General features: G+C 43.8%; 1 protein-coding gene across 2 annotated transcripts; it reads right to left on the reverse strand.

The window, feature by feature from the left end:
• Window positions 1-5,487: 5,487 nt before the first annotated feature.
• Window positions 5,488-83,127, reverse strand: LOC109875834 (plexin-A2-like). Of its 2 annotated transcripts, XM_031809651.1 has the most exons (32): window positions 82,734-83,119; window positions 67,965-69,287; window positions 66,699-66,881; window positions 53,558-53,692; window positions 31,377-31,477; window positions 22,147-22,270; window positions 21,851-22,004; window positions 21,605-21,701; window positions 20,671-20,785; window positions 20,281-20,481; window positions 19,585-19,681; window positions 18,551-18,750; window positions 17,703-17,854; window positions 14,721-14,838; window positions 14,427-14,563; window positions 13,858-14,025; window positions 12,826-12,919; window positions 12,436-12,675; window positions 12,178-12,321; window positions 11,761-11,995; window positions 11,499-11,641; window positions 11,008-11,276; window positions 10,090-10,156; window positions 9,578-9,724; window positions 8,498-8,657; window positions 8,253-8,356; window positions 7,331-7,427; window positions 7,014-7,207; window positions 6,742-6,911; window positions 6,406-6,618; window positions 5,917-6,067; window positions 5,488-5,610 (listed from the first exon to the last, which is right to left on the reverse strand). In XM_031809651.1, the coding sequence occupies exons 2-32, from the start codon at window positions 69,177-69,179 to the stop codon at window positions 5,515-5,517; spliced, it is 5,721 nt and encodes a 1,906-aa protein (XP_031665511.1). In that variant the 5' UTR covers window positions 69,180-69,287; window positions 82,734-83,119; the 3' UTR covers window positions 5,488-5,514. The 2 variants fall into 2 exon arrangements, with proteins under 2 accessions (XP_031665511.1, XP_031665516.1); XM_031809656.1 differs by lacking the exons at window positions 5,488-5,610; window positions 5,917-6,067; window positions 6,406-6,618; ... (23 more) ...; window positions 22,147-22,270; window positions 31,377-31,477 and adding an exon at window positions 33,294-34,063 and having other exon boundaries at window positions 82,734-83,127.
• Between the last annotated feature and the right edge of the window lie 30,522 nt (window positions 83,128-113,649).

The following is a 113,649-nucleotide window of genomic DNA, read 5'->3' on the forward strand; positions in this document are numbered from 1 at the left end:
AGAAGTATGTCCTGACTTACGGCAGAGGCTGTATCACCGTAAATGCTGCACGGCCAATGCAGATGTCGGATTGACCATGCAGAGCCTTTAAGGTTTGAATACCCCTGTTATATACCTTTCTTAGTTGTTTTTTTCCATCCTGTGTATATGATGATGGATTTGACCAGGAGATGGCGCCATTAGACTTGCTCATATAATAAATGATGATACAGTGTGTGCGAATTATGTTTTGTCAATACTATACTTAATACAACAAAATGGCAACAAAATGATATGTATTTTAGGGAATATGTAATCATTACTCAATTAGAGATGCCATATGGTGATATAGAGAATTAGTATTTATCTTATATCGTTTCCAATAATAACATTATCTGATGTAGCTAGAATGAAAAAATGGAATACAAAATGCACTGACACGTGGTTTTGCAGTAAGTCCAATCATTAGTCTACCACTTCATTGAGACTTTAGAAAATAATGGGTCCAGCCATGACACAATTCCTCTCTACCCAGGACTCTATTATTTTCCCCACTCAAGAGTTGTTTCTGCCAGCCTTGTTTTTCTCACTGACGATGGATCAATACATTTTTATGAAGCGCTCTCTGATACATGGCCATTTAATTGAAACACAATTTTTAGGCATTGATGAAAGATGCCTGTCATGCAGTGTACACCTCCCAGCCTAAGAACTAAACGTTTGTCGCAATCTCATTGCTACGTTCTAGTGGCATGACAATTATTTATTGACTAGGGTACATTACTTTTTACAAATATGACTTTTATGTCAAATTGATTAGTGTGTGAGAAAAGGTTAGGTTGACTAACCACCTTGTTCTCACCTGAGATATGACTGGTTTATGAATATTGAAGAGGTAGCCTAGGCACCAGACAGGAGAATAACAAGCAATGAACAGTAAACTGCAGGTCTGACAGTCTACTGTAGAGAAAAGACTGTCCATCTATCCAACAACACTGACTGTGATGGCTATTATAATCCCTTCATTTCATAAACAATTCATTTCAACTACATTATAGCAGAATCTGTGTGTTTGTAAATGTGCACCTGCATAACTTATAATGCGAGTAAGAAAAAGTGAGATGAGCTATTGAGTCAGAAATATATATTTAAAAATGTGTGCATAGATAATTGGCTACGCTTTCCATTGACTGTTCTGCTGCTCAGGATCCAAAGAGACTCCATTTAGTATTCACTGCAGTTACAACGAAGAATGGAATTATTCTCCAAGATCTGCAGCGAGAGCAAGGTCTTGCTTTCCCTGGCTCAAACATACTGTAGCCAGGGCTATGGAGGGAGAAGACCATTCTGAAGGACTACTAAAGCAGGCAGATTGTGGCTGTGGATTGAATCAAATAGGATTTACTTATGTTCCTATCAAGCAGGGGGAAAGCACTCTCAGATTGTAGGGTTGTTGGGTTGTGATTAAAGTGCCACAGTGTTTCTTGTAGCTATACTGTATTGTGAATCTATCCAGTCTGTTTCTGGCCAGCCATACATATGCCAAATAAGAGGACTCCCTGTCGGCTGCTCGTCTGTCTGTCTGTGGGTGGAGAAGGTGTGAGCTCTAATGATGCTCCCCAGTGTTTCTCAGGGAGGTGAGCTGGCTGCTAGTTGCTGGGTGAAGGCTCTCTGACAGGCAAAGGAGTGAGGCTGTCAGTTCTAAAGAACAGGTACATTATAGTCTTAAAGGTAAGATACCTCTCCCCCTCTCCTTTACATAGAGCCCTGTAGGGTTAGTATGAATAATGAATTACTCTTATGGTAAGTACCCTTGAGGCCCCCTCTTTTGTACCTACATAAAGGTAGAATTGTATGCTGGCTGTAGTCCTTGACCACTTGGTCTATCTCCAATTTAAAAGTTTGATTTGATTCAAGCTATTTTCCCAAAATGTAGTTTCAGAGACTGAGAATTCAATCACTCTTCATTTGCTCAAATTATTTATCTTAGCTCAATAACATACCCAGGATCATTTTCTTGGAAAAAAGACAGACCTGAAGTTGGAATTTACTTTTCCAAACTCACTCTGTTGAAGACTTATTTCAGAGGTATAAAGGCATCAGTGATACTGGAGATGGAGTTAAATCAATGTTAGCAATTACCCAGATTAACAAGAGTAGGACAATATCCCAGAGATCATTGTCGACCTCAGACTTCCGACTGTGGAAGCCCTGTCCAGAGACAGGGCCCTGTCTGATACCAATTTACAACACTATTCAAGTTGCGTGCTAATGCAGCCTAAGCATGGTGAGTAGAGTAGGCTACAGGGCTGGGTTGTCTGGGGCTGCTTACGCCAGCAGACAGATAAATCACCTCCCTAATAACAGCATCAGACATTGGCTCCAGTGTGAGAATGGGAACACAGAGTGGAGCGGCCATGAATTATGAAACATAAAATGCTTGAGTGGATAATCCACTGCATGTTAGCTTCATCGTGAGGATTGGGAGATGGGCCAAGTCGGCGTCAATGCCATCTATTCTGTTGGTCCAAAATATTGGCCAAAATAATATGCATATTTGTAAGCTACTAGTAACATCCTCAAGGCTCTCACATTCTAGCTATGACTCATTCATGCTAATTCAAAAACACATTATTGCTGTAAAAGAATCCAGACAAATGTATTTCCTCAAGATGACTTTTTAATGTATAGCAACAGTACAAAGTGAATCATTTGCTTGCAAAATAGGAGTGTTTTGTATGTACAATATTTATACAATAAAATATTGTATTTAAAAAGGTTCCATGTTAAAATGTCTCACAGTTTATTGCACAACACATTTCTAAATGATCATCATCAAAACGTCACACAGGAAACAGTGTAGCTATAATAGTGGGAGGGAATATTTGTAACATTTGTTTTTTTTACACAAACAGGACATGACAGGTTTTTTCTTTTTTTCTTTACAATGACTGTAGAATAACGGAGAAATCACCAGGAGTGTAATATAAATGTCTTTATCAATGCAGATAAAGATAAACACAAAGCCATCCTCTGGAGTGTCCAGTTTTATAATGACCATCTTTAAGATTGCACTCAATGAATGCAGCAGCAAACATTATGAGTCATTGAATATGTGAAAATCAAACCATTTAAATGGCTATTCTGTCATTTTGATCTCATTCTGTAATAACATTAAAGGGACATTTAAAAGAATGATACAGACTACTTTTAAAAGCATGCTATGTGGAAGCCTGAGGATTCTCCGAAAATATTACACAAAGATCTAATGTAATTCAAGTATCATGTTCAGTGTAAACAATGACTGATGGCTGAGAAGTCTCATTAACCAGGATGAAAATGATCTGGCCCACAGGAAGTAGTTAGCTGTCATTAATCTTCCAGCTCTATGGAATGATTCCCAAAGCACCATTTGGCTTCTTTAGGTCACTGCTAATCTAGTTCTTCCCTCACTTCCCTCATGGTTGTCAGAGTGCCTTAATAACTTAAGACCGACCACCTTATTCAACAATTTTATATATAATTCCTACTTTGTCTACAGGGCATTTAGGCCTAGTACGATAAACTTTTGGCACTAAGAGGTCAACAAACTGAAGTGATCATTTTAAATAAATTATATATTTGTAATGGCTTTCTATATAGATGTGTTCTGTTAATAATGTATTGAATTCTGATGAATTAATTAAATCAAATATGCTCTGGAGTATTTACACAATAGCATAAATAGATTCACAGAAAGATTTTGGGCACCAGATTACCTCCACTCGCCATGCACCCAGTGTCCAGATTTAGGCACATGTTTACACAGGCTGTAGGCAGTGTAACTGTGTAACCATTGCTAAGGCAGATTTGGTTGGATCCAGCCCAAAGTATGCAAAAATGGAATTGAACCCTCAACCTGTAATAATAGCGTTGTGTGTCTGGAAAGCTGAGTGTCAGGCAGAGAAGTAGCCCCCCCCCCCCCCCCCCCCCCCCCAAAAAATGATGCTACCTTGGATGACATGGAGATTCAGGATAACATTTTACTGCCACCCAATCTTAGAGTAAATTCTAACTTTCATAGAGCCTTAATACGCTTTCATAAAGCCTTAATACGCGTTCATAGAGCCTTCATACGCTTTCATAGAGCCTGCATACGCTTTCATAGAGCCTTCATACGCTTTCATATAGCCTTCATACGCTTTCATAGAGCCTTCATACGCTTTCATAGAGCCTTCATACGCTTTCATAGAGCCTTCATACGCTTTCATAGAGGCTTCATACGCTTTCATAAAGGCTTCATACGCTTTCATAGAGCCTTCATACGCTTTCATAAAGCCTTCATACGCTTTCATAGAGCCTTCATACGCTTTCATAGAGCCTTCATACGCTTTCATAGAGCCTTCATACGCTTTCATAGAGCCTTCATATGCTTTCATAAAGCCTTCATACGCTTTCATAAAGCCTTCATACGCTTTCATAAAGCCTTCATACACTTTCATAGAGCCTTCATACGCTTTCATAGAGCCTTCATATGCTTTCATAAAGCCTTCATACACTTTCATAAAGCCTTCATACGCTTTCATAAAGCCTTCATACGCTTTCATAGAGCCTTCATACGCTTTCATAGAGCCTTCATACGCTTTCATAGAGCCTTCATACGCTTTCATAGAGCCTTCATACGCTTTCATAGAGCCTTCATACGCTTTCATAGAGCCTTCATACGCTTTCATAAAGCCTTCATACGCTTTCATAGAGCCTTCATACGCTTTCATAGAGCCTTCATACGCTTTCATAGAGCCTTCATACGCTTTCATAGAGCCTTCATACGCTTTCATAGAGCCTTCATACGCTTTCATAAAGGCTTCATACGCTTTCATAGAGCCTTCATACACTTTCATAGAGCCTTCATACGCTTTCATAAAGCCTTCATACGCTTTCATAGAGCCTTCATACACTTTCATAGAGCCTTCATACGCTTTCATAGAGCCTTCATACGCTTTCATAGAGCCTTCATACGCTTTCATAGAGCCTTCATATGCTTTCATAGAGCCTTCATACGCTTTCATAAAGGCTTCATACGCTTTCATAGAGCCTTCATACGCTTTCATAGAGCCTTCATACGCTTTCATAGAGCCTTCATATGCTTTCATAAAGCCTTCATACACTTTCATAAAGCCTTCATACGCTTTCATAGAGGCTTATTAGACTTGTCCACTGAAGTGGAAATGCCAGTCCAAGGCCAACATATGTATGTCATTAGTTCATACTTAGATAAATGTATTTTGTTTTTGAAGTAAAAACAGAAAGTTATTTTGTCTTTGCCTCCACATGTGGTCTCATTGCAGCCAACAGAAAGAGAACAGCAGTACTTGGTGAATTTGCTTGTCTATCCATGTTCTTCCCTTGTTGAGCACTCAGGCGGAATTACTCTGCAGTTCCCTTTTACTTTACCTGCGGCTTTTGGGTGTGCTTGCTCTGCTGACAGCTTGTGGCCTGTGTCCTGGGCCTTGTCATGTCAGTGTGTCTCTGAGTACATACATCTGTATGTCTGTCTCAGCTCTCCACAGACATGGCTGCGATGATCTGCTCCACCTTGTAGGCCAGCCGCTGCTTCTGGGCCTGCTCATCCTGCTCCAGGGCCTCAATGATCTGACACACACACACACACACACACACACACACACACACACACACACACACACACACACACACACACACACACACACACACACACACACACACACACACACACACACACACGACAAACATGAAATCAGCAAAGCAGGCAGGGAAACACAAGGTTACTGTACTTTGTGCTGCAAATTCCCTCCTGTTACTAAACATAGACAGGCTAAGGGATACTTTGATAATAGTTTGAATCTAGATGCATATGTTCTGAATGGCACCCTGCCCCCCTACTATAATGTGTAACGATATTGAAGTATAGGGCCTCACCTCTTGGCTGTACTTGCTGACGTAGGCGTAGATCTCGTGAAGGGCACTGAGCACATTGAACTCATTGGAGTGAAGGCGGGCCTGCTCGGCCAGGTAGGCATTCATGTCCTGGTCGCTGATGGCAGGCAAGCGGTTTATGTCTGCGTAGTACCTAGAGGGAGACAGAGACACACTGTACTGTCAGCAGCCATCAAGCCTGGGGGTTAGAGCTGTTCTGTCAGCCCAAGTGTGACTGTAAGATATAAAGGTAGTCTGGCTAATAAAGTCTGTCTACCGCCATCATTTCAGTGGGAAATAATAACTAAGAATCTAATTAATAACATCACAGTTGAGTGATGCAACTAACAGACACACACACACACACACACACACACACACACACACACACAAACACACACACACACACACACACACACACACACACACACACACACACACACACACACACACACACACACACACACACACACACACACAAACACACCTCACCTCTCTACCCAGCTCTTGTAGTGGGGGATGTCCTTGGCGTAGAGTAGCTTGGTGGAGGGTGAGTCCTTGCCCAGGCGATGCTCTGAGGTAGAGCAGGAGTCCATGAAGGTCTGCGCCACAACAGACAGACAGGCATCTGTGATGCTGCTCTTGTGGATGTCAAACACAAACTGAGGGTTCTTGATCACATTCACCCAGAAGCGCAGAGGCAGGCTGGGGCAGAGAGAGGACGAGAAATACAATTTTCCAAACAGGCTACATATTAAGACAATCAGTATAAATTCATTATTTTGTGCTGTTGCTTTCAAGTAGCATATTAAATCTGCGCTCCCTCACCAGTTGCTTTTCCATGTGTGGCGAACGTCCATGTCATGGATGCCGTGCTTGTCAGCCTGCTCGTCCAGGAAGTCAAACATGTACTTGATGGCGAGTGGCAGAGCACTACCCCAGCAGACGGTGCTGAACAACGTCTCAAACAGGTCATCCACAAACTTCTGCAGCGTACCCTAACAAAACACCACAGCAATGTTAAAAGCACACCATATCGTTGGAACATACTTACTGAATCTGTAATTGCTAAGATGCTCTGGGAGAGGGTGAGGTAATACCTTAGTAGCCAGTAGCCTGGTCAGGTAGATCTCTGACACCATCTTGGAGCCGCGTTCGCCCTCCTTCTGGTCCCCGTGGTCGTGGTTCTTGACCAGGTGCCACACCTTCACCCCGCTCTCCATGTCCGGGGTGAGCATGGGCATACGGGAGTGAGGGCTGTCAGGGCTGGTGGGGTTGGAGCGGAACGGTACATCTGCAGACACACGGACGGTCTCAAAACATGAGCAGGAACATCAGTAGGTCAGGTGGAATAATGAATAGGTAAGTGAGTGGTGTGGTGGTGATGGTGGCTCCAGGGCAGCAATGACTGACTGACCGTATCGGCTAATGCTGCGTGGGAAGCTGGCTGAGGAGGGCAGGTTGTAAGAGGACATCTGCTTGGGCACCAGGGCCACCACACAGCGGTCTGACACCTGCAGGATTCATAGGAGAAAAACAAGGGTTCATGTCAGTTTGACCCACTCCCAATTCAACATTATTGGGTCAGAATGATTTCCACAGAAACATTGATATGATGAATCCAGTCTGATGAGACCTAAAGGAGTTATATAATGTACTATTTGAGATATATAATGAACTTGATAATACAGTCTGTAAAATAAAACATGCATTTGCAGTGATCTAGCAAGGGCAATTTTTTAGATATCGTTTGCTATGCTATAAATGCCATGGATGATGCTTTGTGTGATACCCATTTCATGCTGAGAAATGTCCTATAGGGTCTGCTCACTTATGCTATGTGCATGCGTTTTGCAGTAAAGCAGGCTCCCAGCAGGAGCAGAAGTCACTGCTGCTGCTGCTTTGCAGATTCAGCTGTCACACAGAACCAGGTACATACCAGAGAGACTAAAAGTAATTGAGGAAAATTGTTCACATCCTTGATAGATTTTATCAACACATTACGCCTCTTTCAAACCTCTCTCCTGGTGTGGCAGCCAAGGCTGAATGTATTTGTCTCTTGGCTTCATACAAACGTGTTTTACACCCCAGCTGGAGAGTCAGAGCATTTGTGGGTATAGAGTGAGATTGACTGTAATGTGTTTATACTTGTGCACTATTTGGAGCTGTTATGAACACCCCCCATGATTTACCTGTAAGAGGAAGCAGCTGACTCATACAGGAGATGAAAGAGTTGGATCAGTTTGGTTTACTATGGCCAGAGGAAGCAGTGAGGACAACATACTGTACATTCATGTTAGTGAACTGTGTGATGGGGATTGGGGAGTGAGTGGCTTGACCTGGTAGTGCATGAGGGTGTTGAGTCTTTTCCAATCGCCTTCAATCTTAGTGGTGATGTCTTCATCCTGCAGGACCACGCGTGCCGTCCTCCCCTGGCGCCATTCTGTTGGGGATATAAACACAGGGGTACATCTATGAGTCCCTCAATAAGTCAAACAATCAGACAGAGAAAAATCACTTGTTTATCTTAATATCAGTTATTGTAGGTCATCCATTAATTCCGACTGGAGCCAGTCTGACTCACCGAGGTCCATGTCTGCAGCGCGGGGCCTCTGGGAGAAGTGCATGTTCCTACAGACAGCATCCAGGATCTTCTCCTTCACCTGGGTGATGGTGTCACAATTGAGCGCCTTGACAGGGATCTCAGGGCTGTTCTCATTGTCTGGGTTTACACAGCTCAGAGTCTGATTAGGGACGAGAGAGAGAGAGAGAGAGAAGAGAGAAGAGAGAAGAGAGGAGAGAGGAGAGAGGAGAGAGAGAGAGAGAGAGAGAGAGAGAGAGAGAGAGAGAGAGAGAGAGAGAGAGAGAGAGAGGTCAGCACTACCTACTGTCCCTCTCTATACACTGGTCTACTGGCTGCATGGAGGAGTCTCTCATTGTGTGCCATCACTTTCACAGCTTTGGCCAGAAATGTAATTTCACACTTTCAGCTAGATGCTGGGTTGCCAGCTCCAGCAGGGCACTAAATGGGTAATGAAACACAACCTCTCCGACAGGGCGATCAGAGAGGTGTCATCTTGTCACTGGGCTGCTCTCAGCCTGGGGGATGAGGCACACTGCTGCTGCACCCAACTTCTGCTTTAGCTACAGACCATTTCCCCCAGTAGCCAAGCAAAGACCGGAACTGTCTGGCCCTGGTTAGATAATCTCATTAAATTCTTAGCTGATTGTGTCACTGAAAGGCATGTAAAATATTATTTGGCTCTTTACTGTTTTATTATCAAGCAAATGAATTCTCCCTTATTCAGCGGTTTAACATAAGGGCACCATGAGTTGATATTTACAGAGCACAGCATGTTGCCTACCAGCTGTGTTGTAAGCAATAAGGGGGATACCTAGTCTGTTGTACAACTGAATGCATTCAACTGAAATGTGTCTTCCGCATTTAACCCAACCCCTCTGAATCAGAGAGGTGCGGGGGTTTGCCATAATCGACATCCACGTCTTCAGCACCCGGGGATCAATGGGTTGACTGCCTTGCTCAGGGGCAGAACGACATGTAGGCAAGCTTTCCACTATCATGGTGGTAACTGAGAAAATATTCCAAGTGGTTTTAATGGAATCTGACATCTAAGACAAATTGTTGTGTGGTATGTTGACTCACCAGGGTCTTGTATTCAATCTGTTGGCGGATGAGTTTGTCTTCACTGAGGGAGTAGCGCGCCTCCCCGGTGATACAGTCTATAGGTCCCTTCTCCATCTGCTGCTTGATGGCACAGTACAGCATGAAGAGAGGCTCACCTGCACATTCCTTTGTCCAGGGAGGAACAGAGGATGAGAGGATTGAGAGAGGCAGGAGAGGAGAGACATGCCTGTGAGCTATTCACCCCCATATGACTGGGATTCAGAGAACAGAGCATGAGTCATCAACTCTAAACTCCAGGTTGCTTAGCATTGATTTGTAGAGACCAATAAGACCTGCTTGACCTTTGAGGTGAACATTATTGCTCTACATTGTTCATAAAACATATTCATAACACACATCATGGGGCGTAAGTGTAATCCAAATGCACATAGAAATCCATCAGGTGTATAATCAATAACAATCATTAGAGGATTGCAGTAATACATCAAGCTGACATCTGCAGTGATGAGGTTCCAAGTCATTGATATTACCTTAAGGAATTTGTGAAGTAGGAAGGCAAACCAATTTGTCAGCATCTTCTCTGCAACTGACTCAGTTCTGCAAGAAAGGATCAGACAGATATATTTTTAACAGGTAGATGTCTAAAGGTAGATTGGTCTGATCATGTAGATAGACAAAATGCTTATTAAGAGGTAAAAAAAAAAAGTAACATGCTGCTCTGCATGGTCTCAGAGGACTAACACACCAAAACCTGAGTGCTGCTGCTATAGAATAGAACCTATTTGGGCCATGACATAATTGTGCAAAAGCTACTTTGTGTCCTTTCTCTGTGTCAGCAGCACTCATCCCATCATCAAATGCTGTGTGTGCAAGATTAACTGATTTGTTATGTATCAATAGACAAATACCACACTAAAAACATATGTGTATCTTATATCTGATAAAGCAATCCAACGTCAAAGATAACTGTTAAATATTAGCCCTTTGCCTCCCTTTAGAGTTAACCATATATCTGCATTGCAGCCTCCTAACTTGCTCATGCTCTGTCCATCATACTTATATACCTGGCTGTCACTTCTTTCTCATTGCCTGCATTTCATTGTCTTTTCATGAGTGCAGAATGTTTGGGCTAACAAGGTTGCTTGTTGCCTCCCATGTTAACTTATCCCTATATTTAATGAGTGTGTCTCAGACTGAGTGCTCCCCCAAACTTTCCTATGAAAGATTTAGCAGGCTTCTCCCAGTCCTGGAAAAACAATGTGCAGAAGAAAGCAAGGTAGAGGGGAGGAAACGTGCGCTACGGCTGAATGTTTCATGAGTGGCACACAGAGGATAAGTCAGACTGACAATGGATGTCTACACTGCATTCCTTCCCTTCTCCCTCTCCCTCTCTCCACTGTCACTGCTCCTGTCTTTCACCTGTCTGCTCTAGCATTATCTATCTGTACCTGCGCAGCAGTAGTTTGGGGTGGTTCTTGCTCTCCAGGTTGCGCTCGATGAGGTCAGAGAGGAGGTGTTTGAGCACGTCGGTGGCGTACTCCAGACGTCCCTGCAGTGCAGTCATGATGAGCGAGGCCACGTAGCCACGGTCACGCATGGAGAAGGAACGCTGGAGCTCCAGAGTACGGATAAAGATCAGCAGGAACACCTTGTTATTCACCAGCTGGGCAAACTGCTTCAGGGCCTTCTCCATACCCTGCTGCCCGCTTCCAGACACCTACACACACAGAGACACACACATAACCCTCAGTTAGAGAGTAGAGGGATCTTGCTTCGGGCTTATGATCCGTTTTGTCTCCCAATTGTAAAATGATTCACCTATGTATGCCATATTGGTTGTGTTGGTTAGATATTCTGATTCTACAAATCATTAACAGTTAAAGTAGATGACAAGGGGTCAGGTGTGGCCAGGTTTGTAGTGGTGGTAATGGTTGGTTACCTCCAGCTCCCTGAGTACAGGATGGTCATCAATGCCAGGGAAGAGGACCCTCATGGTATAGGTGCGGTAGTCCAGGTGGGGGATCCCAGCCCTGTCCAGGTCACTGGTCAGCTCGTTGATGTCAGTCTGCAGCTCAGCGAACGCTGGGCACAATTACAGAGAATGAGAATGATTGGAGGAATTTAGTCCATATTCTAGCAATTTGGGAGTTATCAGCATTATATTTTTCTCAGTTGTCTGATTACGTGCTGGTCAGACTCACCTTCCTTGCACTCCAGAGCCACCCGAGACTCCAGGGTGTCCATCTGCATCTGCAGGCGTTTGAGAGTGAGGTCATTCTCGTGCGACTTTCGTCTGTAGGCCAATAGGACAATGAAGACGATGATGAGCAGCAGGCCTCCTCCAGCCGTGATGCTGAAGATGGCGGGGAGGGTGAGCAGGCTGTCTGAGCGGATGTGGACTGCACCAGGAGAGATGTGGAGACCACCCACCTGGACCTGTACATTGGCAATAAGCCATAAACACACGTGTACAAATGCCATAAATCAAATAGACTTTCACAGACAGGGAAACCATACTGAACAATAGTTTCCTTTTATACATTTGTTTGACCTTGGTCAAGCAGAATTTTACTTAATATTTTATCTAGATCTGGACTTAGACAGACAGAATGACTGACCAGGACTTTGTGCTGGCCTGTGAGGTTTGGGGGCTCACAGAGGAGCTGTGTGTCAGAGACGGTGAGGGAGCAGGGTGTGTCCCCGATCAGCACAGTGTAGTTCAGCCTGGCCCCTCCAGATGCTGAGGGCACCAGGTTGCGCCCCTGCAACACAGAGAGGGAAACCCCACATCCATCAGGTCAGTAGATAGAACTCATCATCTAATGACAATTGTGCTACAGTTACGGGCTGCCCTAGGCTGGGCTGGGCTGTCCTACCTTGAGTATGATGGGGGAGCCAGGTTTCTGCTCCAGCACCCCAGACAAGCTGAGGGGCTCCAGGTAAGGGTTGGGGTAGTAGATGAAGCTTGTACTGTTGTAGGTGAGCAGGGCCTGCACATTGTTGAAAACAAAACCAAACTCTTCCACGTGTTTCACTGACTCCTGCTCCAGTGTGTACTCTGCCTTCAGGGAGGGAGCGAAGCAGATTATCGTGGTGGTGTTGAGCACCTTACACACCTGGGGAGAGATCCACGGACAGTGACAGACAAGCAAATAAATATTTGTCAAGAGTTTTGAAATTATAATTGGCCACCATTTATCAGTACTATACAAGATACTGGACAGGAGAAAGAGATATCCTACTATGTTATCAGTGGACAGACTCACATTGACAGACTCGTGGCCGGCGTACTTGACCCTGACCCTCGGCTCCTGCACCACATCCAGGTTGGTCCCAGTCACCATCAGGGTAGTGTGTCCACTATGAAACACAACGCATTCACATATATACACATCCATATTGGCCTCTGAATAGGTGAGCAAGATAAACTGTCAGTTTCCTCTGCTTCCTTTCGTTATCAAACACCTCTGAATAGGTGAGCCAAGATAAACAGTTTCCTCTGCTTCCTGTCGTTATCAAAAGCCTCAGAATAGGTAAGCCAAGATAAACAGTTTCCTCTGCTTCCTGTCGTTCTCAAAAGCACCTAATTTGCATTGAACTGTGCTTTGGTACTAAGAAAACATCTAATTGTTCTGGCCAGATAGGGCTAGATTGAACGGTTCTGCTAGCTGGCTTCCTATTTATTCATCTTTCAGGTATCCATGGCTGGCATTTCATGAAAGCTACATGATTGTGCTACATATATGTAGATGCCATTAGCACAAACAAACTAGCCGCGATATCATGTAGAGCTCCGATTTTTTTTTTTCCGAGTGTGGGAAAAGAGACCCACCTGAAGAGAAGAGAGAAACTAAATGAAAAAGGGGCACATCTGTCTAGTCAGCTTGAGACGAATCCAATCATTCCCACACTTCAAAGGATACCGAAGCCTAGGTGGCCACATGGTGTGACTGCACACAGATGATGAGACGATGGGACTTTGATTATAAGTCTGTGAAATCCCCTGTCAGTTGACAGAGTAGAAAGCCAGTAGCCATGCCGCTGCACCACTTCTCCCTGGCTGGCTGTCTCTGTGTCAAGTCACATATAGCCTTGCACCAACCATCATGCATAATATGTGACTGGAAGGCCAGCAGAGCAGGCTGCTGTGGTTCCTTACACCTTCACTCACCTTATTCTTCAGTAATATATAGCTTAACCAAATGGAGGGGGTGGGTGGGCATAAATAGGAGGTTATCAAAATATTATAAAAATATCAGGTTGGACACACAACTTATTAGCTGGGAGGTTTGTTGTACCTAGTGATGCTCCACTCTGGCTCGATGCGCTGGACTGTGGGATCCTCGATGTACTCAAAGCCCAGGCTTCCTGGCACCATGGCCAGATCTACACTGAGACTGACCTGCACCAGGGAGGCGCCCGTCACAGAGGGTGCCGAGAAACACACGATCTCCGACATGGTCCGCCTGGGAAAACCAACAAGGAATACCAATAGGGTTCAATGCCCTTGATTCTGTCTGTACCTGCTCTTTACCGTGGTGGGAATCTTAACTCTACTACAGTGAGTTATGCACATTACAATGCAGGGCAAGTGAGCATTATGGTCTGCCCCTCCCTCGTTAGAGATGAAACATAGTAATTAGAGGATTTCTAGCTAATGGTGCCTTTTCTTCACCTTCCTGAGACTCACAATGAGGACCCTTTTTGATCTTTAAATATATCTCTAAAAATAAGAGTAGAAAACAATGCACTGTCCTGGCTTTCAGCCTTTCCACAGGCACTTTCATCAAGTCCCCACTTTTATATAAGGGTCTTTGTAGGAGCTTCAGTAGAGTGTTCTCGGGTTGGCTTGTTCCTGTGCACTCACCTGTACAGCTCACAAGTCTGGTTTCCAAAGGTAACGTTCACACTGCTCCCAGCACCCAAGTTCTCCCCCACGATGGTGACCTTAGTGCCCCCAGACTCAGGCCCTCGGCCAGGGGTCAGTCCCACCATGGTAGGGGTCTATGAAAAAATAATTTTCTCAATATTCCACGACATGCTACTTTGTGGACTTTTTGTTGATGACTCATATGATAGTGTATGAGAACAAACTGTTCCAAAGCAATAATACTGTGGTAGAGAGATGTGTTCTATGTATGGTTTAAGATGCAGATCATACCTCAAAGGAGTAGAGCTGGGAGGACTGAGTTCGTAGTTCTGGTCTACATTCACCAACACACAGCTGGACTGGACCAGGTGCACTTCCCTGAGACGTAGAGGCCATTTTACACACAATCCTGTCAGAACACACACACACACACAGAGAGAGAGAGAGAGATAGAGAGAGAGATAGATAGATAGAGAGATAGATAGAGAGAGGGAGAGCGAGAGAGAGAAAAGGAGGGAGAAAAGGAGAAAAGGAGGGAGAAAAGGAGAAAAGGAGGGAGAAAAGGAGAAAAGGAGGGAGGAAGAAAAGGAGGGAGGGAGGGAGGGAGGGAGGGAGAAAAGGAGGGAGAAAAGGAGAAAAGGAGGGAGAAAAGGAGGGAGGAAGAGAGAAAGGAGGGAGAGAAAGAGATTACTGTGCTGTTCACGTTTTTCAATTGAAGAAAAAGTGCTGTTTTCTGTTGCTCTCTAGACAATGTGATTGAAGCAGACTTTCATAGAAGTGGTAGGTCAATATGGAGGGCCATCTTTCTTCCTAATGAAAAACCAAAAGCACCAATATAACAGCAATAATAAACTCCACCACATCCACTACCCACCATTACCTCCATCACCATGGCAACAGTGTGTTCTCGATAAATCAGTTAGCCTGTCAGGTCAATAAGATAATGTAGAACGCAATGAATAAGTCATTATACAAACTGACCTACAATAACATTTATGTTTGTAATGACATGTTTTAAAGCACTGTATGGGGTCTAAATTAATAGTCACAGAAAAGTATTGCTAAGTCTTAGGGATAAACCTTTCACCCCGACAACAGGACCCAATGAATCCTCTTCTCTCCACCCTCTGCTGTCAGGAGAGTTTTCAGTTTTTCTGCTGGCATGTTCCTTTTTTATACAAGGATATAAATAAGGTCCCTTCGATCCATGGCCCAATCGAATTACATGGCTGTGAGAGAAACACATGGCTAACAGATTGTCTCTGCAGTCAGTGACATGCGGCGCATTTCAATTACAGCAGTGCCGTCAGCCTCACAACGGCACACAAAACAGCTCTGCTCTCTACTCCTCAGCACACTAAAGAATGCCTGCTGCAACCTGTATATCTTTATGTTCATCATTAGTCATAGTGTGTGTGTGTGTGTTTGTGTCTGTGTGTGTGGACGTGTTTAACTACAGTTGAAGTCGGAAGTTTACATACACTTAGGTTGGAGTCATTAAAACTCGTTTTTCAACCACTCCACAAATTTCTTGTTAACAAACTATAGTTTTGGCAAGTCAGTTAGGACATCTACTTTGTGTATGACACAAGTCATTTTTCCAACAATTGTTTACAGACAGATTATTTCACTGTATCACAATTCCAGTGGGTCAGAAGATTATACACGAAGTTGACTGTGCCTTTAGACAACTTGGAAAATTCCAGAAAATGATGACATGGTTTCAGAAGCTTCTGATAGGCTAATTGACATCATTTGAGTCAATTGGAGGTGTGCCTGTGGATGTATTTCAAGGCCTACCTTCAAGCTCAGTGCCTCTTTGCTTGACATCTTGAGGAAAATCAAAGGAAATCAGCAATGACCTCTGAAAAAAAGTTGCATACCTCCACATGTCTGGTTCATCTTTGGGAGCAATTTCCAAATGCCTGAAGATACCACGTTCATCTGTACAAACAATAGCATGCAAGTATAAACACCATGGGAACACGCAGCCGTCATACTGCTCAGGAAGGAGACGCGTTCTGTCTCCTAGAGATGAATGCACTTTGGTGCGAAAAGTGAAAATCAATCCCAGAACAACAGCAAAGGACCTTGTGAAGATACTGGAGGAAACAGGTACAAAAGTATCTATAAACACTGTAAAACGAGTCCTATATCGACATAACCTGAAAGGCCGCTCATCAAGGAAGAAGCCACTGCTCCAAAACCGCCATAAAAAAGCCAGACTACAGTTTGCAACTGCACATGGGGACAAAGATTGTACTTTTTGGAGAAATGTAGAACTGTTTTGCCATAATGACCATAGTTATGTTTGGAGGAAAAAGGGGGAGGCTTGCAAGCTGAAGAACACCATCCCAACCGTGAAGCACGGGGATGGCAGCATCATGTTGTGGGGTTGCTTTGCTGCAGGAGGGACTGGTGCACTTCACAAAATAGATGGCATCATGAGGATGGAACATTACGTGGATATATTGAAGCAACATCTCAAGACATCAGTCAGGAAGTTAAAGCTTGGTCGCAAATGGGTCTTCCAAATGGACAATGACCCCAAGCATACTTGTGGCAAAATGGCTTAAGGACAACAAAGTCAAGGTATTGGAGTGGCCATCACAAAGCCCTGACCTCAAACCTGTAGAAAATCTGGGCAGAACAGAAAAAGCGTGTGCGAGCAAGGAGGCCTACAAACCTGACTCAGTTACATCAGCTCGGTCGGGAGGAATGGGCCAAAATTCACCCAACTTATTTTTGGGAAGCTTGTGGAAGGCTACCTGTAAAGTTTGACCCAAGTTAAACAATTTAAAGGCAATGCTACCAAATACTAATTGAGTGTATGTAAACTTCTGACCCACTGGGAATGTGATGAAATAAATAAAAGCAAAAATAAATCATTATATTATTATATTCTTAAAATAAAGTGGTGATCCTAACTGACCTAAGACAGGGAATTTTTACTAGGATTAAATGTCAGGAATTGTGAAAAACTGAGTTTAAATGTATTTGGCTGAGGTGTATGTAAACCTCTGACTTCAACTGTATATTTGTAGGGACCAGAAGTTGCCACAAGAGTAGTAAACAAACAAAACCAACTGTGGACATTTTGTTTGTCCCCAAAATGTTAAGGGTTAGGGTTCAGGTTAGAATTAATGTTATGGTTAGAATTAGGTTTAGGGTTAGGAGCTACGGTTAGTTTTAGGGTTAGGGTTAGGTTTAGGGTTAGGTTTTGGTGTTAAGGCTATGGGGAGTCTGGGTGCTTCTGTACGTTTTGGTTCTTACTGTTCTGCAGTGATGTAGCCCTCTTCCTGTGGGGTACACTGAACCCCTGCCACCTCCACATTGCCAACCAGCTCAGAGAAGGACAGGCCCAAGTTCAGGCCCTGGATGGTGACCAGTGTTCCCCCTTCTGGAGGCCCTGCCACTGGGCTCACCTACAGGAAGGTGAGGGGGGCATGGAGAAGGAACAGATTTATGGTGGCAGCACACAAGTAGTGTAATATTTTCAATAAGTGATAACATATTAATGCATTGCATCACTATGCACAAAAACAACTATGCAGAGGCTCTATCTAAAATGGCTTGACCACACAAATAGCCTTCAGGCCTGTTGAGCAGTGCTCTCCCAGTTCCCAGCAGCAGGCAGTAGCAGTCCGGGTCTGAATCAATTCACTCCCAGACTGCCACTGAAACACTAATAATGTGACAGGGACTTCAAAGGCTCATGGCTCTTTGAAGTTGGAGCAGTAATTCTCTGTGGCTATTTGACCTACTGTCTCTCTCATTCTAAAAAATGAACAGTGTGTTGGAGAACACTCATTGCCACCCACAAAATAGGGTGCATAGGGCATAACTTAAGGTTGCATTAATTTGGCACAAGCTGTATGTCTGATTTAGTCTTATTTATACAACGAGTGGGTCTAATCCTCGATGCTGATTGGTTAAAACCGCATTCCAGCCGGTGTCTATTCCACAAGCTACCACCAGTCTTGCTCATGTCTAAGGACTGATCTCAATGGTTTTTACTGGTTATTTCTGAGATGGCCTCTTATCACTAAGGCCATATGATGGATAATGGTGAAGGTTAAAGTAGGGGTTAGTTGTAAAAGATAAGGGTCTGACTGACTAACCTCAGTTATGCGTGGGTTGGTACACTTAACGTTCCTGGTGGACACGTCGAGCCAGCGGCTGGCGTAGGGGCTGATGGGCAGGCAGTGCTGCCTCATGGTGCAACGGCCTTCTCCACTGCACCAGCCACACTGGAACTTCCTCTCAGCCCGCAGACACATGCCACAGCTGTCCCTCTGGGCACCACACTTATACAGGTGCACTGTGGAATACAGGAGGACCGCAGTTGAATTACATTCAGTGCTTGTACACTGAGTGTACAAAACATTAAGAACACTTCCTAATATTGAGTTGCACCCCCCTCTGGCCTCAAAACAGCCTCAAGGTGTCAAAAGCATTCCCCAGGGACTCTGGCCCATGTTGACTCCAATGCTTTTACACACTTGTGTCAAGTTGGCTGGATGTCCTTTGAGCGGTGGACCATTCTTGATACACACTGGAAACTGTTGAGCATGAAAAACCCAGAAGTGTTGCAGTTCTTGACACAATCAAACTGGTGCACCTGTCACCTACTACCATACCATGTTCAAAGGCACTTACATCTTTTGTCTTGCCCATTCCCCCTCTGAATGCACACATACACAATCCATGTCTCAGTTGTCTCAAAGCTTAAAAAATATTCTTTAACCTGTCTCCTCCCCTTCATCTACATGACGTCAATATGGGATCATAGCTTTCACCTGGATTCACCTGGTTAGTCTATGTCATGAAAAAAGCAGCTGTTCCTAATGTTTTGTACAGTCAGTGTAAATTTTACAGTATTTAGATATTGAATGGCACTATTCTAAAACCAAATACACACTCAAGCAGGATAATGGAGAGATCTAAGAGTTAGTGAGAAATCAAAATGGTAAACACAAAAGTCCACCCTCACAGCCCAGATGATTGGCTAGGACTAATAACACAGTAGAGAGTGCCATGTGAACGTTCTCCCAAGGCTGAGTGAAAGCCTTGGCGTGGGCTAAACCCCATCCATCCCAGAGTGAGAGCTTTCCACTCCTCAGCCATGGCAGACAGTGATGGATGGCAGAGGCACCTTTAATCTTATCTGGATTGTCGATGATGAAATTGCCATTCCAAATGATGGAGAGGTCCACTGCCAGGTCACTGATCCTCACACCCTCATATATGTACTGCCGGAGACAGAGAGGTAGGAAGAGGGAGAGAAAGAGGGGTGGGAGAGGGAGGAAGAGAGAGAGATGAGGCTTTTAACCACCTGTCATTTCTATGATCACTGTCTGCTCCTCTCCACTGTGCATGGCCATATTGGGACAGGACTCTGCGGGGAATGGAGAGGCTGTTCATCTAGTGCTGAGGAAAATGGGCTTTTCACTGGACGTGAGATAGGAGATTGAGGTATAGATGCATTAAAAATGGATTGTGTGTCATGTTGTCTATACAGCACTGTCTGACACTCATCCTCACTGTCGACTAACCTATTATGTCCCTATTACGTGGACCTAGATGCACCTTTGAATGACACTAACGTTTGGTTTCAGACATAAATTAAATGTTTTAGTCATTCTGCTGCAGACAACCTACTTCTTATTTGATCAAGACATGGCAAACCTGAGCTCATCTCAGTGGGATGAGATCAGATTCAGATTGCTCTCAGAGACTAGCTCAGATGTAATTCACTAGACTACAGATAATTGTCCTGGATAATGCACAACCAGACTGAGGCTGGTGCCAGGGGGAGTGTTAGAGAGGGTCACCCAGTCACAGTACGTACCGAGCTGTTCTGGCACTGCACACTGGAGCTGTTGAAGCGCAGGGCGGTGACACGGTGGTTGGTTCCCTGGACGTGGAGCACACACTCGTACCCCCGCTGGCCAGACTGGGGCTGTGGGAGGTTCCGGGCCCTCAGGGTGATGGGTCTCACCTCCCCTGCTGGGATCAGGATCTCCCCAGAGTGCAGCAGCTGGGGGCAGTCCTAGAGAACATATTCCAAGAGTCAAAGAACCTCAGCAGGGGTCTATCAAGGTCTATTAAATTATAAAGATAGATTGCCTAAAGAGTAACATGTTATGGAAATATGGACTAATGAAAACATGGGTTAATGTGCATTATACAAGAAAATACTTTTAATCTGGTGTATGTTGATCAGTAGCCATGTAGCTACCTCTGAGGCGTTGACCCGGCCCTCCTGAAAGGAGCAGCTGAAAGGATTGTGGGTACACAGGTTGCGATATTTACACCAGTGGCAGCGGAAGGTACTGTTCACACAGGACAGACACCTGCAGTGCAAGGAGAGGGACAGATGGACATGTTACACACATCATATGACTAACCAGCCAACAGACATCCCAATGCTTCTAGAGACTCTGTGGCCAAGCACATGCTCTTAGAGAACGGAAGTTCCTAATTACATACAGTTAACTGAACATTATACAGTTCATGGAGAGGTTAGGCTGTTTCCTCAACATTGTACCACTAACACATACTGTTAATACAGCAGTGTTGCAGAGAGAGCAGTATTAGGCACCAGCACACAGTAAGTCAGTATGTTCTGTAACAGCTCTGTATACATAGAACTGGCCTGCCAGGTCCTTTCAGACACAGGATAATTCATTATGGAGGCTGATGTGATGCTGCTGTGCTGTGCTGTGCTGTGTGAGGCAGAGTGGGGAGGGGGAGGCTGTTTAGACTAAAATATTAATCACAGCTAGCTACTGTCTCTGACCAGTTTGCTAATGGACACCTAATTTTGATCAAACGGATATGATTTGGCTTTGGACTGTATTTCTATTATGTTAAAGTGGACCTGAAGGTCACGGTCAGGGAACTATGTTTAGGTGTATGTACTCATACTACTCAGTATGTACACTGTTCCTCAGGGAACCAGTCTAGAAACACTAAGTAGAACTAAACAAGCTAACAATGCGGGGTTATCTGCCTTAGGTTGACCTAAATCAAAATGGATGGGTCATTTGAACTTAGGGGTTACCTATCTGCCTGATCTTAAGTGGGGTTGTCCGCATCAATGTCCTAATGAGGTTGGGCCCTACTCTCTTTTGAATGCATCAGATAACATGTGGGCCGGGAAATTAACTTACGTGTGATGCACGCTGCAGTTATAGAACTTGACCTCTGTACTGCCCAGCATTTGACCTGTCTCCTTAGAGTTCAGACGCAGCGCAACACCCAACCAGTCTGATAGAGAAAAGCAGAGGGAAGGGAGGAGATTGGTAGTATAGTAGTTGGCTTTATTCAGACTGCTGGTCCTCTGTAAAAGAGTCACATATGTATCACTGAGGATCACAGAGCAATACGTTCTATGTTGGAGCTATATATTTTGTCACCTTGTCCTTCAGGTATGTGTGGGACCTCTTTGCCAGATGGGGACAGGCACATGACTCTGTTGCCATTGACATGGCCCTCCACCTCGGTCTGCTCTCCAAATAAACAGGTGATCCCAGTTGAGAGGTCAGGTACATTGCTCACCTCCAGCACAAGCTATAGGAGAGAAGCAGAGAGAGATAGCTGGGTTGGAACAGTCTGGTCTATCATGAAACACTGAGGACTTCTTCCCACCATCAAGACTCAGAACACGTCAGAATCAGTTTGATCAGAAGTAAATAATTAACTGTTGACTTACAGGCACACTGTGTGCTGACACGGCAATGCTGTCTGGGTGAGCGATAACTTTCACACAACGTTCGATATCAGTGGCGAAGCGGAAGGGCTCCTCTGCTCTCTGGCATTGGTCTCTTCTGGCACACCTGTAGATGGGAACCAGGACATTATTCATTCTTACCGGTTACTGTACATGTGAGATAAACATTTTCCTTTAAGGAACATCTAAACAACATCAATGCAAAACGCATCATACTGTGACACTTTCTGTATATTGAAAGTTCCATACATTGAAAACTTGATTGCTGACATGCAAAACAATTAGGGAATTAGGGACTGTATCAACACTGGACTAATGAAACAAATACCAAGATAGTTTTGGCGTGGTATTTTCCTTTAAGGAAATTGATCCCCTATCAGTTTGGTTGGATTGCTCTGCCGAAGGAAATCCAGTTGTACGATGGGATAAATGGATTTTAAGCAGTGAGTGTTTTGTGTAAGGGTTACTTAACATTTTACATTGACATTTTAGTCGTTTAGCGGACTCTCTTATCCAGAGCGACTTACAACTACTGCATTCATCTAATTGGCTAGGTGAGACAACCACATATCACAGCTGCAGTAAGTACATTTTCCCTCAATAAAGTACAGATAACTGCCAAAATAATGGAAACACTAAATCAAGGAGTAAATCAAGGATACACAGTATGTTGACAGCAGGTGCTTCCACACAGGTGTGGTTCCTGAGTTAATTAAGCAATTAACATTCCATCATGCTTAGGGTCATGCATAAAATGCTGACGACAATGTCCCCCATCCACAGGGCACGAGTGGTCACTGAATGGTTTGATGTGCATGAAAACGATCAGCAGTCACCAGATCTCAACCCAAATGAACACTTGCTGGAGCAGCGCCTGAGACAGCTTTTTCCACCACCATTAACAAAACGCATCCCTCCAATAGAGTTCCAGACACTTATAGAATCTATGCCAAGGTGCATTGAAGCTGTTCTGGCTCGTGGTGGCACAACACCCAATTAAGACACTTTTTGTTGATGTTTATTTTATTTTGTCAGTTACCTGTAGTTATCAGCAAATCAGTACTAGTATAAAATACACATTATTTTGAAATGAAGTGCCAGGACACAGAGAGCATTGACTGAACTGACCGGGAGCTGACTCCCGGTAGGGGTGGAGGGCCAAGAGACCAGAGGTGGCAGAACGGAGTGCTCAGGATGGAGTGTAAGGTTTGAGCATAGCCTGAAGGTAGAGTCCTGCATCACGTCGGATACTCACGGTTCCCCGCAGTTGACCCGCAAAAAAATCAGATGGCTGGTCGAAAATATTCTTACAACCCACGCTTCAGAACAATCATGTTGTGAGAAGAAAACGTTTCAAATCAAGATTATATATATTTTTTATAAACCCAGAAGCTTGTTGTGTTGAATTGTGCTACTACTTCAATTAAGCTTTGTGGGCGGTGAGACATTTAGGCCTTACACAGGCCATATAAAGCAGGGAATGGAAATTGCCTAACAGCCTACTACTATGGAAATAAATTGATGTTATTGACGGGTTACAGATCGGCTTTTGGAACAATTCCATGTGCGTGAGTTTAGTTGATACATTTCGGCATCCTATTCTGTGAGCTTGCAGTGAGTCACTCAGCCTCGAAGCAGGAGGGGAGGGCCGAGCCGGCCGGGAGGAAAGATACAGCGATAGTCATAGGATGCGGAAATGGAGGTCAGTGGGGTCGAAGAGGCCGAATCAGGACAGTAGTGAGAGGGATTTAGCAGAAGGTAGAGTTGATAGGATAGAGTAGTGGGACAGAGAGTGAATATTGATGTACAGGACCATCTGGGTAGAGGCTGAGTGGGTAAGGTTGGAGGAGAGAGGGAGAGAAAAGGAAACCAAGTAGTGATCAGAAATATCAAGGGGGTTGCAGTACGGTTAGTAGGTGAACAGGATTTAGTAAAGATGAGGTCATTGAGCATTGCCTGCCTTGAGAGTGGGAGGGGACTGGGAAAGGGTGAGCTCAAAAGCGGAAAGGAGTGGGAGGTTGAAGTTGCTCAGTACGATGAGTGGTGAGCCATCGTTGTAAAAATTAGCTTATCAAGGTGTCAAGCTCATTGAGGAACTCTCCAATGGCACCTGGTGGGCGTTATATGACAACAATGTTAAGCTTTAGTGGACAAGTGACAGCGACAACATGGAATTAAAATGAAGAGAGAGATGGGGAAAATAGAACATTTTCACTTAGGAGAAATGAGTAGCCCTGTGCCACCACTATGAAGACATATCTCTTCAAATGACAAATTGTGGTAACTTGGAACGTGCAGATTTAGACATTCAAAATGCACACAAACACACAAACATTGCACTTAAAGGTCCAATGCAACCATTTTTATCTCAATATAAAATCATTTAGGAGTAACAATGAAGTACCTTACCATGATTGTGTTAAATAAAATAGTCTAAAAGAAACAAAATTAGCTTCTTAGCAAAAGTCTGGGAGTGGTCTGAGTGGGGAGGGGAATCTGAAAACGACCTCTCATTGGCAGAGAGGTTTGAAACTCCCTTTCTTTTTTATTTTATTTTATTTATTTCATCTTTATTTAACCAGGTAGGCTAGTTGAAAACAAGTTCTCATTTGCAACTGCGACCTGGCCAAGATAAAGCATAGCAGTGTGAACAGACAACACAGAGTTACACATGGAGTAAACAATTAACAAGTCAATAACACAGTAGAAAACAAAGGGGGAGTCTATATACAATGTGTGCAAAAGGCATGAGGAGGTAGGCAAATAATTACAATTTTGCAGATTAACACTGGAGTGATGAATGATCAGATGGTCATGTACAGGTAGAGATATTGGTGTGCAAAAGAGCAGAAAAGTAAATAAATAAAAACAGTATGGGGATGAGGTAGGTGAAAAAGGGTGGGCTATTTACCAATAGACTATGTACAGCTGCAGCGATCGGTTAGCTGCTCAGATAGCTGATGTTTGAAGTTGGTGAGGGAGATAAAAGTCTCCAACTTCAGCGATTTTTGCAATTCGTTCCAGTCACAGGCAGCAGAGTACTGGAACGAAAGGCGGCCAAATGAGGTGTTGGCTTTAGGGATGATCAGTGAGATACACCTGCTGGAGCGCGTGCTACGGATGGGTGTTGCCATCGTGACCAGTGAGCTGAGATAAGGCGGAGCTTTACCTAGCATGGACTTGTAGATGACCTGGAGCCAGTGGGTCTGGCGACGAATATGTAGCGAGGGCCAGCCGACTAGAGCATACAAGTCGCAGTGGTGGGTGGTATAAGGTGCTTTAGTGACAAAACGGATGGCACTGTGATAGACTGCATCCAGTTTGCTGAGTAGAGTGTTGGAAGCCATTTTGTAGATGACATCACCGAAGTCGAGGATCGGTAGGATAGTCAGTTTTACTAGGGTAAGCTTGGCGGCGTGAGTGAAGGAGGCTTTGTTGCGGAATAGAAAGCCGACTCTTGATTTGATTTTCGATTGGAGATGTTTGATATGAGTCTGGAAGGAGAGTTTGCAGTCTAGCCAGACACCTAGGTACTTATAGACGTCCACATATTCTAGGTCGGAAACATCCAGGGTGGTGATGCTAGTCGGGCATGTGGGTGCAGGCAGCGACTGGTTGAAAAGCATGCATTTGGTTTTACTAGCGTTTAAGAGCAGTTGGAGGCCACGGAAGGAGTGTTGTATGGCATTGAAGCTTGTTTGGAGGTTAGATAGCACAGTGTCCAAAGACGGGCCGAAAGTATATAGAATGGTGTCGTCTGCGTAGAGGTGGATCAGGGAATCGCCCGCAGCAAGAGCAACATCATTGATATACACAGAGAAAAGAGTCGGCCCGAGAATTGAACCCTGTGGCACCCCCATAGAGACTGCCAGAGGACCGGACAGCATGCCCTCCGATTTGACACACTGAACTCTGTCTGCAAAGTAATTGGTGAACCAGGCAAGGCAGTCATCCGAAGAACCGAGGCTCCTGAGTCTGCCGATAAGAATATGGTGATTGACAGAGTCGAAAGCCTTGGCAAGGTCGATGAAGACGGCTGCACAGTACTGTCTTTTATCGATGGCGGTTATGATATCGTTGAGTACCTTGAGTGTGGCTGAGGTGCACCCATGACCGGCTCGGAAACCAGATTGCACAGCGGAGAAGGTACGGTGGGATTCGAGATGGTCAGTGACCTGTTTGTTGACTTGGCTTTCGAAGACCTTAGATAGGCAGGGCAGGATGGATATAGGTCTGTAACAGTTTCGGTCCAGGGTGTCTCCCCCTTTGAAGAGGGGGATGACTGCGGCAGCTTTCCAATCCTTGGGGATCTCAGACGATATGAAAGAGAGGTTGAACAGGCTGGTAATAGGGGTTGCGACAATGGTGGCAGATAGTTTCAGAAATAGAGGGTCCAGATTGTCAAGCCCAGCTGATTTGTACGGGTCCAGGTTTTGCAGCTCTTTCAGAACATCTGCTATCTGGATTTGGGTAAAGGAGAACCTGGAGAGGCTTGGGCGAGGAGCTGCGGGGGGGGCGGAGCTGTTGGCCGAGGTTGAAGTAGCCAGGCGGAAGGCATGGCCAGCCGTTGAGAAATGCTTATTGAAGTTTTCGATAATCATGGATTTATCAGTGGTGACCGTCTTACCTAGCCTCAGTGCAGTGGGCAGCTGGGAGGAGGTGCTCTTGTTCTCCATGGACTTCACAGTGTCCCAGAACTTTTTGGAGTTGGAGCTACAGGATGCAAACTTCTGCCTGAAGAAGCTGGCCTTAGCTTTCCTGACTGACTGCGTGTATTGGTTCCAGACTTCCCTGAACAGTTGCATATCACGGGGACTATTCGATGCTATTGCAGTCCGCCACAGGATGTTTTTGTGCTGGTCGAGGGCAGTCAGGTCTGGGGTGAACCAAGGGCTGTATCTGTTCTTAGTTCTGCATTTTTTGAACGGAGCATGCTTATCTAAAATGGTGAGGAAGTTACTTTTAAAGAATGACCAGGCATCCTCAACTGACGGGATGAGGTCAATGTCCTTCCAGGATACCCGGGCCAGGTCGATTAGAAAGGCCTGCTCACAGAAGTGTTTTAGGGAGCGTTTGACAGTGATGAGGGGTGGTCGTTTGACTGCGGCTCCGTAGCGGATACAGGCAATGAGGCAGTGATCGCTGAGATCCTGGTTGAAGACAGCGGAGGTGTATTTGGAGGGCCAGTTGGTCAGGATGACGTCTATGAGGGTGCCCTTGTTTACAGAGTTAGGGTTGTACCTGGTGGGTTCCTTGATGATTTGTGTGAGATTGAGGGCATCTAGCTTAGATTGTAGGACTGGCGGGGTGTTAAGCATATCCCAGTTTAGGTCACCTAACAGAACAAACTCTGAAGCTAGATGGGGGGCGATCAATTCACAAATGGTGTCCAGGGCACAGCTGGGAGCTGAGGGGGGTCGGTAGCAGGCGGCAACTGTGAGAGACTTATTTCTGGAGAGAGTAATTTTCAAAATTAGTAGTTCGAACTGTTTGGGTATGGACCTGGAAAGTATGACATTACTTTGCAGGCTATCTCTGCAATAGACTGCAACTCCTCCCCCTTTGGCAGTTCTATCTTGACGGAAGATATTATAGTTGGGTATGTAAATCTTATCGGTATATTTACTCATTTACAGGTTATGCCAAAACTCCATCGCACTAAAACAGGCTGAAAGTTCACGCGGTCCTTTTAAACAGCTCTAACACTAAAATAAAATTATAATAATTTTCACAATATTATTCTAATCTCATAGTATGGAAATATACACTGAGAATACGAAAAAAATAAGAAAACCTGCTCTTTCCACGACTGATCAGGTGAATCCAGGTGTGATCAGGTGAATCCAAGCTATGATCCCTTATTGATGTCAGTTGTTAAATCCACTTTAATCAGTGTAGATGAAGGGGAGGAGACAAGGTAAAGAAGGATTTTTTAAGTCTTGAGACAATTGAGACATGTATTGTGTATGTATGCCATTCAGAAGGTGAATGGGAAAGACTAAATAGTTAAGCGCCTTTAAACAGGGTATGGTAGTAGGTGCCAGCGCACCGGCTTGTGTCAAGAACTGCAACGCTGTTGGGTTTTTCACGCTCAACTGTTTCCTGTGTGTATCAAGAAGGTCCACCGCCCAAAGGACACCCAGCCAATTTCACACAACTGTGGGAAGCATTGGAATCAATATGGACCAGCATCCCTGTGGAACATTTGACACATTGTAGAGTCCATGCCATGACAAATTGAGGCTGTTCTGGGGGCAAAGGGGGGTGCAACTCAATATTAGTAAGGTGTTCCTAATGTTTGGTATACTCAGTTTATATAAAACACAGATAAATCACGTTTTTGAATGCACTGGGCCTTTAAAAGAATTAGAGGCTCTCTAGGTTGCATCTCTCAGCAATCACACTTCCTTTTGACGGGGATCGAACAATAGAGCGTGTCTCTCTTTTACATGTGTAATGTCCCCTGTGGGATGAGACAGTGCTTAATGGACTCTCAGATGTGGTCCGGGGTGACATCTCATGGGAGCCTCCAAAGCGCACAGAGACCTCAACAGTAATTACAAGACAATGAAGGCAGAATGGAAACCCAATGATGGTTGTTGTTCCTGTTGGCTCCTTGATACAGCTGGTATCCATAGGGAGAATAGATACTAACCTCTTAGCTTCTTATCAATTGAAGTGCCCCTGGATACCCATTTCATCTCAGACGCCCTTTCATTCCCTTTTATTTCATCTCCCCCTCCATGTTAGGCCTGATAGTGCTGTTTGTTCTCCTGTCCTAGACTCTTAGACATTAACACACCACATATACAGTTGAAGTCGGAAGTTTACATAGACTTAGGTTTTTCAACCACTCCACAAATTTCTTGTTAACAAACTATAGTTTTGGCAAGTCGGTTAGGACATCTACTTTGTGCATGACACAAAAGTATTTTTTCCAACAATTGTTTACAGACAGATTATTTCACTTATAATTCACTGTATCACAATTCCAGTGGGTCAATTTATACACTAAGTTGACTGTGCCTTTAAACAGCTAGGAAAATTCCAGATAATTATGTCATGGCTTTCAAAGCTTCTGATAGGCTCATTTACATAATTTGACTCAATTGGAGGTGTACCTGTGGATGTATTTCAAGGCCTACCATCAAACAGTGCCTCTTTGCTTGACATCATGGGAAAATCAAAAGAAATCAGCCAAGACCTCATCCTTGGGAGCAATTTCCAAATGCCTGAAGGTACCACGTTCATCTGTACAAACAATAGTACGCAAGTATAAACACCATGGGACCATGCAGCCAGGAAGGAGACGCATTCTGTCTCCTAGAGATGAACGCACTTTGGTGCGAAAAGTGCAAATCAATCCCAGAACAACAGCAAAGGACCTTGTGAAGATGTTGGAGGAAACAAGTACAAAAGTATCTATATCCACAGTAAAACGAGTCCTATATCGACTTAACCTGAAAGGCCGCTCAGCAAGGAAGAAGCCACTGCTCCAAAACCGGGATAAAAAAAGCCAGACTACGGTTTGCAACTGCACATGGGGACAAAGATCGTACTTTTTGGAGAAATGTCCTCTGGTCTGATGAACCAAAATAGAACTGTTTTGCCATAATGACCATCATTATGTTTGGAGGAAAAACGGGGAGGCTTGTAAGCCGAAGAACACCATCCCAACAGTGAAGCACGGGGGTGGCAGCATCATGTCGTGGGGGTGCTTTGCTGCAGGAGGGACTGGTGCACTTCACAAAATAGATGGCATCATGAGGATGGAACATTATGTAGATATATTGAAGCAACATCTCAAGACATCAGTCAGGAAGTTAAAGCTTGATCGCAAATGGGTCTTCCCAAATGGACAATGACCCCAAGCATTCTTCCAAACATTTGGCAAAATGGCTTAAGGACAACAAAGTCAAGGTATTGGAGTGGCCAACACAAAGCCCTGACCTCAATCCTAAAGAAAATTTGTGGGCAGAACTGAAAAAGTGTGTGCGAGCTAGGAGGCCTACAAACCTGACTCAGTTACACCAGCTCTGTTGGGAGGAATGGGCCAAATTTCACCCAACTCATTGTGGGAAACTTGTGGAAGGCTACCAGAAACATTTGACCCAAGTTAAACAATTTAAAGGCAATGCTACCAAATACTAATTGAGTGTATGTAAACTTCTGACCCACTGGGAATGTGATGAAGGAAACAAAAGCTGAAATAAATAATTCTCTCTACTATTATTCTGACATTTCACATTCTTAAAATAAAGTAGTGATCTTAACTGACCTAAGACAGGGAATTTTTACTATGATTAAATGTCAGGAATTGTGAAAAACTGAGTTTAAATGTATTTTGCTAAGGTGTATGTAAATTTCAATTTTCAACTGTACATACACACACATACACCCCTATATGGCACGTGGTGCTTTACCTCAACCTGCTTTGGGTGGGCATATACAGTGACTGTATGTCACATTTTCTAACAGTTTTACTGTAGAGAGACAAGGTGATTATTACACTTAGGAAACCTATCAGTGAACAGTAGCTAGACAGTGAATAATAGCTAGACAGTCAATAGTAGCTCATGGAAGTGGCATACATACAAGTATAATCGTGGGAATTGGAGCAGAAAATGCACTTATGAAAATAGATGAGGAATAAAGTAATTAGGATAAATATGTTCTGTGTTTTGCTAGTCAAGTGGGGTGATAACATAGAGAGGGCTCTCCAAGAGCTGCAATTTAGATAATGATGATCGTAGAGATTGCTGAAATGCAAATGCCATATTATAATGCATTAATCCTTTCTGAGGTCTGTTTCAGTGTATTTTCAGAAACACTGCCTGGATTTTAATCTTCTGAATCTCTTCTGCTCTGTCCTGTTCTATTACGTAAACTAACCTGGCGGTCAGATAATTAAGATGTCGAAGATAAGCCTCTTTCACAGTCCTAAATGTTCTAGAGACTGCAGCAGTCCATTTGGTTACCCTCTGCACTACTCTCTGTCTGTAATCCCTCTGTGCTCTGTCCCCATTATCTCAGTCATTCTGCCCCTCCATACCAGCAGTGACAGACAGGCTGTTATCTGTGTGCTCAGTAGCATCATTTTGTATTTGAGGGCTTGTATGACCTCTTACTCCTTTTTTCTTGGGAAATTATGTGATTTGTGTTTTAAAACATGGTCATTGTGCCTTCTGAGAATAGTGTAGTAGTGGACTTACATGTTGAGCAGGACACACCAGCCGCAGTGAGGATCCTCAGAGCTCAGACACTCTCCACAGGTCCCATACTGCTCACAGGCCTCCACTGGGACCTGGGTCACCTACAACACACCAGAGGAAGGCTTAGACGCTTAACATAGGCCATGGAACCTACAACATTCACATGAACAGCACATCATTTACAATTAGTGTAAAACATATTGCTCTATATAACTGCTTCATTATTTGTTTAGCTGGATAATTGTGTGTGATACATTATGTAGTACAGTATGTAATGTATCCATTGAAATAGTGTCCCTGTTGACTTAGTAAACATGATCTAAGGAAATGGGGAAAAGCCTGGTAGTATGTGAAATCTGATTTATTCCGTTAATTGATTGTGGGGGGTTCAGCACTAGGTTGAAGATGACAAAGTTAAGACAATATAATAATTCCACACGGCAGCTTTCAGAAATAAACAAATGAATTGGACCAGAATCATTGATAACTATTAGCATCGTTGCTAACTAGCAACACTGGTCTCAATTTTGCAAAGGGTTATTGGATATTAGAATCATGTTGTCTTAACCTTTGTCATCTTCAACCTAGGTTCAACAGAGGAAGTAGCTCTGGCAAACAGGCTAAGAAATGAGTTAAGCCACAGCAAAGATAAGCCTGATATCCATGGGTGTGCTCACAGCTTGGATCAGCCTACACACACAGATACACACACACATATACACACACCGCCACCTCTCTGTGTGGACGCCAGGCAAAGCATACGCTCCCATTAGTCACTGTGATAGACGTTGCTGTTGAGTGGGCAGCGCCAGCCCGTGCATACACAAACAGGTTGAAGCTTTGCTACTTTATACTTTGTTATTATTCTCCCCCTTGACGGACCATGCAAGTCATTTCCCGATGTAAGCAATCACAAATGAAGAGTGGATTATGGATTAGAGTGTCTCCGCTTCTCTTGATAGCGTAAATGGGTTCTCTCTCAGTTATGTTGGCAAAACAGATTATCTGCCGCTCTCCGCAAAATCACTTTTTCTTTTTTTAAGAAAAAGCAAAATTATTTTAGAAGGGATGGAGGGACAGGCTCTACGTCCAAATCTGACACAGAAAGAGTAATCCTCCCAACCAGCCCAACTCAGATTAGCCTCTCCAAAACTAGCTAAGAAGGGGAATGAGCAGACAGACAGATGGGTATTGCTGTTACCGTGCCAACAGTATGCCTCTGGTGCTGCTCAGATTTAATGTTCAGCTCACATGATGTGAGTTTATTTGTCCATCGAATTGTACCCGAGCATGCAGGCAAAGCTATGAATCACAATGAGATGACATTTGTCAGCAGACAACATTTTGTTTGAGGACCGCAATTTCCCACACATATACAGCCCTAGAAATCCCTTGAAATGTAACTACAATTAATTACCACACTAAAATGTGGCAGTCATTTGATGAAAGCTTCAGATTTTTCTCTTTATTAATACATTTTATTGATAGGACAGCACAAACCTACAGTACATGCTACATAGAGATGTGAGCAAGAGAATTCTACCATAGATGGTTATAATTATGGTGTAATATGTTATTTTCAACAGTCATAAACTCTAATCCACTCTGCAACTGTCAATTTTGGCTATTATGCAATCCTCGTCATCTTATATCATGCTCTTGGGGGAAGGGGTTCCAACCTGAGTTAAGTGCGCTAAATGGAACGTAATTCCCTTTTTATGCACTTTTTCTCTATGTATTCTGACCTTGAACTGAAGCATCAGAACAGATCATGGCAAACAGTGTTTTAGCTCGGTGGTCTTGGAATTATCTCCAGACGAGCTTGAAACTCCAGGATCTTGTTTCTTTGGAGGAGTTTAAAAGTTTGGTTGACTCAAATTTACATTTGCATTTGACATTTTAGGAATTTAGCAGACACTCTTATCCAGAGGTTAGGAGGTGTTGCGAGGGGTTGTGTGCTGTGGGATTATTTAAGATACTTGTTTCAGATGTTTTTGGAAGATGGATAGTGAGATGCGTGTCGCCACTTGGGTGTCAGTAGTTTAGTGTCATCCACATAGCAATGATAGGCGAGACCATGTGAGGATATGACAGAGCCGCGTGACTTGGTGTGTAGAGAAAAGAGGAGAGGGCCTTGAACTGAGCCCTGGGGGATACCAGTAGTGACAGTATGTGGTGCAGACACAGATCCTCTCCCCGTCACCTGGTAGGAGAGGCCTGCCAGGTAGGATGCAATCCAAGAGTGTACAGAGCCTGAGATGCCCAGCCCTGAGAGAGTGGAGGAGGATCTCATGGATCATGGTGTCGAAGGCAACTGATAGATCTAGGAGGATGAGAACAGAAGAGAGAGTCAGCTTTGCAGTGCGGAGGGCCTCCATGTCATAGAGAAGAGCAATCTCGGTTGAGTGACACGTCTTGAAACCTGACTGGTTAGGGTCAAGAAGAGTTGGTCAGAGAAAGCACGTTCAAGTGTTTTGGAAAGAAAAGAAAGAAGGGATACCATCATTTTTTTTATGTCAGAGGAGTATTGGTTTCTTGAAGAGGGGAGCAACTCAGGCCAATTTGAAGTCAGAGGGGACACAGTCAGTGGTCAAGGATGAGTTGAGATGGTCTGGAGAAGGATGAGAAGACGGGGTTGAGCAGGCACGTTGTCGGTAGGCCGGACCTCACTAGTCGCAGGATTTCATCTGGAGAGAGGGGAGAGAAAGAGGTCAAGACGTAGGGTAGTTCTCTATGGGTGGGACTAGTGGACTCAAGAGGCTGAGGGAATGAGTAGCAGATGTCATCAACCTTCTTTTCAAAGTGGTTGATGCTTAGAGAGAGGATGGAGGGGGAGGGGTGGAGGATTGAGGAGGGAAGAGGAGGTGGAAAAGAGCTTCCTAGGGTTAGAGGCAGAAGCTTGACATTTGGAGTGATAGAAAGTGGCTTACGCAGTGGAGACAGATAAAGAAAAGGTAGAGGAGGGAGTGGAAGGATGATAGGTCCTCCGGAAGTTTAGCTTCTCAATTTTCACTCAGTTTCCCGCAGCCCTGTTCTGTAAGCTCGCAATGAGTCCCTCAGCCACGGACCAGGAGGGGAGGGCCGAGCTGACCGGGAGGAATGGGGATGTTCCGATTCATAGGATGCGGAAAGGGAGGAGAGTAGGTTCGAAGAATCAGAATCAGGAGACAGGAGGGAGATGGATTTAGCAAAAGTGAGAGATGAAAGGATAGAAGAGGAAAGAGTAGTGGGAGATGGAGAGCGAAGATCATGACCATCTGGGTAGGGGCTGAGTGGCTAGGGTTGGAGGAAAGCGACACAGAAAAGGAAACAAAGTAGTCATCGGAGACCTGGAGGGGGGTTGCAGTGAGATTAGCAGGCAAACAGCCTCTAATAAAGATGAGATCAAGCGTATTACCTGCCTTGTGAGTGGGAGGGGACTGCGAAAGGGTGAGCTCAAAAGAGGCGAGGGGAAAGAGAGAGTTAGAAAGAAATGAATCGAAGGCAGACGTTGGGAGGTTGAAGTTTCCAAGTACAAAGCCATCATCAGGAAATTAGCTTATCAAGGTGTCGAGCTCATTGAGGAACTCTCTATGGACACCTGGTGGGCAGTAGATGACAACAATTTTAAACTTGAGTGGCATGGAATTCAAATGAGGAGATGGACAGGTAAGAGATGGAAAACATTTAAAATCTCTGCTTAGAAGAAATGAGTAGCCTGTGCCACCACCGCGACGACAAGATGCTCTCGGACTATGAGAGAAAACGTAGTCAGATGAAGAGAGAGCACCTGGAGTTAGCAGTGTTCTCTGGGGTGATCCCTGTCTACGTCAGGGCCAAAAGGTCAAGGGACTGAAGAGCTGCATAGGCTGAGATGAACTCTGCGTTCTTGACCATACCAAACGTTGCCAGAGACCAGGAATTCCACATGGGTACACTAAATTAGAAGAGTTGCAGGCAAGGGATGGGAAGTGTCTGTAAAGCCTACAGTGAAAGGAGTGAACAGGTATAGAAAACACACACATACTGTAGTTGCCAATGCTACAAAAGAGCCAAATGAGATCTGAAAATAACTAGGTAAGAAAGGAAAGTGAGAGTGGTGTGGAGCAGAGTATGTGGGCGGAGTTGAGCAGTCCAGTGTTTCACTTCCTTTCCAACCGCACCCCTAAAAAACACTCCTCTCTCAGAGGGGGAAAAACTGCTGCTCCAAATACGCTCCATTCATTCAAATTTCCAATTGAACCAACAACCATCTATTTTTGTTACTACCTGGAACTACCATTTGGTTTTGAAGTATTGGCACCAAATGCATTCCAATAAACAACATGAATAGGTGAATGTGGGAAGGGTTCATAATTTGTTTTAAATCGGCTACATGTTGTAATAAATAGCATGCAAACACTGAAAAAGACAGGCAGCGTAAGAAGGAATCGAAAATGCATTATTTAGGCTATATAATTAACCTATTATTTCAATTATTTTAAAATGATAGCCTACAAAGAAATAAATTGTGAAGCATTTGAGAGTACGCCACACTAGGCTGCATACTAGGCTGGCAGGAACATTAAGCACTCAGCATTTAAACAACATTTTGTTGTATTAAACAGTTATAGCCTATAAATTGTGCATATAGTCTGTGATTTACTAAGAATTAAATACCCATTTTACGAAAAATACCTTATTAGGCTCAGTCTACAGTGCCTTTGAATTCACTTTTATAAACATGAGTCTGGCCAGAGGCTGTGGCTTCAGGCTCGTGCCCGGAGAGCAGGCCAGCAATGGAGAATACCCTATCCGTGCTTGCATAGACACTGTGGATACTAAACACCCTTCAGGCCACTCTTGCCAGGCTGAGCAGGGATTTCTATAGGTAAGCCTAAATATTTTTGGGAAAAGAACCCTATCAAAATGAAAGCTCCCTGAAAGAGTTAATATGTCTGGCCTATTGGGCCAGAATCTATTATAGCCCATTGTATAGATAATAGAACAAACATTAACAAAGCTTTTAAGAGATCAGATTGTTTGTTTAGAAATACTTTGCTACAATGACACACTTAGCTAGCTACCCACTTAATTTATTTATGTTAGCATGTGCACGTATTACACCTTCATGCTTTTGGGATATGTGTCTTTTCAGATTCCACAATGACATAGTTGTGGACACTACAGCACTCTCTTGCTGTTGGTCCTCCTCATCTTTGTAAATCACCTTGATTTTGCACCTGTGTGTTTTATCAGTTTCTTTAAACTCCATGACAGTAGCTAAACTAAGGGGCTATAGCAGCACACAAGTAGCCTACAATTGCATGCTGGACCGGGTATGCCCTGAGCTCGTGAAGTGAAGTGATGCCTACGGTGGCGCTACTGAAGGCGAAATTGGAGCAAGCGAGAAGGCCAATGCTCCAGCCTTTTGGAAACTCGCTCTGCGCTCCAGTCAAATTGAGCACGCTCCGTTCTGGTGTGAAGCCTTCCCCTCTTTCCTTCCTTGAACACCTCGGCAGGACCGTCTTTGCTTCCGCGACGGTCTTAGTTTTGCGACAAGACCCCCACTTACAGCTGCCGCTGAGAAAACAGGGGAGACCGAAGTACTAATACCAGTGGTGGAAAAAGTACTCAATTGTCATATTTTCTTTAGGAATAAAAGTAAAACTAAAAGTTGTCAAAAATATAAATATTAAAAGGACAGATACCCCAAAAACTACTTAAGTAGTACTTTAAAGTATTTTTACTTAAGTACTTTACACCACTGAATAATACTAATAGCTAACTCTCTTGCAAAGGTGAAGAGCACACCTCCTGATACTAATCCAATACAGCCACTGCTTACAAAAACAATAGTTACAAATTGCCCTGGCCCTTAATCCTGGGTGATGTGTCAACAATCATCTGCTAGTACTAGTTAATAGCTGTCAGCAATTCACATACCAGGTAGGCTACTGGGAAGACAGGAAGCACTTAAAGTAGATGGCCCTATCTAGTTAAAAGACAACACTAGACAACAACAGATAAAGACAAAAATTATACTTATCACTCCTGGAGATATCACGAGTATAGGAATGTGAGGAATGTGATCGTCATTAGGACTTGATGCGGCGGTACATATTATATATTTTGTATGTATCTATCTATGTATCTAGTATGTTTGTAATTGAAATGTATGTGTGTCTACGTCCCACAACATTTTTTTATGGTGTCTACGTATGTCTGTAAGTTGTTACAGTATGTCTGATATTTGTCTCAAACATTGTTCCCCTCTGCTCCTGTCTTGGTTAGACCTTGGTTAAGTGTCTCTTAAATGAGGTGAACCTGAATAAATAAAAGTAAAATAATTGCGAATAGCATGCTATTCATTTGGGGTGGAGCTCGAATAAATCAAATCAAAGTTGATTTGTCGCGTGCGTCAAATACAACAGGTGTAGTAGACCTTAAAGTGAAATGCTTACTTACAGGCTCTAACCAATGGTGCGAGAAAAAAAGGTGTGTGTGTGTGCCAATGGTGCGAGAAAAAAAAGGTGTGTGTGTGTGTGTAGGTAAGTAAAGAAATAAAACAACAGTAAAAATACATTTGAAAAAAGAGTAGCAAGGCCCTATACAGACACCTGTTAGTCAGGCTTATTGAGGTAGCATGTACATGTAGGTATTGTTAAAGTGACTATGCATATATGATGAACAGAGAGTAGCAGAAGCGTAAAAAGAGGGGTTGGCGGGTGGTGGGACACAATGCAGATAGCCCGGTTAGCCAATATGTGGGAGCACTGGTTGGTCCAGTCAATTTAGGTAGAATGTATGTAACAGGGTTATATTGGTGATTCCCCTTGCCACTTTATTGTTAAGCCAATGGGTTTTTGGTTTGAGTTTGTCTTGCCTTCACCTACTCAACATGGCATCTTATTGGCTGGTTTGCGTAGCTTGCTTACGAGGGGGGATGTTCCAGTTAGAATCATCCCAGTGAACAAGCACCAAACCAGCGGTAAGTTGTTGGTTGCAAAGAAAGCACTGTACATCAAAAGTGATTTTTATACTTTCAAGTGATGATTTAAATGTACAATTTATATAAAATTGTTTGTAAATGTTATTCGAACATTACACATAAGATCCTGCGGTTTTTGGAGAATATTTGTTGTGCATTTTGTTGTAAAGAATTCCCGCCAGTACTAGCTAGCAACTTACTGTGTCTGGTGGGGGGGGGTTCATATATTTTGTACAGTGTGTGAGTGCAGAGTTGGATGGTGAGCCGTGCATTGCATGACGTGCAATTTTGTGCCGTACCTATCAGGTACATTGTTAAAGATATTATATTGTATATTGTAATTGTATTATTTTGGTAACTAGCCCAGTGAACAAGCACCAAACCAGCGTGCGTGAGTGCAGAGTTGGATGGTGAGACGTGCATTGCATGACGTGCAATTTTGTGCCGTTCCTATCAGAATAAATCTACATGACTGGTGCTACATGTTGGAGTTCCATGTCGATGACTGATTGTACACAACGCAAGAAGAGTACTGTTACAGTGGTGCCGTGACCGTTCTTCTGGATCGGATCATCCTTCGCTGGATTTCCATCTCAGATCTTCGCCGTGGTTGCTGTTGAAGAATCAGATAAGATGTTGCTGGTGCAGTTTATGGCGATATCGCATTTCGCCACAAGAGGGCGGCACTAGAACGTTTTATTATCGAAATTGATGATTTCTCTGGCTGAGGCTCTTCACAGATAAACGATAACTTTTGTGTTACTTGTTTATTTGCAATTCTAATGTATATCTGATATAAGTAGGGTGAGTTTTACCAGTGTACTAGATATAGGTTAGATTTTGACATGAGGTTTAAAATATATATATATATATAAATGTTGTTGCAGATGCTTTGAGCAGAGAGCCCTTCGTACGACCCAGTGCACTCCATCGCCTGACAAGGGTCCCGTACGAGACCTTACTAGCTGAAGCCGACGCTGTGCGCACAGACAGAGTGCAAGATGTGTTTCGCTGGTCCAGCGACCCCTTTGACAAAGCCTCTGACTCCAACGAAGTGGTCATTAGCTGTCAGGCTACTGTTGACCCCCCATCTGGTGCTTTATCAAGACATGAAGTTGCAGCTGTTCTTCATTCACACAGGTGCTGGGTGGGTGAAGTGGGCTCACATGCACTGCTGTTGCCACAGCTACCACAGGCTGTTTTTTATTTATTTATTTATTTCACCTTTATTTAACCAGGTAGGCAAGTTGAGAACAAGTTCTCATTTACAATTGCGACCTGGCCAAGATAAAGCAAAGCAGTTCGACAGATACAACGACACAGAGTTACACATGGAGTAAAACAAACATACAGTCAATAATACAGTATAAACAAGTCTATATACAATGTGAGCAAATGAGGTGAGAAGGGAGGTAAAGGCAAAAAAAGGCCATGGTGGCAAAGTAAATACAATATAGCAAGTAAAACACTGGAATGATAGTTTTGCAATGGAAGAATGTGCAAAGTAGAAATAAAAATAATGGGGTGCAAAGGAGCAAAATAAATAAATAAATTAAATACAGTTGGGAAAGAGGTAGTTGTTTGGGCTAAAGCTAAATTATAGGTGGGCTATGTACAGGTGCAGTAATCTGTGAGCTGCTCTGACAGTTGGTGCTTAAAGCTAGTGAGGGAGATAAGTGTTTCCAGTTTCAGAGATTTTTGTAGTTCGTTCCAGTCATTGGCAGCAGAGAACTGGAAGGAGAGGCGGCCAAAGAAAGAATTGGTTTTGGGGGTGACTAGAGAGATATACCTGCTGGAGCGTGTGCTACAGGTGGGAGATGCTATGGTGACCAGCGAGCTGAGATAAGGGGGGACTTTACCTAGCAGGGTCTTGTAGATGACATGGAGCCAGTGGGTTTGGCGACGAGTATGAAGCGAGGGCCAGCCAACGAGAGCGTACAGGTCGCAATGGTGGGTAGTATATGGGGCTTTGGTGACAAAACGGATTGCACTGTGATAGACTGCATCCAGTTTGTTGAGTAGGGTATTGGAGGCTATTTTGTAAATGACATCGCCAAAGTCGAGGATTGGTAGGATGGTCAGTTTTACAAGGGTATGTTTGGCAGCATGAGTGAAGGATGCTTTGTTGCGAAATAGGAAGCCAATTCTAGATTTAACTTTGGATTGGAGATGTTTGATATGGGTCTGGAAGGAGAGTTTGCAGTCTAACCAGACACCTAAGTATTTGTAGTTGTCCACGTATTCTAAGTCAGAGCCGTCCAGAGTAGTGATGTTGGACAGGCGGGTAGGTGCAGGTAGCGATCGGTTGAAGAGCATGCATTTAGTTTTACTTGTATTTAAGAGCAATTGCAGGCCACGGAAGGAGAGTTGTATGGCATTGAAGCTTGCTTGGAGGGTTGTTAACACAGTGTCCAAAGAAGTGCCGGAAGTGTACAGAATGGTGTCGTCTGCGTAGAGGTGGATCAGAGACTCACCAGCAGCAAGAGCGACCTCATTGATGTATACAGAGAAGAGAGTCGGTCCAAGAATTGAACCCTGTGGCACCCCCATAGAGACTGCCAGAGGTCCGGACAGCAGACCCTCCGATTTGACACACTGAACTCTATCAGAGAAGTAGTTGGTGAACCAGGCGAGGCAATCATTTGAGAAACCAAGGCTGTCGAGTCTGCCGATGAGTATGTGGTGATTGACAGAGTCGAAAGCCTTGGCCAGATCAATGAATACGGCTGCACAGTAATGTTTCTTATCGATGGCGGTTAAGATATCGTTTAGGACCTTGAGAGTGGCTGAGGTGCACCCATGACCAGCTCTGAAACCAGATTGCATAGCAGAGAAGGTATGGTGAGATTCGAAATGGTTGGTAATCTGTTTGTTGACTTGGCTTTCGAAGACCTTAGAAAGGCATGGTAGGATAGATATAGGTCTGTAGCAGTTTGGGTCAAGAGTGTCCCCCCCCTTTGAAGCCCCTCGCAGCTGCTTTCCAATCTTTGGGAATCTCAGACGACACGAAAGAGAGGTTGAACGGGCTAGTAATAGGGGTGGCAACAATTTCGGCAGATAATTTTAGAAAGAAAGGGTCCAGATTGTCTAGCCCGGCTGATTTGTAGGGGTCCAGATTTTGCAGCTCTTTCAGAACATCAGCTGAATGGATTTGGGAGAAGGAGAAATGGGGAAGGCTTGGGCGAGTTGCTGTTGGGGGTGCAGTGCTGTTGACCGGGGTAGGAGTAGCCAGGTGGAAAGCATGGCCAGCCGTAGAAAAATGCTTATTGAAATTCTCAATTATGGTGGATTTATCAGTGGTGACAGTGTTTCCTATCTTCAGTGCAGTGGGCAGCTGGGAGGAGGTGTTCTTATTCTCCATGGACTTTACAGTGTCCCAGAACATTTTTGAGTTAGTGTTGCAGGAAGCAAATTTCTGCTTGAAAAAGCTAGCCTTGGCTTTTCTAACTGCCTGTGTATAATGGTTTCTAGCTTCCCTGAACAGCTGCATATCACGGGGGCTGTTCGATGCTAATGCAGAACGCCATAGGATGTTTTTGTGTTGGTTAAGGGCAGTCAGGTCTGGGGAGAACCAAGGGCTATATCTGTTCCTGGTTCTAAATTTCTTGAATGGGGCATTTATTTAAGATGGTTAGGAAGGCATTTAAAAAAAATATCCAGGCATCCTCTACTGACGGGATGAGATCAATATCCTTCCAGGATACCTCGGCCAGGTCGATTAGAAAGGCCTGCTCGCTGAAGTGTTTCAGGGAGCGTTTTACAGTGATGATTTTACGGATGCAGGCAATGGGGCAGTGATCGCTGAGATCTTGGTTGAAGACAGCAGAGGTGTATTTAGAGGGGAAGTTGGTTAGGATGATATCTATGAGGGTGCCTGTGTTTAAGGCTTTGGGGAGGTACCTGGTAGGTTCATTGATAATTTGTGTGAGATTGAGGGCATCAAGTTTAGATTGTAGGATGGCTGGGGTGTTAAGCATGTTCCAGTTTAGGTCGCCTAGCAGCACGAGCTCTGAAGATAGATGGGGGGCAATCAGTTCACATATGGTGTCCAGAGAACAGCTGGGGGCAGAGGGTGGTCTATAGCAGGCGGCAACGGTGAGAGACTTGTTTTTAAGAGAGGTGGATTTTTAAAATTAGAAGTTCAAATTGTTTGGGTACAGACCTGGATAGTAGGACAGAACTCTGCAGGCTATCTTTGCAGTAGATTGCAACACCACCCCCTTTGGCAGTTCTATCTTGTCTGAAGATGTTGTAGTTTGGAATAAAAATTTCTGAATTTTTGGTGGTCTTCCTAAGCCAGGATTCAGACACAGCTAGAACATCTGGGTTGGCAAAGTGTGCTAAAGCAGTGAATAGAACAAACTTAGGGAGGAGGCTTCTAATATTAACATGCATGAAACCAAGGCTATTACGGTTACAGAAGTCGTCAAAAGAGAGCGCCTGGGGAATAGGAGTGGAGCTAGGCACTGCAGGGCCTGGATTCACCTCTACATCGCCAGAGGAACATAGGAGGAGTAGAATAAGGGTGCGGCTAAAAGCAATAAGAATTGGTCGTCTAGAACGTCTGGAACAGAGAGTAAACTGAGGTTTCTGGGGGCGATAAAATAGCATCAAGGTATAATGTACACACAAAGGTATGGTAGGATGTGAATACAGTGGAGGTAAACCTAGGTATTGAGTGATGAAGAGAGAGATATTGTCTCTAGAAACATAATTGAAACCAGGAGATGTCATTGCATGTGTGGGTGGTGGAACTAATAGGTTGGATAAGGTATAGTGAGCAGGACTAGAGGCTCTACAGTGAAATAAGCCAATAAACACTAACCAGAACAGCAATGGACAAGACATATTGACATTAAGGAGAGGCATGCTTAGTCGAGTGATCAAAAGGGTCCAGTGAGTGGAGAGGTTGGTTCGGGGTCACGGCGATTTAGACAGCTAGCCAGGCCATCGGTAGCAAGCTAGCATAGGATGGAGGTCTGTTGTTAGCCACCTCTTGCGTTCCGTCAGTAGATTAGTGGGGTTCCGTGTGGTAGAGGGGATTAATCCAAATCACACAACAACAACAAAAATAAAAACAATAGATATAGTTATAGAGGCCCAAGAAGAAAACATAACAATATTAAAAATTAATCAATTGTTATGCCATCAGAGCAGACCAATGTCGATGTTCTGCCACACGACCTACTGATGAGTAAGCAGCGGGATGACAACGTGATCAGCAAAGTCATCTTCTTTGTGGAGAGGGGGAGAAGACCATCCCGGAGAGAGCGTGCCCATGAGAGTGTTGAGGTTTTGTGTCTTCTCAGAAGTTGGGACATGTTGACCATGAAGATGGGTGTACTGTATCGTGTTTCGAAGAATGTGGTTACAAAGAGGAAAATGTATCTGTATGTGGTTCCAGCCTCCATGAAAGCAATGGTGTTGAAGGGTGTCCATGATGAAGCTGGCCACCAGGGCCAACAGAGAACAGTCTACCTGACAAGACAGAGGTTCTTCTGGCATGGCCTGGAGAGGGAGGTAAAAGCTTATGTGAAGTGCTGCCGGAGATGCGTGGTGAGCAAGACTCCTGATCCGGAAGCAAGAGCTCCTCTTGAGAGCATAATAACAACTGAGCCTCTTGAACTAGTGTGCATAGACTTCTGGTCTGCAGAAGATTCTTCAAACAAATCCTTGGAAGTGCTCGTTGTTACTGACCACTTTACCAAATTGGCTCATGCCTTCTTGTGTCCGAACCAGTCTGCTAAGTCAGTAGCTCATCAGTTGTGGAACAACTATTTCTGTGTCTACGGGATGCCTCGCCGTATACACTCACACCAGGGAGCCAGTACTAGCTAGCAACTTACTCTGTCTGGTGGGGGGGGGTTCATATATTTTTTACAGTGCGTGAGTGCAGAGTTGGATGGTGAGCCGTGCATTGCATGACGTGCAATTTTGTGCCGTTCCTATCAGAATAAATCTACATGACTGGTAATACATGTTGGAGTTCCGTGTCAATGACTGATTGTACACAATGCAAGAAGAGTACTGTTACATGTACATTAATGTATAGTTAAAGTGACTATGCATATAAGATAAACAGAGAGTAGCAGAAGCGTAAAAAGAGGGGTTGGCGGGTGGTGGGACACAATGCAAATAGTCCAGGTAGCCATTTGATTACCTGTTCAGGAGTCTTATGGCTTGGGGGTAAAAACTGTTCAGAAGCCTTTTTGTCCTAGACTTGGCACTCCGGTACTGTTTGCCATGCGGTAGTAGAGAGAACAGTCTATGACTGGGGTGGCTGGGGTCTTTGACAATTTTCAGGGCCTTCCTCTGACACCGCCTGGTTTAGAGGTCCTGGATGGCAGGCAGCTTTGCCCCAGTGATGTACTGGCCCATACGCACTACGCTCTGTAGTGCCTTGCAGTCGGAGGCTGAGCAATTGCCGTACCAGGCAGTGATGCAAGTAGTCAGGATGCTCTCGATGTTGCAGCTGTAGAACCTTTTGAGGATCTGAGGACCCATGCCAAATCCTTTTAGTTTCCTGAGGGGGAATAGGCTTTGTCGTGCCCTCTTCACGACTGTCTTGGTGTGTTTGGACCAATCTAGTTTGTTATTGATGTGGACACCAAGGAATTTGAATCTCTCAACCTGCTCCACTACAGCCCCATCGATGAAAATGGGGACGTGCTCGTGTTCCTTTTCCTGTAGTCCACAATCATCTCCTTAGTCTTGGTTACGTTGAGGGATAGGTTGTTATTCTGGCACCACCCGGCCAGGTCTCTGACCTCCTCCCTATAGGCTGTCTCGTCATTGCCATACTGCTTGTTTTGTGTGTGATTTCCTGCAAGACAGGATTGTCAGTGTTCTACCATGGCCAGCAAAGAGCCCCGGATCTCAATCCCATTGAGCGCGTCTGGGACCTGTTGGATTGGAGGATGAGGGCTAGGGCCATTCCCCCCAGAAATATCCGGAAACTTGCAGGTGCCTTGGTGGAAGAGTGGGGTAGCATTTCACAGCAAGAACTGGCAAATCTGGTACAGTCCATGAGGAGGAGATGCACTGCAGTAATTAATGCAGCTGGTGGCCACACCATATACTGACTGTTACTTTTGATTTTGACCCCCCCTTTGTTCAGGGACACATTATTCCATTTCTGTTAGTCAAATGTCTGTGGAACTTGTTCAGTTTATGTCTCCGTTGCAATATTTTGTTATGTTCATACAAATATTTACACATGTTAAGTTTGCTGAAAATAAACGCAGAAAACCCTATTGAATGAAAACTCCACGAGAAAATCTGTTGGCCAGCAAGTAGGAGGGTTTTCAGCAGTTTAATGAAATGTATTCAGTGCGCGGAAGGTAACCACACCTGCAGAGCGTGTTACGCGACTGAATAAGGTAAATCTGAATTTCAATACTGAAAAGTGCATAGGAAATGCCTACATTTCCTAAGTCTGAATCGGTCCTTACAGCGATGCTAGGCACATGTAATGCCTATGAAAGTAAGGCTTATCGTATCAGCCTACTATCACTACCACTTTCATTCAGATTTATCTGTAATTTAACATGTTTTCAGATTATAGAGATTTGTGTTCTCTTCAATGAAAACGCACTAAAAGCACAACAGTGCTTTGTCTGCAATAATGTGATTTCTCCTTTGCCTTTAAAAGTTGTCTCTATTAATTACTGTTAAATGTAAATCCAGCTGACCATATCCGTCAACCATCAGCTTATTATCTGACCCATCGATCTGCTGGGTGCAGGTGGGTGGGAGAACAAAGGGCCCTGATGGACATGGCTAGAGGTTTATCTCCTCTCCTCCCTGACCTGTTGTTTTCACAGCTGCTGACCCCTTTACAGGGATAACAAAAGGTCTAATGATGGGTTAGGTGGAAGCCCAGACAGAGACTGATAACCCTCCCTGTCCAAACAAACTCACACAAAAAAAAGACCAGCCAGCTCAACAAATAGCACAGATATGAAGCATTTTCTCCTCTGCCTTTAGCCCTTGACAAGACAGGTCATGGGTGCCTCTATAGCAGGGGTCTCCAACCCTGTTCCTGGAGAGCTACCCTCCTGTAGGTTTCGATTGAACCCCAGTTGTAACTAACCTGATTCATCTCATCAATCAGCTAATTAATAGAATAATGATCACTAGATTAGGGTTGAAGAAAACACCTACAGGATGTTAGCTCTCCAGGAACAGGGTTGGAGAGCCCTGCTCTTTAAGCACTACAGTCAGCCTATAATGTTTAATGACTATGTGTACTGTATGTGCATGATGATGTGACATTTCACCTGGGTTATAGCTATTGCCTTCAGGTTGGTTATACTGATCAAGAGGAGAATTCATTATCTAATGTTTCCCCCCCCAAAAATGTACTCTTGAAAATTAAGTTACACACAAAACAAGCAAATGTGAAACCGGGGGATGAGGAATTTCACATTTTACAGCATAGCACTTTGAGAGATTGCCTTATAGCCAATACAGGTTGTATTCCCTCTGAGTGATTAACTGTAATAACACTTTGTCACGCCCTGACCTTAGTTATCTTTGTCTTCTTTATTAATTTGGTTAGGTCAGGGTGTGAAGAGGGTGGTATGTGTGTTTCCCTGTCTAGGGTTTTTTGTATATCTATGGGGTTTGGTACATCTAGGTATATGTAGGTCTATGGTGGCCTGAATTGGTTCCCAGTCAGAGACAGCTGTTTATCGTTGTCTCTGATTGGGGATCCTATTTAGGTTCCCATTTTCCATTCTGGTTTTGTGGGTTATTGTCTATGGTTAGTTGCATGTCAGCACTCGTTATATGTAGCGTCACGGTTTTTGTTTAGTTCAGTGTTCTCTTTCATTAAAGAGGAATGTATTCATATCACGCTGCACCTTGGTCTCCTCGTTATGACGAACGTGACACGCTTGTTATGGTGCAGCTTTAAACCTCTGGCCCCATGATGTAGACCAGGGATGGGCAACTGGTGGCCTGCTGGCTGACCAATTTATTTATATATATATATAAAGGCCGTATATATATGTATATATATATATATATATATATATATATACAGTTGAAGTCGGAAGTTTACATACACTTAGGTTGGAGTCATTAAAACTCGTTTTTCAACCACTCCACAAATTTCTCGTTAACAAACTAGTTTTGGCAAGTCGGTTAGGACATCTACTTTGTGCATGACATAATACATTTTTCCAACAATTGTTTACAGACAGATTATTTCACCTAAAGTTCACTGTATCACAATTCCAGTGGGTCAGACGTTTACATACACAAAGTTGACTGGGCCTTTAAACAGCTTGGAAAATTCCAGAAAATGATGTCATGGCTTTAGAAGCTTCTGATAGGCTAATTGACATCATTTGAGTCAATTGGAGGTGTACATGTGGATGTATTTCAAGGTCTACCTTCAAACTCAGTGCCTCTTTACTTGACATCATGGGAAAATCAAAATAAATCAGACAAGACCAAGAAAATACTAATTGAGTGTATGTAAACTTCTGACCCACTGGGAATGTGATGAAGGAAATGAAAGCTGATATAAATCATTCTCTCTACTATTATTCTGACATGTCACATTCTTAAAATAAAGTGGTGATCCTAACTGACCTAAGACAGAGAATTTTTACTAGGATTAAATGTCAGGAATTGTGAAAAGCTGAGTTTAAATGTATTTGGCCAAGGTTTATGTAAACTTCTGACTTCAACTGTATGTATATATTAATCATCAGTTATCATATTAAAAACTGCAAACATTTGCCTCCAACCTGTTGGGTACTAACTTCTAAACTTGAAATATCCCTATTCATGTTACCATATTATAACTGAGGGTATGGAAATTTACTGAATGAGAAAGTTTAGATTCTGTCAGAACATGTTATTGTTAAATATCAGGTATCCTATGGAGAGGAGAAGGGCCACAGTCTGGTTTCAGTCAACAGATAAGGTAGGACAGCCATGAGTTGGGGAGGAGTGAGAAATTTGGGCCGAGGTCAGGTCAGATGAAGTGAGACAGAACAGTTACCACTAAAGTCCTGTCTAGCAATAGAGATGTATTGGCTGTCCAGATGTGCAAGGAGGAGACTCAGCATAAGAGGAAGGTATATGTGCTTGTGTAAACATGTCTGTCTTGTACAGCTGTGTGACCCAGTGGGTGAATAAACTTGGTTTGAGTTTTACTAGTCATCCGTGAGTTTTACTCTGGCAAAATGAGTAGAATTGCAGGAAATTAACTTTAGAACAAAAATGTGTTTGCTCTTTGCTGTCACGAAAGGGGCACCTAAAATGTTTTGCATGTGAAGTGGGGATGCCACTGCGGCCCCTCATGAGTTCTGTTTTTTTGTGGCCACCACCCCCATCAAAGTTGCCCATCCCTGATGTAGACCATTACAATTCAATAGAGAGTGTGTCTGTTTGGACAATACACGTGAAGCAGGGATAGATCTTTCAATAAATAATCAACCAGAGGACATTAAACAGAAACTATTACACACACTCACTCCATTCCTCTCCACTCTGCATCATCATGCTTGCCCTGTCTGCTGAGAAAGAGAGGCTCATTGTTATTCTGCGAAGGTCGCCTGATCTCAGCCAAATCTATCTGTGCCTCGCTCTTGATTCCACATCATTTCTCTATTGTTTGGCTCAGAGAAATCCCCAAATCCCCCTACTCTGGCATCGGCTGGAAAAGCAGGAAATCTGAGAGAGCAGCCCAGCAAGCTCCTCTCCTCCTGGAATTCCTCTCTAAGCTCTAGGAAGGCCTGATTGAAATGAGAGGGAGAAAGTATTTTCACCTTCCTGGTTCTTAAGGGCCAAAAGCCACAAGCAGTCGGTATGGTTCCAATATTAGGAGAGAGAGAGTGCATGGCCATGGCCTGGTTTGTTGGTTACATGCGTCCATGTTCTCATAATACAGTCAAAATGGGGAGACTATCTCCTTGAAGGGAGAATATGTCTCTCCTTGAACAACCAAGGCTCATCAATAAGTGATGTCTTGTCTCTTCCTGACCATCACACTCCAGGAAGTGCTGCCTTGATTTGTATCAAGAGACACTTCTGTACAATGCCTGTGCACGTTTCTCTCTCATTTCTTAAAAACCTTATTTGAGCCTTCACATGACGTTTATAGGATATTTCTAGGCACATTTAACTAATTTATGCTGGCTGTATTGTCCAAACACCCTCTGCCTCTTTGTCCTTCAGTTTAGTTTAAAAATACATTCCAACAGTCGGGAGACAAGTGAGTGTAGCAATGATAGCAGGGCTTTTGGTCGCACTGAAATCTAATCCCATTACACAGTGCCATGTGAATGAGCCAGAATAATCACTTGAGTTAAAAGTGATTACCACTGTTCCCTCTTATCTCCCAATGAGTCCAGAGGACTTCAGCCAACAACAAGTGCTCTGCTAGCTGATGTGATGCTTGTCCAATTGGAGAACACCATATGACACCTACAAACCAAGGAAATGTCTCTAATGGTTTTCTATGGAGTGTGTGTAGCATAGTTTAAGATGCATGGAAGTCGTATGGTTTTCTATGGGATGCGTGAGGCATCGTAGTCGGTGCACATGGATGAGTAATTAGAGCATGTGTCCTTCTGTCTGAACATGCCCTGCATATCTTACACACAACCCCAACATGCCCTGCATATCTTACACACAACCCCAACATGCCCTGCATATCTTACACACAACCCCAACATGCCCTGCATATCTTACACTCAACCCCAACATGCCCTGCATATCTTACACACAACCCCAACATGCCCTGTATATCTTACACACAACCCCAACATGCCCTGCATATCTTACACACAACCCCAACATGCCCTGCATATCTTACACACAACCCCAACATGCCCTGCATATCTTACACACAACCCCAACATGCCCTGCATATCTTACACACAACCCCAACATGCCCTGCATATCTTACACACAACCCCAACATGCCCTGCATATCTTACACACAACCCCAACATGCCCTGCATATCTTACACACAACCCCAACATGCCCTGCATATCTTACACACAACCCCAACATGCCCTGCATATCTTACACACAACCCCAACATGGCCTGCATATCTTACACACAACCCCAACATGGCCTGCATATCTTACACACAACCCCAACATGGCCTGCATATCTTACACACAACCCCAACATGGCCTGCATATCTTACACACAACCCCAACATGGCCTGCATATCTTACACACAACCCCAACATGGCCTGCATATCTTACACACAACCCCAACATGGCCTGCATATCTTACACACAACCCCAACATGGCCTGCATATCTTACACACAACCCAACATGGCCTGCATATCTTACACACAACCCCAACATGCCCTGCATATCTTACACACAACCCCAACATGGCCTGCATATCTTACACACAACCCCAACATGGCCTGCATATCTTACACACAACCCCAACATGCCCTGCATATCTTACACACAACCCCAACATGCCCTGCATATCTTACACACAACCCCAACATGCCCTGCATATCTTACACACAACCCCAACATGCCCTGCATATCTTACACACAACCCCAACATGGCCTGCATATCTTACACACAACCCCAACATGCCCTGCATATCTTACACACAACCCCAACATGGCCTGCATATCTTACACACAACCCCAACATGGCCTGCATATCTTACACACAACCCCAACATGGCCTGCATATCTTACACACAACCCCAACATGGCCTGCATATCTTACACACAACCCCAACATGCCCTGAATATCTTACACACAACCCCAACATGCCCTGCATATCTTACACACAACCCCAACATGCCCTGCATATCTTACACACAACCCCAACATGCCCTGCATATCTTACACACAACCCCAACATGCCCTGCATATCTTACACACAACCCCAACATGCCCTGCATATCTTACACACAACCCCAACATGCCCTGCATATCTTACACACAACCCCAACATGGCCTGCATATCTTACACACAACCCCAACATGCCCTGCATATCTTACACACAACCCCAACATGCCCTGCATATCTTACACACAACCCCAACATGCCCTGCATATCTTACACACAACCCCAACATGGCCTGCATATCTTACACACAACCCCAACATGCCCTGCATATCTTACACACAACCCCAACATGGCCTGCATATCTTACACACAACCCCAACATGCCCTGCATATCTTACACACAACCCCAACATGCCCTGCATATCTTACACTCAACCCCAACATGGCCTGCATATCTTACACACAACCCCAACATGCCCTGCATATCTTACACACAACCCCAACATGCCCTGCATATCTTACACACAACCCCAACATGTCCTGCATATCTTACACACAACCCCAACATGCCCTGCATATCTTACACACAACCCCAACATGCCCTGCATATCTTACACACAACCCCAACATGCCCTGCATATCTTACACACAACCCCAACATGCCCTGCATATCTTACACACAACCCCAACATGGCCTGCATATCTTACACACAACCCCAACATGGCCTGCATATCTTACACACAACCCCAACATGCCCTGCATATCTTACACACAACCCCAACATGCCCTGCATATCTTACACACAACCCCAACATGCCCTGCATATCTTACACACAACCCCAACATGCCCTGCATATCTTACACACAACCCCAACATGCCCTGCATATCTTACACACAACCCCAACATGCCCTGCATATCTTACACACAACCCCAACATGCCCTGCATATCTTACACACAACCCCAACATGCCCTGCATATCTTACACACAACCCCAACATGCCCTGCATATCTTACACACAACCCCAACATGCCCTGCATATCTTACACACAACCCCAACATGCCCTGCATATCTTACACACAACCCCAACATGCCCTGCATATCTTACACACAACCCCAACATGCCCTGCATATCTTACACACAACCCCAACATGCCCTGCATATCTTACACACAACCCCAACATGCCCTGCATATCTTACACACAACCCCAACATGCCCTGCATATCTTACACACAACCCCAACATGCCCTGCATATCTTACACACAACCCCAACATGCCTGCATATCTTACACACAACCCCAACATGCCCTGCATATCTTACACAACCCAACATGCCCTGCATATCTTACACACAACCCCACATTTGCCTGCATATCTTACACACAACCCCAACATGCCCTGCATATCTTACACACAACCCCAACATGCCCTGCATATCTTACACACAACCCCAACATGCCCTGCATATCTTACACACAACCCCAACATGCCCTGCATATCTTACACACAACCCCAACATGCCCTGCATATCTTACACACAACCCCAACATGCCCTGCATATCTTACACACAACCCCAACATGCCCTGCATATCTTACACACAACCCCAACATGCCCTGCATATCTTACACACAACCCCAACATGCCCTGCATATCTTACACACAACCCCAACATGCCCTGCATATCTTACACACAACCCCAACATGTCCTGCATATCTTACACACAACCCCAACATGCCCTGCATATCTTACACACAACCCCAACATGGCCTGCATATCTTACACACAACCCCAACATGCCCTGCATATCTTACACACAACCCCAACATGGCCTGCATATCTTACACACAACCCCAACATGCCCTGCATATCTTACACACAACCCCAACATGCCCTGCATATCTTACACACAACCCCAACATGTCCTGCATATCTTACACACAACCCCAACATGCCCTGCATATCTTACACACAACCCCAACATGGCCTGCATATCTTACACACAACCCCAACATGCCCTGCATATCTTACACACAACCCCAACATGGCCTGCATATCTTACACACAACCCCAACATGCCCTGCATATCTTACACACAACCCCAACATGGAGTTGACATATAATATGAGAGATACATAAAAAAAAGTAGTACCACGATGTGTGAAGGAGAGCACAATTTCAAATATTTCAGATATTTGCTTGAGTTCCAATTAATCTTTACTATTTTCGATTATTGTGGTAATATTGTGATATTATACACATAACCCTCAGCCCAAATAATGTTGGCTAGTCATAAATTAATTAATGATTATTTTCATCACAACTCTAAACCCATGAAGTACATACATCATTGTATTCATATTCAAGGGAAAGGATCTTGTTAACTTATAAACATTTCTGTTACAGTAGGGAATGGGAGATTCCTCACCTGATTGTCAGACATGATGTAGAGAGAGTTGCAGTCCAGAGAGAAGGCCATGTCTCGGAGGATAGGACCACCTTCTGTCATCACGGTCAGGGTCTCATACTGCCCCCCGCCCTCAGGAGACCCATCCACTCGGACCTGGAGGACAGAGAGACAGACATAGGGCTGGTCAATTACATCTGTATGCTAAAATAGTGATGGTTTTGACCAAACAAACCTATGGAGTACTGTACTCTTAGCTCAGCTTTGTAATTAGTTCATTATGTTACCGGGGATAGCATGTTTCTGGCTGGTTTTCAATTAAACCAGACTAAAGATTCATTTAACTTTGGCACAACTTCAAGCCACCATCTTTTGGGGTGCATTAAAAGCATGCTGGCGGATAGGCACACACATACAAAGAGAGAATTGGATTCCCTTCCCCAACCCCTTTCTGTCCATTTTCATCAATACACATTTTCCTCATTAGTAGGTGATGTCAGAAATCTGAATGACTTCATACAGTAACAGTACATTATTATCACATCTGAAAATGTAAATTGATATACCCTGAGACTTAAAAGACAACAATAAGTTGGACAACTGAGAAAAAAGGATCCTCATTAGCTATACTATCTCCAGTTTAATGGTTGCTTAGAATTCAGCATGATAATATCAACTGGCTGATTAAACCTATGTAACTGCTGTGAAGTGGAAATGCTTTCTCATATTAAGAAGATACTCATCTAAATACAGAATGACAGGAGACTTTGCAGAGGGATAGACAATTAGGGGGCAGATGTACGAAGCCCATAATAAACTACATATCCTCCATTCTGGTTATCTGGACAGTACAAGTCTGCAGGACCAAGATCAGGTTGGACTGCAGCAAATCTCCCTGCATGCCAGGCCAGTGTACACAGCCACTGGCAGGCCCACAACACTCTCTCAATAGACACAGCAGGAATCAATAGAAACTGATTACATGATTGGATCCCCTGGGCTCAAAAACAGCACCAATTAATCAACCCTTCCACCTTCCATTCAGCAGCCCTCTCCTAAAGGCTGGGGTCCCCACCATAAAGATAGAGTGAAAAACACCTCATGGACTGAGATGGGAGAATCCTACCGGCGAAATATCTTCTGTGACAAAGAGACCAAAGCCTGGCAAGCAGCCCCAGCGCTGCAGTCATTTAGGGACACGGTCAGGGGATTCTATCAGAAGGACCATTAGGATCACAGTGTCCACTCTGCTCCGTTTGTCATTTAACCAGCTCTGTCCACCATTGATTTGACACTGTCATCCCCCTAACCAGTCACTCAATAGAAAGTTGTATCCAGTAAAGCCTCTGTAACTCTTCATCTATTTCGTGGTTCCCTGCCCCCTCATCCTCTCTCTCTCTTACCACAATCCCACACAAGGTGGAGTCAGCTTTCATTCCATTTCACACTCTCTATTTCATTCACAGAAACCAGCGCTTGTATGAGTTCCACTTGCAAAATTGGAAATAAAACCGAAATTGCCCAGAGAGATATTGTGCCAGCGGTATTAAGCTGGGCATTAGGAAATTGACCAGGAGCAACCACAGTGAACAAGGTCCAATGTATTATCTCAGAGGAAATAGTGACTATTTGACTGGCCCAGAGTTTGATTTCAGTCCATTTATACATGAGTTTATAATCTAAAACAGGGTTGCTTGGGCTTTGGCCCTGTGGGACTACATCAGGTCCTCAATCTCTCTTAAGCCTCACAGTTCGTAATGAGAGGAGGACCGTTTAATTGGTTTTATAATGAGCCTGCTGGTAGCTGCTGAGATGTGCACAGTATCTGGAAGCTGTCCTAGTTCAGCCAGAGTTTCTGGTAGAAGTAATGTACATGATGAAAAGTGGCTAGTTTACAAAGATCAACTCATGCCTGCTACCCCATCAACCTTAGCCATGTAATAATGAAAATGTTTTGTAAATGATTAGGAAACATCATTCAAGGTCCAGAACAGTAATTTCATGGCTCTTAGATATTTTTTCTCTTCCTTCGTAGGCAGTTTGTTTTACCTATTCTGTTTTACTGAATAGGAAGGTTACTAATGCTTTGGCTAAATGCCCTTTTCTAATCTAGTGTTTCTGTTGTCTTTCTTTAAATGTCCAAACTGTAACCTAACGTTACAAGAGGAAATACAACGATGTGTTTTCTTTCCCGATACCGACAGGGGGAGTTCATCTTCAAGGCCAACATTGGATACAAACAAGAAAGTAAAATAACCTGACAAATACATTTTAGAATGTCATATGACCCCATATACTCTTAGTAAGGAATTAATACAATTGACCTGTTCCCTTCAAAAGCTCTTTTAGCATGGTTTGCTGCATCTATCAGTGGTAGCGTGTTGTGATTCCATCCTTTAAAGAGATTCTCCGGTACTTTTGTATAATTTAGCCAGTAGTTCTGAAAGTAGCATTAATGAGCCAAAGGTGGTCCTGAAATTTGCATACTACATCACATACAGTACCAGTCAAAAGTTTGGACACCTACTCATTCAAGGGTTTTTCTTTATTTTTACTCGGTTCTACACATATGGCATCATGTAGTAACCAAAAAAAGGGTTAAACAAATCAAAATATATTTTATATTTGAGATTCTTCAAAGTAGCCACCCTATGCATTGATGACAGTTTTGCACACTCTTTGTATTCTCTCAACCAGCTTCATGAGGTAGTCACCTGGAATGCATTTCAATTAACAGGTGTGCCTTGTTAAAAGTTATTTTGTGGAATTTATTTCCTTCTTAATGCGTTTGAGCCAATCAGTTGTGTTGTGACAAGGTAGGAGTGGAATACAGAAGATAGCCCTATTTGGTAAAAGACCAAGTCCATATTATGGCAAGAACAGCTCAAATAAGGACAGGGAAATGACAGTCCATCATTACTTTAAGACATGAAGGTAAGTCAATGTGGAACATTTCAAGAGCTAGTGCAGTCACAAAAACCATCAAGCACTATGATAAAACGGTCTCTCATGAGGACCGCCACAGTAAAGGAAGACCCAGAGTTACCTCTGCTGCAGAGGATAAGTTCATTAGAGTTAACTGCACCTCAGATTGCAGCCCAAATAAATGCTTCACAGAGTTCAAGCAACAGACACATCTCAACATCAGCTGTTCAGAGGAGACTGCATGAATCAGACGTCATTGTCGAATTGCTGCAAAGAAACCACTACTAAAAGACACATCAAGTGGAAATCTGTCCAAATTTGAGATTTTGGTTCCAACCGCTGTGTCTTTGTGAGACGCAGAGTAGGTGAACGGATGATCTCCGCATGTGTGGTTCCCACCGTGAAGCGTGGAGGAGGTGTGAAGGGGTGGGGGTGCTTTGCTGGTGACACTCTCTGTGATTTATTTAGAATTCAAGACATACTAAACCAGCATGGCTACCATAGCATTCTGCAGTGACACACCATCCCATCTGGTTTGCGCTTAGTGGTACTATCATTAGTTTTTCAACAGGACAATGACCCAAACACACCTCCGGGCTGTGTAAGGGCTATTTTACCAAAAAGGAGAGTGATGGATTGCTGCATCAGATGACCTGGCCTCCACAATCCCCCAACCTCAACCAAATTGAGATGGTTTGGGATGAGTCGGACCGCAGAGTAAAGTAAAGGGTAGTTTGAAAGTTGCCAGACAGCTTCCCGGACCCACATCACAACATGTTCTTACATTTCTCTCCCTTTAAATATTGCCATATGCAATTGATTATGAGATTATTGTGATCAATGAAGCAATTTGGGAGGGTTCTAAAAGAGGTAAACATTACTGTACATAAATGTTCCTTCTAGCTTTCCATTTCCCTGGAAGTTGGTAAGAAAGATGATCAGTTCACAGTACATGTCTTTGGCCTGCCAATCCCACTAAATGTGACCAGATGTGACTAGCATGGGTGAAGTGTGTTAAGTCTATCTATCATACCATATGGATAATAGACTTGGAGCACTCTTCAGCTAGCCTATCCATTTTAGTCTAGTATCCTTACAGTCTCCCTTATTCCTTTGCCCCAGATACAGTATGGTAGAAAGGACACTCTAGCAACAAAGATTCATAACATTTCCAAACATAACGTCTTTCTAAGAGAATAAAAATACAATGACATAAGGCCAGTACTGGCAGCCTTCAGGGTTGAGTGGCTGTGTGTTTGGGCAGATTCTAACTGACAGACTGGAGAGTGGACATTGATTAGCCCATATCCATCATGACTGAATGCTGATGAAGCGGAGTGTGTGTCTGTCCTGCGAAGACAGGATGGTGCTGCAGTGCCTAATGAAAGGGGGACGTGTTTAGTGAGAGCCAAATAGGTGGATGTTTGTATTACACCCCTGCACTAATCAGTCAGACATGACATCACTGCTACTAAGAGAGCTGTATTGATTCCTAGCATAGAACAAGCTGTATGTTAGCAAATGCTATTACCAAACATGATTACTACTATGATGAATGCACTCTAAGTGTGTGTGTGTGTGTGTGTGTGTGTGTGTGTGTGTGTGTGTGTGTGTGTGTGTGTGTGTGTGTGCTCGTCTGATAAAGAAAATAAAAACATACAGCATTGTTGGCCCAAAGGAATAGGACATTTTCTGAATGATCCTTGAGGTTTTCCCTAAATCCTTGAAGTTAACATTCTACAGTATGCCTAGCTTCCAAGGCCCCATACCACAGTTTCTACTACGTAACCAGAGACTCCTCTAACTCCCCTCAGGTGAGGTGACAGGTGATGGCGCCGATGGGTAGGGCTGCTGTCTTATCGGCCCTCAACTAATCATACTACGTATTTTGATAGTTTTTTTTGTGTTGTTCGTAATTTGTTTTGTACATAATGTTGCTGCTACCGTCTCCTATGACCAAAAAGAGCTTCTAAACATCAGAACTGGGATTGCTCACCTCAATCTGGACAAAGAATTTTTCTTGGAGATTTGCTGGAGAAGGAAACGGAGATTGAGGCAAAAGAGGACCAGGACCTTGTGAGGACCAGGCGATGAGTGGCTAATCTGCCCTTGCCCTCCATTCTGCTAGCTAATGTTCAAGAGGTAGAAAATAAATTGGATGAACTGAAAGCACATATATCCTACCAACAGGACATTAAAAACTAATATTTTATGCTTCACCAAGTTGTGGATGAACGACGACATTAAAAACATAGAGCTGGTAGGTTATACACTCTGTTGGAAAGACAAAACAGCAGCCTCTGGTAAGACACGGGGCGGGGGCCAATGAATTTATGTAAACAACAGTCGGTGCACGATATCTAAGGAAGTCTCAAAGTTTTGCTCACCTGAGGTTGAGTATCTTATGATAAGCTGTAGACCACACTATTTACCCAGAGAGTTTTCATCTGTATTTTTCGTAGCTGTCTACATACCACCACAGAGCAAGGTTGGAACTAAAACCGCACTAAATGAGCTGTATTCCGCCATAAGCAAACAGGAAAACGCTCATCCAGAGGCGGCACTCCAAGTAGCCGGTGACTTTAACGCAGGGAAACTTAAATCAGTTTTACCAAATTTCTATCAATATGTTACATGTGCAACCAGAGGGAAAAAATCTACACCACCTCTACACCACACACAGACACATACAAAGCTCTCCCTCGCCCTCCATTTGGCAAATCTGACCATAACTCTATCCTCCTGATTCCTGCTTACAAGCAAAAATGTAAGCAGGAAGCACCAGTGACTTTGTCTATAAAAAAGTGGCCAGATGAAGCAGATGCTATACTACAGGACTGTTTTGCTAGCACAGAATGGAATATGTTCCGGGATTCGTCCGATGTCATTGAGGAGTACACCACATCAGTCACTGGCTTTATCAATAAGTGCATCGAGGACGTTGTCACCATAGTGACTGTACGTACATACCCCAACCAGAAGCCATGGATTACAGGCAACATTCGCACTGAGCTAAAGGGTAGAGCTGCCGCTTTGTGTGTGTGTGTGTGTGTGTTAGCGTGTGTGTGTGTGTGTTAATGTGTGTGTGCGTGCAGGTGTCTTTGCATGCATGCTCATGGGTGTGTACTAAGTACAGCATATGTTTAAATATCCTACTGAAAGCAGAACTCAAGGGAAGCAGAGGATATAAACGTAGACATGCCATCAGTAAATGTTGTCACTTTAATGCTATGGAGATAATAATTTGTAGTGAACGGTCTATCTACTGTGAAGATTTCTGTATTGAGACTACTGTTCACAGCATGCAGTTAAATTGAGCCTCAAACATACCTTCCTTGTTGTGAACTTGAGTGAGGACCCAAAAGTGGTTTAACAAAATAAGAGTCCTTTAATGTAAAAACACAGGGAAGACATAGATCCTCTTCAGATGTAGAAAAATGGCAAAATAGACAACCCTCAGAGAGGGCGACAAATGAAACAGAAATTCCTTCTGATATTTACAAAAGAGTCCCCTTCTTAGCAGCAGAGGAGAATAGCTGGGTTGCGGCGACAGACTGCTGGTCTCTCTGGGTAGGCGCGGGTCGTAGCGGACAGAGGTACCTGATCACACGTAGCATCAGAAGAACAGGCAGATTCCGACAGGATGGGACAAGGGTGAAGCAAACAAGACGATAGTTTGGTTCTGGCATGAGAAACTCAAACGAGAATCTGACAAAGAAAGAAGCAGGAACAGAGAGAGAAATAGAGACCTAATCAGAGGGAAAAAGGGAACAGGTGGGAAAAGAGTGAACGAGGTAGTTAGAGAAGATGAGGAACAGCTGGGGGAAGGAGAGGAAGAGAAGGTAACCTAATACGACCAGCAGAGGGAAACGGAGTGAAGAGAAAGAACAGGAACAAGACATAATATGACAATACATGACAGTACCCCCCCACTCACCGAGCGCCTCCTGGCGCACTCGAGGAGGAAACCTGGCGGCAACGGAGGAAATCATCGATCAGCGAACGGTCCAGCACGTCCCGAGAGGGAACCCAACTCCTTTCCTCAGGACCGTACCCCTCCCAATCTACTAGGTACTGATGACCACGGCCCCGAGGACGCATGTCCAAAATCTTACGGACCCTGTAGATAGGTGCGCCCTCGACAAGGATGGGGGGGGGGGGAAGACGAGCGGGGGCGCGAAGAACGGGCTTAACACAGGAGACATGGAAGACCGGGTGGACGCGACGAAGATATCGCGGGAGAAGAAGTCGCACTGCGACAGGATTAATGATCTGAGAAATACGGAACGGACCAATGAACCGCGGGGTCAACTTGCGAGAAGCTGTCTTAAGGGGAAGGTTTTGAGTGGAGAGCCATACTCTCTGACCGCGACAATATCTAGGACTCTTAGTTCTACGCTTATTAGCGGCTCTCACAGTCTGCGCCCTATAACGGCAAAGTGCAGACCTGACCCTCTTCCAGGTGCGCTCACAACGTTGGACAAAAGCCTGAGCGGAGGGGACGCAGGACTCGGCGAGCTGAGACGAGAACAGCGGAGGCTGGTACCCGAGGCTACTCTGAAAAGGAGATAGACCGGTCGCAGACGAAGGAAGCGAGTTGTGGGCGTATTCTGCCCAGGGGAGCTGTTCTGACCAAGACGCAGGGTTACGAAAAGAAAGACTGCGTAAGATGCGACCAATAGTCTGATTGGCCCGTTCTGCTTGACCGTTAGACTGAGGGTGAAAGCCGGAAGAGAGACTGACGGAAGCTCCAATCAAATGGCAAAACTCCCTCCAAAATTGAGATGTGAATTGCGGACCCCTGTCCGAAACGACGTCTGACGGAAGGCCATGAATTCTGAAAACATTCTCGATGATGATTTGTGCCGTTTCTTTAGCAGAAGGGAGCTTAGCGAGGGGAATAAAATGAGCCGCCTTAGAGAACCTATCGACAACCGTAAGAATAACAGTCTTCCCCGCTGACGAAGGCAGTCCGGTGATAAAATCTAAGGCGATGTGAGACCACGGTCGAGAGGGAATGGGAAGCGGTCTGAGACGGCCGGCAGGAGGGGAGTTACCGGACTTAGTCTGCGCGCAGACCGAACAAGCAGCCACGAAACGACGCGTGTCACGCTCCCGAGTGGGCCACCAAAAATGCTGGCGAATGGAAGCAAGCGTACCCCGAACGCCGGGGTGGCCGGCTAACTTGGCAGAGTGAGCCCACTGAAGAACGGCCAGACGAGTAGGAACGGGAATGAAAAGAAGGTTCCTAGGACAAGCGCGCGGCGACGGAGTGTGAGTGAGTGCTTGCTTTACCTGCCTCTCAATTCCCCAGACAGTCAACCCGACAACACGCCCCTCAGGGAGAATCCCCTCGGGGTCGGTGGAGACTACTGAAGAACTGAAGAGACGAGATAAAGCATCAGGCTTGGTGTTCTTAGAGCCCGGACGATAAGAAATTACGAACTCGAAACGAGCGAAAAACAGCGCCCAACGAGCCTGACGCGCATTAAGTCGTTTGGCAGAACGGATGTACTCAAGGTTCCTATGGTCAGTCCAAACGACAAAAGGAACGGTCGCCCCCTCCAACCACTGTCGCCATTCGCCTAGGGCTAAGCGGATGGCGAGCAGTTCGCGGTTTCCCACATCATAGTTACGTTCCGACGGCGACAGGCGATGAGAAAAATACGTGCAAGGATGGACCTTGTCGTCAGAGAGGGAGCGCTGAGAAAGAATGGCTCCCACGCCCACCTCTGACGCGTCAACCTCGACAACGAACTGTCTAGAGACGTCAGGTGTAACAAGGATAGGTGCGGATGTAAAGCGATTCTTGAGAAGATCAAAAGCTCCCTGGGAGGAATCGGACCACTTAAAGCACGTCTTGACAGAAGTAAGGGCTGTGAGGGGAGCTGCCACCTGACCGAAATTACGGATGAAACGACGATAGAAATTCGCGAAGCCGAGAAAGCGCTGCAGCTCGACGCGTGACTTAGGAACGGGCCAATCAATGACAGCTTGGACCTTAGCGGGATCCATCTTAATGCCTTCAGCGGAAATAACAGAACCGAGAAATGTGACGGAGGAGGCATGAAAAGTGCACTTCTCAGCCTTCACATAAAGACAATTCTCTAAAAGGCGCTGGAGGACACGTCGAACGTGCTGAACATGAATCTGGAGTGACGGTGAAAAAAATCAGGATATCGTCAAGGTAGACGAAAACAAAGATGTTCAGCATGTCTCTCAGGACGTCATTTACTAATGCCAGAAAGACAGCTGGCGCGTTTGCGAGGCCGAAAGGAAGAACCCGGTATTCAAAGTGCCCTAACGGAGTGTTAAATGCCGTTTTCCACTCGTCCCCCTCCCTGACGCGCACGAGATGGTAAGCGTTACGAAGGTCCAACTTAGTGAAAAACCTGGCTCCCTGCAGGATCTCAAAGGCTGAAGACATAAGAGGAAGCGGATAACGATTCTTAACTGTTATGTCATTCAGCCCTCGATAATCTATGCAGGGGCACAGGGACCCGTCCTTCTTCTTAACAAAAAAAAAACCCCGCTCCGGCGGGAGAGGAGGAGGGGACTATGGTACCGGCGTCGAGAGCTACAGACAAATAATCTTCGAGAGCCTTACGTTCGGGAGCCGACAGAGAGTATAGTCTACCCCGGGGGGGGGGGGGGGGGGGGGGGGGGTGGTTCCTGGAAGGAGATCAATACTACAATCATACGACCGGTGCGGAGGAAGAGAGGTGGCCCTGGACCGACTGAACACCGTGCGCAGATCGTGATATTCCTCCGGCACCCTCGTCAAATTACCAGGCTCCTCCTGTGAAGAAGAGACAGAGGAAACAGGAGGGATAGCAGACATTAAACATTTCACATGACAAGAGACGTTCCAGGAGAGGATAGAATTACTAGACCAATTAATAGAAGGATTATGACAAACTAGCCAGGGATGACCCAAAACAACAGGTGTAAAAGGTGAACGAAAAATTAAAAAAGAAATGGTTTCGCTATGATTACCAGAGACAGTGAGGGTTAAAGGTAGCGTTTCACGCTGAATCCCGGGGAGAGGACTCCCATCCAGAGCGAACAAGGCCGTGGGCTCCTTTAACTGTCTGAGAGGAATGTCATGTTCCCGAGCCCAGGTCTCGTCCATAAAGCAGCCCTCCGCCCCAGAGTCTATCAAGGCGCTGCAGGAAGCTGACGAACCGGTCCAGCGTAGATGGGCCGACAAGGTAGTGCAGGATCTTGAAGGAGAGACCAGAGTAGTAGCGCTCACCAGTAGCCCTCCTCTTACTGATGAGCTCTGGCTTTTACTGGACATGAAGTGACAAAATGACCAGCGGAACCGCAATAGAGACAGAGGCGGTTGGTGATTCTCCGTTCCCTCTCCTTAGTCGAGATGCGGATACCCCCCAGCTGCATAGGCTCAGCACCCGAGCCGGCGGAGGAAGATGGTAGTGATGCGGAGAGGGGGGCAACGGAGAACGCGAGCTCCTTTCCCCGAGCTCGGTGACGAAGATCAACCCGTCGCTCTATGCGAATAGCGAGTTCAATCAAGGAATCCACGCTGGAGGGAACCTCCCGGGAGAGAATCTCATCCTTTACCTCAGCGCGGAGACCCTCCAGAAAACGAGCGAGCAAAGCTGGCTCGTTCCAGTCACTGGAGGCAGCAAGAGTGCGAAACTCAATAGAGTAATCTGTTATGGATCGATTACCTTGACATAGGGAAGCCAGGACCCTGGAAGCTTCCTCCCCAAAAACAGAACGATCAAAAACCCGTATCATCTCCTCCTTAAAGTCCTGATACTGGTTAGTACACTCAGCCCTCGCCTCCCAGATAGCCGTGCCCCACTCACGAGCCCGTCCAGTAAGGAGAGATATGACGTAGGCGATACGAGCTGTGCTCCTGGAGTAAGTGTTGGGCTGGAGAGAAAACACAATATCACACTGGGTGAGGAACGAGCGGCATTCAGTGGCCTCCCCAGAGTAACACGGCGGGTTATTGATTCTGGGCTCCGGAGATTCGGAAGCCCTGGAAGTGGCCGGTGGATCGAGGCGGAGATGGTGAACCTGTCTTGTGAGGTCGGAGACTTGGGCGGTCAGGATCTCAACGGCATGTCGAGCAACAGACAATTCCTGCTCGTGTCTGCCTAGCATCGCTCCCTGGATCTCGACGGCTGAGTGGAAAGGATCCGAAATCGCTGGGTCCATTCTTGGTCAGATTCTTCTGTTGTGAACTTGAGTGAGGACCCAAAAGCGGTTTAACAAAATAAGAGTCCTTTAATGTAAAAACACAGGGAAGACATAGATCCTCTTCAGATGTAGAAAAATGGCAAAATAGACAACCCTCAGAGAGGGCGACAAATGAAACAGAAAGTCCTTCTGATATTTACAAAAGAGTCCCCTTCTTAGCAGCAGAGGAGAATAGCTGGGTTGCGGCGACAGACTGCTGGTCTCTCTGGGTAGGCGCGGGTCGTAGCGGACAGAGGTACCTGATCACACGTAGCATCAGAAGAACAGGCAGATTCCGACAGGATGGGACAAGGGTGAAGCAAACAAGACGATAGTTTGGTTCTGGCATGAGAAACTCAAACGAGAATCTGACAAAGAAAGAAGCAGGAACAGAGAGAGAAATAGAGACCTAATCAGAGGGAAAAAGGGAACAGGTGGGAAAAGAGTGAACGAGGTAGTTAGAGAAGATGAGGAACAGCTGGGGGAAGGAGAGGAAGAGAAGGTAACCTAATACGACCAGCAGAGGGAAACGGAGTGAAGAGAAAGAACAGGAACAAGACATAATATGACAATACATGACATTCCTTGCCAGTCGTCCTCCTGTCTGAGATTCTCTACTAATCCCTTCAATCACAAAATATCTCCTTCCGGTCCACTGTGAAGTCATGTTTTTGAAAAGCTTGAATCGTTTAGATATGCTTTCGAGAGTTTCCTCAGTTGGAAACTGACTACTTTCTGCACACGGTTAGTGTGAAACGGAGTGACTTGACACAACGCTGGCCAAACAAGATGTATCTACAAACAAATGGAGTTAAATGGTTCCAGTCTGCCATGAAATGTTCATCCATGTATATGGGTAAGAGTAGCTGCATTTTCAGATTTAAGTTTCTAATTTAGTCAGAAAGTAATTTTTATTGCAAATTAAAGTCTACTGTTAGTTAGCTAGCGAATGTTAGCTTGCTGGCTCGTTAGCTAATGTTACGTGTATGATCTATGCAGTAATATTATTAGAATCAGAAATATATTTGCATTGCTAGTTATAGCCTATTGTTAGTTATCTAACATTGAACCTAGTTTGTTAGCTGTAGCTACCTGCAGATTCCTAGTACAGCTATGACAATGTTTGTATTGATAGTAGTATGAGTTTGGATTATGCTGGTTCATTGTTTAGCTAGCTAGCTACCTAGCTCGCTACATGTCTAAACAAAAGAGTCCACTTCGTCCGGATAATTACATGACCCATCTAATTAGCCAGGTGTGTCTGGGGGTGATTACGGCCATCTATTGTATTTCATGAAGAATAGTGACCCATCCACTTAGCTAGATGTGGCTGTGGGGAGTTTGCATTTCCTTCACATCAATTTAGACAAGTGTGTCAAGTAAGCGTCATCTAATAATTATAAAATAGTTCTAAATTATTTTCAGCAAAAGACATGACAAAAACACACTTTTTTAACTATAGTAAATACTACAGTATTTAATTTGCATATACCCTGGCCATTCCCCTCCTTCATATCCCAATTTGTGCAACCCATAAGTGAGAAACCTACAGTACATGCCATGTGTAGACCATATATTGTATTATAGAAAAGAGCAGAAGCTCTGAACTATCCGTTCAGACCTACCTACCTACAGGTTATGGAAAATGTGCTCTTTTAGTATTTCTCAATTAGGTTTCCTCAAGGAGAAAACCTCCACTGCTAGGTCAAAGATAATAAAACAAAAACACTATAGTAAATAATGCAGTAATGTCCGCAAAAACACTACAGTAAATATTACAGTCCACAAAAACACTACAGTATACTACAATCCGTAAAAACACTACAATAATTGCTATAGTATATACTACAATTTTAATTTACTACAGTAGTTGTACTATAGTTAACTGTAAATACTATAATATAGTCCCTGAAATACTACAGTATTTACTGGAGTGAAAAAACACAACAGTGAATACTAGTATTTATACCATAGTATATTATAATATTTTTCATGTGGGTGTGGAGAAAGAATCGCCCATGCTCACCTTCTTCAGTCTGCCACTCCTGGTTCCGATAAAGGCCACGCTGTAGCCATTATAGACGTAGGAGATGACAGAGGTCAGCCTGTCTCTGGTCTCAGTATACACCGTCAGGCCAGCTACCAGCTGGGAGCCCCCAAGGGGCTGGTTGATATCCAGCCCACAGAAGTGATCATCGATAGGCACAGGCTGCAGAGAGAGATGGGGGAAGACAAGGAGAGATGGGTGAGACAGAGAGCAAGAGAATGAGAGTAAGAAATCTCTAAATGACTGCTGTAAAAATCCTTACATATTTGCTACACACAATTACCATGGTTTTTAAGGCCGCAACTTCAAAAGTTATTGGGCTGTTACATTTGTAAACAATGCCAGGACAGTGTGTTTGTTGAGCAGTTTAATTGCTCATGGCAAACACGAGAACGCCATGTGTTTTGTTACGGTTTCTGTGATTTAAATCGCTTGATCTGACATCACACAAATACACAGTCCCAGAGATGTCAGGTTTTGATTTAGCATCAGAGAGGCTCGCATGCTAAGCAGTCCTGTTACATCTAGCACAACCCACCTCAAACCTCCACTAATGGCCTGTCAGACGGAATAGAAATCTCGCTTTTTAGGGCAACACATTTGTACTTTCATTTCCTGCACCTCTCGAGAGTATCTATTCTGCTTTCTTCTGCACTGGAACAGATGGATGACATGGGTAAGAGGCAGTATATGACTATTAGCAAAATAGGATCTTGGAGGCAATGATGGAATCAAAGTGGTTGGGTGAGAGTTGCTGAATAACAACCTTGATGGATGTCCTTGTTACCGTTTTCTGAACGCTGACAGCCTCATATCATACAGAGTTACAGTCACAAATGGAAAGAGAGAGAGTGAGAGAGAGACAGAGAGAGAGAGAGAGAGAGAGAGAGAGAGAGAGAGAGAGAGAGAGCCTGAGCCTCTAAATGGAATCAAAGCGACATACAAAACTCCTCTGATTAGCATTGTACATTCATCTCCCCCACTTACTCTGCTGCTCTTTTGGAATATAGAAACGGTGAATGGGATTCTTCAGCGGGATTCTGGCTACTGTTAGTGTAATCAAGGCTGTGGGGTAATCAAAGAGCTTCAAAAATGACATTCTCTAACCTGTCAGCTCCACTGTCTGAATAATGTGTATGTATGTCACATCAGAGGAGCCAATGCTGGTTGGCCCCAGGCTAGCTGGATGTTAATGAAGGGACTGGATGCAGAGCCCTCTTCAGGGGTTTAGCTACAGGTACCTACCGCCTTGGTGCACTGCACGTCCTTTCCCAGCAGCCAGTGCAATTCCAGGTTGCCCTCTCCCTGGTAGCAGGACTGCAGGCGCTCTTTAATGCGGGCGTTGACGTCTCGGATGGCAAAGATGCACAGGGCGGAGTTGTCCAGAGGCTTGTGGTACTGCTTCTGACCCTTGGTGAACACAGCAAAGAGGATGTCATCCTGGGCACTGATGTTCAAGGACCTGGCCAATACCTTCCCTGCCTTAGACAGGTGGGCAGCCTGTAGGAGGCGATACTCCTCTCCATTATGTACACAGCCCACTGGCAAAGACACATAAGAGTGGAACTTTGTGTCCCCTTTGCAGAGGCGTATGATGCGGGTTGTGTAGAACAGGTCACCAGGGGAACTGCCAGCTGGCATCCCATTCTCTGGGGTCTCTGGCTGCACGGTCAGGAAGTAGACAAAGTTCCCGCTGGCGAAGCCATAGATGTAGTAGATGTCAAAGCGCGGGACCAGAGCTAGCGTGTCAGAGGGGATCTTAATGAGAGAGGAGACAAAGTCTGTGTGGAGCTCATAGTCCAGCATGGCAGAGGACTCTGGGTCGCGGGGCAGCTTACGGCTGGAGATGGTGGGGAAATAGTCCTGCTTCCCACCCACAGCTGTGCCAATGAACAGGGTGCCGTCCTGGCCCTGCGAGGAGGGCACGATGACACCATACATGGTGCCTGTCTGGTTGACACTGGAGAGGTAATGCTCTTTCTTGTGAGTGGGCTCTACCAGGATAAACAGGTCGTCCTGTCGCATCAGCTTGCAGACTCCCTGGTAGAGGCTGCCACAGGCCAGCAGGCGGTTGTGGGAGTAGTCTATGAGCAGCAGTTTGTTAATGTTGTCAGTGGATGCCAAGGGCTCTGAGCAGGGCTGCACTATAAGAGGAGGGTAGCAGGCGTTGTTGTCGTACTCAGGACCTGTGTCGTGGGAGACCAGAAGTGTCAGGTTGGCAGACAGCTTGTAGATCCGGTTCACAGCACCAACATAGAGAACACCAGTGGTCTTGTGCACCGTCAGGTGGTTCAGGGTCCACTCTCTCCTCTCTGACTGGAAAGTGTTGACGGAATGACCTTGTCCCATTGCTAGGGAGATGGACATCATGACCAACAGCCACCACGTCAGGGGCCATGACTGCTCCTTAGTGCGGCCGCAGTAAGTGCATCCTATATCCAAACACGTCCTCATCCCCATAGGACTTCTAAGAGATGGCAAGTCCAGGCAAAATGTCTAGTGCTGTAGGGCAGGAATGAACAAGGCTGTACTCTAGTTGATATCCTCAACAATGGTCTTCACATCATCCTGAAATAGAAGATAAATAAACCGAACATGTTATAATAAACCTTTCATAAACCTTTAGCAAGGACTCATTAAACAGGGTTTTATTCATAAAACGTTTTGATTAAAATAATTATAGAAATAACCTCCCTCCAATTTCACAAGGGTGACATTTTACAATGACAAGAGTTTTCCATTATAAAAGACAGGACTAAGAGATACTACAGGCCAGAGACAGCACAGAATCACACTGAAAAATAGCATCTTGAAACTGTTTCACCCTTGTTCTTCTGCTCTGCTTTCTCAGACACAACATACATCAATGGAACATGGAATTGCAGTAATCACTTCACAGTGTAGACCTCTATCCCACTGCAATCAAGTTCTCTCTGCTTCCCCTATCTGCAGGGGCTTATTCTCTCTGTAAGGTGTTTTCTCTGCTTCCCCTATCTGCAGGGGCTTATTCTCTCTGTGAGGTGTTTTCTCTGCTTCCCATATCTGCAGGGGCTCATTCTCTCTGTAAGGTGTTTTCTCTGCTTCCCATATCTGCAGGGGCTCATTCTCTCTGTAAGGTGTTTTCTCTGCTTCCCATATCTGCAGGGGCTCATTCTCTCTGTGAGGTGTTTTCTCTGCTTCCCATATCTGCAGGGGCTCATTCTCTCTGTGAGGTGTTTTCTCTGCTTCCCCTATCTGCAGGGGCTTATTCTCTCTGTGAGGTGTTTTCTCTGCTTCCCCTATCTGCAGGGGCTTATTCTCTCTGTGAGGTGTTTTCTCTGCTTCCCCTATCTGCAGGGGCTTATTCTCTCTGTGAGGTGTTTTCTCTGCTTCCCCTATCTGGAGGGGCTCATTCTCTCTGTGAGGTGTTCTCTCTGCTTCCCCTATCTGGAGGGGCTCATTCTCTCTGTGAGGTGTTCTCTCTGCTTCCCCTATCTGGAGGGGCTCATTCTCTCTGTGAGGTGTTCTCTCTGCTTCCCCTATCTGGAGGGGCTCATTCTCTCTGTGAGGTATTCTCTCTGCTTCCCCTATCTGGAGGGGCTCATTCTCTCTGTGAGGTGTTCTCTCTGCTTCCCCTATCTGCAGGATCCAAATGCATTATTATGCTTCCATGTATCCAGTTCCCTGTTTTCTTTACTCCCCTCCCTCTTGTTCTCCTAAATAGTCGAATCCTCCAGGAATTAGTCACTCTCTCCAGCGCGGCAGACATTCCTAAATTAAATCAGGCCTTTTCCAGGAATGGCGAGAATCATTAGGGATTCAAAGTCAGGCAGCATCAACCCTTTCGTTTCCTCGGTTAATTTCATTAGCATAGTTTATGTAGATGTTTCAACCAGGAGACAAACAATGACTCTAGAATATTGCATGGAATGCATGGGATGGATGAGTGGATGGATGGATGAGTAGATTGATGGATGGATTAGAGAAAGGAGAGTGAAAGCCTTGAAAAATCATGTTATGTAGGACTTTCTTTATTTTCACAATCTACTGATCATGTGTTTTATGCTTTAGTTTGAGTTCACATCTGTCTAAATTAAAACATTTCTCACATTGATTAGTCAAGATAACCTGGTTAGTCACTTTGGACCTGGAGAACAAATGGCACGTTTATCAGGCATCCTGTTTATATGATTCCTTATTAATCTAGGGTAGGGAACATTGATCAGAGATGAGGGAGAACTGGTGGCTTCATACTTGCACTCACTTCATCCCAGTCCATTATAGTAGTAATAAAAGTGCTATGCGCGAAGGAAAGGACTGTAAATTAGGAGTCCACATCTGCCTGCACTGCACCCGCTCCTTTCGTCTAAGTCCCAGCAACTCTGGAGGCTTAGCCAAGCTGGCTCTCTAAGGCTGTGGAGCCCCCACAAGCCACACACTCTGTCCTGTCTGATTCCAGACCAACAGCTCTCTACTGTAGCCTCTTTGCTTCACAAACCATTCACCTTCCCAGTGAAATGGTACGGAAGCATTTGGCCAGCTCAAAGCCTTTAGCTTGGAAATAATTACTTTCACGGTCCTAGGTCCCCTTAAGATAGGAACATAGATTATTTATCTCAATGAGATGTCCTGGTTAGAGTAAAGGTTAAATAAAAAAGGTAATGTGTGTCCTAGAATTGGACAGAAGTGGCCATGGCTGCACTCCATTGCTAACTACTAACAGGATGTCTGGCAGTGTATGTTGTGTATGAGCCAGGGAAGGGGAGGAAAGACAGGACTGGAGGATTGACACAGTGGTGTCTGGGATCTCTCCAACTCCACTCGTGTCTCATCTCCATCTGTCCCTGCCTCAAAGACATCAGGGGAGAAATCACTGGAGTGTTCCTTTTTCCTCTGGTCCCTTTGGCAGACAGACACACTTTGTGTATTCTCTCCCTGTTCTAAAAAACATACAACAACATACCACCTTTGCCACCGGTGCTGAAAGAAATCCTAGGGGAAACACTTTACTGGCACCGACATTGCTGCCCTGTTCTGTTGCCATCCTTTCATCATGGAGTTCTTTGGTGGTTATACATGTCAGTTACAAATCTAAATGTTACAAGGAAAATATCAAAACTCTATATCCAGATAAATAAATAAAATGTCACTGCCCTGGCAAGCTGTGCTATGCAGGATACACATAAAAGGTCAATCCTGTGGCTCCTGGGAGGGAGAGCAACAGGTGCTGACTGGAGATAGCTGCCTAGCAGAGCCTTAGCTACTAGCAGAGCCTTAACTACCAGCAGAGCCTTAACTACCAGCAGAGCCTTAGCTACCAGCAGAGCCCAGCAGAGCCTTGGCTACTAGCAGAGCATTGGCTACTAGCAGAACATTGGCTACTAGCAGAGCCTTAGCTACTAGCAGAGCCTTAGCTACCAGCAGAGCCTTAGCTACCAGCAGAACCTTAGCTACCAGCAGAGCCTTAGCTACTATCAGAGCCTTGGCTACCGTAGCTCTACCAAGCATTCCCTCTCCTTTGATTTGAATAAAGATATCACATGTCCTTCTCCTGACAATCTCTCTTCCACATCTGCAGTAACTAGACATTCCTTATCTAGTTTCTATGCTAATATAATAACATGTTGTATTCAATTGGCCTTTGTAGTGAAACATTATGAATAGTCTTAGCCTAGTGAATCTCCGGGCCCTGTTACATGATTCTCACACAGGTGTGAGCTGTAGCTCTGTTTTATGAAGGCTTCAGGGTAATCTGTCTTGACTCTATGCAGCATTTAATTGTTGTACATGCAGAAAATGTCACGAATTACTAAGGTGGGTGGAATCAGGCGCAGAGAGCAGGTTTCAGTTATTAGACAGTTTATTCTCCGGCGCACAAAACAACGGTCAACCCAACACACAGGGTGAATAATCGCAGGACCAAAATAGTCCGGAGAATAAAACTCATGAACACCACCAAATAACAGGCATACAAAAACAATCCCGCACAAAACAAGGGCGGGACAACCTACTAAATATAAGGACGCTAATTAAACTAAAATACACACAGGTGAAACTAATAAGACAAAACCAACAGACAAACGAAAAAGGGATCGGTAGTGGCTAGTAGGACGGTGACGACGACCGCCGAGCACCGCCCGAACAGGCAGGGGAGCCAACTTCGGCGGAAGTCGTGACAGAAAATGTTCCATTAACAGGTTGCCCAAGCAAATGGATTGTCACAAATCATTTTTGCCCCCCAGAAGTGCATCGCATTTCAAACACTATATTAAGCTCCCAGTTTACAATATCATGGGAGACCACCTTGAGTTGCTGTGTTCAGTGGTTTGGGAAAGCCATTATGTTATTGTAAATTATTCCAATCCTAATCATATGACCAACTTCAGTGTTATGAACCTCAACATAATTTGCATTAAGATCTTAGTTGCGCCTCAAGTATTATGTCTGTGTCTGTGCAAAATATGTAATCCCTCAATTTTAATTGAAACCGTAAAGCTAAGGACAAATATTATAGAAACGACAAGGTGCAGCATAGTTCCTCAATACAGAGACCAACAGAGGTGAATTCAGTGTTGTGAAGATCAAGCCAAACCTTCTATAGAGAATAACAAGGTGGGCCAGAAGCAGGAAGTAACAGCAGTCTATCCATTTATTTTCTGCTGGATTCAGTCATGTTTGAGGCGTGCCATGCAGTCACACTGCTCTGTGTTTACCCTGGATTATAGGGATAGCTCCTTGCTGGCTACAGCCCTCCCTGCGGAATACACTGCCTTGCCAGTCAGACACACTCCTGCCAACCCCAGCCTTAGCCCCAGACATGACTCATTCACACACGCTCATTGAAAAACATGCTCAGGCCTCTGGGGATGCCAGGCTATGGTGGAGGGTACCAATCTGAGTCAAAATGCCATGTCATGCCACCATGTTTAATTCGACCTAACGACCTCCACCAAGGGCTGTGCCTATGTTTTCAGCCTTCATTGGAGTACATTGGCTCGGCATTCTGGCATAAACTCTGCAGTGTGTTATTATGTGTGATTCATTGGAGGGTAACCGTTTGTGACCATACATAAACATGATTTTAAATAATCACAGAAATATGTCTCCTTCTTTCCCTCTGTGCACTTTATGCACAGTGCATATTGTGCTTTATATCTCAGGAATGTGTTCCATTTGCAGCAGCCTCTGAGGCTCGTGCTGGGCCCAGGCTGATAACGTGTGAGAGGATTGGAAACAGTCAACACACTGTGTCACCATCTTTCAGGCTGCAGGACAGACACAGTGCTCTCACACTGAGGCAACAATAGAGTTGTGTCCTTTCATCAGATGTGATGAAAACTGTGTCCCTTGTGGCAATGTCTGATCAGGCTGGACAAGACAGAGTATTAACACAGTATGGAGGCACAAGGACAGGACTGGATGTGATCTAGTTATAGCAAACCTCCAGAGTATTACTGTACATCTGTGTTCCCCAATCATAGGTTTTAGGGTGGAATATCAGGGGTTTTGACAATTGAGAGAAAAATTACATATTTACCTGATTTATTTTATATGAATTGATAACCATTCATTTTTAACTAATAGTAAGACATTTCTGTCCTGCTAGTGTCTGTGTTTTTATGGTCTCCACTCTAGTTCCCTCTAGCTAATCTGAGCGTATGGTCACTAGAGATGGCTTGAGCTGACAAATGAGTTAAAGACTGCGTTTCATAGACAAGAATGTGTTTTACTAGAGATAGTTTAGGAGTAGAACAATCCCTAATTGTCTCAAAATCATCCTTGCATCTGGGAAACTAAGCCAGGGTGGGGTTAAGGTAGATAACGACAGGATGAACCCAGAGTGGCTTCTGATGCCCAAATCTGCATGGGAGGGGTGGAACCAACCATGACTAAGCATTCTTAGTGTCAGCTATATAAAGAACTCTGCATTTGTGTAAAGGTTAGGTTACTCGGTCCAACACTCAAGGGTGTTGGGTGGACCAGCCTCCTTTTTGCAATAATTAATCGATATTAAATAAAGATGATTGTTTGAAGAAATGACAAAGTTTCACTTGATTAGAATATTCCACCACACAAAACCTTTACAAATCCATATAACCATAAATACATCTTCATCCCTTCTAGAGCTTATGTCGATGCATTATGTGCAGTATATTGTCATGTCCCCACATCTGGGTCAGTCTGCACAATGCGGAAATGTCTCATGCCCCTCAAAATGGCAATCATTTAATCATGGGCTAAATCACAAAGCCTGACGGGATACCTTTGTCTTGGGGTCCGCAAATCCATGAGGACGAGTCATAGGGGGAGGGCGAAATTGTAAGCATTACACATGAATGAACTGGGAGGACGCCAGCCCCAACAGAACTTGACTTCCAAATGAATAAATGAAGGCAATTAGTAGATCTGTTTACAATGATGCAGAGACAGAAGTAGGTCATACATGTTGGAAATGGGGGGGAGAGCGAGCCAGAGAGCCAGAGCTGGAGGCTGACACTGGTAGCTACAGTGAGGGGTAGAGGAATTAGGACATGAAAATGCAGTCTTTAATAACGATGACTTTTAAATTAATGTCAGATTTAATCACGAGGGACCTGTGAGGTTTATGGTAAAATAAATGTTTTGTGATCACTCCTCTGTGTCTTATTTGTGTTCTCATTGGAGGGCGAGGCCCCGGGCTATGGATTCTGCTTTTATTGGTCTTCTTACTAACCCACATTCAGCCCTATAATGGCTATAATGACATATGGATGTTCATTTAAAACACACAACACTGTGATTATTGGACAGGCCTACAAGCAGTGAATTCGACCAGATTTGCCTCTTCAAATCAATTCAGGTGTCACGACTTCCGCCGAAGTCGGCTCCTCTCCTTGTTCGTGCGGCTTTCGGCGGTTGACGTCACCGGCTTTCTAGCCATCGCCACTCCATTTTTCATTCTTTCATTTGTTTTGTCTTGTTCCCTGCACACCTGGTTTTCATTCCCTAATCACACTGCATGTATTTATTCCTCTGTTCCCCTCCATGTCTTAGTGTGAAATAGTTTGTTTTGTGGTTATTGTGACGCGCCAGGCTGTTTCCATGTTTGTGCACGTTGTATGTTCATTTGGTACATTAGCTTTGGTGAGTGTTTTTTCACGCTTTTGCCTTTTTCTGGAGGTTTTGACGCAGTTTGTTCACTCCAGCCTGAGTAAAGTGTGAGCCTGTTCACAACACTCTGCTCTCATGCACCTGACACCAGTACACACACACCCTTGACATCAGGCTATTCCTCATTTTATTTGATATAATCATTTGTTGGATTGTTTGATGTTATGAGTAAAATAAGAATTAAATGTATTTTATATCAATTGTATTGTTTAGTGAACAATTCTCAGACTGCTAGCTTTAGAGACCAAGCATTAAAAACCATAAAACATCACTCAATCAATCCAAAAATATTACGGTTGTAAAAACCACAGGGTAGTGAACCAAGCTAGGGGAAAGGAATCTCTTCAAGCATACTGTCAAAACACAATCAGTGACCTCTGACAATGATTGGCATTATGCACAGCAGTAAAACTTAAATTGCTGCAACACTGCAGAATTCTGAGTCCGCATGGAAATATAGAGCTTCCCAGTCAGATTCACTCATCAATTCCCTTCCCTGGGCTCTGTCTTCGGTACATTTCACTGTGGATCTCTACTGACTAATGGTGACCTGAAACAGGCTCTTTGAATCAGCGAGCGCTCATGTTGCATGAATGATGAGAATCAAAGGAGAAAGTCAAAGTGACCTCCAGCACTCTGATGAAAACCTGTGCAGCCCAAGTGCAATACCAGGTCTTCTATAATTCAACATTCAGTGAAAGACAGAGCAAGTCTGTATGCCGCTAAATCACCCCCATCGGTAATGACATTTAAGGGACTTAAAAAAGAACAAGGGAAAGAGCAAGGCTACGAGTGCACTGTTGGCATGACAGCTGAGAGGACTAGGGAATAAGGCTAATGAAATACGAGCTCTCTTCCCCAGTGGGATTTGGGCAGGGACAAGGAACATCTATAGAGTTCTGTTTGGATATGCTCTCTCACTGTTCCCGTAGATTACCAGCTAGTTACAACATTAGTCTATTCCTGCCTTGAGTGTATTTTTTTAAATATAGCTTACGACATCCTACATTTATTGTAACTGTCCCTGTAGATCAGCTATATTCGTCTCAGTCAGTTACAGTATGACTGGGTGTGTAGTATGCTATACTGTGTAAGCTTTGATGGCATCAATCATTCAGGATAGAAAAGCCAAACATAGTAGTGAAAGATGTTGCTCTCTGAAATTATAGACAGTAGACTTCAATATACAAAGTGCACTTCCATGTACAGAGTACAGTATATGAGGGGGAAATAACATGCACAATGGAAAGAACATATGAAGCGGCAAATTCACACACACCCTTATATGGACACGCACACAAAGCCAACAACAACTGATTCAGAACAAGCCTGTATGTTTCCTCAGCCTCCCCCTACTGGCCCATATGGCTGTGTAGGGATCAGGATGCCAAGGATGGAGGTAGCTGGCACAAAAAATTGCGATCAAAGAAATGACAACGCAAAGAGAGCATCTGCTACCTTCACTGCTGACAAATCACTGGGAGCCCAGAAAGAAACAGGAAAGAGTAGACATGGTGTCTACTATTCACAACTTCACCCCTGGTGACTCTAGTGCACCGGCAGCACCCATTCCTCATTTCATCCCCAGTGTAAATAAGATCAAGGAGGTGGGACACAGCCAGAGCCCTGCAAATAAAAGGATCTGCTCATACAGCTTAGCTTCTTCCATCCTGCCCCTAACTTTAACCTACATTGAAACTAATGCACTAATGCACTAATGCCCGAGTCAGTGGCACAGTACAGGGAATAAAAACATAGAGACAGACTTACTGCACAAATCATGTTCCCCTAAATACTTAATTGCTTCCTCCTCACATTACATGTTTGACACTACCAAGTCCCCTCCTATAGAGTACTATATGTCTTTATCTCTGCTCTTATCTCTTAGTTCTCAACCCTGCTCATCTATTCAATGTCCCGTCATTACCTCATAGGTCTCTAGAAGCACAAGCATTTAGCTACACTCACATTAACATCTGCTAACCATGTGTATGTGACAGATAACATTTGATTTGATTTCTCTCACTAATGAATCTGTGGCTCTCGCCTATTGTCTAAAAAAGCTCAATCATTTACACTAGCACAATGCCATCTCACAAAGTGCCAGGGATTACAAATCAACATGGAAGTAGCCTGTAGGAGAACATCCAGTACAACAGCACTGTGACAGCAGCATTTACATTGAAAATAGAGATAACAATCTGGAGGCGTTGTGCCATATTGAATGCAGTGTACTGCCAATGGTACCACCTGGCAGGTGAGCTCACTGTATGCCTCCACCTGTATCTCTCCTCCGACACTCTCCACTAAACTCTCTACACTTTGAATAGACACGTACAGTCTTTTTACCTCTATGCTGGCTTTCAGACACCACTAAATAATCAGGTACTTGATGGAGGATGGAGGAGAGAAGAAAACAGCTACAAGCCATGTTTGTTCATTTGGGGGATTGTATTTATCTTTCTCACTCTCATACTCTCACTCTTTCTTTCTCTGTCTGTCTTTGTGACGTTCCCTCTTTCACATACGCAAAAGTATGTACACTCTCTCATATATACAGTACATACATACATACATACACACTAGCCAACATGAGGGCCCTCCTCCCCTTCCTCCTCAGGCTATAGCATCTGAGCTGTCGTGTTTCATCAGTTTCTCCGTGGGCAACGGGAGGGGTCTCCAGCTCTGGGTAGTGAGCTGATGTGCAGTCACACACCGTGTAATTGTCTTACAAACACTAATTTGCCTGACTTACCACTGCAAATAGAGTGCAGGGCATTGCCGCTGACCCACATTGCTCCTGATGATGTTTGGATCACACAACAACCATATTTAATATCAACATTTGATCAGGCTAGTACTCCACACTAAAATAACATAAACTCACATTATCTATAATCATTTTAAAATGGGGAATCATGACACCTCGGTAAAGAACACACTAGCCAGTGTTGCAATGTTAAATCAAAAAATATGAAGAGAACTCATGACTGATGAGAGGCAATGAAAACAGGGTCAGTAGATTAGAGAAAGTTATGCTGCAGGAAATAGCCCTCTTTTTACCATTGCAAAGAATGATATAGAGATACAGTAATAGAAGCAATCCAGAGTCACCTCTAAAGGAAAACACAATCTCATTATATGACAGTATGCCTACAGTAATAAAAAATGAACTAAAATAAAGACCTATTTAAATTCTAAAATTAGCAGGCAACTGATAAAGCTACTGACCTGGCATTAGCGAGCCAACAGAGAGAAGTCAATCTCTCTCTCTCTGTGAGAAGCTTTACTGCTCTGGTGGGACCATCTGAATAAATGCCAGTCCAACTGGCCGGTGAGATAAGCATGAGCGTAGAGAGCACACCAAGAGCCCTGGGTTCATCTGGTTTGCATGACTAGGAGAGTCTAAAAAGCAACAAATCCAATCCTCCTTCCAAACACACAGACAGAACAAAGATGAGATGAGCTTGGTCAATAGCATTGTTGGTCAGTAACTTGTTGGTTATTACTGCATTGTCGGAACTAGAAGCGCACAAGCATTTCGCTACACTCGCATTAACATCTGCTAACCATGTGTATGTGACAAATAAAATTTGATTTGATTTTTGATTTGAAGTTTGCACTGCAGCTGCTGTTTAGGCTTAAAGGAGCAGTTCACTATTTTACAACATGATCTTAGATGGTTCCTCACCCTGAAAGTAGTCTATGAGTCAAGAAAAACTGTAATCTATTGTCCAGTTTTCTTTAAACAGCCACTACATATTTCAGCTAACCTTAGCCACCACAAGCTAATAATGAATGGAAGTGATGGGGCATGTGAGTATGTTTTTCCACATCACCTGATATCAATTCAAATCAACTCCATATTTGGTTTGATGTTACTTAAAGGTGATTTTTCCACTTTAAAAAAACATGATCGCATGCCCCCATCCGTTTCATTATGACTACTACGGTTGTGTCAATCATGTTATATACTTTTTAAATGTTTTTATTTAACCAGGCAAATCAGTTAAGAAAATGTTCTTATTTACAATGACGGCCTACCCTGGCCAAACCCTCCCCTAACTCAGATGACACTGGTGCCTCTAGCGCTGCGATTCAGTGCCTTACAGGCTGACTACACCGCTCGCGTCGCAAAATATATTTTGAAATCTATGTTATTCAATTATTGCATTGCTTGCGCGCGCCAACGAGCATCTGCGTTGCCAAGGGCTAAAATATAAATCTGTTTTATTTCTGACGCAGATCGCGTTGCTGTCACGCCCTGGCCTTAGTATTCTGTGTTTTCTTTATTATGTTGGCGAGGTCAGGGTGTGACATGGGTGATTTATGTGTCTTTTTTTGTCTAGGGGTTTTGTAGTCTATGGGGTTGTGTTCAGTTGAGTGTTCTAGGTAAGTCTATGGTTGCCTGGAGTGGTTCTCAATCAGAGGCTGGTGTTTATAGTTGTCTCTGATTGGGAACCATATTTAGGCAGCCATATTCTTTAGGTATTTTGTGGGTGATTGTTCCTGTCTCTGTGTTTTGCACCAGTTAGGAATGTTTCGGTTTTTCCGCGGTTTCTTATTTTGTATAGTGTTCACGTTTTGCCATAAATGTTTAATGCTTTTTGACCTGTCCCCAAATTAATGTAATTTGTTCAGAATTTGTTTTTATATTTTAAGCTGCATGTCATGATCGCGTTTGGTGTGGAGGGACAAAATAAATGTATGCACAATGGTGCATGCTCGCAGCTGGTTTGGGTTCTGTTTTAGACTGCTGCACCACTCGGGAGCCCGATGGGCGAGGCTATTGTAACAAGTTATATGCCAGCACTGTAGGCTCCCTGCCTCTGCCTAGAGGCCTGTTAAAATTTCATGGCAACGGCCGTTAGAGCTCACCTCGCCACATATGAGCCCTGGTTAAAGTCCCTGTTGCAGCTTTCAATTTCTTCTGCTAGATTGGTGGCTGCGTTGATCACATCCAGCTCACGTCTAGTTATGTGATCTTGTGGTGGGAAGCACTCTGTTTTTCCACATTGTGTTGGGTATATCTAGTGAACAATGGATAAGCAACAATGGGCATGACAGATAGAAGTAGTCACTACAGGTGTGATCAAGCCTTACATCAAAGTTGCCTGATGCTGAATGGAAAGTGCTATGCCCTTACCAGTTATTCAGAAGAAAATCCTCTGTGACTGTCTATTTTAAATAAGTTAACTTACCAGTGTGGACCCAAAACAAACACATTCTACACATTTACATACGACCTGTTTAAAGTGTTATTACAACCATGGTGTTCTTTTGTTACTGAAGCTTAAATATAAAATAACCTGACAATGATCCACATCACATGGGTAGACAAATTATATGTGTGTTAAGCAGCAAAACACAACTATCCTTTTTTAGGATGTAAACCAGTAATATGAATAACTTTTGATCCGTCCTGTTCTGATCTAATTAGATGGATGTAGGATTTTCTACAGCCTAGAATCGAGGCCTTTCCCAGTCATGAAGGACGAAGCTAGGCCCCTCTTGGTTCTCATTGACGAAGACTGAACTCAAGTTAAGGGTTATACGTCAGACTCTCCTATACCACTTTGCTCAACATGTTATACCCCATAGGTTGTAAATAAACCCGTTTTATACTGATACAATTTGCATTATTACTATAGGGCTGTGAAACCCATAGCCGAATGGCTTCAGACTCTGAGCCTTTCTAACTGGAAATTGCTGCTGGCATTTAACATAGCATAGGGTTAGGGTATTTCATTAATTTCATACTCTCCTATACCACTATTCCTGACATCTATGAAAAATAATGAATTCAAAAGTCAAGAGTTGTCTATAACATGAGTACAAACAGAGTGTATGTTTGTGTGCATGTGTGTATTATGGTGTGCATTATAATTTCCCATCATAAAAATGTATCCCCATTCCCCAATCAAATACCTTAATCGATACCACAAAATTGAAATCTGGCAACCCTCATAAAATTCGACATAGCCTTGTATTAAATGCATTAGGAAAGAAATGGTGTAATTTACACAAAAAAAGTGGAGCCTTGTATTAAATGCATTTGTGTAATGTAGGCCCCACGAAATATGAAATGTGTTAGGAAGATAATCATGTAGGTTGCCTATACAAAGAAAAGGCATTTCTGACTACAAGTGCACCAGTATCCCGAAGTATTAAGTGAAAACAAGCATAGAAAACAGTATTGGCATTAATAAATATTTAACGCTACTATTATATAATAATTATTTTGGTGACAACCTGGTTGATCCGGATGCATTCTGATGTATGCCCATTTGAGCATGATTAGGATGATGAGAATGATGATGATAGGTCTCATGAAAGGGTCTTCAGGTTGTGTGTGCCTATTGCTGTTGCTGCCTAAACCCAGAATCCCTGACAGTTGTCAATCATAAGTAACGTGCCTGCCTCAAAAACACAGAGGTGATGCCTCTATAGAGAAATATGTCCACGATTTTGCATCACCACAAAATAGCGATTCAGTAGGAAATGTATCACAATATGAGATAGGTCAGATGGCGTATTCTATCTATATATAAAGAACTCATATGAGTAGTAGATGCCTTGGTACCCCATCAGCTGCTTGCTGAGTGTGAGAACGAGATGATATCACAGTAAATGCAATTCAATTTAACCTGACTTCTACGGAATGGTTACCATTGTCTACATCCTGAAAGAATATACCTGTATGTAAATACATGTGGAAAGAATATACATGTATGTAAATCGCTTCAAACAATAAGAATGTAGCTAATTTATTTTGGACGCGCGGGTTTATCATTTCACTGCGTCCTGAGCGCGCGAAGTAATAACCCAACTTTTCCATTTCATCCTCTCATGAGCTGCAGTTATCAATGTTAGTATGGTACTCACCTTGAAATGTAAAAAGGCTCAGTCATGATGTGTCTGGTGTGCTAAATGAATAAAGAACCTGCTGAATGTAGTGTCCTTCCTTTGGTGTTGGAAAATGTCCCACAATGGCACCGTCAGCGCGCTATGTCCATATGCCGACAACAAAAAAACATTCAGGATGCGATTATCATTCTCATTTATCAGGCTGGAACAGTTATCTGATCTCTCATTTTATTAATGGAAATTTAGCCCTACATGTGTTCTAAACTCGCATCCCTAATTCAACATCAATAATTTTCTCGTTGCCACATTTCAAAAGACTCGTTCACGTTTCAATTCGGTGTGTCAATGCCGGTGGTAGGCTTCAAGATAGGACTCTCATCAGTTCACTTTCACCTCACGTACAGTGTGCTGTTCAAACCCAACCTTCCTCGCGTCATCCTTTGGAAAGGGCTCAATGTCTTTTTTCTTGAACTGACAGTGAACGTTAGTTGGCTTCATCTTTAAAATATGAGGAATTGGTGCCTATAGGGAATTTCAGACTGCTGTTAGGGGACCATTTTAATGAAGAATGTGTCGTTTTTTTATGATTGTGTTTTTATTTTCATATATTGTTGTGTATAATAACGTATGTTTTAATGTGTATATGGATGTGTAGTTGAATGTGCATATTGTATTTTGGTGTGTATTGTTGTACTAAATAGAGTTCATCTTGTAAAGAGACCTTGGTCTCAGCATTAACAAAAAATCGACAAATTAGTCCACAGGACTGAGTCATTTGATGCACTCACATTCACACACTGTGCTCTATTGCACTTTTTTTTTATAGTGACAACCCACTAGAATAAAAACTGTCTCAATCAACGTTGTTTCCATGTCATTTCAACCAAAACATTCAGTGTGATGACATTGTTTCAATGTGGAAAGCTGATTGGATTTGCAAAAATTAATCAACCGGGTGACATTTCTTGTTGATTTCACATTGAATTCACATTAGTTGACAACCCAACCAAATGTAAATCAAAACTAGACATTGAACTGACATCTGTGCCCAGTGGGAAAAGCAAGAAACATTGCACACTGCAACATTATCATTCATAAAAATGTGTTTTACTCTATTCTCCATGTACCCTTGGAGATTTAAATGTCAAATTTCCCTTTTAAACACTGACATCTATAGGTTCAATGCTGCAACCACACTCTTTCAATGTACTCTTTCTCTTTGCTTCCAGCTGCCTGAAAATCTAACTAGTAGAGAAAACATCCAGAATATCTCATTTGCAAATGTACATATGCATTCTACCCCTGAGTAAATGTTGTTGTAAGGATAACATTCCTTGTGAAGTTATTCTGCTATAGACACAGCCTGGGCTGGTAGAGGAACTAACCTAACAATATTCATTAAATACAGAATAAGGTCACCTTATATTACAAAACCAATCATGGTTTGATTAATAAACAGGCATTAGGTGCCATTGTATACTCTTCAAAGTCAAACCCAGAGTATGTTGACCAGAGACCTGCTCACATTGCTGAAAAGCGCAGAAGGCCTTTCTGACAGTTTTCCTGGGGGTAGTAGCAAAGCCTGTCAGACGGCCAGCTGTCTGGCCCTCATTATCCAGTGGTTGACATGTGGAGGTGTCAGACCTACTACCTGGTGGTTCTGAGTGGCCCGAGGTGGCCAGTGGGCTGGCTGGACTCCCCCATAGCAGTACAGATGGCAAGTACTCCCCACTGGCCTTCACAGGTGATCTGGCCGTGAGCCCCAATTACACAGAGAAAAACACACAGAAAGACAGAGCCCCCTAAAAACACAAAGGTTTCAGAACAGTCAGATTTGTTCAGTACATAGCTGGTTTTCAGAGTGGCAAGACAGTGAATGTTTTATAATTTATAATTATTTTGCCCAATAAAGTGATCATGCTGGTTATTAGTATTTGCAATCAGTAATGACATATCTGCCATATTAAGCATTGTTCAGATGTATTCATTATAAGTTGTATGCCTTTGCTTAGGGACCTAATAACAGACAGAGACAGAATTGAACAGTTCGATGCGATCTACTTCATGGAAATTACCATAACAACACAACACTTTGGAGAAATGCAATGGGGAGGCATAATACACATGGAATAGTATTGAACTGACTGGCTGCCCAATTAAGTTGTCATAGCAGATGGATAATAAGAACAAAAACCTATAAAACCAACTGAGCTGTTACAACCTTGCTTTAAAATGAATGAGACAGAGGATTGCTAAACAAACCCACTGAATTAGTTTCACACTTTGTTCATTTCACATCCATCATCTTCGGATTATAACAAAACATTTATCAAAATGACACTTGAATCTTGAGCTCAAAAACTATTATCTTTGGTCACTCAAACGTGCTGAGACTTACTTAAAAAGGAATGTAAGGCCTACTTTAATAAACTTGATAACCAAATGCAAGTACCAAGCAGGAAGATGTACTGTACTGCCATGTTTGAAAACACTTGTACTGCGGTCATTGTGGATGGTAATACCTTAAGGGCACAACGTTTGTACTGTTGTCTGCCTGGTAAATGTGCACTGTGCAGCTACCCTGGCGGCAGGGTAGGCTAGTGGTTAGAGCGTTGGGCTAGTAACCGAAAGGTTATAAGTTTGAATCCCCGAGCTGACAAGGTACAAATCTGTTGTTCTGCCCCTGAACAAGGCTATTAACCCACTGTTCCTAGGTGTCATTGAAAGTAAGAATTTGTTCTTAACTGACTTGCCTAGTTAAATAAAGGTAAAATTTAGTTTGCATTATTTACAGCTACATATGACATTTCTATATTTATGAACCTGCCTTACGGTACGCAAAGATCTTACCACATCAGAGAGAACCAGAACCATATTTTTTACATTATGACTTTTTTGAAAACTGAAGTTAGAGTAAGACATCCTCAATTTTAATACATCTGTAAATACACTTTGTGGAAAACTTACCTACAGTATTACTAGTTTAATACTCTGAGTGGGATACAACCCTCCTTGTGTCTACAGATTTACCATACTCAATTACAACAGTGTGCAATGTTAGTCTACTCACGTTTTTTCTATTTTAGAATTCGGCATCTTAATCCATCTTCATGTTATTACCCCCATTAACTCCAGAGCCATTCTCAGGATGTCATGACCCTCACTGAGAGAGGAAATAGAGAGCGAACCAATTATCTGTGAATGTGATATGCAAACATCCTCCCCTCCTATCACTCATGCATTTTCAACAGCTGACATTTGCTGACATTTTGTGCCCAGCAAAGAAGTAAATAAATATGTGAGGAAGGTAATGAAACATCAGATGCATTCATTCTGTGTGAAGTGTTCCTTAATGGCTGGAGTAATGGCATCACTTTTCTCCTGCCATTCATAACCCATTTATGGTACACAAGCACTCATCATTCAATGTTGGAGATAGCTGGCAAGAAGCTACGTGTCAAAAAGGTAAGGTTGACTTGATACCTTTTTCCCACTTCAACCTGTCCTCTATCCTTTCATAACTCTTTCATCAACATGTTCCATTCACCTCCTCTCCTCTGGGTTTGAGCAATGATGCTGATGAGTCCTACTGTGATCTCCTACTTGGGTCTGGAGGTCATTCCCTGGTGAACAGGTGGACTAGAACAGAGCAGCCAACTCGGCACATCTTCACATCCTGCAGAGTGGTATGTGATCAGACGCCACATAGTTTTGGTGACCAGCCCAATGCACATGGTTTAGTTCTGTCCACAATGTTGAGAATGGTTTGAATACTTTTTCTTGTACTTTCAGATAATACCCATTCATATTTTTGCAGAATACATTTTTTTGGTCCTGTTTGTATGTCCAAGGAGGTTGGTGTATGTTGTGAGTTAGGAAGGCAGGTTCTTTTAAATGTTGCTCTTCCATTATAAACTAACAACATCCATCCCAGACCTTTTCAAATGGGACTTGAATGTGATTAACCTTCTTTCCTGGAATTTTTTTCGCATCTTGCTTATTGGATAAAAGAAAATGCGTCTCCCTGGTCAATTGGCCCTTTTTGTGAACATAAGATATATGAAAATATTCAACAGTAATTAGGGCAACACACCTCAGGGCTGCAAATTAATGAGGTGAGAAGATGGGTCCTCTGGTTTAAAGAACATGGCTATGTTGGAAAGTAATGGAAGGGAAGCAGCTCTCTGTAAAGCCTCATTTAACCTCCATCTCACTTCATTGAGTTTTAAAATTACTCCACTGCAAATAGTGCCAAAGGTCCGCCAGAGAAATCTGAAAGCAGAAGAATTGGATGAGATTAAGATTTTGTGCTGTTTAGAAGAAGTGTGGCGCAGAATTAAAAACCTTCTACCTACTACAGTACCTACAGTTTGACAAAAGGACGTCAGGCCTCGGCACCATCACAGTACTATGCTCAACCTCAATGGCTCTCACCCTTAGCCTTTTTAGTAGATTATTTTAATGCTCCATAATTGAAGTCCACCCAACAGTGTGGGACTATGTCCCACACAACAAAGAAAGAGCGAGAATCTTACATTTTGGATATTTGTTCCAAAGTATTCACACGCATAGTAGAGAGATGAATGTGATCGTGTAGAAATTTAAGCAAGGTTTGAAATGATAAGTAAAATGTTATATCTGTTTGGGCAGTCTACAAATGATTTGTAATTATGTTCCGGTCCCCTGACCATACGCTCAAGAAAAAACGGACCATGGCTGGATCTAGTTGATGATCCCTGGTCTAAAGTGTGGCTTTTAATACACATGATTTTGGATGGGGAGACACACTTCACCAGTGTGAATCTGTCATGGTCACATTTCAGCCTTAGGGTAGAGAGACTGACTCCCTCTGTGGCTCTATTTCTGCTGTGGTGAGGGAATGTACATGCACTACAGTGCACATGTGGCCTTTCAGCACCATGGACAGCATATCATATTGTCCACATAACTTCTAACATATGCTCTGAAATTACTTGCCCACAGAAATAATGTTATTTGTATAAAAATGGTCCATTGGCCACAAACTTGAGATGACTCACACAAACACACAATGAAAACATCCTATACCTTTGGGCCAACACTGCTGTATGTTTTTATTTTCTTTACCATACGAGCACACACACACACACACACACACACACACACACAATGGCTATTGAAAGCTGAAGAAAATTCTAATTTCAAGAGTGCAAACACATATCTCCATTTCCAAGAATATCATTATAATCCCTGAAGGCCTGTTCATACTTAATTTCTTCAGAACGTCCACTATTCACTCATCTATTTGGACTGACGTTTGAATTAGGTGATGTGGATGACTAGTATTTAAGAGCATGATGTCCACTTTTCAAAGGCAGCCAGCTTGTGTTTTCTGTCATCAAGAGAAGTCGGGGAGGGATGGATAGAGGAAAGATAACCTATAGAAGAGGTTGAGATTTGCCAGGCCGCTGCATGTCCATTGACAGGCCTTTTAACAGGTTCAGCCATCAGCCAGGGGAGGATGTGCAATATCAGCCGTCTGATCACCAGGTTATGTGTTTTCATGGTTGCCAAGTGAAGCCAGGCTTCGCCAACAAATTGAGCAAGAAAATAAATAAATAAATAATGATTTTTTTCGTCTCTGTGTGTTTCATACATTTCCTTTTAATTCGCAAAAGTCTGAAAGTATCTCACCGTTGAAAGCATCTGAGCAAACGAAACAGCACACCTCTGTCTCAGTATGAGTAGCGTATTTATCTGATGCTGTCTGGTCAGAATGAGTATGACATTGTGGCAATTCAGATCCAACCATAAAATCATACTTTGTGCCTCTGGCCTGAGAGGATCGAAGTTCAACATGTAGCTAGATGTAGTATGCTATTGTTAACTAGCTGGCCTGGTATACAGTTGCCCATGAAAGGAAGTTCGGCTAGTGAGCAAGGTAGCCTAGGACAACAAAAACTAAAAGTGTGTATTGTATGACAGAGTCATAGACAGTTTAGGCGACATGAAAGAGGAAGATGGTATTTGTGTTTCTCTACAAGTAGGGTGAGTCAACATGTTTTTTCTACATCATATTTAGCTTACGTAGACTGGACTAAAACGTTTTTTATTAGTTGTCACTGTATTAGACTAAGCATAGGTGATTAGATGATGTTGAAATATTGAAGTTGAAATGGTGCTGGAATAGTGGCGGCAGCTCCTGTTTTTCTTTGCGACTTAAGGTAACTCTCCGTGGTTCTAAATCAATAGTTGTTTAGTAGTCCGAAAATTTAAGAAACATTACCTTGCTTGACCATGCTGTAGGTCATGTAAATGTTTGTTATATGCAATATGTTTTGTGGACTTCACCGGACAGATGTTGCTCTCTGGTTTTGTAATGAAACAAGGGTGTGGTTGAATTTATTCTGCCACTGTGTCTTGTTATTGTTTAAGCCTTAGGCCTATATCTGATGGTGGCAAGGCATATGAAATAACAGGTTATAGAGGAAACAAAGCAATTATCACAACACAGGTTATAAAAATCGCTTTTTTTTCTGGATTGGCTTCCCTGGTGACTTTACCCACACACTGCTACTGTCACCAGGGCACCTGGGATTACAGCCTGGTTCCTGTCTGATAAATTATACATTTCCTCATATGTGCCATTCACAACACAATCTCAGAGGCACGTATCTGGAGGACATCAGATATGGAGGCCAATGGGGGGAAAACGTAGATGCAGTGTTGTCATGAATTTATCAAATCTTGTGGGGGAGGAAAACAAAGTTGTGTTGGATGTGTTTAAAGGCAATTTTCGAATAGTGTTTTTTGGTTTACAGCCAGGTGTAACAGCATTCCTTAGGAAGAATGCGAAGACCAAGGTGCAGCATGGTACGTGTTCATATTATTTATTCTGACTGAACACTGAATACAAAATAACAAAAAGAATAGCCGAAACAGTTCTGACAGGTACAACAAACACTAAACAGAAAATAACCACCCACAACTAACAGTGGGAAAACAGGCTACCTAAGTATGGTTCTCAATCAGAGACAACGAAAGACAGCTGTCACTGATTGAGAACCATACTCGGCCAAAACATAGAAATACAAAACCTAGACATACAAAACATAGAATAACCACCCACATCACACCCTGACCAAACAAAAAATAGAAACATACAAAGCAATCTACGGTCAGGGCGCGACACCAGGAGACTCATTGTGATATAAACTTCACAATTCTTTCAACTTTGCAACACATTTTCAAAGTTGTTTTTGTTCAGTTGAATGCATTAATACTTATTGGACTATTTTTGGGGGGGCTCTTATGATATGTAATTGGCATTATATAAATATGCATGCATATTAATAGTATTTTGCGGTAGCTTTGAAACCTTGTTGTTGCCGTAGTCAGAGTACGATTGTTTCACTAATCAGCAGACATATGATATTGCAAGATGTAGTTGTAATAGTTATTATGGATGCTAATCTTTTAAAAGAGTCTTATGTTGAGTTAATACAAGGATAATATGTTTATTCCGCGTGAAAGGAAATGTCATTTCACCAGTTTGAAATAGATAGTTCTAAATTAACAGTTCTCTAAGACTTAACACAATTTGCACTCTTGTTAAACAGATGTTGAAAATTATTTTTCTTCAAGCTGTCATTTCCTGTGTGTTTGGGCTTTTGTTCAAATTCCCTAAATAAATACCATCTGATGCAACCTTTCTTTTACAACGGCTTTCATGAATCAGCTAATCCTCTTTATTCTCTGTTCTGAGATCTGCCAGAGCCTTATCAAAGGTTGAGCCACCCAACAGCGAGGGAACCATTTCAATACATTAATGATTATAGGGATCATTAGTGTCACCAGCTATAACCATGTCAAATGAAGAGATTGGGCATTAGGGGCTGTATTACAGTCCGCTGACGGTCGGGCTGTCTGTCTGGAGGAATTACATCTCAAGGGAAATATTGCAGACATACAGCAGCAGAGACTCTGTGTCTCAGTGACATGCCACGCTCTGTGATGATGCCTGGAAGGGTCACAGAGATACCAGCACAAAGCCTGCCTCTGTCTCCACAGAGCTGTAATCTGTCAGAAGCATTTCCACCAAGACTAATACTGCATAGCCTCCCACCCCACTGGTGTCATCTCCTACTGTTTTAATGCTCCACTCATTTCACCTCTTAGATGGGAAGGGCAACAGAGGAGAAGCTCACAGGCGCTCTCCGACGTATGTGTGATGATTGGTTACGGTGCAATATAGTTTTATAGTTGCTCAAAGGAAAACTCCCATAGCAAAGATGATATCAGGGATTCAACTGAACAGACAGAAAGAAGATACTGTGCTGAATATGAATAGCTTTCTGTGACCTGAGAAATAAATTGGATCTATTATGAGTGTTACAATGCTAAAGCAATTTGGCCAAGGCATTGTAAATTGGCTTGTCATGTCCAATGCTACGGAAATGAACAGAGAATGCCAGAGACCACATTGCAATATGAATAATGGGAATGATCTTAACATTTAAATAAGACAGTCTTGCTCCTCCGGTGTAACGAGATGTTATACAGTACAGAGTGATGGCAATATAATCACAAATGACTTTGTTTACTTCCTCTTATTTACATGCTTTGGTCGTTCTTTACACAGTCACATCCCCTTGAAGACATGTATCCTTTAGCTAATCTTGATTCTGAGGATTAAAGTAAACATCAGAAAGGGAGGACGCAGATATGACACAGAGACAGGCCACAGACAGCAATGCAACAGAGGAATATGTGAACCTCACTTCAAACATGATAATGATCGTTCATTTCCAAAACCTTCTGTAACTCAAGGGTAACAAGTTGATTTTGTGATGTATTTCTTTCTGAGAAAATTTGTTCAACTAACTCTTTACAGTGCCTTCGTTCTACAGTGACCTTTCATATGAACAGGCTCACATAGAGGTCATTTTATTATGTGTGTGTTGCTGAAGTCATGGCACCTCATATCCTTTCCTGGTGCAATAAGCTATTACAGCAAAATGTGTCTCGAAAGCAACACCCGCAGGCGGTGACCTTTGAAACTCCCTAGCATGATAAAATGTCAAAGGTTTTCTGTTCTCAATTTGTCAACGTTTACAGAGAAAACTGACCTGCACCTTTTCCCAGCCACAGTATTCTCATTACAGCAGTCAGTGGACCGGCACTGCTGCAGCTACTCTATTATGGTTCCCATTGCCAAGCCTAGTGCTACTGACGTCAAATTAGCCTATTTGCAACCTTTCATATTGGAGTCCAGCAGGGAGCATCATTTTCCTCTGAAAGGACGATGTTAGATGCAATTTAACATAGTGAAAATGTAATATTGGAGACAGGTTACATCTATTGCAATTTGTTGGCTGTCATTTTTTTCTGGCGGTGCTATCCATAACATTCTGTCTGCAAGAGAGAGTTGGGAGTTTTTCTGGGCTGTCATTGGTCTCTGGGCAGATTTTTGGCAGCTTGGAGATTTAACCCAGTTTGTGTTAGATAATCCAAGTTTATAATTTTAAAAGGCTAATTGTTCATTAGAAAACACTTTTGCAATTATGTTAGCACAGCTGAAAACTGTTGTTCTAACTAAAGAAGCAATAAAACTGTCCTTCTTTAGAACAGTTGAGTATCTGGAGTATCAGCATTTGTGGGTTCGATTACAGGCTCAAAATGTCTAGAAACAAAGACCTTTCTTCTGAAACTCGTCAGTCTATTCTTGTACTAAGAAATGAAGGCTATCCCATGCGAGAAATTGCCAAGAAACTGAAGATCTCGTACAATACTGTGTACTCTTCCCTTCATAGAACAGCACAAACTGTCTCTAACCAGAATAGAAAGAGGAGTGGGAGGCCTCTGTGCACAACTGAGCAAGAGGACATGTACATTAGTGTGTCTAGTTTGAGAAACAGACGCCTCACAAGTCCTCAACTGCCAGCTCCATCAAATAGTATCAAAACACCAGTCTCAATGTCAACAGTGAAGAGGTGTCTCTGGGATGCTGGCCTTCTAGGCAGAGTTGCAAAGAAAAAGCCATATCTCAGACTGGCCAATAAAAAGACAAGATTAAGACGGGCAAAAGAAAACAGACACTGGACAGAGGAACTCTGCCTAGATTTATTAACCAGGTAGGCTAGTTGAGAACAAGTTCTCATTTGCAACTGCGACCTGGCCAAGATAAAGCATAGCAATTCGACACATACAACAACACAGAGTTACACATGGAATAAACAAAACATAGTCAATAATACAGTAGAACAAAATAAAACAAAAAAGTATATATACAGTGAGTGCAAATGAGATAAGATAAGGGAGTTTAGGCAATAAATAGGCCATGGTGGCGAAGTAATTACAATATAGTAATTAAACACTGGAATGGTAGATGTGCAGAAGATGAATGTGCAAGTAGAGATACTGGGGTGCCAGCATCCCGGAGTCGCCTCTTCACTGTTGCTTTCTTTCAAAAACAAGGACATTTCTAAATGACCCCAAACTTTTGAACGATAGTGTATGTTTTACTTTTCTTTTTACAATCACTTACACACTTGAGGCACACTCAGTGAAACAATTAACTCATGTACCTAATCTTCAGACCAAGTCTGCAAAACTGCAAGCACATTATCTGCTTTACACTCAGTTTGCAACTGTAAAACACACTTTTTGCAAAACACTAAACACAGTTGTCTACATTAGACACATCATTAAAAACAGGTCTGGTGTTTTGTTTGGAAAACATGGCCATTCAAAACCCTGTGTGAAAACACTTATAGCTAATTTCTTCACTTAGATATCAGAGCTTGAGTACTATAAATATTCTTCAGGTTGGCTTTCTTGGCTTGGACAACAATGCAGGGTAATTCTGGAGAGAGAGTTAGAGGAAGAGGAGTGAGTAAGAGGGGGACGAGGACGAGGAGGAGGACGAGGATGAGGAGGAGGAGGAGTACAAGGATGAGGATGGGGAGTGGGACAAGGAAGAGGAGGAAGGAGAACAATCACAGATGAGATCCGGGCAACTTTAGTTGACCATCTGGTCAGCCATGGTTTGAGTTTCAGGGAGGCTGGGCAGACGGCCCATCCTAACTTGAGCCGCCACACTGCAACAAGTGTCATCCAGACATTTCGAAATGAGAACAGGTAAGTAAACCTACCCTCCATACCATGCTACTGTACTTACAGCACTGCAACACTTACAGCACTACAGTAACATTTCATTTCATACTGAAAGAAATCTTGCACGCTAACCATTCACATCATGTTTTTGCAAAATTGCTAGACGACCCTTCAATGGAGGAAGAAACCGTCTGTTCACAGCAGGGCAGGAACAACACATAGTGAATATGGTCATTTTAAACAACAGCATATGTTTACGACAACTGCAACACCACATCGTCACTGACAACACAACATTCAGTAACATAGGGTGAGTTTATCTTCATTTGGCCGTCTCATGAAACGCCATCAGATTTGTATGAAGCAGCTCTACATAGTACCATTTCAGTGAAATTCTGAGAGAGTGAAAGAACAGCGCTATGAATACGTACAAGTAAGCTATACTATCCTGTCATTTCCAGTGTATTGTGCTACGTAATGACTGCTCGATGTCTATTCATTCTGTCATACAATAATGTTTTGCCTTGTATATTTCAGAGAGTTATGGAACCAGATGCTGCTGCAGAGCATCATGATTTCGTCTGCATTGATGAGGTCGGCTTTAACCTAGCCAAAGCAAGATGCAGAGGAAGAAACCTCATAGGACACCGCGCCATAGTCAATGTCCCTGGACAGCAGGGTGGTAACATCACAATGTGTGCAGCCATTAGTCAGAATGGTGTCCTTCATAATCATGTCACTCTTGGTCCTTACAATACTGCCCACATTATCACCTTCCTTGACACCCTGCATAATATCCTCATTCCCAATGACTAGAGGAATGGGCCAGAGCAGTCCAGGTTTGATGTCATCTGGCTGCTCTGGTCCGCAATTGGTTCATTGACCATCTGCAAGTTTTGATGCTCAACCTGCCACCATATTCTCCATTTATAAACCCAACAGAATAGTTATTTTCGGAGTGGGTTTGGAAGGTATACGATCGCCAATCCTCCTCCTCCTCCATTCTCCAGGCGATGGAGGAGGCCTGTGGTGACATAGACGAGGGGGCGTGCCAGGGCTGGATACGCCACTCCAGACGCTATCTCCCCCACTGTTTAGCCAGAGAGAACATTGCTTGTGATGTTGATTAGGAGCTGTGGCCAAACCCAAATAGGAGACAGGATGCACCCTAATGTTTTTTTCTTTATAGTAACAAGCCTAACAAGCCTATCTTGTACTGTACTTGTTTTGTCTGTTCCTGTTCATGCCAAAATCTGGATGAAAATACAATGTTTTGAGAAAGAAATACATTTTATTCCCCCCTCCCCCCTTGCATTTCTGTTTATAGAGTAAATATATACTGAATATGCATACATACCAGTGGCATAGTTTCAGCCAGTGCAGTTGCACAAAAAATGAGAAAGCAAAGGAGATATCAAAATGTGTTAAAATAGATTCCTTTTTCAAATGCAGTTCAAGTGCAGCCATTGCTAGCACAAGCAATGTAGCGGGGCCAGAAGAAAATATAGGTTTATCAATGCCAGCAGCAGCTTTAGCAGGTCAAGTGGGCCAAGACCAAGCTGTTCCATTGTGCCAGAAGAAGGAACTTTGACAGAGGAGGATACAGATTGTCAGGTATCGGTGGATACGACCCTCAGCACAAGCCAGGCCGGACAAGCTATCACAGGTCTGGTGGGGAGGAAGAGGAGCAAGGTGAGGCTAGAATCGTGGCAGCGGAGGAAACAGGTGGAAGTGGGACAGGCGGCCTTTTTACTGACAGGGGGAATTATGCAACACATGTGGATGCAAAAGTTAAACGGCACGTTATTGCATTAGGCTCGTGTAGACCTACTGGCCCATTCCCAAGAGATGAAGAAAGGCTGTGTTTTTCCGAGTTGTATTACACCACTACAACCAAGGCTGGAATCAAATTACCACGTACATGGCTATGTTATTCTGCCAAGCTAGACTGCGCATATTCTGAGCCTTGCTGGCTGTTCGGAGATCGGAGAACCCCATTCTTATCTGATGCCTGGGTGACTGGGGTGATAGATTGGCGCCATCTAAATCTAAAATAGCATGTCATGAGACATCCCAGATTCACATGGGTGCCTGTTTCATATATGAGCAATGGAAGCTCAATGGCACTATTGAACCAGAAATGGAGAGGCGTAGGTAACGCAGCAAATTTCTGCCGACAGGTGTTGGAGCGCATAGTTAATGTAACTTTCACACTTGCATCATGTAATTTGCCGTTCAAGAGGGACAATTACTCACTTTCAGGGTCTGTTTTAAGAAGGAAATAGCAAAGCACACTACATTGAGAGACCTGGCCAAGATGCTCATTGTGGATTACAATTCAGTCACTGCTACATTTGGGGAAGTAGTTACAGCGATGCTCCTTTTTATGACTCTGCCTGTAACAGTAGCCAGTGCCGAGTGCTCCTTTTCCAAACGGAAAAGAATTCAATCATACCCGAGGAGCAGAATGGGTCAGGAAAGACTGAGTGGGATTGCCATTCTGTCCATTGAAAACACCAGGGCCAGGACCATGGATTTGAATGCCCAAGTCAACGACTTCGCAGAGCTCAAGGCCCGTTGAATGCCAATCAAATGAGTGAGTAAGCTTATATTTTTACAGGGCAGGCCACCCAGACAGCCTATATAAATCATGCTTTATTGAGATTGATTTACATTGCTTGTCAATCTACGACTATGCTCGATCTGTCTTTGGAAACCATGTTCTGGTGCACGGCTGGTGAGCCATTTTATTGTCACCATAGCCTATACATTTAACTAGGCTATAAGAATAATAGTAAGCACATACGCATCATATACTGTTAAAAGGCATGCTGCCATTTAAGCAATCTGCTTAAACTGTAATGTGTAGTTGAATGTGTTTATTGTATTTTGATGTGTAGAGCTCATCTGGAAAAGAGACCTAACAAAAATAAATCTACAAATTAGTCCACAGGACTGAGTCATTTGATGCTCTCACATTCACACACTGTGGTCTATTTTTTTAATAGTGACAACCCACTAGGAAATAACTCCCAACCGTCATTAGACCTAGTTTCTGCCTCTGGCCACTCAGTGTATAGCCTAAAACGGTCAGTTCAGAGTTTAGATTAGAAAGCAGTGCCCTACTACAGGTGTTTAGAGATTGATGTCTTTTTTTTTCTTTTTTTACCCCTTTTTCTCCCCAATTTCGTGGTATCCAATTGTTTTAGTAGCTACTATCTTGTTTCATCGCTACAACTCCCGTACGGGCTTGGGAGAGACGAAGGTTGAAAGTCATGCGTCCTCCGATACACAACCCAACCAAGCCGCACTGCTTCTTAACACAGCGCGCATCCAACCCGGAAGCCAGCCGCACCAATGTGTCGGAGGAAACACCGTTCACCTGGCAACCTTGGTTAGCTCGCACTGCGCCCGGCCCGCCACAGGAGTCGCTGGTGCGCGATGAGACAAGGACATCCCTACCGGCCAAGACCTCCCTAACCCGGACGACACTAGGCCAATTGTGCGTTGCCCCACGGACCTCCTGGTCGCAGCCGGTTACGACAGAGCCTGGGTGTAAACCCACTGTAGCGCCCTTAACCACTACACCACCCGGGAGGCTAGAGATTGATTTCTACTGCTGTGAGATCCATCAGTAGAATTTGTCCCTAAAGCTCCCGTAGGATTACTGTGTAAAATGTACATAAGGTACTGTATGTACTTAGCATGCAGTGAATCTACTGTATGTTGACCTTTAATCACTATCTTGATCCTGTGAAGTGAAAGGGCTTTGGCTCATTTACTATAACAGTGCTGCTGGTGATTGCTGGATCCTTATGTTAAAAAGCTTTATGTGCAATCACACAAAATTAAATCCCGTTGACAGATACACAAACACACTTCCCAAGTTGAATGTGACAAGCCCAAAGTTAGCTTGTGTAATTACTTGTCATTAAGACCCTGCCATCATATTCACTGGAGTAGGGGTTTGTGATTAGGGAGATAGAGACCGACATGACTCGGGAACCGACATGACTCGGGAATCTGGAAGGCAGACATTAGTGCTGGTCTAATTGGTCAATAAATGAAATGCTAACAAGGATTATGTGGGCAAGGATGGAGGGTGTAATGATACGTGTGTCTGGGGAATGAAGGGAGGAGAGGAAAAGGAAAGCACAGCTGACCCGAGAAAACTTGGGTCAAGTTTATAATAAGCAACTGTTGTGACAGTGGATATTGTCTGACTGGAACACCTGAACGTTTACTTCTGCTCATTGGACACCACGTGGAGAATGTTCACAACTGTTATAATTAGTGACCTATGTTTGACAGTGTACAAAACATTAGGAACACCTGCTCTGAAAGCTATTATCCCTTATTGATGTCACGTGTTAAATCCACTTCAATCAGTTTAGATGAAGGGGAGGAGACAGGTTAAAGAAGGATTTTTAAGCCTTGAGACAATTGATTGTGTATGTGTGCAATTCAGAGGGTGAATGAGAAAGACAGAAGATTTGTGTCTTTTAACGGGGTATGGTAGTAGGTGACAGGCGCACCGGTTTCCGTGTGTCAAGAACTGCAACGCTGCTGGGTGTTTCGCGCTCAACAATTCCCAGTGTGTATCAAGAATGGTCCTCCACCCAAAGGACATCCTGTCAACGGAAGGCCAGTGGTCGAAAACGGGTCATTGTTGAAAGAGGACAAAGGAGGCAGACACAAATTGTGCAGAGCAACACACGGACACTTAGTCAACTGACAGTCCAGTACAGTCCAATACACTTCAGTACACTTCAGTACAACATTGGTGCTCAAAGACCCATAAAAAATGCACAACTAGTTGTACCTTGACACGAATGGGGTATGGCAGCTGATGACCTTCCGCTTCTTTTATCAAAAAACAAGAAACTGAAGTTGCAGTGGGCTAAGGAACAAAAACACTTCAACAATTGGAAAAACATTTCCTGGTCAAATGAATCCCAGTTCCTGCTGTTTCACACAGATGGGAGGACTAGGGTATGGAGAAAACCTCAAGTACATACAGTACATCCATCACGCCACGTTCGGGCATTGTGCATCACAGCACTCGTTCGTTTGGCTCTGTCCTCCATATCCCCTCCAGGCGGCAGCATTGCTCAATTGCGGTTGTATAGCGGTAGCATGGCGCTCAGGTGTTATGGCGACCTGATAGTCGTGGTTATTTTCACCAGCAGCAGAAGGCCAGAAGCAAAGAATGTCTGTTATACTGATAAGATATTTGAGTGACCGCTCAAACAATGTAAATACAGTGCATTCGGAAAGTATTCAGACCACTTGACTTTTTCCAAATTTTGTTATGTTACAGCCTTATTCTAAAATGGATTCAAACATTTTTGTCTCATCAATCTACACACAATACCCCATAATGACAAAGCAAAAACATGTTTTTAGAAATGTTTACAAATGTATAGAAACAAAATGGAAGTATTCAGACCCTTTACCTCAGTAATTTATTGAAGCTCATTTGGCAGCGATTACAGCCTTGAGTCTTCTTGGGTATGATTCTTCAAGCTTTGTACACCTGTATTTGGGGAGTTTCTCCCATTCTTCTTTGCAGATCCTCTCAAGCTCTGTCAGGTTGGATGGGGAGTGTTGCTGCACATCTATTTTCAGGTCTCTCTAGGAGATGTTAGATCGGGCTCTGGCTGGGCCACTCAAGGACATTCAGAGACTTGTCCCGAAGCCACTCCTGTGTTGTCTTCGCTGTGTGCTTAGGGTTGTTGTCCTGTTGGAAGGTGAACCTTCACTCCAGTCTGAGATCCTGAGCGTTATGGAGCAGGTTTTCACCAATGATCTCTCTGTACTCTTCTCTGTTCATATTTCCCTCGATCCTGATTAGTCTCACAGTCATTGCCGCTGAAAAACATCCCCACAGCATGATGCTGCTACCACCATGCTTCACCGTAGGGATGGTGCCAGGTTTCCATCTTGGTTCCATCAGACCAGAGAATCTTGTTTCTCATGGACTGAAAGTCCTTTAGGTGCCTTTTGGCAAACTGCCTTTTACTGAGGAGTGGCTTCTGTCTGGCCACTCTGCCATAAAGGCCTGATTGGAGGAGTGCTGCAGAAATGGTTGTCCTTCGGGAAGGTTCTCCCATCTCCACAGAGGGACTCTGGAGCTTTGTCAGAGTGACCATCAGATTCTTGGTCACCTCTCTGACTAAGGCCCTTCTCCCCCGATTGCTCAGATTGGCCAGTCAGCCAGGTCTAGGAAGAGTCTTGGTGGTTCCACACTTCTTCCATTTAAGAATGATGGAGACCACTGTGTTCTTGGTGAGCTTTTAATGCTGCAGAAATTTTTTGGTACCCTTCGCTGGTTCTGTGCCTTGGTGCAATCCTGTCTCGGAGCTCTACAGACAATTCCTTCAACCTCATGGCTTGGTTTTTGCTCTGACATGCACTGTCAAATGTGGGACCTTATATATTTGTTTTTATTTCACCTTTATTTAACCAGGTAGGCCAGTCGAGAACAAGTTCTCATTTACAACTGCAACCTGGCCAAGATAAAGCAAAGCAGTGCGACAAACAACACAGAGTTACACACGGGATAAACAAACATACAGTCAACAACACAATATAAAAATGTATATAGAGTGTGTTTAAATGTGGTAAGATTGGGGAGGTAAGGCAATAAATAGGCCATAGTGGCAAAATAATTACAATTTATCAATTAAACACTGGAGTGATAGATCTGCAAAAGATTAATGTGCAAGTAGAGATACTTGTGTGCAAAGGAGCAAACAAATAAATGACAATATGGGGATGAGGTAGTTGGGTGGGCTAGTTACAGATGGGCTGTGTACAGGTGCAATGATCGGTAAGCTGCTCTGACCAGCTGATGCTTAAAGTTAGTGAGGGAGATATGAGATTCCAGCTTCAGTGATTTTTGCAATTTGTTCCAGTCATTGGCAGCAGAGAACTGTAAGGAAAGGTGGCCAAAGGAGAAGTTGGCTTTGGGGATGACCAGTGAAATATACCTGCTGGAGTGCGTGCTACGGGTGGATGCTACTATGGTGACCAGTGAGCTGAGATAAGGTGGGGCTTTAAATACAGGTGTGTGCCTTTCCAAATCATGTCCAATCAATTGAATTTACCACATGTGTACTCCAATCAAGTTGTAGAATCATCTCAAGGATTATCAATGGAAACAGAATGCACCTGAGCTCCATTTTGAGTCTCATAGCAAAAGGTCTGAATACTTATGTAAATAAGGTATTTCTGTTTTGTTGTGAGTAGATTGATGAGGAAAATGTTGTATTCAATCCATTTTAGAATAAGGCTGTAACGTAATCAAATGTGGAAAAATTAAATGGGTCTGAATACTTTCCTAATGCACCTGTACATGTCCTTAAAAATGGAAGGCAGATGGGAGCAGTAGTGTAAAGTACTTCATTAAAAATACTTCCCTGACATTCAAAAGTACTCATTACATTTTGAATGCTTAGCAAGATAGGAATATTGTATAATTCAAACACTTATCAAGACAACATCCCTGGTCATCACTACTGCCTCTGATCTGGTGGACTCACTAAACAGTGTGAGAGTTGGAGCATGCCCCTGGCTCTCCGTAAATAAAAAAAATACAAGAAAATGGTGCCGTCTGGTTTGCTTAATATAAGAAATTATTTATACATTTACTTTTACTTTTGATACTTAAGTATATTTAAAACCAAATAGTTTTAGACTTTTACTCAAGTAGGATTTTACTGGGTGACTTTCACTTTTACTTGAATTATATTCTATTAAGGTATCTTTACTTTTACACAAGTATGACAATTGGGTACTTTTTCCACCACTGGACGGGAGGAGGCGAGATCAGGTGGGCCCTTTCTAGCCAATGAGAGGGCAGATACGAGTGTGACCAGGCCATAGCGATAGATAGAGGACTCATCTTTGTATCTGTGCCAATAGGCAGTGCCATTGAGTCTATCTCCATTTTAAAGTAGTCTTCTTCATTGGTTGATTGCTCCCAACTCTTGGAATCCTCACCCAGTTGACTACTTTAAAATGGTGAAATGGCAATGTCCATGCTAAAATAGGTAATATCCATGATGAGTGCATCCAATTTGTTGAGTAGAGTGTTGGAGGCTATTTTGTAAATTACATCACCGAAGTCGAGGATTGGTAGGATGTTCAGTTTTACGAGGGTATGTTTGGCAGCATATGAGTGAAGGATGCTGTGAAGGATGCTTTGTTGCGAAATAGGAAGCCGATTCTAGATTTAATTTTGTATTGGAGATGTTTAATGTGAGTCTGGAAGGAGAGTTTACAGTCTAGCCAGATACCTAGGTATTTGTAGTTGTCCACATAAGTCAGAACCATCCAAAGTGTTTTCTATTGATCAATTAGCCTTTTAAAATGATACACTTGGATTAGCTAACACAGTGTGCCATTGGAACACAGGAGTGATGGTTGCTGATAATGGGCCTCTGTACCCCTATGTAGATCTTCCATTAAAAATCATCAATTTCCAGCTACAATAGTCATTGAAAACATGAACAGTGTCTACACTTTATTTCTGATCAATTTGATGTTATTTTAATGGACAAAAAAATGTGTTTTTCTTTCAAAAACAAGGACATTTCTAAGTGACCCCAAACTTTTGAACGGTAGTGTATATCTATATGCCACTATTTCATTACTACTTTGACCCTAACTGATCCTACACTTGGCAGGCAGCCTGGGAGGACAGCCTTCTCGTTCAACACATCTTCAAATCAAATTCAATTTTATTCGTAACATGCGCCAAAACAACAGTTGTAGACCTTACAGTGAAATGCTTACTTACTTAAACAACAATGCAGTTTTAAGAAAATACCTAAAAAAGAACAAGATGTAAAATGTATAATTAAAGAGCAACAGTAAAATAAAAGGGGGTACAGGGGGTACAGGTACTGAGTCAATGTGCGGGGGCACCGGTGTTGAGGTAATTGAGGTAATATGTACATTTAGGTAGCGTCTATGCGACTATGCATAGATAATAACAGAGAGTAGCAGCAGTGTAGAAGGGGGAGGGGGAATGTGAATGGTCTGGGTAGCCATTTCATTAGATGTTCAGGATTCTTACGGCTTGGGGTAGAAGTTGTTTACAAGTCTCTTGGACCTGGACTTGGCGCTCCAGTACCACTTGCCGTGCGATAGCAGAGATAACAGTCTATGACTAGGGTGGCTGGAGTTTTTGACAATTTGTAGGGCCTTCCTCTGACACCGCCTGGTATAGAGGTCCTGGATGGCAGGAAACTTGGCCCCGGTCATGTACTGGGCCGTACGCACTATCCTCTGTAGTGCCTTGCGGTCGGATGCCGAGCAGTTGCCATACCAGAAAGTGATGCAACCAGTCAGGACAATCTCGATGGTGCAGCTGTAAAACCTTTTGAGGATCTGAGGACCCATGTCAAATATTTTCAGTCTCCTGAGGGGGAATAGGTTTTGTCGTGGCCTCTTCATGACTGTCTTGACTGCCTTGAATAGGGGCGTGGTCGGTCCTCCTTTTCCTGTAGTCCACAATCATCTCCTTTGTCTTGATCACGTTGAGGGAGAGGTTGTTCGCCTTGCACCACATGGTCAGGTCTCTGACCTCCTCCCTATAGGCGGTCTCATCGTTGTCGGTGATCAGGCCTACCACTGTTGTATGATTGGCAAACTTAATGATGGTGTTGGAGTAGTGTCTGGCCGTGCAGTCATGAGAGAACAGGAGGGGACTGAGCACACACCCCTGAGGTACCCCCGTGTTGAGGATCAGAGTGGCGGATGTGTTGTTACCTACCCTTACCACCTGGGGAAGGCCAGTCAGAAGGTCCAGGTACCAGTTACAGAGTGAGGTGTATAGTAAGGGCACTATGGTGTTGAACTCTGAGCTGTAGTCAATGAATAGCATTCTCACATAGGTGTTCCTTTTGTCCAGGTGTAAAAGGGCAGTGTGGAGTGCAAAAGATATTGCATCATCTGTGGATCTGTTGGGGCGGTATGCAAGTTGGAGAGAGTCTAGGGTTTGATGTGGTGTTGATGTGAACCATTACCTGCCTTTCAAAGCATTTCATGGCTACAGACGTGAGTGCTACAGGTCGGTAGTCTTTTAGGCAGGTTACCTTGGGGTTCTTGGGCACAGAGCCTATGGTGGTCTGCTTGAAACATGTTGGTATTACAAACTCAGTCAGGGACAGGTTGAAAATGTTAGAGAAGACACTTGCCAGTTGGTCAACACATGCTCAAAGTACTCACATGCATGTTTCAGTGTTACTTGCCTCTAAGCGAGCATAAAAATTATTTAGCTCGTCTGGTAGGCTCGTGTCACTGGGCAGCTCTCGGCTGTGCTTCCTTTGTAGTCTGTAATAGTTTGCAAGCCCTGCCACATCTGAGGAGTGTCGGAGCCGGTGTAGTACGATTCGAGCTTAGTCCCGTATTGATGCTTTGCCTGTTTGATGGTTCACCAGAGGTTATAGCAGGATTTCTTATAAGCTTCCGGGTTAGAGTCCCGCTCCTTGAAAGCGGCAGCTCTACCCTTTAGCTCAGTGTGAATGTCTTATAACTCTTCTGCAGTAAAATCTTGTAAACCCAAGTACTTCTCTGCAACTGCGTTCCATTTATGCGGTACCAGGTAATAACCATGGCAATGAATGCTAAGAAGACAATCTTACTGAAGCACAAATTCATATCACTTTGTATTGGCCTAGACCTACTACTCATCTTTGGCCCATCATCCTCTACTCTCTTCACTGCCTCAGCATACGACACCTTCTGTTCTACTCTGACCCTGGCAACCTCAACCTGTCTCTCTCTCACCGGAAACTCTCTCTCACCGGAAACATGGGCACCCCCACAATTGTTTTTCTCCACCGATACTACATATTAGGGACTTCCGGCGCCGACAGAGATGGCCGCCTCACTGCATAGTTCCTAGGAAACGATGCAGTTTTTAGTTTTTTTACGTGTTATTTCTTACATTAGTACCCCAGGTCATCTTAGGTTTCATTACATACAGTCGAGAAGAACTACTGAATATAAGATCAGCGTCAACTCACCATCAGTACGACCAAGAATATGTTTTTCGCGACGAGGATCCTGTGTTCTGCCTTACAAACAGGACAACGGAGTGGATTCCATGCAGCGACCCAAAAAAACGACTCCGAAAAAGAGGGAAACGAGGCGGTCTTCTGGTCAGACTCCGGAGACGGGCACACCGTGCACCACTCCCTAGCATTCTTCTTGCCAATGTCCAGTCTCTTGACAACAAGGTTGATGAAATCCGAGCAAGGGTAGCATTCCAGAGGGACATCAGAGACTGCAACGTTCTTTGCTTCACGGAAACATTGGTCACTGGAGAGACGCTATCCGAGGCGGTGCAGCCAACGGGTTTCTCCACGTATCGCGCCGACAGAAACAAACATCTCTCTGGTAAGAAGAGGGGCGGGGGCGTATGCCTTATAGCTAACGTGACATGGTGTGATGAAAGAAACATACAGGAACTCAAATCCTTCTGTTCACCTGATTTAGAATTCCTCACAATCAAATGTAGACCGCATTATCTACCAAGAGAATTCTCTTCGATTATAATCACAGCCGTATATATCCCCCCTCAAGCAGACACATCGATGGCTCTGAACGAACTTTATTTAACTCTCTGCAAACTGGAAACGATTTATCCGGAGGCTGCATTCATTGTAGCTGGGGATTTTAACAAGGCTAATCTGAAAACAAGACTCCCTAAATTTTATCAGCATATCAATTGCGCAACCAGGGGTGGAAAGACCTTGGATCATTGTTACTCTAACTTCCGCGACGCATATAAGGCCCTGCCCCGCCCCCCTTTCGGGAAAAGCTGACTCCACGACTCCATTTTGTTGATCCCTGCCTACAGACAGAAACTAAAACAAGAGGCTCCCACGCTGAGGTCTGTCCAACGCTGGTCCGACCAAGCTGACTCCACACTCCAAGACTGCTTCCATCACATGGACTGGGACATGTTTCGTATTGCGTCAGATAACAATATTGACGAATACTCTGATTCGGTGTGCGAGTTCATTAGAACGTGCGTTGAAGATGTCGTTCCCATAGCAACGATTAAAACATTCCCTAACCAGAAACCGTGGATTGATGGCAGCATTCGTGTGGAACTGAAAGCGCGAACCACTGCTTTTAATCAGGGCAAGGTGTCTGGTAACATGACCGAATACAAACAGTGCAGCTATTCCCTCCAAGGCTATCAAACAAGCTAAGCGTCAGTACAGAGACAAAGTAGAATCTCAATTCAACGGCTCAGACACAAGAGGCATGTGGCAGGGTCTACAGTCAATCACGGACTACAGGAAGAAATCCAGCCCAGTCACGGACCAGGATGTCTTGCTCCCAGGCAGACTAAATAACTTTTTTGCCCGCTTTGAGGACAATACAGTGCCACTGACACGGCCTGCAACGAAAACATGCGGTCTCTCCTTCACTGCAGCCGAGGTGAGTAAAACATTTAAACGTGTTAACCCTCGCAAGGCTGCAGGCCCAGACGGCATCCCCAGCCGCGCCCTCAGAGCATGCGCAGACCAGCTGGCCGGTGTGTTTACGGACATATTCAATCAATCCCTATACCAGTCTGCTGTTCCCACATGCTTCAAGAGGGCCACCATTGTTCCTGTTCCCAAGAAAGCTAAGGTAACTGAGCTAAACGACTACCGCCCCGTAGCACTCACATCCGTCATCATGAAGTGCTTTGAGAGACTAGTCAAGGACCATATCACCTCCACCCTACCCGACACCCTAGACCCACTCCAATTTGCTTACCGCCCAAATAGGTCCACAGACGATGCAATCTCAACAACACTGCACACTGCCCTAACCCATCTGGACAAGAGGAATACCTATGTGAGAATGCTGTTCATCGACTACAGCTCGGCATTCAACACCATAGTACCCTCCAAGCTCGTCATCAAGCTCGAGACCCTGGGTCTCGACCCCGCCCTGTGCAACTGGGTACTGGACTTCCTGACGGGCCGCCCCCAGGTGGTGAGGGTAGGCAACAACATCTCCTCCCCGCTGATCCTCAACACTGGGGCCCCACAAGGGTGCGTTCTGAGCCCTCTCCTGTACTCCCTGTTCACCCACGACTGCGTGGCCACGCACGCCGCCAACTCAATCATCAAGTTTGCGGACGACACAACAGTGGTAGGCTTGATTACTAACAACGACGAGACGGCCTACAGGGAGGAGGTGAGGGCCCTCGGAGTGTGGTGTCAGGAAAATAACCTCACACTCAACGTCAACAAAACTAACGAGATGATTGTGGACTTCAGGAAACAGCAGAGGGAACACCCCCCTATCCACATCGATGGAACAGTAGTGGAGAGGGTAGCAAGTTTTAAGTTCCTCGGCATACACATCACAGACAAACTGAATTGGTCCACTCACACAGACAGCATCGTGAAGAAGGCGCAGCAGCGCCTCTTCAACCTCAGGAGGCTGAAGAAATTCGGCTTGTCACCAAAAGCACTAACAAACTTCTACAGATGCACAATCGAGAGCATCCTGTCGGGCTGTATCACCGCCTGGTACGGCAACTGCTCCGCCCTCAACCGTAAGGCTCTCCAGAGGGTAGTGAGGTCTGCACAACGCATCACCGGGGGCAAACTACCTGCCCTCCAGGACACCTACACACCCGATATTACAGGAAGGCCATAAAGATCATCAAGGACATCAACCACCCGAGCCACTGCCTGTTCACCCCGCTATCATCCAGAAGGCGAGGTCAGTACAGGTGCATCAAAGCTGGGACCGAGAGACTGAAAAACAGCTTCTATCTCAAGGCCATCAGACTGTTAAACAGCCACCACTAACATTGAGTGGCTGCTGCCAACACACTGACAATGACACTGACTCAACTCCAGCCACTTTAATAATGGGAATTGATAGGAAATGATGTAAATATATCACTAGCCACTTTAAACAATGCTACCTTATATAATGTTACTTACCCTACATTATTCATCTCATATGCATACGTATATACTGTACTCTATATCATCGACTGCATCCTTATGTAATACATGTATCACTAGCCACTTTAACTATGCCACTTGTTTACATACTCATCTCATATGTATATACTGTACTCGATATCATCTACTGTATCTTGCCTATGCTGCTCTGTACCATCACTCATTCATATATCCTTATGTACATATTCTTTATCCCCTTACACTGTGTATAAGACAGTAGTTTTGGAATTGTTTGTTAGATTACTTGTTGGTTATTACTGCATTGTCGGAACTAGAAGCACAAGCATTTCGCTACACTCGCATTAACATCTGCTAACCATGTGTATGTGACAAATAAAATTTGATTTGATTTGATATTCCTTTGTCCCATGCCCTCCTGCACACTTCTCACATCTCGGAATCTCCCTGCCACACACTGTTACAACACGGCCATACAACACTGAAAAACCGTGGTGAGTTTGGCACAAAGCTTTCACAGGGTAAAAGACATATCCTTACATGACTTTGTCAGATAAAGATTCTACTTCAAAACTCAAAAGGACAGACAGACCCGGTGGTGAAACTGAGAAGACTCTGTGTCGCACCAAACGGTGGGCGTCACAGACACAGGGAATCTTCCATTTCAGTTGCTCCACCCCAACACCACCCCAGTAATCACTCCTTTCACAGACACCCTGCACCGGATTGAAAAGCATGTCACAGATCTTGTCCCGAGGTACGTGACACAGATCTGACAGTGAGCTGGGAGCTCCTTTGTAATGGGCACATGGCTCGTTAAGGGCATTAGGCTCATGTGCGTCAATTAGAGGTGTGCCGATCGTTGTGGAGACCAGCCAAAGGGGAGGAGATTATAATTAGGAGACACACAAAAGAAAGGTACAACAAGACATGAAACAAGTCTGTGTGATGAGTGTTTAGTAGAGGAAATGGTGGGGCATATGTTGATATTTGTGAACTGTACGACATAGATAGGGAACAAAAATGACATACATTTTCATATTCCATCTATCGTCATGACCACCATTGTGGCTGACGGAAACCATTGTTCCAATGTCCCTTTTTTTCTTGTTAAATGTTCTGAGGCTGGTTCTCCATAGTAACAGGACAAAAGGAATTTGTCTGTGGCCTAAGATTTACCAGGGGCGTGAGGTGTCATAAAACCCCCACATCTTCAGACCCCTAGATCTCTCCTCCTCTGTTGGGGTTGAGAGATAATCTGTAGGGTTGTGGTCTCCTGTAACCTGACCCGATCAGGACAGCCATGACAGGGGGAACCAGGGAGGGCAACACGTGAAATGTCTTTATTGAAGAATGCTGTAAAATATACTAGCATCTTCATCTTTGCCTCCACAAATGTTATCTCTGTGGATTGTATTACTGTACGCGAGGGAACCATTTTCTTAATTTTCTTCCGTCATTCATTTGGACTAATTACATCAGGGCTACATTGCAGATATGTTCATTGACATAATGCAGGCAGTATCAGGGAACTGGAGATTGGGTGACATCAGATGCTGGCAAGTATCACCCCCACTGTCAACAGACTTATCTGTGTATACTGCATACCAAATCATAAAACATGAGTTTTTGGAGTATGTTATTAGACTGTGTCAGTATGCCAGCCTCGAACCTAGACATAAAAAAAAAATTGCCATGGTGTTTTACTATGAATGTTAATCCAGCTTGGTCGGTTGGTCTCATTGATCAGCAGGTGATCCTACAGACAGATCCTACAGACAGATGTGCCTATACATTATTTAAGACTTAAACTCTATGCAGAGGAGAGGCTTTTAAACATATAACATCTGTCAATCTCCACCACATCATGTTCTAACAAGATTCCCTCAAGTGTGTATTATTTGCATTGTTTATCTGCCGGTTCCTGAAAGTGCAAAAACAGCGTGCTCTAAACTAAAGTGTGGCTTTGCATTTCTGGTGCATAAAAGAGGATTAGAACAGCAGTCATTAATTCAAGATGTGGCAGTCAAGCTCAGGATCATCAACCCCATGACCCAACACACCTCGGATTACAGGATGTAATCCGCCCGAGGGGGTTTTCAAGAGGCTCCTCCGTTGCGGCGTCCCATCTGCTAGCCTGCTAGCCGCGGCTTGCTAGCTGTCTAGAGCATATCGGACTGTTAGCTGAAGAGGTCCATCAGCCAATTTTTTGGGGCTACAATACCTATTGTGCCAATTGGCCTGGACCCTTTTACTACACAGAGCCCTGCCGATCCATCACGACTGGTCTGCTGACGTAACCGCCCGAGGGGGCTACAACTGACTCTTCCGTCGTGATGTCCTCCTAAGGCCCTTCTGCTTGCCCCGGCCTGCTAGCTGTCTGAATCGCCGTGTCTCAAGCCCACCTAGCTACTCACTAGACCCCATGATCACTCGGCTACACATGCCTCTCCCTAATGTCAATATGCCTTGTCCATTGCTGTTTTGGTTAGTGATTATTGTCTTATTTCACTGTAGAGCCTCCAGCCCTGCTCATTATGCCTTAGCTAACCCTTTTGTTTCACCTCCCACACATGCAGTGACCTCACCTGGTTTAAATGGTGTCTCTAGAGACAATACCTCTCTCATCGTCACTCAATGCCTAGGTTTACCTCCACTGTATTCACATCCTACCATACCCTTGTCTGTACATTATGCCATGAATCTATTCTTCCGTGCCCAAAAACCTGCTCCTTTTACTCTCTGTTCCGATCGCACTAGACGACCAGTTCTCATAGTCTTTAGTCTTACCCTTATCCTACTCCTCCTCTGTTCCTCTGGTGATGTAGAGGTTAATCCAGGGCTTGCAGGGCCTAGCTCCACTCCCATTCCCCAGGCGCTCTCATTTGTTGACTTCTGTAACCATAAAAGCCTTGGTTTCATGTATGTTAACATTAGAAGCCTCCTGGCTACCCCTACCCCGGTCAACAGCCCAGCACCCCCCAAGCCTCCCCCATTTCTCCTTCACCCAAATCCAGATAGACGATGTATTGAAAGAGCTGCAAAATCTGGACCCCTACAAATCAGCCGGGCTAGACAATCTGGACCCTCTCTTTCTAAATATTTCCGCCGCAATTGTTGCAACCCCTATTACTAGCCTGTTCAACCTCTCTTTCGTATCGTCTGAGATCCCCAAAGATTGGAAAGCTACCGCGGTCATCCCCTACTTCAAAGGGGGAGACACTCTAGACCCAAACTGTTACAGACCTATATCTATCCTACCCTGCCTTTCTAAGGTCTTCGAAAGCCAAGTTAGCAAACAGATCACAGACCATTTTGAATCTCACCGTACCTTCTTCGCTATGCAATCTGGTTTCCGAGCTGGTCATGGTTGCACCTTAGCCACGCTCAAGGTCCTAAACAATATCATAACCGCCATCGATAAGAGACAATACTGTGCAGCTGTATTCATCGACCTGGCCAAGGCTTTCGACTCTGTCAATCACCACATTCTTATCAGCAGACTCAACAGCCTTGGTTTCTCTAATGACTGCCTCACCTGGTTCACCAACTACTTCTCAGACAGAGTTCAGTGTCAAATTGGAGGGCCTGTTGTCTGGACCTCTGGGAGTCTCTATCGGGGTGCCACAGGGTTCAATACTTGGGCCGACTCTTTTCTCTGTATACATCAATGATGTCACTCTCGCTGCTGGTGATTCTCTGATCCACCTCTACGCAGACGACACCATTCTGTGTACTTCTGGCCCTTCTTTGGACACTGTGTTAACTAACCTCCAGACGAGCTTCAATGTCATACAACTCTCCTTCCGTGGCCTCCAACTGCTCTTAATAAATGCAAGTAAAACTAAATGCATGCTCTTCAACCGGTCGCTGCCCGCACCTGCCCGCCCGTCCAGCATCACTACTCTGGACGGTTCTGACTTAGAATGTTGACAACTACAAATACCTAGGTGTCTGGTTAGATTGTAAACTCTTCTTCCAGACTCACATTAAGCATCTCCAATCCAAAATTAAATATAGAATTGGCTTCCTATTTCACAACAAAGCATCCTTCACTCATGCTGCCAAACATACCCTCGTATAACTGACCATCCTACCGATCCTTGACTTCGGTGATGTCATCTATAAAATAGCCTCCAACATTCTACTCAGCAAATTGGATGCAGTCTATCACAGTGCCATCCGTTTTGTCACCAAAGCCCCATATACTACCCACCACAGAGACCTGTATGCTCTCGTTGGCTGGCCTCGCTTCATATTCGTCGCCAAACCCACTGGCTCCAGGTCATCTATAAGTCTTTGCTAGATAAAGCCCCGCCTTATGTCAGCTCACTGGTCACCATAGCAGCGCCCACCCGTAGCACGCGCTCCAGAAGGTTTATTTCACCGGTCACCCCCTAAGCCGTTTCCTAATTTGGCCACCTTTCCTTCCAGTTCTCTGCTGTCAATGACTGCAACGAATTGCAAAAATCAGCAAAAATCTCCCTCTCTAACTTTAAGCACAAGCTGTCAGAGAAACTCACAGATCACTGCACCTGTACATAACCCATCTGTAAATAGCCCATCCAACTACCGCATCCCCAAACTGTTATTTATTTTTTACACCCCAGTATCTCTACTTGCACATTCATCTTCTGCTCATCTATCACTCCAGTGTTTAATTGGTCAATTGTAATTATTTCGTCACTATGGCCTATTTATTGCCTTACCTCCCTTATCTTACCTAATTTTGTTATTTGTTATTGACTGCATGTTTGTTTATTCCACGTGAGACCTTGTTCTCAACTGGCATACCTGGTTAAATAAAGGTTAAATAATTATATATATTTTTAAGTAAGGGCTATTTGACCAAGAAGGAGAGTAATGGAGTGCTGCATCGGATGACCCGGCCTCCACAATCACCCGACCTCAACCAATTTGAGATGGTTTGGGATGAGTTGGACCGCAGAGTGAAGGAAAAGCAGCCAAGAAGTGCTCAGCATATGTGGGAACTTCTTCAAGACTGTTGGAAAAGTATTCCAGGTGAAGCTAGCTGTGAGATTGTCAAGAGTGCAAAGCTGTCATCAAGGCAATTTTCAAATGTTTTTATTGAACCTTTCTTTAAATAGGCAGCTAGGTAAAGGGTGGCTACTTGAAGAATCTCAAATATAAAATATAATTTGATTTTGTTTAACATGATTGCATGTGTTATTTCATAGTTTTGATGTCTTCACTATTAATCTACAATGTAGAAAATAGTAAAAATAAACAGACTTTTGATTGGTATTGTACATGTGTCTACAGCATGTGATTGTAAAGCTGACTGAATAATAGTGTTCACAATGCTTGAATTCAAAAGAGCATGACAGAAGAGCTTCCTATTCAGGTGTTCCCTAAAGACCGGATTGCAAAGCCTATGGCTAATGTTGAGTAGCTGCATTGTTCTTATGCACTCTGTCTTTCTCTCTTTTTAGTTATATTGGGGAAAAGCACCTTGATTAAATTAGGTTTAAAACTCTCCCTCCACTGCAAGGTAGTGGGGTGGCAGCTTTGTGATACATTTCTATGCCTTACACTCTTTACACAAACAGTCAATAAACCTATAAAGTGTGCATAATCATCTTGGGTTTCAAAGTAAACTTTCTGTGAATGCTCCTGTGAGTGCAGCCCTGAACTCAGCCCAATAATGGACTAACGCCTAACGTTACTCCTTATAGTCCAAGGACCTTGCATGTTCTGTTTAGAGGTGAATTTGGCTCTGGCAGCCAAAACAGCCAAATACTCCATCTTAACGTGAATCGATACTCAATTGCGGTATGGTTCTAGAAATATAAATCACTCTACTTTCATATTACATCAAAATAATTTCACAAATGGGAAATATACACTTACTGTACACTGTTTTA

This window comes from Oncorhynchus kisutch, linkage group LG1, assembly GCF_002021735.2.
Source record: "Oncorhynchus kisutch isolate 150728-3 linkage group LG1, Okis_V2, whole genome shotgun sequence".
In the NCBI taxonomy this organism is placed as follows: domain Eukaryota; kingdom Metazoa; phylum Chordata; class Actinopteri; order Salmoniformes; family Salmonidae; genus Oncorhynchus; species Oncorhynchus kisutch.

Bases quoted from the DNA above. Each gene is read 5' to 3' on its own strand.
- LOC109875834 (XM_031809651.1), bottom strand. From the start codon at position 69,179: ATGGGGATGAGGACGTGTTTGGATATAGGATGCACTTACTGCGGCCGC. The intron at 31,478-53,557 runs GTGAGGAATCTC...GGTGTGTTGTAG, and splicing joins ACATCATGTCTGACAATCAG to GTGACCCAGGTCCCAGTGGA. The intron at 14,564-14,720 runs GTATGATCTGCA...ATTTTTTCATAG, and splicing joins CCCAGCTCTACTCCTTTGAG to ACCCCTACCATGGTGGGACT.